The sequence below is a fragment of the Telopea speciosissima genome, unplaced genomic scaffold (genome assembly GCF_018873765.1).
Source record: "Telopea speciosissima isolate NSW1024214 ecotype Mountain lineage unplaced genomic scaffold, Tspe_v1 Tspe_v1.0099, whole genome shotgun sequence".
NCBI classification, from domain to species: domain Eukaryota; kingdom Viridiplantae; phylum Streptophyta; class Magnoliopsida; order Proteales; family Proteaceae; genus Telopea; species Telopea speciosissima.
In genome coordinates, this window is record NW_025317435.1 from 1 (window position 1) to 114734 (window position 114734).

The window sequence follows — 114734 nt, forward strand, 5'->3', positions numbered from 1 at the left end:
AAAATGTCTTCTATTTGCCAGGCATGACCATTTGTAGATTGAAGGCTACACAGATGCTGATTGAGCTGGTTCAGTCTCTGACAGGAGATCTACTTCTGGGTATTGTACCTTTGTGGGTGGTAATCTAGTTACCTGGAGGAACAAGAAACAACCAGTTGTTGCTCGATCCAGTGCTAAGGCCGAGTTTAGGGCCATGGCCCATGGAGTATGTGAGCTCATATGGCTGAAAAGACTTCTTCAAGACTTGAGCTTTGAAACTGAAGGGCCAATGAGACTTTATTATGACAACAAAGCTGCCATAAGCATTGCCCATAATCCGGTTCAACATGATCGAACCAAGCATATTGAGGTTGATCGTCACTTCATCAAAGAGAAGCTGGACTCTGGGTGCATTTGTACTCCCTTTGTGAAGACAGGTGATCAAGTAGCAGATATCTTCACCAAGGGTCTCTCTCCTAGTCTATTTAGTATTCTATTGTGCAAGCTGGGAATGTATGACATTTATTCTCCAGCTTGAGGGGAAGTGTTAGAGTTGTTAGAATATCTTGTATAGGGGTAGTTCTGTCAGTGTCTAGTTATAAGACATGACTAAGTTGTATTTTTACTTTCTTGTCTTATTTCCCTTTACCTCCCTAGGGAGGTTTGGAAGACTTAATTAATGAAGCTAATATGTGTGTTGAGAATCACTCAACACACATAATCGATTTCTCCCATTCTCTTCTCTTCTTCTTCTTCCTCCTTCTCTCCCTCTTCTTCTTGCTGTAAACTTCTTCTCTTACCAGATTCGATCTACCTTTAAGTTTTAACTATATACTCTTAATTCTACATGGACCCCAAATGTTAGAATGAACTAAGGAAAACAAAGGACTTCAAGAAATATCATATCACGAGAAGGAAAGGATGAAATGGTGAGACCAGCCAAGCTCATTGGTTTCACGTTCAATACGAGAGGTAGACTTACAAGTTACAACTAGGAACTATTTGCTGAAGCTTGGAGAGAAAAGGAAGCACCATCAAAATAGTATAAGCCATCAACCTCATACCCTCCTTGTGTGGAGATCTTGGAAAACATAGAAGGATAAAAAGTGACGACATAGTTTAATGATTTGGTAAGCTGATTAATTGAAAAAATTCAATAGCAATTGAGGAACATGAAGTATTGAGGACAAATGTAAAGAAGAACTAAGGGAAGCAACACAATGACTAGAAACTTGGGTAGACGGGCCATCAACAAGAATGACTTAGATGGTGACAAGATTTTTGGAAAGCGGTGAACACATCTGACATACAAGTCATATGAGAGGAGGCACCTGAATCAACAACCCAAGCGGAAGGAGATGAAGAGGCTAAAAGTGCAACTTTACCTGTGTGGGCTAGTGTAGCAGTGGATGATTGGGTCTCAAGTAGTTGTACACATTTCTAAAGATTGTGATAATAATCGTGAGATATAGTAACTAATTGACTAGAACCAGGTGTAGAAGTTGGATTAGTATCATTCGATGACACTGTTTAACATTGCATTTGGTTGCGTAAATTTATGGATGCCTGCATTGAATCAGATGTAACATCCATAGATGAGAGTATCTGTGGATTTGAAATTCTGACAGAATAACTGTTTGGTTACCCTGATTCTGAAACCTGAATCTACCAGAATAACTGTTTGGTTACCTTGATTCTGAAACCTGAATCTACCAGAATAATTGTTTGGTTACCCTGATTTTGAAATCTGAATCTACCCAAAATGTGATAAAATGCAATATGAAATAAAATTAATTATACAAATTATTTTATTATTTAATAATAATAAAATATACTCACAATTAGAATATTAGTAGTTAAAAAATTTAGTATTTTTAATTAGTAATTTAATTATATGTGCACACAGTCCTCACAACTTGCAACATTATCCATCTACACATTAATTATTACAGTTTTGATGAATTTGAGTAATAAATTTGACACATGGCTAATCCAACCTATCTCTCTTATTAACCATTAGAAGAACTACATCATGCATGAATGGGTTCATCAGAATTTATATAAAAATATGTCAAATTTCAAAGATGCCATTAAAATTGGGTTCTTGTGTGGATTAGTGTCATAACTGACTATGCTATGAACAGTTGAATAAAAAGGGCGTTGGTGGATTCGAACCACTATCCCCTTGGAACATGCTCATGTTCCAAGTGCTCTACCAATTTGAGCTAAAGACCCATCAAGTAGAGGTTAGAATTTACAAGTAACCATAAGACGTTGCCACAACCCTTGACATTCATGAATGGAAATTTAATTATGGGGGTTTTTGTTAAATAAATTCAGAATGGAAATTTAATTATGGGGTCCCATTCTGTTGGCATGAGAGAAATGCTTTCTCAATTCATTCAATAAAATTACTACAGAATGTACAAATTTTGTTTTCTTGATATCCTTAAAATACACCTATGCCCTCTTTCACTTCCTCTTTCTTCATCTGTCCATCCCCAAACTCTCTCACTTTCTCATCTCTTTTTTCTGCAATCTTTTCTGACTATTAGTTGTCTGCAATTCCTTCCCTTTCTGACCCTTTTTTCCCTTTGATTTTTATTAACTCTAAAGAGATAGATCCTATTAAAAGACTGCTTCCCTCCCTTTCCTATTCCTCCCCTCAACCCCCTCTTTCTCTTAGTTCTCAGTATAAACTCTCTAGGCATCCATACAAATCATAAGCCACTCATGATATAATCACTACTTACTCTAATCTTTATGGTCTCCCTCTTCCCTTCACACTTCAAACCGATCACTCTCTCTTTCTTTCTTTGCTTCCGACTTCATCTTACACCTCTTCTCCATGACCTCCACCATGAGAACTGCTTTGCATTTTACTGATCTCTCTCTACAGATCAGCCCACCATCAGTTTCATCAGATTCAGAGGCTAAAGACATGAGAGTCTATGATAGATGGATGAGAAGAACATTTTATGGTGAGAGAAGCTCCACAACAGACTCTGGAAGCAGTGGCAGTGATACAAGCCATGACAAGGGTTATGGTCACAGTGGGGTTGAACCCATTCTAAGCCTGGGGATTGACACCCAAATCAGTTTTGGAGTTAATGAATGTGAAGGACATAACACTAGCTCATGTGAAGAGTCACCTGCACTGCAGGTAGGTGAGGTTACTGAGGAGCAATCTGTTAGAGTTGTTAGTAAATATGTAACAGGGGTAGTTTGGGAACTAGACTGTGGCCTAGTTGTCTTATCTTGTATTTTATCTTGTTTGTCTCTTTTTACCTTTTACCTTCCTAGGGAGATGGATGTAATAAGTCTATTAGTTCTATTTAAGTAATATAGAGTGTGGAGATGTCTCTCCAACACACAAGCATTACAACCGAAATATCACTCTTCCATTCTCTCTGGCTTTCTTCTTCTTCTCTTCCTCTTCTCTTACCTACATCCTTAACCTAAAATCCAACTTGGTAGTAGAGCTTTAGGTTTGAGAGTCGTATCCTTACTCCTTTCCTCATTTTTTCCCTCTCTTTGAAATCCTAGAACTCAAAGGATTTCAAAGAAGAGGTTCCTATACAAATCTTTTGCTGAAGAGATATGAAATAGGTTCTCTACAACCTATTTAGGTGATTGAAGATGGTCCTTGAGCTACTTTGAAGCTCCATTGAAGTTGTTTTGAGTAAACCAAGCAGCAGCTAAGGTTTCCGCCAGCTCAAGATTGCAGGCCATGTCTCTCTCTTTCTCGGCATGTTTTTGGAGCTTGGAATAGCTCAATAGAATCGTACAAGGGTCCTATCTATGCTCCAAGTGTGCCTCCTTGATGAATGAAGGTACTTGTCTAAGCATAGCTCAGTTTCATTGGAGTGTTCTTACGCCGATTACGCGATTGCTGAGTTGAATCCATGGCTCAGTTCCATTTCAGCATGGGTTTGGCTGTTGGAGCAGCCCACTAGGATCGTATAAGGGTCCTATTTCTGGTCTTTGTGTTCTCCTTTGATGGATAAGACCCTTCTTTGAGCCTTACTCAGTTTCGTGGTGACATTTTTTCTGCCTAGGTAAACCCGATAATGCTGTATTTCCCTTGTTCTTGCATGTAGGGTATATTGGGCTTCTTGTTTGGTTGAGAAGTGATTATGAATATCTGTATTTGAAATATTGGAGCTTGTGTAAGCTGTTTTTACTTCTTGAAGAGTGTGGGAGTGAAGCTTTGTCTTGCTGGAATCTCTGTTTTGTGTTGGGATCGTTTCTTTGGGTTGAGTGTGCACTCCCCCTTGCTGGTTGTTATCTGTTTATGGTCAAGTGCTCTTTCCAATACACTATGGTTGATACATCTGCATCTGAGCTTGGTTCTGCTACCTCACAGCCTCTCCCCGTAGCTCCTCCAGTTGTTTATGAGAGTGTGCCTACACAGATTTCCTTTGTGAAACTTGATGACACTAATTATTTGGATTGGTCACACTCTGTGAGGCTTTCACTAAGAAACAAACGGGAACTTGGGTACATTACAGGTACTATTACGGCTCCAGAGCCTAGTTCACCTACCTATGACCAATGGGAGGCCGACAATTCTATAGTCATGACATGGCTAATCTTCTCTATGACTCCTGAGATTGGACGAAGGTTTATAAGAAAGGAGACTGCCAAGGCCATCTGGGACAGTGTTTCATAGACTTTTGATCGAGTGGGTGACTCTGCCAAGGTCTACCAGCTTCACCAAAAGATTAACTCCATGAGGCAGGGTGATAAGACCATTTCTGAGTACTACAATGCCTTCCTTAGTCTTTTGGAAGAATATGACCACTACAGGGATCTCCACTTGAAGGACCTAGAGGATGAGGCTAAGGTATATCGGACTCTTGAAAAAGAGTGGGTCTTCACCTTACTTGGTGGCCTGAACCCTGACTATGAGCCCATCAGGCTTTAGATCTTAGACCGGTCTCCCTTTCCATCTCTTAGTGAGGTCTGTAGTTACTTACAGAGTGAGGAGACTCGGCGTGTTGCTATGGAGCCAGCTTCTGTATCCTCTCTTGAGAGGTCAGTCCTCAACTCCAGTTCTTCCCGAGACACTCGTGGAGGTGGTAGAGGCCCGGGGCCTAACCGAGAGGTAGCCAATATAGTGGAGACAGTAGGCGCCAGTGGAGTTGGTTGAGACCGGTTTAAATGTGATCATTGTGGGAGAACTGGACACACCAAGGATAGGTGTTGGTCTCTTCATGGCCATCCTCCAGGCACACGTGGTCGTGGTGGTCGCAGAGGGGGAGCTCGAGCTCACTCTGTGATGACTGAGGTAGATGCTACACAGGATGACTCCGCCTTTATGGATACAATGGTTCGCCGGGTCATGTCACAACTTAGCACATCTTCTACACCTTCTGTAGCCAGCTCCTCATCATCCTCAGCTTTACAGGTCTCTACTTCAGCCTTTACTGCAGCCCAGTCTTGGGTCATTGACTCTGGTGCCACTGACCATATGACTGGTACGTCCCATAATTATGATTCCTATACCATTTTCTCTGGTAAGGATAAGGTTAGGATAGCTGATGGTTCCCTATCCTCCATATCTGGTAAGGGTAGTATTCCTCTCACCTCATCTATTTCTCTTACTTCAGTTCTTCATGTTCCTAACCTTACAGTTAATCTTTTATTTGGGAGTCACTTGACGAAATCTTTGAATTGTTGCGTCACATTTTTTCCCTTCTCACTGTCTTTTTCAGGATTTGGTGACGAAGAGGATTATTGGTAGTGGACGTGAAGAGCAAGGCCTTTATCTTTTTGATCGTTTTTTGCCCACAGCTCAGTCTTATGTGTGTGGCCGTACTGATAGTAGTTCTGTGGAGTCTGTTATGTTATGGCATCATCGTCTTGGCCACCCATCTTTTGTTGTACTGAGGAAACAGTTGCCTCACTTATTTCTTCTGTTGCTTCTTCTCATGTTTTTCAATGTGAACCATGTATGTTTGCCAAACATTGTCGTTCTTCTTATCCATATCATGGTAATAGAACTGCCGCCCGCTCCTTTTCATATTGTGCATACTGATGTGTAGGGACCTTCCCCTACTACCTCTTTATTTGGTTATCGTTACTTTGTGTCCTTTGTTGATGATTTTTCTCGTGCTACTTGGACTGTTCTTATGAAACATAAAAGTGATGTATGTGATGCTTTTAAAACCTTTTATCAGATGATTCTTACTCAGTTTGACACTCGTATCAAAGTTGTTCGATCTGATAAAGGGGGGGGGGAATACATGTTTGGTGGCCTCCAAACCTTCTTCACTAATAATGGCATTCTCCATCAGCTAGCATGTGTTGACACACCCCAGCAAAATGGGGTTGCTGAGAGGAAGAATCGCCATTTATTTTAGGTCACCCGTAGTCTCTTGTTTGGTATGCATGTCCCCAAGACTTTTTGGTCTGTTGCTCTTCTCACTGCCTCTTTTCTCATCAATCGCATGCCTACCAAACTTCTTGATTTCAAATCTCCCTTGGACATCTTATCTCCCAAGGCTTCTGCTTTCTCTCTTCCTCCTAAAGTCTTTGGTTGCGTCTGTTATGTGCATGTAAACAAATCTGCACGTACTAAACTTGATCCCAATTCCCAAAGCCCTCAAGTGTCTCTTCCTTGGGTACTCTTCTACTACCAAGGGTTACAAGTGCTACCACCCTTCTTCTCATCGGTGTTTTATCTCTAAGGATGTCACCTTCCTTGAATCTGTTCCTTTCTTTGCCCCTTCTCAGCATCCTCTTCAGGGGGAGAAGTGTGGAAGTGGTGAACAGGCTGCTGATTTCCTTCATTCTCCTATCTGCATCTTTCCTTTTATGTTTGACATTGGTACACACAAGACTGTGGATGTGGTTAATACTGGTGATCAATCAGGTGTGAATACAGAATTGGTGGTTGAAAGTGGTCCTAGTAAGGAGAAGGATTACTACATTACATACAAAAAGGGTGAAGGCATACATAACCAAGGAAAGCAGACCTACCAAGAGTCCTCTTTGGATCCAGATCCACATCTTGAGATTCATCATTCTCAGCCAGGTGACATCCCTTCTCCTTCATGTGATTTAGATCTTCCTATTGCTATTAGAAAAGGGAAAAGAGCTTGTACTAATCCTATAGCCCAGTTTGTTTCCTATGATGCTCTTTCTCCTACCAATATTGCCTTTATTGCTGCTCTTTCTATAGCTTCTATTCCGAGGAATGCTAGTGATGCTATGTCTGATCCAAAGTGGAGACAAGCTATGTCTGAGGAGATGATGGCACTTGAGAAAAATGATACTTGGCAATTGGTGGATCTTCCCAAGGGACGTGTTCCAGTTGGATGCAGATGGGTCTATACAATCAAGTATAAATCTGATGGTACTGTTGAGAGATACAAAGCAAGGTTGGTTGCCAAGGGGTATAGTCAAGTCTATGGGATTGACTATCAGGAGACATTCGCTCCTGTGGCTAAGCATAACTCTATAAGAGTTCTTTTATCACTGGTTGCCAACAAAGATTGGCCATTATATCAGTTAGATGTAAAGAATGCCTTCCTCCATGGTGACTTGGAAGAGGAAGTGTACATGCAACCCCCACCAGGCTTCAAAATGCCTTCAGCTGAAGGAAAAGTTTGCCTCCTCAAAAAGGCACTATATGGTCTCAAACAGTCACCAAAGGCATGGTTCGAACGATTCCGGCAAGCTATTCTGAAGAATGGATATTCCTAAAGCCAAGCTGATCACACTCTCTTTACCAAGTGGGGCGATGGTACCATCACAGCCCTCATTGTTTATGTTGATGATATTGTGGTCACAGGAGATGATATAACAGAGATAGCCACACTGAAAAAAATACTTGGCACAACAGTTTGAGATCAAAGATCTGGGCCCCTTGAAGTACTTCTTAGGAATTGAAGTATCAAGGACCAAGAAAGGAATCAACATATGTCAACGGAAGTTTGTCCTTGATTTACTGACAAAGATAGGGATGTTGGGTTGCAAACCAGCAAATTCTCCTATTGAGCAGAATCACAAACTAAGAGAAGATTGTGGTCCTTCTCTTGTTGATGCGGAAAAGTACCAAAGGCTGGTTGGGAAGCTTATCTATCTTGCTATGACACACCCAGATATCTCCTATGCTGTGGGAGTGGTGAGCCAATTCATGCATGCTCCCAAGAGTGGCCACTTGGATGCCGTGTTTCGCATTCTTAGGTATTTGAAGTCTTCCCTAGGGAAAGGACTGTTGTATGCCAGACACAATCACTTGAGAGTGGAAGGTTTCACTGATGCAGACTGGGCTGGCTCTATTACAGACAGGAGATCTACTACCGGCTATTGTACCTTTGTGGGAGGTAATTTGGTTACATGGAGGAGCAAAAAACATGTTGTAGCCAGATCCAGTGCAGAGGCAGAATTTAGAGCTATGGCTCATGGAGTGTGTGAACTCATATGGTTGAAAAGGCTTGTTCAGGAACTGGGATTTGACACTGAAGGCCCTATGAGACTCTATTGTGAGAACAAGGCTGCCATCAGTATTGCCCACAACCCTGTTCAGCATGACCGAACTAAGCATATTGAGGTGGATAGACACTTCATCAAGGAGAAGATAGACTTTGGCTGCATTTGTACTCCTTTTGTGCAGACTGGTGATTAGCTGGCAGACATCCTCACCAAGGCCCTTGCCTCTCCTCAGTTCAGTTCTCTCCTAAGCAAGCTGGGAATGCATGATATATATTCTCCAACTTGAGGGGGAGTGTTAGAGTTGTTAGTAAATATGTAATAGGGGTAGTTTGGGAACTAGACTGTGGACTAGTTGTCTTATCTTGTATTTTATCTTGTTTTTCTCTTTTTACCTTTTACCTCCCTAGGGAGATGGATGTAATAAGTCTATTAGTTCTATTCAAGTAATATAGAGTGTGGAGATGTCTCTCCAACACACAAGCATTACAACCAAAATATCACTCTTCCATTCTCTCTTGCTCTCTTCTTCTTCTCTTCCTCTCTTCCATCTTCTTCCTCTTCTCTTACCTACATCCTTAACCTAAAATCCAACTCAATCTCCATTGCTTTTAAGAGGAAGACAAATATTATAATAGTTTTGTTTTTCTTAGCTATTACCTTTATATTATTGGTTATATATTTAGGTCATTTTAATATTTTTGGTAGTGGAAGTGGGGTTTGGCCTGTTTGGAAAACAAAGGATAAGGACATAAGATTTTGCCTCAAAGGAAGTAGAAAGCAGAATAAAGGAAATAATATTCTCTAAACAAGAAGACTCAATAGCATAGTCCTAACCTTCATAAAAAAAACCATCCATTAGCTATACAATCAAATTTCCATTTAGAATGCTATTCAGTAATTCAGACATGCATTCAAATCTCTTAAATTACAATGTTGGAACCCAACAAACAGATTTGGCACCTGAGCTATTCCCTCTTTAATAATGATGACAAGAAAACCATCCATTAGCCATACAATCAAATTTCCTTTTAGAATGTTATTCAGTAATTCACACATGCATTCAAATCTCTTAAATTACAATGTTGGAACCCAACACACAGATTTGGCACGTGAGCTATTCCCTCTTCAATAATGATGACAAGAAATGAACATTGATCTTGGACCCGAAATTCCAGCACACACACAGGAACCCACACGACACCATACACATGTAAGTACAGTCTAGGTTACACCTTCAATAATTTACATGAACATATGACCACCAGATAGAAGCATCGAATATAGAGTTGTTAGCATTTCAATGAAGAAATTGTGGGCAAAATCCTAATTTTTCTTCAGGTACACTTGTAACCGACCATGAGATCAGGGAAAAGATCCATGAACCAAGTGGGCAGGCATGGGGTGGGAGTGTGGGAGAAGAGAATGATCTTCTTTCTTTTTTATCTTCCTTTCTACAATCATACTTCTTGAGAAGTGAAAACAGGAGAAAAACAAAAGCAGAAGAAGAAATTCTTCAGAACTCCATCACACAAAACTGGAGTCATCAGATGCCCTTGGATGAATAAACCCAGCAAAGCAAAGTGTCTAAAACCAGAACAGATCCAAAGCTTCAAAACAGAATCTGAAACTATTAATAACCGGTTAAACCAGCCCCGAAAAATACCACTTCAAAGAGATTCAAAACAATACTGTAATTGAAACAATGAAACCCAACTCAAATAAAACCGTAAAAAACAAAATTATTAAGGCCGCAAGCTTGAGGGGGGTTTTACCTGAGATTTAGGGCAAGAAAAAAATCGATTTGAAGGCCGCAAGCTCGATTTGAAGGCCACGAACTCGATTTGCAGCGCTGTTCTTCAGCTTCAGTTTGCAGGTCGCGAACTCCGTTTTTCGTGGGGATGAAATGCTAGTTGTAGGATGAAGATCCTGCAAAAAAGATAGAATTTGCAAAAGAATCTGAGAGAGATAGAGAGAGACAGAGAGCAGAGAGAGCGAGAGAGAGACAGACAGAGAGGGACGGACACAGAGAGATAGAGAGAGTGAGAGCGAGAGTTAGAGAGGGAGCGAGAGAGAGGAAGGAAGTACCTGCAGATTTTCAGGTCTTGCTTGCAGTAGATCTTCGAACGATTGCTCTTCAGGTATTGCTTGCAGTAGATCTTCGAATGGTAGATTTTTAGGTCTCAAGAACAATCGATTTTTTCCTTGGTAATTTCTGAATCTTCAGATACATAGACCTTTTATACCCTGCCCCTTAAGTTGTGCATCTATTTGGATTTCACCTATTGAGGTGGAATCTCAATATTCTAATTTTTACACTAAAATGATGCATCTCAAGATTTCGTGTATCTCCGGATGCAAATCCATTTTTTTCCAACCAAACGGGAAAAAAATTGAGATTCATACATCTGTGGATGTAACACCCAGAGATTTACGCAACCAAACGCAGTGTAAAATTGCCATCAACCACTAATGTATTGGTCCATTCCATTGCTCATTGAGGCTTATCCAACTTGTCCCAACACTTGTCAACATTATGATTATTTTTAACACGCTGACTACAATGACGTAAAATCTTATTGGGTTCCTATCCCCATGACCACCGATACCACATCTTGGACCTTTTCCTAAACCAGAACCTATGCTACAACCTCCATTGCCAACCACCAAGTTGTACGTACAAATGCGGAAAATGCACCACCTTAAGGGATCTGCTCTCGCACCAGACTCTCTTTGGACTTGGGAGAGAGGTGGAAATATTTATTTGGGAGTCGCCACCTAGATAAGGGTCTAGGACCCATAAATGTCTCCCCTCTGGGTAAGCTCAAGGTTATGGGCTGGGAAGGTTTTAGGCACCCAGTCCGCCCGGCCGGAGGCCGGTCTCCTATTGAGATCATTCCTAAACTGTATACTAGCATGTATAGTAAACCATCAAAACACCATGTATAGTAAAGCAACAAATCTAACCCTAATCTAGGTTGGAAAACTTTAAAGCATAAGAAGCGTGTAAAATTGATATTAATGAAAGGAATATTATACAAATGGGGGTGGGGGACTGAACTTGAACATTTCTTCGTCAAGCTGCCTACGTACCCTTGATATCGATCAGGTTGAATGTAGTTTAGAAAAAAAGGATATTTTGAGGTTCTAAATATCTACTCTTGGCAAATGGAGTCCGATGATACTGACTGGGTCTCAATTAGACTCCAACAGAAAAATATTCCATTTTGAGGCCCCAGATTGGCTGACAGAATCTGCAAGGAATTTTTGCGGCTTAACGGGGTAAAAAAGAAATATTAAACATTCGAAAACATTAACTTCAGCAGCATAACAGCTAAGCAAAAAGGATATTTGACTATTTTGAAAACCCTAATTTTGGCGGCATAATGACTGAAAAGGGTTATTTTTTTGGATGAATAAAACATTCATTAACTAAAGAGAAATTTACGTCTACCACCCCTGGGGTTTCAAACAATTACGTCTACCACCCCTCGAATTTCAAAAATTACATCCGTACCCCTGAGTATTAACTCTATTAGTTTTGGAAGGAAATGACAATTTTGCCCTTGTCCTCTTCTTCTTCTTCCCTTATTTCTACTCACCACCACCGCCATAATCTCCACCACCGTAACCACCCCCTCCCTGAATCACCACCACCACCACCTCTACTGTACCCCCACCATTATACCCACCATATCCACCACCTCCGCTTCCAAAACATCTCCCGTATCGACAACGAACTCCACCTTTGCTGACAGTCCCTGGCCAAAACCATTCCTGTCAATATAGGAATGAATCCACCTACTAGACCAGTCAGCAGGATATGATGGGGTGAATTCTTGGTTTCTTCTCCTCTGTAGGTTTTGGGGCATCTAGGAGGATCTTAGGTTAGGTGTACATCGGGTTCTTTCTCGGAATTTCTGGGTTTTCTTCTATCCTTGGTCTAATAGAGAATTCTGGGTTTCTTCTATCTTTTTGTCTAATTCTGTTTTTCGTTCCCAAATGTCATGACTTCATGGAAAGCTCAAAACCCTGAAATCTTAACCTCTAAACCCTACCTACACCTTTAGAATTTGAAATCTGCGGTCTCAGTTTTCTCATGGTTATGGAAGCAAAGGAAGAGTTTGGTCAAGAAACCGTGGCGATGACGACAAACTAGCTCGTGGCATTAGTATTACTGATTGAAGTCTTGATCAGACAGCAATTTCTTGCGTTTCCTGTTGTAGGGTTTCTCTGGCTTCACAAGGTCTCTAATGTTGGAACAAGCAGCATCTGCCAGGCTGTTGAAAGGATTTTGATTTGCCATTGTAGAACCTCGAAATACCTCTTCGCACTGGAAGAACCTCTTCCAACGCTTCCATAGTGTCCAGTGTCCCACCCTTGTAAGTGCTCTGCACCTCTCTCATCGGAATCTTCTCCATCGTTGTTCTTCCCGATGGAAGAGCAAATTGATTCTTGTTGTTTCAGTACTCCAACCTTCTTCAATGATAACATCTCTAGAATCCAGATAGCCAGACATAATTAAAGAGCTAGAGATTGTGAGTAGAAGATTGTGATACTGGTTCTCGCTCATGGCTTCGGCACAGACCAGTCAGCATAGAGGAGCATTGTTCCCTACTTCACCCCTCACTACAAAATCGTACTCTACGACCTTGTTTGTGCAGGGAGTGTCAATCCCGATTACTTTGGCTTCTGACGCTACCATAGTTGTTAAGGCGCCTACGAGAACCAAGGCAATGGAAAGGACTAAAAAGAAAGGCGACACCAATAAGGCGACACCAAAAGTCAAGGCGAGAGAAAGGCGCTTGGACGCTAAGGCGACGCCTTGACAACTATGGACGCTACACCTCTCTGGAACCTTACATCAAAGACTTACTCAACATCTTTGATGCTCTCCACATTGAAAGGTGTTCCTACGTCGGCCATTCCATCTCCGCCATGATCGGAATCCTTGCCTCTATCCGCCGCCCTAATCTCTTCACCAAACTCATTGTAGAAAACCTAGGACTTGTAACCAGTAACTTAAGAGAGAAGCGAAGATGGAAGAAGAATTGATTATAATGCTTGACTGCTTGAATTATTTAATTGATAGGTAAGCCCCTCTAGTTATAATAGAGGAGAAATTACAAAGTGACTAAACTAGGCGATGTGGGACTAAAACCCATATAGCCGACATAAACTTAGTAATATAAGAAGAATAAAATTACCCCAAAAAGACTAGAATACCCCCATGGGAAAAAACTAAGGTGCAGCAGAATCCAGCTTGACATATGAATGCAGCTCCCAAATAAACCTTCAAGAGCTTGAAAAAATAGATCTTCAAAACTTGGACAGACTTGATCAGCAAACCGGGACTGGAATGTCTTCCAAAAAAGGCAGCTTTCAACGATCTTCAATAGCTATCTAGTGATGAATCTCAGATTGTCATAGTGACATAGAATCTTGAAGTGAAATAACTAGAGCAACAAGTAGCGAAAACAAACTGAATCAGGCAGCGAAAAAAAACTGTATCAACCCAATCAAAAGTCCTCAAATAGGCAACAACCAAATATCTTCAATACTTCAATACTTCAATACTTCAATACTTCAATCTCCCCCTTATGGCAAATTCAACCCAATAACAAAGTAGTTATCCATTGGCAATGGGGAAAACTTTGATCTTCTATGCTTTGCACCAAGTGTTCCTGCAAGTTCTGCTTCTACAATGTCTGTAGGTGTACTGTACATAATCCCCCCCTCACGTGTAGTACACGTGGACATAACAAAGATAATGTAAAAGATAGGGAAAAAACATAATATTCCAGAATTTTCTAAAAGTGCTATGGGTAATTAAAAAGGAAGGAATGGCAAAATTGTAATTTACCAGAAGTTTCCAAAGGTGTTATGGGTAAATACCAAAAGTATGGGATATGACGGGAATTAGAATTATTGAAAGGGAACGGTGTTGGTAAAAAGGATGGCATGGCTGTAATTTGGTGGAAATCCACTTTTAAATACAATCCAAGCCAAAGGGCAAACTGGTAATAAACCAGAATTTTCAAGCAATTGGGTAGTCAAATAGGGGAATGTATTAAAAAGTAATAACCAAAATTTTGCAAGGTGTTTTGGTAAACAAAAAGCAATGGGATGCAATTGGTAAAATAATGGCTATGGAGAGTGGCTATTTGGTAAATAACCAGAATTTTCAAGGGGTTATTGGAAAATAATGAAGCAAGGGGACAGATTTGGAAAAGAATTTAATTCCCTAGTAGAAAGGGTAAACAAGGAAAGGAATGTAAAAAATGGATTAAAGATAATAAGAGATAAATAGAAGGGTATTATCGGAACTCAAAGAAAATAAGGTTTTAAGAAACCAATTTATGAAGGTTGTCTTCAACCTTACAACAAAGAATCCAGGGAAAGCTGGGCAGCAGAAACCAGGGAAGAAGAGGAACCAGCGGCAGCGGCAACGGCAACTCACCATGGTGTATGATCTCAACAAGAATACCTCATCAAGAACAGAAAATCGATAAACCAAGAACCAGCCGCACTTCTACCAAAAACTAGCAGCACCATCTCTAACCTCCAACGTGAATCAGAGGCGGAAGTATTGTCTTCAATCTCTGGACTCAACAAACACCGGACCACAAAAGCCAACAGCAGAGAACGGGAGCCCATTCAGCAACTTACAAAATCCAACCACAACTCCAAACTCTCCTCCTCGCAACCGAGAAGAAGAACAGGCGGTGATCTGCAACCAGTCGAAAATTGCACAGCAGGAAACCAGAGTTCGATTGCACAGCAGCAAACCAGGGCAATAATATCACAAATCTGCTGAATCGCATAAGGAGAAAAATAATTCCACACCACCTGCAGTGTCATCTTCTGCCCCAAACTCGATCAATGGCAGAAAAATAGCATGAGAGAAGAGGGTTTATACCAACCCACTTTCAAAAACTGGAGGGAAATCCGGCAAAAACCAAGGGGATAACCAGGCCGAAATCCTATTTGTAAACACCTCCAAATCAAGCCATCATACCAGGAATCCAATCGACTCCAGAAAACCAGAAACGATAGCAGTAACGATACCAGAAAGGATTCCAAAAATATTCACTGAATAAATCTTCAGCGTGAACCAGTACAGACCAACAAACGACCGTGGAAGATTTAAAAAAATTGATAAAGATTAAATGGGCAGGAAACCCTAGTTCTTCTTTTCCTTCAATGAACTAGGGTTTCTCCGTTTGAAACGACTCTCAAAATTGCAAACCAGAAGAGAATCAATCATTGGTTACAACAGCTCTGATACCATGTAGAAAACCTAGGACCTGTAACCAGTAACTTGAGAGAGAAGAGAAGATGGAAGAAGAATTGATTGTAATGCTTGAATTATTTAATTGATAGGTAAGCCGCTTTATTTATAATAGAGGAGAAATTACAAAGTGACTAAACTAGGCGATGTGAGACTAAAACCCACGTAGCCGACATAAACTTAATAATATAAGAAGAATAAAATTACCCCAAAAAGATTAGAATACCCCCATGGTATTCTGGATTACATATTCCAACACTCCCCCTCAAGCTGGATTATACAAATAAGAGAAGAAGGAAAATCCAGCTTGAACTAAATAAAAAAAGAGCTCCATAATAATGCTAACAGTCATCCTCATCGGCGCTTCCCCCGGGTGAGTACATTAGATAGACTATTACATCTATATTTCTTTTGCCTCACGAATTCTGCCTAATTAAAGTTCAAATCGAGAACCTTGCAGGTTCTTGAACAACAAAGATTATCATGGGGGATTTCTTTTGAAATAGATTATTTATTACATCGATGGGCCGGGGCGGAGTTGCAGGAAAGGGGTTGGCGGAGGAGGAGGAAGGAGGGGTAAAAGGGTCATGTTACATGGACCATGGTTAGTTTGGGCATTTAGATTATATTTGGGCGATGATAGCATCATTTAACTGTTTTCATCTAACAGTAGAGGAGCGTTTGTAAGAATCTTTCAAATACAGGGGAGGTTTGTGAAATAGGTGAAATTCTAGGGGTAGTAGACGTAATTGTTTGAAACCACAGGCGTGGTAAACGTAAATTTCCCATAACCAAAAGAAAAGAAAGGGGGAGGGAAATACGAGCACGAGCTAAAAACAAAGCCCTGCCTAATCAGGGTAAGAACTTACAAAAAAGGGGAAGAGCCCCGACAATAAACAACGCACTAAAAGAGGAGAGATGCCTGAACTAAAAGCAACCAAAGCCATCCAATGCGAAGGAAACTATCCAGGATCCATTGGCTCACGATAGAGGGCATGACCTTTGATATCCGAGCTTAGAGGCAAAGTCCTCTCCGAGCAAGGCAAGGAATAGGCAATGTAGGGATGATTCTTAGGAAAAGGAAGGGAGCTAGGGTGACGGCGGCGAAAAACTCGAAGAGATAGGGGGGTGATAGACTGGGGAACAGAGGGGGTCAACCCAATGTTGGAGTTTAGGTCCAAACGGGGGTTAGCTGGGACGGATGGGTTAGAGCAATGGGTCGAATGGGTAGAAGGGGCTGGCCCATATAGACCAGCAGTATCAACCAAAGGTAAATGGGTGATGGGCTGGGCTTGAGAGAGAATGGCCAAAGGGGGAGTAGGGACCATAGGAGGGCCCACCCCAGTTTAGGTCCAAAAGGGGGTTAGCTGGGACGGATGGGTTAGAGCAATGGGTCGAATGGGTAGAAGGGGCTGGCCCATGTAGACCAGCAGTATCAACCAAAGGTAAATGGGTGATGAGCTGGGTCTGAGAGAGAATGGCCAAAGGGGGAGTAGGGAACATAGGAGGGTCCACCCCAGGTGGAGTAATAAGGGATTGCGGGACTAAAAAAGATTTGACTTGCCCTTTGAGGAAGGGGGTAATCCCTAGGCTCAAAGGCATAGGCCTGGGAGAACACGGCAGAGGCTGGTTGTTGGGAGGAGAGATGTCAAGGAGAGGGGAAGGGTTCCCAGATTGCAGAGGAGAATCAGACCATTGGGGCAGGGGGAGATCGTTCCCAGTTTGCCTTTTGTATTGATGTAAATCTTCACAACTTGTTCCCATAATAATAATTGGAGGCAACACTTAGTTTTATTTCTGTGATTTGTACCTTAGCAACATCCACCAACGGTTTAGAATCACTCATTATATAAAGAAATCACAGCAGGATAGAAACAGTTACCATAGTAAATCAGAATCAGCAGCCACACCAAATATCAGACCAGAACCAATATCAGATCAATACCAAATAAGTTTCAGCAACAATATATCGAATCAGAAACAGACCAATAATATCACTAAACCAGACCAAACCCATATCCAAATATCAGAGCAGAAAAAAACCAGAACCGCAGAGCAGAACAAGTACCAAACCACAAAAGGATAACCAGATTTCAAGAAGTAAAACCAAGTCGTAGGGAAGAAAGCAGCTCTGATGGCTCTGAAATTGAGGTCGAGGAGTTCTATTTGGAGAATAACTCTGCAAAACAGATCTGATGGGTCTGAATTTAAGGTCGATTAACCTCTCTTGTAGTCTTGTTAGTAGAACACATGTACAAAATAATGGAAGGTTTACCTTTTGAATAATCCGACCATCAAAAGGATTTCAAGAAAATTGTTTCAGACTGCAGAAAAGATTTCAGATTAATAGAATGTATCGCTAGTGAATAAGGCTGAGAATACTTTGTTTCCTTGAAGCACTATAACCAATCACCAATCGCCAATTGGATCCCACATTATCAAAAGCCACATGGCACTGTTCATGAAACAATATGTGCCACTATCCATGGCCCAGTTCATGGTATCAGATCACACACCAGATCAAACCATGGCCATACCTTGATCAGACCACATAACAAATCAAATAACAACAACACATCAACCCTTTGTTTACTTATTTCAACTAACAGGGGAACACATCCCGAAGACATGAACACAAGCAGCAGTAGTTGCTGTACATACTACATGTCTCGTCCTGAAGACTCTCAAACCAGAACTGATGGATGTATAACTGTGACACCCACCTCTAAACTGAGCCTTTTTGAACTTGTGTGATTTCAGGTTCTGGTTCACACCATGTATGCCTCAATGTTGTGGGCTTTATCGGTTGAGGATTCGAACCAACCTTCCAGTTTCCCAATGATGGATTCTGAAGAATTGGCTGATGTAGTTATTTTTGGGACTTGAGGAACCGGATGGGACCTCGCATATAAGCTTCATATGTCAAGCATGCTGGATCGAACACATGCAGAACCTCACAATCTCATAGGCCGGGTCTTAGGTAAGAATCCATTTGTGTGTGTATATATATATCATTAATGCTTTAATGGCATAATGGGGGGCAGAAATGTAATTTCCTCTTGTGTGACCCACAACCCTGTGTGTCCTGAGTTACCCGTGTGCCAACATGCCCGGGGCCCCACTTATGTCATGATACATCAAGCCCATGACTTAAACATAAGACTTTAAGTACTTATTTCCAATGTAATCAGTTTTGAGAATCATTTCTCCAAACTAATTCTACCTAGAGCCAAACCAAACAAGCTTCAGTACAACTAACTATATATAGAATACTTAGCTTTAGGATTCATTTCTCCTCAAACTACGAACCCATTTTACTCTAGAGAAGAAGAAGAGAAAGAGAAGAAAGGAGGAGAAGACTTGGGCTTGGAAACTATTGGCAATTGAGGTTGGAGAAGCTTGGATTTGGGGCTGCCATCACCTTCTCCATTCTATACTCAAGGTAGGTAATCCATCCAAATTCTAATTTCCCCAAATTCCTTCCTTCTTCCTTTGATTTTCCAACTAAGTTTATGGCAATCAACCCAATACCTTGAAGCTAGACAAGTTGACTTATAAAAGCCCTAAAAGCCCTACATGATTTGGGTTGATCCAGCTCAATTGAGGATCATCTCCAGCCCTGGTGCTGTCCCAATGCCCTCTTTCCTTGGGATTCAGCCATGTTCTTGAAATTCCAAGATTTCTCTTTTATTTAATTATGATTGGGAGTCTTGGCTTTGATCATACATGCAATTGGGTCAAAATGACCCCATGGCTGTACCCTTAGTTTCCCCTAAGCCAATTTGGGGGATTAGACTCCATGCATGGCAAGATCCATGAGATCTGGGTCTCAAATTAGGCACTGATACATCAACTGGATTCAGAGCCTGTGACCCCTATGGTTAACCGGTTTCAGGCAGGTCTGAATTCGGTTCTGCCCTATTGTCCCAGCCTTGGTCCTAGTTGGTTTAGGCTATGTTTTAGACTTGTTTAATGCCTAATACATGCTACCTACTGCTGTTTTAGGGCTGTAATTATCATTTTGGTGAGGTTAATTGGGAGTTGGATTATCTCCTTGCTTGGGTTAACATCCAACTCTAGGTAAGGGAACTTTGACCTTGTTTAACAGTGTTTATTACTTTAATTTCTGTTTATTGATGGCTGCCATGACATTCATCGTTATAGCATGATGTTCATATAGTTTTATGGCTTCTTTTTTTTGCATTAGGTGTTGCATAATATTAGGAAGCATTCCATGTTGCATATGCATAAATTTATCTGTGATCTTTGAATGCTATTGATATTGATGATGCTGGACAGAATTGCTTTATTAATTATTATTGAATCATATGACATCATGTTAGAATGCATATGGTTAGGGATATCATGAACCCAATGCTACGGCCCTTACCAACAGGGGAGAGGTGTTGGATAACCCATGGTAGGTCCGATGTGTAATACCGGAATGCCATTCACTATCCTAGGTCCAATTTGTAATACCGGAATGGGAACAAACAGTAGGGTTAGCATTGGGGGTTCGTTGGCGTCAGATGTGTAATACCTGAGCTGGCGGGTCCCCACCGTGGTAGAGTGGTATCGCTCAGGTGATCGAAGTCTGGTTTGTGTTTCTAGGACCGAGGATATCATACCTACTATAGTAGCATTTATACCCCATGAGGCTTAGTATTGATGTTAGGAGCATACTTAGTTTTAGGTCATTCATCATGGACTATTTGCATTTGCTTGTGTGTTTCATTTGCTGAGCTCAGTGGAGCTCATCCCTCGGTATACCTTTATTTTAGACATGGCAGCTGGCTTGATGGTGATGGATGTGGAGCTGGATGGGCACAAAGATGTACGTGACGATGATAGCTGTACTTATTGGCTATTGCTTGAAGTTGTTGGGTGATGGTATTTTTTTGATCAACTTAAGAGATTTCCTTTTATGTAAGTTAACCTTATTGGATATTATGTATATATACATATAGGAATGATTGTAAAGCTTAGATCATCAGTATGGTTAAGTAAATACTTATGTTATCATTTAGTACTCTATTACTGAAGTTATAATAGTATTTTGATCTTCCGCTGCATTCTCTGATTCTTTTATTGATCGTTATGACTGTTAATTGTGAGGTAGGCCACTGAATTGTGATCCTAGTGGTTTTGGGAATGTCTGGATATTCAGTCACATAACCCGGGTCGAGTCAGGGTGGGGTGTGACAATTACACTGATTAAGTTTTCTCTGATACAGAATCAGAACAAAAACTAACTAGTACCTAGGGTTGCACAAGAGAAGAAGAAAGGGGAGAAGAAGAGAAGAAAGTGAGAGAGAAAGTGAGCAGGTCAATTGGGAAAAGAATACCCCAATCGGCTACTAAGAAAATATTTATAATAATGCAAATTCTGGATATTACAACTAAGTCCCTATGTTATGTATATTTACACATAAGCCCCTAAATAAGAAATTATCACAGAAAACCCTCTGCAGCACATAATTCTTAACAAACTACATTATATATTCCATTTTCTCTGTTTACTCTCTTCTTTTCTTTTCCCCTGATGTCAGCTAACCATAGATACTGTTTTAAGGTATTAATTCATGCTGTTTCTAGTTTTGATTCATTATACCCCTGGTTCTGTAGTCTCCTTATCTGTTCTGTGTGATAAGGGCTAATGTGTCCATTCCAAGAATAAAGTTGCAGCATCAGATACAAATACTTAAATGAAGTTGTCTTGTAATCTTCATCAGTTTGATCCATCTGTATATTCTTGTTATGGTGTTGGTTACTTAAGTTCATAAATTTTGGCTATTGGTAATTATTTGATTGGTATTCATTAGGGTAGAGCTTTGGTGAAGTGTGAAGTTTGTTACTATCATTGGAAGCACAAAGTAGTTTTTGCAGTTGTTGTGTCTTGATACTTTCTAGTTTCTAATCTAGTTGTTGTTATATTTATTTGGACTATAGGTTTGGTTACCTTGGGTCGCTAATACTTCAAAGATGTTATTTAGGGAAGTAGGTTGAACAAATCTGAGTTATCAAACTGGTTTGCAAGCAATCAGTTGGACACTGAACTAGGAAAAGTTGTGGTAAGGCACACTTATGCGCCCTGTTTCTAAGTCTGAACATATGCCGTTAAGTTGTTTTGGTAATGAAGTCTGCTTAACATTTCTTACCTTTTACTTTACAATTGCAGGTCAAACCAGCAAGGGCAGGGTCAAGCATTGGTGTTACTGTTGCATACGGTGTTGATGATTCCCTTAAGAAAGCTAATGATATTATTTTAGAGGTATTTTTCTTTTGGTCTTCTAGTAGAACTTGCTAGGAACCTGTAATATGTGAAGAAAATACGTTTTGTTACAATTGTTCGGGTTGTGGTTGACAGGGAATTGATGATAAAATCCTTGTTGAAGTTTTTCTTGAAGGAGCAAGTGAATTTACAGCAATTGTCCTTGATGTTGGTTCTGGCTTTGATTGCCGTCCTGTGGTTTTCCTCCCAACTGAGGTTGGTGAACCATAAATATTGTATGTTCTCATTTCATTTCTTTTGTGGTTGTTACTGAATGTTTTCATATTTTCCTTGTCAGTTCCAACTTTGCGATGAATTATCTGCAGGTCTTTGCTTAAGATAAATCTGCATAATCCTAGGGTTTATTTTGGTGTAAAATCTTGGTGCTGCCATAATTTGGCTTTGTTCTTATATTGTGAACAGAATGTCAACATGGACCTATTGGGATTCCCCAACGAACAAATGGATAATTGGGGGGGGGGGGGGAGAATAGAATTGGAGCAAGTTCTCTGTACTCATCATTACAACAACAACAACAATAAACTCAGCCTTATCCCAACTTAATGGGGTCAGCCGCATGGATCCAAACACACAAAGTAGATAAAACTGAGGTCTAGACAAAATAAGGGAATGAAGAGATGGAAAAAGAGGGATGAGAAATGAGATGAGAAGTGAAAAAATGAAAAATGATAAAAGAACGATGGAAAATAAAAGAAAAGTGAAAGATAAAAGTATGAGGAAAGAGGCACAGCCCAGCAAGTCGGGAGAATCTCAGCTAAATAGGGTCTGCCACATGGATCCTTGCCCTCCAATAAGCTCTATCCGAGGTCATACATGGTACAAACCTAGACTATTCATGTCTTTCCTCATCATTAGCTTATTTAATTTAAATAAGAACCATTTGTTAGTAAGCCTAAAGCTACAAAAGAGTGATTGAATCATTCTACATGGATAGCATCAATCAATGGTATTGGTAGGTATCCTTTGGCAGTGACCTCATTTAAAGCAAAAAGAATAAAAAATGGACATATGTTGTCAAGTAATACTAATACCGAATGTTCGTAATATTTCTTATTTTGATATAGTGGAAGTGTTTTTCCTCAATGGATAAGAATTGATTTGCTTTATTGATAATAAATAAGTAATAAATGTAGAAAACACACACACACACACACAAGAAAGAGAAAGCGAGAGAGAGAGAGAGATTTCCTGATTTAATGGATGAGTAGGACTTATTTTATGGCATCGATGATTAGGTGGAGCTTCAATTCCTAGGCAGTGCTGATGTTGGGGAGAAGGATGCGATTTTCAATTACCGGAGGAAGTATCTTCCAACACAACAGGTGGGGGCAGAAGTGTATCTATACAACTAGCCTAATGAATTAGTTAATCATGTATTGCTATATGAAAGATTTACTATTTTACTTTTTGCTTACTGTTGATTGTTATTTCTGTTTTCCTTTTTTTGTGCCACGATACACTTCATTTATTTTACAATCAGGAGTCTGGTCAGTAGGGAATGACAATTCCTGAACTATCCATCCTGCCTGCCCAACCTAATAATACAGGGATCATATCATTTTAACCTGATAATGAAGAAGTTATGTGTGGGTTGAGTATTTAGTTCTTACCCTTGGTGTTCAACTTGCCATTTTACTGAAGAAATCTACCACTTTTCTTGGTTAGGGCTACATTTGTAAACCAAATAAAATGTGTTCAGTTGGGTTGGGACTTAGGTGCTTGGCTTTTACCTTATGTGGTCAACCTGGCCCAACCACAGCAAATTTGCGAATAATTTGGCAAAGACTTGGTTCCGCAAATATCTCTACTAAATCTGAATTGATTTGAGAAATTTGCAAAAATTCACGAATTTGTGAAGTCCAGAATAATTCGGATTCTGAAAATTCAGTCCTTAAAAATTGTTCAGAAACTGAATAATTTGGTCTGAAAAATTCGGAATCTTTACAAAATTACAATAAAAAGTTCAAGAAAATGGATGAAAATTATATAATGTTTGCAAAATTTCAATAAAAAACTAAGAAAAAGGGCCAATTTTTTTGGTTCTGAAATTTTCACTGATAAATGATTAATTTCCAAGTGAATCCAGATCCAAATTTCTTCCATTCGTCCACTTTTTTTTTTCCCCTTCCAAATTTTGGTAGCATTTTCAAATTGGTGAAATGAATTGAACCCAAATTATTCTACTTCTGAATTATTTCTGAATCCGAATTTGTTAACTAGGGTCCCAAACCGACTGATGCCACCCATACTGTTTAGGCACAGGTCCACAATCAACATTTGCCCCCTCCAGCCAGAACTCTTTTGGGCCCAGAATGATGTTCAAGAATGTTAGTCAAATGCTCCCTTGGGCTAGAAGTGGTTGTCAACGACTAATTTTTATGGAGGAGGTCTGTCATGAACAGTTATTTTCCATATGAATACACTTTTTTATCATGTAAACTGTGCCAGATTGGACCTTAATTGCACTAGTAAGTAGGAGTGCATGGTACAGTATAGAGGTGCTAGAAGAAAAATGAACAGACCAGAAATGACTTGGGGGAGAGTCGTGGGAAAAGACATGGATGGCCTTGGGCTAACAGCAAATGACTTAAAAAAGAGTTGAATGGTGGAGCAGGAATTTTGTAGACAATCCAATTTATTTGGGATTAGGCTTAGCTTGGTTGAGTTGAAACTGTCCGAGATTCATACTTTTCTAAAAATGCTGTATGTGAATCGTCTTCCTTCTTTCATAGGTTACATATCACACTCCGCCTCGTTTCCCAACCGATGTTATTGAATGTATACGAAAAGGAGCATCTCTGTTATTTCAGCAGCTTGGCCTATGTGACTTTGCTCGAATAGATGGTTGGTTTTTGCCTCCTTCTGTTCATATCTCTCCATCTTTGGAGATGGGTAATAAGTTTGGACGGGCTGAATCGGGTACAGTAGTTTTTACAGATATCAACCTGGTAAGTTAAGCATCTGTGATTTTCTTCTAAGATTTATGTGCTGATATGGTTCGTCACTTACACCAATTTATATATTGTCTTTTCTGGAGTTAGATTAGTGGGATGGAGCAGAACAGTTTTTTGTTTCAGCAAGCTTCTAAGGTAAGTTCTCTTTCAATTTCATATTCTACTAAAGTTATAAATTTGTTTTTTGATAAATAAAACTAGGAAAAAGGTTATATGCAAGGCCATGTACGTACACGGTCATGCCTTCAACCGTTGGATGGGAGATGTGTTATTACACTTCTGCCCCCACCCCCATCCGATGGTTGAAAAGCACAACCATTCATGTACACGGCCATGCATAAAACTGGGTCCATAAAACTAATAGTGTTTATTAGCCTTCCACCTGGTGGCTCGTACATCAAATGATGTTTAAGTGGTAGTAAATAATAATACTGTGCTTCGGGTCATTCGGTCCTAGGTTCTTGCTAGCTGACACCTTGTGCTTCGGGTCATTCGGACCCAGGTTGGTGATGGTCTCTCCACTTACCTTTGGCTGGACAATTGGCACCCTTCGGGGATTCTTCTCCATCAGGTCACTCCCCGCTCTATTTATGCAATGGGTCTTCACAGGCTATCTTTGGTTGCTGATATTCTTGATCAGGATGGTTGGGCTCCCCCACCCTCTGGCAACTCTCTTAGCCTTATCTGGAGTGAGCTCCCCTCTATTCCAAGAAGGCCTACTGCCCGAGGAGATTGTGTTCTTTGGATAACAAACAGATCTGGCCTCTTCTCTTCTAAGGAAGCTTGGAACTACATTCGTTTGAAAGGCCAGCTGGTACCTTGGCGCAAGCTTCTTTGGTTCAAGCACCACATTCCTCGCCACTGTTTTACAGCTTGGAGGGTTTTCAACAACGTCTCCCAACCCAGGCTTTTCTTGAGCCGCCGAGATCCAAGTCTCTTCTCGCTGCCTATTGGAACAATGTCAAGACTTGAGTCATCTTTTCTTTGAGTGCCCTACCGCTACTGCTATTTGGAAAGGCATCCTCCTCAAGTGCTGGCCGGTCCGTAGAAGAATTTTCCCCTTCTCTAGAGAGTGGATTTGGGTTGATATGATCTTCGCTGGCTACTCTATTTGTGATGTGGTAGGGAGGCTGGCTTTCTGTGCCACTATCAACCATATTTGGATGGAGCGTAATATCAAGAAATGGACCTTCAATTCTCGTCCTTACCAAAAGATTTGGGATTCCATTTCCTTTGAGATTAAAGCAAAGTTATCTCTTGTCCCCCCCTCTAGTTGTTTAGACTCCCCAAGGAACAGGCTCATTGTTGACTCCTGGGGCCTCTCTAATGTTTCTCTTGTTTCTTCAGCCTCTCCTAGGTAAGGCTTTGGCTGTTTGTGTTTTTCTTGCCCCTAGGGGCCCTCTGTAATTCTTTTCTTCTCTTCGGTAATGATATTATTTATTCACCCAAAAAAAAAAATAATAATATTGTTCAGTTTGAATATATGACTTGGATACATGGTGCTTCACCTCCTAGATGTGGGAACATATGCATAGTCATATATGCTGCTGAACTCAATGAAGTTTTCTCCCTACTATTGTAGAGAATACATTTAATCTGAGGGTATTATTTGTCATGTTCAGATTTTCCTGTCTATTCATGTTGCCTCATGCAAGGTTTTAAGTATCGGTAGGTATCGTATAGGTAACGGTGGGTATCGATACGATATTTATTTTTCAAAAAAGTTTGTATCGACTGATACAGTCTGATATGGGGCCGATATAGTCTGATACAGTTCGATATGGGACCGATACAGTCCGATACAAGTAAGATACGCCTCCTTTAAATCTGCAAAACAGAAGCCGTGAGTGAGATATGAAATTGAGAGCAATTGAAGGCCTTAGAAACTTCTTCTTCTCTTCGATATGAGTTGAAGGAAATTGTCTAACATAAAAGACTCTAATCTTCACCATTTCAAGAAGTTTTGGGGACTTACATATGTTGAGATGTGTTACCCGATATTAGAAGGGTATTTTTGGTATTTTATTTATGCTTTATTTATGTACTTTTGAACAAGGGTAGAATTGTAATTTGGGCTGTGACACTGTTCATGTGAACAAGGTCGTGAACAGTGTTTCCTTTGTAGTCTCTTTTATTATTATTATTATAAATAGAGAGCTTGACTGATCTCATTGATCATTCAAGCCATTCATGAAATTCCTGTTTTGTTAACATGGCATCAGAGCCAAATACACTCTGATCTAGGTTTTCAAAACACACCTCTCTCCCTTCGATTTTTTTTCTCCTTCCCTCCATCAAGCTTCTTCCCTTCTTCTTTCTTCCTTTCTTTTGGTTCTTCTTCTCCCATTAGTGCAGCACTACTGAGGTGATCGTAATGATCTAGCTGCTGCCCCAACATACCTTCTTTTTTCTACCTTTTTTTTTTTTTTGGATCGAGTGGAGCTGAAGAACTGTCTGCGATTTGAAGATTCCTAATTTTTTTTGGAGATCAGGCCTCTACATCTGTTTTGGCTGCATCTTCTATTGTGGGATCTTTATTTGATATTGTTGTCAGCCCCTATTCACTTCATCAGATTGGTTGAAGACCCCAGCCCCTTATCGATCTCTCTTCTCAGGGTTTTTTTCAAAACCCTGACATTAATCGATCTTGGGGTTGGGCTGCTGGTTCCTGCTGCATCTGATTGGCACCCTTGCTGCCTTCATTCGACATCATTCCCAGCCTACGTATCTGAGATTTTTCGCTCCAATGCAGCCCTCTTCTATTGGGGGTCGATTCTAGAATTTTTTTTGGATATTTTTTGGCTGTTTGTTGCTTCATTGAAGATTGGTTACCTGCTGCAATGACTGGTTCAGATTCTTCTTCGGCCTCTTCTGGCATTGATGGCCAGCCCTGGACTGATTTTCTTCTCCTTGCTGCCCCAATCAAACTTGATGGCTCTAACTACCTGAAGTGGTCTCGGTCTACCTATTTGACAGTAGCTAGCCGTGGCCTCACTGGCCATCTTCTTGGGACAACAATTAAACGAGTGGAAGAGGGTTCTCAGCTCAACAAGTGGTTATCTAATGATGCGATGGTGATGTCCTACTTGATCCATTCTATGCAAGGGGATATCTCAGACAATTTTATTCTACTGGACACAGCCCATACTATCTGGAATGGTGCCAAAGAGACTTATGGTTGCACGGGGAATGATGCACAGGTCTGTGAGATTAGAAAGAAGGCTAATGCCACTACCCAACAGGAGCTCTCTGTCTCTAAATACTATGCTACCCTCAAGAACATGTGACAGCAATTGGATCATTACTCCGACTATCAACCCTCTACTGCCACTGATCTGGCTGCCTATCGCAAACACGTTGACAAAATACGTGTCTATGATTTTTTGGCTGGACTAAATATGGAGTTTGATCCTATTCGGGTGTAAGTACTTGGGTAGTCCCCTTTTCCATCCCTAGAGCGAGCCTTTGCCTTGGTTCATAATGAACAATCTCATCGGGCTGCTATGCTGCATTCCTCTATTGTTGATCAATCCGCCTTGCAAGTTGCTTCCAGTACTCCTTCTCTTACCACTACTGCTGGTGGTACTGCTGTCCCTAAAGGTCCTGTCAAGTGTGAACACTGCAGCAGGCTCTATCATACTAAGGCTCAATGCTGGAAGCTCCATGGGAAGCCTACTGATTTTGAGGAAAAGAAAGCCCATGGGAAGTTTAAGCCCAAGGCTCATATGGCTGATTCTCCTACTACTGCTGTTGCTGCCCCTTCATCTGACATTGGGCTTACTCAGGATGAGCACTTAGCTTTCCGTCGCATGCTACAAGCCTCTTCCGCTGCCTCCACTACGGCATCTGCACCTGCTGCCCCTCCTGGTTCTAATTTTGCCTCAGGTACTTCAGTCAGTAGTCTGTGTGGATCGGCTGTATCCAGTCCTTGGATTATAGATTTCGGTGCCACTGACCACATGACTGGCTCCTCCCATGTATTTCATCTTTATTCTCCATCTTCTGGCAAAGACAGTGTTCGAGTAGCTAATGGTTCCCTTTCTCCTATTAATGGGAAGGGTTCCATACGCTGCTCACCTACCCTTTCATTAAAATCTGTTTTGCATGTTCTATCCTTTTCTACCAACCTTCTCTCTATTAGTAGTCTAACTAGAGATCTGCACTGCAAACTGACTTTTTTCCCTTCTCATTGTGTCATACAGGATCTGGAGACCGGACACACGATTGGGGGTGGTAAGATGCAGGGTGGTCTCTACTTACTTGACTTGGGTCAGCCTTCTACTTTGCATTCGGCTTCCTCTACAACTCATCATTTACAGTCCACCTCGTCCCTTGACCTTCATCTGTGGCATTGTCGGCTTGGTCATCCATCCCTTAGTACTTTGTCTCTTTTGTTTCCGCGTTTGATTAAGCATTGTAATAGGAATGAGTTTTTATGTGAGGCTTGTGTTTTGGCCAAACAGACTCGTTCCAGTTGTTCTTCATTAAATAAAAGCAGTGAGACTCCTTTTACTTTGGTTCATTCTGATGTGTGGGGCCCTGTCCGTTGTACTTCCCTTTCTGGTCATCGATAGTTTGTCTCGTTTATTGATTGTTATGCTCGTGCCACTTGGGTGTACATGATGAGCCATAAAAGTGAGGTCTTCCGCTGTTTTCAGTTATTTCATCGTATGATTCAGACCCAATTCAATGCCACCTTGCGCATTTTACGCAGTGATAATGGCAGAGAGTACATGGAGGGTCAGTTCTAACTTTATCTGGCTGTACATGGTATTGTCCATCAGACTAGCTGTGTTGACACACTTGCCTAGAATGGGGTTGCTGAAAGGAAAAATAGACATCTCCTTGAGGTAGCCCGGGCCATTATGTTTGCACGGCAGGTTCCTTCTCACTACTGGGGTGATGCCATTCTTACCGCTGCTTATCTCATCAATCGTGTGCCTACCCGTGTCCTTGATGGTCGTTCCCCCGTTGATCTCCTCCAGGGTTCCTCCTCCTTTGTGGTTCCCCCCAAAGTTTTTGGTTGTGTTTTCTATGTCCGCAATCATCATCCTCATGAGAAATTTGATCCATGGAGCATTCGGTGTATTTTTCTGGGCTATTCTGCCACCCAGAAAGGATACAAGTGTTACCATCCGCCTTCATGTCGTACTTTTGTCTCCATGGATATTATCTTCCATGAGTCCTTGTCATATTATTCCCAGACACCTCTTCAGGGGGAGCAGGATCAGGGTTTTGAAGATGTGTCTGTTATTCTTCCGGCTTCTTTTCAGGGGGAGCCCTCTGTAACTTCAGCTCCTACAGTGGCTCCTATTCATGGGGAGCGTAGACCAGTCAGTCAAATCCCTGTTGATAAGGTATATACCCGGGAGCGCACAGGACAAGTTGAGACTACCACCACCACCATACCACCTACACAATCGTCTGCACTTGAGCCAGATCCAGACCCTGCTACATCATCTGGTAAGGATCCTTCCCTTGACTTACCTATCGCTGTTCGTAAAGGCGTTAGGTCATGCACCCAACACCCCATCTCCAATGTTGTTTCCTATGATGCTTTATCTCCTTCCTATCGTGCATTTGTTTCTTCTCTTTCCTCTTTTTCTATTCCTCAGAAATGGATGGAGGCGATTGCAGATCCAAAGTGGAAAGCAGCCATGATGGAAGAAATGACGGCCTTACTTAAAAATGAGACATGGGAGCTAGTTGTTCTTCCTTCGGGTAAGAAACCAGTCGGGTGCAAATGGGTATTTGTTGCCAAGCAGAAGCCAGATGGAACAGTGGATAGATATAAAGCCAGGCTTGTGGCCAGAGGCTTCACTCAGACTTATGGGATCGAATACCAGGAGACATTTGCCCCTGTTGCGAAGTTGAACACTGTCCGGGTCTTACTGTCTTGTGCTGTCAACTTTGGCTGGGACCTACAGTAGTTGGATGTAAAAAATGCATTTCTTCATGGGGAGTTGGAAGAGGAGGTTTATATAGATGTTCCTCCGGGTTTTTCCTCTGACAAGACCCATGGGAAAGTTTGTAGGGTTGAAGCAATCTCCACGGGTATGGTTTGGTAGGTTTTATAAAGCCATGGTCTCCTGTGGATACAAACAAAGTAATGCTGATCACACTTTGTTCATCAAGCGAAAGGGAGAAAAGGTCACTCTTCTCATAGTTTATGTTGATGACATAGTTGTGACTGGTAATGATACAGATGAAGTTTCTCACCTGAAGGCTTTCTTGGGATGGGAATTTGACATAAAAGATCTAGGACAGCTAAGATATTTTCTTGGGATTGAAGTTGCCCGTTCTCCAAAAGGCATCTTTCTCTCCTAGAGAAAGTATGTTCTAGATTTACTATCAGAGACTGGTTTGCTTGGTTGTCATCCTTGTGACACTCCCTTGGAAGCTACTACCCGTCTGCAAGAGAAGGATGGTGAACCGTTGATAAGGGCAGATATCAACGATTGGTGGGCAAGCTGATTTATCTCTCCCACACCGCACGAGATCACGCCATTCTTTGTGAGTCTTGTGAGCCAGTTCATGCATGATCCTTATTCCACTCACATGGCTGCTGTTCTTTGTATTCTCCATTACTTGAAGTCAGCTCCAGGAAAGGGGATTCTTTTGTCTCCTTATGACCATCTTCGCATTGAGGCTTACACAGATGCTGACTGGGGTGGTAACCCTGACATGAAATCTACCTCTGGCTATTGTACTTTTGTTGGAGGAAATCTGGTCACATGGCGGAGTAAAAAGCAAAATGTTGTTGCAAGATCTAGTGCTGAAGCTGAATTCCATGCTATGGCCCAGGGCATATGTGAGTTACTATGGTTTCAGAGTTTACTCCTTGATATCCGTGGTTCTGTTCATCTTCCAGTGATGTTGTACTGTGACAACAAAGCAACAATTAGCATTGCCCACAATCCAGTGTAGTATGACCGTACCAAACATGTGGAGATTGACAGACACTTCATCAAGGAGAAGTTAGAGAGTAGGCAGATTTGTATCCCTTTTGTGTAGTCTGGAGATCAACTGGCTGATGTCTTCACCAAAGGGTTGAGTGGGAAGTTGTTTTATCCTAGTCTAGTCAAGTTGGGCATGTGTGATATCTATGCCCCAACTTGAAGGGGAGTGTTGAGATGTGTTACCCGATATTATAAGGGTATTTTATTTATGCTTTATTTATGTACTTTTGAACAAGGGTAGAATTGTAATTTGGGCTGTGACACTGTTCACGTGAACAAGGTCGTGAATAGTGTCGTGAACAGTGTTTCCTTTGTAATCTCTTTTATTATTATTATTATAAATAGAGAGCTTGACTGATCTCATTGATCATTCAAGCCATTCACGAAATTCCTGTTTTGCTAACAACATAGTTCAAATCACATCGAAATAGATTTGGGCGAAAAGTGGTAATGCTGCAGATCTCTTTCTCTCTCTCTCTCTCTCTCTCTCTCTCTCTCTCTCTCTCTCTCTCTCTTTTGTTATGCATCACTAGATAGATAAAAATGATTCAAATACTTGCATCAAACTGATATATTTACATATTGCATAAACTGATATATTTACATATTGCATCAAATTGATATTTGGAATGACCTTCTATCCATCCAAAGAAGACTGCCTTCTAGAGGTGACTGTGTCTCCTGGACAGCTGATGGTTCGCTGAATTTCTCCTCCAAGGCAGCTTGGAATCTTATCCGATCCAAAGGCCCTTTGGTTGGTTGGAGGAAGCTCCTCTGGTTCAAGCATCATATTCCGCGCCATTCCTTCACTGCTTGGAGAGTCTTCAACAACTGTCTTCCCTTGCTTTCCTCCGCAGGCGTCACATACAAGTTACCAATGCTTGCTGCCTTTGCTGGAACAGCTTGGAAGACTCGGATCATCTTTTCTTTGAATGCCCGACCTCCAAAACCATTTGGAAAGGTATTCTAGCTAAGTGCTGGCCCGCCCAGAGAAGAATTCTCCCTTTCTCTAGAGAATGGATTTGGATAGATATGACTTTCGGAGGGGCTTCTATTTGTGACACTGTGGGGAAGATGGCTTTCTGTGCTGCGCTAAATCACATTTGGATGGAGCGAAATATTAGGAAATGGACCTCCAATTCTTGTTCTTATCAACAGATTTGGGACTCCATTTCCTTTGAAATCTCCTCCAAACTATTGTCAGCTCCTCCCTCCTTTTGTTCTGACAACTCAAGGAACAGGCTAATTGTTGTCTCCTAGGGTGTCCCAAATGTTTCTTTCTCTTCTTCAGCTGGGCCTAGCTGATTTTCTTTAGCCGTTGGCTGTTGTTTCCCCCTAAGGGGGCCCTTGTTTCTCTTTTCCTTGGTAATGAATTCATTTATTCACCCAAAAAAAAAAAAGATGTTTAATGCTTCAAAACTGTATTTTATATGTATCATAAGCACATCCATGCATTTCTTGACCATTTCTCCCGTATCTTGAGCGTATCTTGTCTCTCTGGTACGATACAATATGATACGTCTCTTAAAATCACCCTTCCGATATGATACCCGATACCGATACTTGAATCCTTGGCCTCATGTACTCAAGAGGGGCATTTTTAGTCCATGCACTTCTCTATACAAATAGTTAGAACCAGGAGAATGATCATAAGAGCTCTTTCTCTTCTTCCTTCATAATCCTAGACATTAAATCTTGCCAAACAACTTGCTTCAGAGATCAACTGATCCAAGGTGATTTATGCTGATTGCTTGAAGGCTAGGGGGCTTGTTGAAATCATCAGTTAGTGTGTCTGATGTCACCTGCTGTTTGGATGAGGTTTCCAAATGGAGAATCAAAATCAAGGACTGAAAACTCTTGATCTTTGGAGTATTTATTATCAAGTCTCAGGAGATGTGGGAAAGAATTAGATTTCCTATAATTTTCTTCCGAAGAAATCTTAATTACTGGGAGATTGATTTAGTTCAGTGCAGACAGCAAGAAGATGATAGTCTGATATGGAAGTGGGAGAATTCAGGTCTTTTACCTTAAAGTCTCAACTGGAAGCTATTATACACCTCCAGGAAACTTTCTTTGTCAGCTGTTTTGGGCAAAAGATATCCCACAAAAGTTGAGTTGTTCTTGTTGACTGATATGAAGACAAAATTATAACTACCACTCACCTCATTTGTAGAGGTCATGAGCTTTCTGATGTCTTTTTTGTATCTGAACAGTTGGATGAGATGTGTTTAAAAAGCCTTTGGGTAGTGGGCAGTTCGATTATATTTGTAACAAGCTGAGTATGATTGATATATATGCTCCAGCTTGAGGGGGAGTGTTAGAAGTGTCGTGTGATGATGTGGGGCCCATTAATGGGTCTTGGGATTAGTGCCTGGCGCTAATACCGAGAGCCCTTATGGGTGTCGATTTTTATGTTCTTTTTCTTTTTGGGTTTTCCTACTTTGCCCAAGCCTATATATATTTTTGTATCTCCCTTTATTCATTAATTCAATTGACAGCATACGGCTGTGTGTTCTTCTTCTCCTTCTCTCTTCTCTTCTCTTCTCTTCTCAGATTTTCGCAGGTAACACAGTTTAAACTGAATAAACTCCAAAATGGAAAAAAACGGCTACAAAAGGATCCAACTTTAGTCAAGACTTTTTAAATAAAAAAGAACATCCCAGTGCACGAGGCTCTCGCTACTGCAGGGTCTGGGAGGAGCAAATGTACACAGCCTTACCCCCTGCTTCGTAGTAGATTTTGTTTCCAAGTTTTGAACCCGTAACCAACGGGTTGCAATAGCGCCACTTAACAGTTGCACCAAGGCTTGCCCAAGACTTTTTAAAATAAATAAAATTTAAAAAAATGCAAAAAATGCTAAAAATGAATAATCTTATCCTAAATACAACTCTTACAGAAGCATTTCCATGATATAGCTCTGCTAACGGGAAAGCTAAAGTGACCAATTATGTTCAGAAAGAGGGATTGAATAGTGGCTGATCATGAGGAAGCCAGGAGTTGGTCCAATTAAAAACTAGAGGCTGTTAGTTATTTTTTATGTTTTACATACAATTCTTCTTTTGATATTTTTTCCTCATTGTTGAGTTATGTAACCCGATAAAGTTATTTTTGGGTTTTTTTCTTTATTTATTCCCTGTTGTAAGCATAGTTGTCTATACAGGGACAGTATTGTAATTCTGCCTTATAAGTGAATGTTATAAATGAAGGGGCTGAGTGTGAAGATCAATTCACTCAAGCCATTCTCTTATTTTCTGTCTTGCTAACATGGTATCAGAGCAGAACTCTAAAACCCTATTTTGATCCAAGGCCAAAATCCCACCTCCTTCCCTCCATCGTTCTCCTCTTCTTCTTGGTTCTTTCCCTTTACCTTAGGGAAGCACTAATGAGGTGATCTTACGGTCTAATTGCTGCCCTTCAAACAACCTCATCTTCTTCATGACATAAACCACATTTATGCCAGATAGTTGCTGCCCTTCTCTTTGCGGTTTTGCAGTTTTCCAAGTTTTGAAGATTCAGCCTCGATACCTGCTGTAGAATGATCATCTCTTGATTGGAGCTTCCTTTGCAACCCTAACCAGCAACTATCAACCTTTCCCATCCCCTCTTTGCAGATCCTAACCTCTAATCGACCTTTTTTTTTTTGTTTTTTTGTTCAAAAACTACCTCCAATCGATTTCTGGGTTTGGACTGCTGGGCTGCCTATTGGTGCTACTTTTTTTTGGAGCTATTTACTACCCTCACAAGCTTCCCTCGATCTCAGTTTCAGACATTGGTTGTTTTCCCTTTCATGGCATCTCTAATCTCAGCTATCGATTTCAGCATATAAGGGTGCTCAACAGGTGTTTGATGAATTGCCTTTTATAGTTCTCCTTCTCTGATTGGTGTGAAATTTTGAGGACTTCTTCCATCATCATTGAAGAGTACTCGATCAAGTTTTCAGCCTCTTTCATTAGAGATTTCTTGGGGCTACTGTTGTTACCTTTTTCAGCAATTACTTTCTTGTGTTGGTGCCTTTTGTTGGAGCATTTCTTTGAATCATCATGACAGGTTCAGACTCCTCTTCTACAACTTCTGGGCTCGATGGACAGTCCCGGACAGAGTTCCTTCCCCTTGCTGCTCTTATCAAGCTTGATGGGACAAATTACCTCAAGTGGTCTCGGACTACCTACTTGACCATCGCTGGTCGTGGCCTTACTGGCCATATTCTTGGCACTAACACCATGCCGGCTGAAACTGGTTCTCCGCAAGAGAAGTGGATGTCACATGATGCTATGGTGATGTCTTATTTGCTCCACTCTATGCAACCAGATCTGTCCGATAATTTCTTGCTTCTGGAGACAGCCCATCAGATCTGGAGTGCCGCCAAGGAGACTTACGGACGTGTTGGGAATGCTGCTCAGGTATATGAGATCCGCAAGAAGGCCCATGACCTCACTCAAAAGGAGTTGTCTGTCTTTGCGTACTATGCTGCCCTCAAAAGATTGTGGCAGAAATTGGATCATTACTCCAACTATCAGCCCTCTACACCTACTGATATTGCTGCCTACTGTAAACACTTCGACAGTATCCGTGTGTACAACTTCTTGGCAGGTCGGAATGTGGAGTATGACCCTATTAGAATGCAAGTGCTGAACCAGTCTCCCTTTCCTACACTAGGGCAGTCATTTGCCATGGTTCATACAGAGGAGACTCGTCGGGCTGCAATATTACATGCTCCTACTGTTGCAAAATCAGCCCTACAGACTACTTCTAGCCCCACTCCCATTACCATTACTGATGGTGGTAATGCTGCCTCCAAGGAGCCTGTCAAGTGTGAACTGTGAACATTGCAACAAGCTTTATCACACCAAGGCTCAATGCTGGAAGTTACATGGGAAGCCTGCTGATTTTGAGGCCAAAAGGGGTTGTGTGAAATCCAAACCCAAGGCAAATCTTACGGAGTCTTCTACTACTGCCGCTGCTGCCCCATCTACTAACCTTGGATTTACTCAGGATGAACTCCTGGCTTTCCATCGCATGCTACAGGGGACGTGTTGGGAATGCTGCTACCATGGCTTCTGCACCTGCTGCATCTTCTGGTTCTCACTTTGCCTCAGGTACTCCAGTTAGTAGTCATTGTGCATCGGCTGTCTCAGTTCCTTGGATTATAGACTCTAGTGCCATTGACCACATGACTGGTTCTTCCCATGTGTTTCACCAGTATTTTCCCTGCTCTGGCAAAGATAACGTTCGAGTAGCTAATGGTTCTCTTTCCCCTATTAATGAAAAGGGCTCCAATCGCTGCTCTCCTACCCTTAAATTAAATTTTGTGTTGCATGTTCCTTCATTTTATACCAATCTTCTTTCCATTAGTAGTCTAACAAAAGATTTGAACTGCAAAATAACCTTCTTTCCCTCTCATTGGTTTATCCAGGATCTGGTGAAGGGGCACACGATTGGGGGTGGTAAGGTACATGGTAGTCTCTACATACTTGACACGGGTCAGACTTGTTCACCAACAGCTTCATCTCAGCCTTATCAGTTACATTCAGCCACTTCTTCGGATCTCCATCTATGGCATTGTCGGCTTGGTCACCCTCCTTTTCGAACTTTAGCTGTTTTGTTTCCTCCGTTGACTAAAGATTGTAAAAACGATGAGTTTTTATGTGAAGCCTGTGTTCTGGCTAAACAGACTCGTTCTACTTACTCTCCATTAAATAAAAGAAGTTCTTATCCCTTTGCTTCAGTTTATACTGATGTGTGGGGCCCTGCCCGTTATGTTTTTGTTTCTAGCCATAGATGGTTTGTTTCCTTTATTGACTACTTTACTAGGACCACTTGGGTGTATATGATGTCGCATAAGAGTGAGGTTTTTCGATGTTTTCAGCTATTTCATTATATGGTTCAAACCTAATTCAATGCCACCTTAAAAATTCTGTGGAGTGATAATGGCAGGGAGTACATGGAAGGCCAGTTCCAAAATTACTTGACTGAAAATGGCATCCTTCATCAAACCAGCTATGTAGACACCCTGGCTCAGAATGGCGTGGCTGAAAGAAAAAATCGACACCTTCTGGAAGTGGCTTGGGTGATTATGTTTGCACGGTAGGTTCCTTCTCCATATTGGAGTGATGTTGTCCTCACTGCTACCTACCTCATCAAACGTATGTCTACTATCCTTGATGGCTGTGCCCTTGTTGTCCTTCTCCAGGGTTCTTCTTCTTTTCTGGTCCCCTAAAAAATATTTGGTTGTGTTTGGTATGCTCGCAACCATCATCTTCATAGCAAGCTCGATCCTCGGAGTGTTCGGAGTATCTTTTTGGGCTACTCCGCTACCCAGAAAGGATACAAGTGTTATCTCCCACCCTCTCATCGTACATTTGTTACCATGGACATTGTCTTCCATAAGTCCCTGGCATATTATTCTCAGCCACTACTTCACGGGGAGCATGATCCAGTGCTTGAAGATGTGTCTGCTCTTCTACTAGCTCCTATTCAGGGGGAGCCTTCATCTCCAGAACCTCCAATGTCAGCCCCCATTCCTATTCAGGGGGAGCGTAGACCTGTGAGTTAGATTTCTATTGATAAAGTCTATACCCGGATACACAAAGAGCTAGTTGAGACTACCACTGTTGTAGCACTTATCCAACAGTCAGAACTTGATCCAGATCTAGACTCTGGTACATTACCTGGTAAGGATCCCTCTCTTGATTTACCTATTGTTGCCCACAAAGGCATTAGGTCCTGTACCCAACATCCCATCTCCAATTTTGTTTCCTATGATGCTTTGTCTCCTTCCTATCGTGCATTTGTGTCCTCTCTTTCCTCTGTTTCTATTCCTAAAAAATGGTAGGAGGCAATTGCAGATCCAAAGTGGACAGCAGCCATGATGGAAGAGATGACAGCCTTGTCCAAAAATGAGAGGTGGGAGCTAGTGGTTCTTCCTTCGGGCAAGAAACCAGTAGGTTGCAAATGGGTGTTTATTGTCAAGCAGAAGCCGGATGGAACAGTGGACCGATATAAGGCCAGGCTGGTGGGTAAGGGCTTTGCTCAGACCTATGGGATTGATTATCAGGAGACATTTGCCCCAGTGGCAAAATTGAACACTCTTCGGGTTTTGCTGTCATATGCTGTCAATCTTGGCTGGGATTTGCAACAATTGGATGTGAAAAATGCATTCCTTCATCGAGAGCTGGAGGAGGAAGTTTATATGGAGGTTCCTCCAAGTTTCTCTTGTGGCAACTCATGGGAAGGTTTGCAGATTGAAGAGGGCATTATATGGGCTGAAACAATCTCCTCGGGCTTGGTTTGGCAGGTTCCATAAAGCAATGATCTCTGTAGGATACAAACAGAACAATGTTGATCACACCTTATTCATCAAGCGAAATGGAGATAAGGTCACTCTTCTTATCGTCTATGTGGATGACGTAGTGGTAACTGGCAATGATGCAGATGAAGTTTCTCACCTGAAGACTTTCTTAGGACGAGAATTTGAAATAAAAGATCTAGGACAGCTTAGGTACTTCATTGGGATTGAAGTTGCCTGTTCTCCCAAAGGCATCTTTCTCTCCCAAAGAAAATATGTTCTGGACTTACTCTCAGAGACTGGTTTGTTAGGATGTCACCCATGTGACACCCCTTTGGAGGCTACTACTCGTGTACAAGAGAAGGATGGTGATCCTGTTGATAAGGGGTGCTATCAACGGTTGGTGGGAAAACTAATCTATCTCTCCCACACTAGGCCAGACATTGTACTTGCAGTTAGCTTGGTCAGTCAGTTCATGCATGATCCCTACTCCACCCATATGTCTGTTGTTCTTCGTATTCTCTACTGCTTGAATTCAGCTCCAGGGAAAGGGATTCGCCTATCTCCACATGATCATCTTCGCATTAAGGCTTACATAGATGCTGACTAGGGTGGTAACCCTGACAGGAAATCCACTTCAGGCTATTATACCTTTGTAGGAGGTAACCTTGTCAAATGGTGGAGTAAAAACAAAATGTGGTGGCTCGGTTCAGCGCTGTAGTAGAATTCCATGCCATGGCCCAGGGCATACGTGAGTTATTGTGGCTTCAGAGCTTACTCCAGGATATTGGTGGTTCTGTTCATCGTCCAATGATGTTGTACTGTGACAACAAAGCAGCGATCAACATTGCTCACAATCCAGTGCAACATGATCGTACCAAGCATGTGGAGATCGACAGACACTTCATCAAGGAGAAGTTAGAAAGTGGGCAGATTTGTATACCTTTTGTGAAATCGGATGATCAACTTGCAGATGTATTCACTAAAGGGTTAAGTGGAAAGTTATTTCATCCTAGTCTAGTCAAGTTGGGCATGTGTGATATCTATGCACCAACTTGAGGGAGAGTGTTGAGTTATGTAACCTGATAGGGGTATTTTGGGTTTTTTTCTTTATTTATTCCGTGTTATAAGCATAGTTGGCTATACAGGGACAGTATTGTAATTCTGCCTTATAGGTGAATGTTATAAATGGAGGGGCTGAGTGTGAAGATCAATTCACTCAAGCCATTCTCTTAATTTCTGTCTTGCTAACACTCATAATAGAGTAGTCAACTTATTTGTTGCTAACAATTCTACTTTTTTTTATCTCATGTTTAGATGTTTATTATTCTATGATTAAATTCTGTTGGGTAGTTGCATTTTAAAATGGTTGTCTTATAGAGATAAAGAGGTGAGACTGCAGATATCAATCAGGTGCTTTATTTTGCAATTGTGGACCCTGCTTTTTTTTTTTTTTTTGCTAACGAGGGTATCCAGGCCTTCGGCTTGACTATTCCCCCGGGTCCGTGCGAGCCCCGCAGTCATAGGACCGGGTCATTCAAGGATTTAAGTGGAAAGCCAATTAAATCCAAGGTGAGTGGCCCCAAGCTGGTAAGAGAAGTCGAACACAGGTCGCCTTTCGATTGACACTGCTTAATCTATTAGAAGATAAGGAAAAAGAAAAGCTCCAATTAATATATTTTATTCCTTAAATTACGCTCCAACATTTTTTAATCTTTTTTCATGAATCAACTCTTCTGCTTCTGAAAGTTGTCACTTGGTAGTTTCTTACACCATTACATTATGGTCATTGATTTGAGACAAGATACTTTTCATGCGTTACTGACGGATGTTGTTATACTTGTTTCTAAATCTAATGGTCACAATTAAATGCATTTTACTTGATTTCCCAGATCATTCTTGTTTCTATTCTGTCCTATTTCTTTTTATCAATTATCCATTTTCTGCAATTGTTTTCTAAGGTTTTGTTCTTGTGTCCAGGTTGGATTTTCTCATTCTAATATCCTCCAAACTATTATCCAACATGCTTGCTTGCGGTTTCCTGGTCTTGCATCATACGGTAATTCATCAAGTGCATTGCCTCGACAATCAAAATCCTCACAATGTGCTGAAACACAACCCAGTCGCAAAGCTCGAAAAGTTTTCGTCATTTTCGGAGGTGAAACCTCAGAGCGCCAAGTATCTCTAATGAGTGGAACAAATGTTTGGCTCAACTTGCAAGCATTTGATGATGTAAGCTTATGGACAACTTGCTGGTAAAAAGGATGGAATTGTAGACATTTTCTTTTTGTGAACAAGTGTTTAGGTATTGCATACAAGCATACTATTCAGCACATGGTTTTAGTGAGAAAAATAATTTTGACCTTAATGCAGACCTGTTAACAGGAGTAGGGTTCCTTGGTGTTTCAACTTAGCATAGTCAATATGAAGCAATTTGGTGAGCTCCACAATCTAGAATGGAATCTAGAAGATCACATAGGCTGGGACCACTCTCTGAACCAGTATCTGAATTGAAATTTTGAAGGAAAAATCAGAAAACTGGACAAAACTAAAAAATTAATGCATTTTTAGAGGGAAAAAGTTTTTCAGGTATTACCAAACACTACCTACACCTGTACTTAATACCACTTATGAGTAATTAGTTTTAAATTATCAGAAATTAAGAAAAAAAGAAGAGAAATGTAAAGGGACTGGAAAAGAAGAGTTAGAACTGATCAAGGACAAGCCGGACTATGCTGTAACTGTAGAAATAGAGTCACCCAGTCCTGGTTGATAGTACCAATCCATAAAAGTACTCTTTTAATGGTGCTTGAATGGTGTTTGCAGAGAAAACTCAAGACAGAGCATGTTACATAGTTGGCCAATAAAGTGATAACTAAACTGGTAAACCAGAGCAGATTATAAGAGAGACTAATAACAGAAGTATAGCTTTTAAATTTCAAGGCAAGTTATGAGTCGAGAAAGAAAATATGATAGGAACATGCTGGAACTTGAACCCAAAACAGGAGATCTGCCCAGACTTAAGGCTGATTTGGTATAATTTCTATTTCAATTTCAGATTGATTTCATGAAAATACTCAACAAATAGTTTTTGGTCAAAAAATTGAAATTGTTTTGGTTGCATCAATCTGAAATATTTCAAGAATAAGAAATCCATTTGGTAGTTCAATTTCTGAGGAGATTTTCTATATTTCTTTGGGAGAGGGTCGTGGTGGTGGGGTGGTGGCAGTGATGGTGTTGGTGGTGGCAGTGGTGGAGGTAATGGTGGCCGGGGGTGGTGGTGGTGGTGGTGGTGGTGCAACCATTAGGAGAAGAAGAAGGGTGGTGGTCTAATTTTTACATGAAATTACTACTTTAACCATATGCTCATTAAAGAGCAAGGTAGAAATCAAATGAAATAGAAATTCTAAAATAGGTTTCAACCTATGTCAAAATTTCTATTTCACTGAAATAAGGTGTAAAAATCAAACCAAACAATTTCTGAAATAGAAATCATACCAAATCAGGCCTTAGTGACGAGGAATAAAAGAAGAAAGGAAGAAATAAGAATTGAGAGAAGAATATAAGAGGAGAATTTTGGAAAGAGAACATCTGATAGAAGGATTCAAATTAACCAAGAGGAAAAGAGTGAGAACCAGTTCACACGACTGGCAACTCAGCAGCACATGAAGCTCAAAAATTCTTGTATTAGTTCAACTCTATTGAATCAATGGGGTTACATGCATATATACATTTGTAAAAGACACAGACTAAAACCCCTAATCATATTCTAAAACAGAAACAAAGTTTGAACCCAACTGATATCCAATATCTATCGACAGCTAAAACTCCCATATAATAATAATTGTCAGTATACAAAAATATCCCCCAATAAAAATAAAATACCCTAACTACCGCTTGTGTAATTGGAGGCCGTTAGGCCTGGTTCTCCTTGGCCAGGGCTTCCAAAATTGGTCTTGTTTGTCTATCCAGGCTAGTGCAAATACATCACACTTCCAATGATTTCATGTATATTATTATATGAGGCTTTGGGCGTCCTTTTGATGTGCTCTCTCTCTTCCTTTTTTTTTTTTTTGAGGTATTAGTATCTGTTTTTATTTTAAGCCTTTGGGCATGTTTTTTAATTTCTTTTATTTTCCTGGAGGAATCTGCATAGTAGAAAATGAGCCACTTGATCAATTTATCAAGTTTTATTGTCGATCTTTTTTTCTTTATTTTTATTAAGATTAATACATCTTTTTTGGGACAGGAAATATATATTATTTTATTCCCCCCCCCAATCAACCCACCTACCTGGTGAAGCAGGAAACTCTATCCCCTGACCTACTGGGAACCCTGCTGCCCAGTGGCAGAGTACCATCAACTGCAGTAGCAGTTGTTCAGATTAATAAAAAGGGCTTACGCAGTGCACAAGGCTCCTGCCACTGTGGGGTACCGGGGTCTGGAGAGGGTCATAATTTATAAGCGTTACACCCGCTTTTAAGAGAGGCTGTTTCCTGACTCGAACCCATGACCACTAGGTTGCAATGGAACAACCTTACTGTTGCACTGAGGTCCACCTCAGTTGTTCATATTAACATGATATAATACCGAAAATCTGTTGATGTGCAGAAAAATGTACAATATGTTAGTGAGTAGGGTTCATTGCTTGTGTTTACATATTTCTTCTTTGTTCTATGTATTTGTAACAGTAAGATATTTTTCCTTGAGAAATACCTTGAGCCCTTTGAAACATAGTCATTAATTGCCTAATCCTCTGCACTATGCTCTGAGGTTAAATGTGAGGTCAATCACAAAAGAGTAAAAAAAACACCAAAAGAGTCTTTTTCTTCATAAAAATGATCGACAGCCAAGTTCTTCTGTTGTGCACCTCACATATATCAGTGATGCTGATTCTTCCTCTATCTGTTCCGTCTATTGTAAGAAAAAATATATTTTGGTTTAACTTTCTTTTTCTGTTTTCATTGGTATCTAGAAGCAACAAAAAATTTCGGGTACTGCTCTACTCACACTGATGAATGAACATCTATAATATGCAAACTTTTGGGTAGCTATGTCTAAGGACATTCTTGAGAAATTTCTCTCATCCATTGAAGGAACTTCTGAATTTCCATTTAAGTTCATGCAGTGTTACCAAATCCTAGTGTCATATTGGCTGTTATATAATGTCAAATTAGACACTGCATGCATGTAGTCCAGTCGACCAGTCCTCACCCTTTATTGTGATGATATTGGTTGTTTCCTTCATGAGATTTGGCATTTTTGCACTTGAATCCTTTTTCTAATTGAAATGCATTTCAGGAGTGGTTATATCTGACGATTGGCGAATCTGATTGTTTCAGCTTGAAGTAACTCCATGTTTGCTTGCCCCCATAAATGGATATTCATCGATTATTAATCAAGATAAGAAGGATATTGATTTCCTCTCCAAAACAGTATGGTCATTACCGTGAGTGTTTATTTTTGGTTCTTATCATAACTGCATTGATGTGCTATTTGTAGATGCAATTTAGAAAAAAATTATTGTTCCAATTTATACACAATTTTTTCCCCTCTTTGTGTTCATTATAAGTTTTATTTTATTTATTTTTTTGGGGGAGAGTGAAGTGGTAGAAGTTGAAATACTTTAATGCAATTCAGTGAAGTGTGCTGGTTACTCACTACACATTGTGTTTAAATCTTTGGCTTTTGTTCATTTTATTATGTCAAGTGGCTGAACTAAGTTAATTAGCTTGATAATTGCAGGATTAAAATATTTAAGTCTCCTTAAACAAAGTTGCAAAATTAATTTTGTTAACAAAACAGAATATGAGAGAATGCTTGGATGATTAATGATCACCCCCAAGCCTGTATTTATATTGTTGAAAATAAAAGACAGAATTACATGTGAGCAATGTGGGACTAAACCCACATAATTGAAATAAAAATAAAACAGTAAAAAAGGTCCAGACCCCCACGGTGTTCGGGCCCATATAATCTAACGCTCCCCCTTAAGTTGGAGCAAATATGTCAATCATGCCCAACTTGACTAGATTAGGATGAAACAGTTTTCTGGATAATCCCTTGGTGAAAACATCAGCAAGCTAATCAGCAGACTTCACAAAGGGAACACAAATCAGCCCTTCTTCCAATTTCTCCTTGATGAAATGCCTATCCACTTCAACATGCTTAGTGCGATCATGTTGTACCGGGTTATGTAAAATACTGATTGTAGCCTTGTTGTCACTGTACAACATCATAGGAAGACGAATAGGAACCCCAAGTTCTTGTAGCAAGCCTTTGAGCCAAAGTAACTCACCAATGTCTTGTACCATAGCATGAAATTCTGCTTCGGCACTAGAACGAGTAACCACATTCTGCTTCTTGCAACGCCCAGTGACAAGATTACCACCTATAAAAGAACAATACCCAGAGATAGACTTGCGACCTGTAGGACCAGCCCAATCAGCATCAGTGTACGCCTCTATCCGTAGGTGACCATGAGGAGACAGGAGAATGCCCTTTCCAGGAGCTGACTTCAGGTAGTGAAGGATACGAAGAACAGCCTCCATATGAGAAGTGTAGGGATCATGCATAAACTAACTCACAGTACTCACAACAACAGCAATATCCGGACGTATGTGTGTGTGAGATAAATCAACTTCCCCACTAGTCTTTGGTACCGGCCTTTATCAACAGGTTTACCCTCTTTTTCCTTGAGACGAATAGTAGCATCCATAGGAGTATCTGAAGGGTGACATCCTAGCAAACCAGTTTCAGCCAATAAATCTAGGACATACTTCCTTTGGGAGAGAAAAATGCCTTTAGAAGATTTGGTAGCCTCAATCCCAAGAAAGTACCGTAGCTTTCCTAGATCTTTAATCTCAAACTCTTGGCTAAGAAAGGACTTCAATCGGCTGATCTCATCGTCATCATTGCCAGTGACCACTATGTCATCAAAGTAGACTATAAGAATAGTGAGTATTCCACCAACCCTTTTTATAAAGAGAGTGATATCAGCATTACTCTGCTTATAGCTTGCAGAAATCATAGCCTTGTGAAACCGGCCAAACCATGCTCGAGGTGACTACTTCAGCCCATAAAGTGCAAGCTTTAATTTACACACCTTATCTTGGTTTTTGTCACAAGAAAACCCTGGTGGAATGTCCATATACACCTCCTCATCCAGTTCTCCATTGAGGAAAGCATTCTTCACATCCAACTGTTGTAATTCCCATCCAAGATTGACTGCACAGGATAGCAAAACCCGAACACTATTTAGCTTTACAACAGGGGCAAAGGTCTCTTTGTAATCAATGCCATATGTATAGGTGAACCCCTTTGCCACGAGTCGTGCCTTATACCTATCCACAGTGCCATCCACCTTCTGATTCACTACAAACACCCACTTACATCCAACAGTTTTCTTCCCAGGTGGAAGAATCACAAGCTCCCATGTGCTATTTTTTTTCAGGGCTTCTATTTCTTCCATCATTGTTGCCTTCTACTTTCCATCTGATAGAGCTTACTGCCAATTGTTAGGAATACAAACAGAAGAAAGAGAAGAAATAAAAGCACGAAAAGATGGAGAAAGGGAGTCATAAGAAACAACATGGGATATAGGATGCTTCGTGCAAGCCCTGACACCCTTGCGAATGGCAATAGGTAAATCAGGAGAAGAAGTATTACCAGGTGGAGAGGCAGGTTCTGGAACCAGGTTCGGTAATTGGATGGGTACTGGTGCTATAGTTGATTGAAGTTGCTTATGTTTCCTTATATAAGTCTACACATTAGATTCATTAATCCTCCTCTGAAATTCACTAACGGTTTTCTGGACAGGAGTCTGCTCCCTTTGAGTAGGAATGTCAACAACATCATCTGGGATGGTCTCCTCCTGTATAGGGACCTCTCCCCCTGAAGCAGAGGGAGGACTAGGAGTAGGAGGAATAGGGACAGGCTCATTGTAAACAGACTGTAGGGGAGATTCTATGGTCAACACATCTTCACTAACACTCTCCCCCTGAAGAGGTGGGGACAAATAATAAGACACAGTCTCATGAAAAGCAACATTCATACTGACCAATGTACGTCTGGCAGGAGGATAATAACACTTGTACCCCTTCTGAGGGGGAGAGTACCTTAAAAAAATGCAGCGGAGACTACGGGGTTCAAGTTTACCAGGGGGCCTAGTATCCTTGGCATAGCAAACACAGCCAAACACCTTAGGAGGAACAATAAAAGAAGAAGAGCCAAGTAAGAGCTCGACAGGGGCCTTGGAGTCAAGAACCCAACTGGGCAGCCTATTAATCAAATAGGCCACAGGGAGGATAGCATCTCCCCAATAAAAGGAAGGAACATGTTGAGAAAACATAAGTACTCTGGCCACTTCCAAGAGATAGCGGTTTTTTTTTTTTAGCCACACCATTCTGGGCCGAAGTATCAACATAGCTGGTCTAATGTAAAATCCCATGGGCAGCAAGGTATCTTTGGAATTGACCTTGCATATACTTTGTCCCATTGTCACTTCTCAAGACTTTGAGAGTGGCATTAAATTGGGTCTGGACCATCGTGTGAAAATGCTGAAAATAGGAAAAAACCTCATTTTTTGTGTGCATCAGGTAGACCTAAGTGAATCGGGAATAACAATCTATAAAAGTGACATACCACCTATGACCAGAGAGAGAAGCTTTTCGACTAGGACCCCACACATCAGTATGAACCAATTGAAATAAGGAAGAAGACCTTTTATTAGAAATAGGATAGTTTGAATGTGTCTGTTTGGCCAAGATACAAGGCTCACAAAAAAAATCTTCCTTAGTACAATTTTTTATTAATGCTAGAAATAAATATGATAAAGTTCCTAAGGGGGGGTGTCATAGTCGAGAATGCCATTTTTGTACTTCAGAGGAGAATGATGCAGGCTGACATAGCTGAGAAGGTAAGGCCTGTGTAACAAGTGGGTTACCATCAAGCAGGTACAATCCACCATGCACATTACCCGATCTAATCGTCTTCCCCGAGTCCAGATCCTGAAAGACACAATGAGATGGAAAAAAGGTCACTTTAGAATTCAGATTTTTTGTAATACTACTAATAGATAGAAGGTTAGTAGTGAAATTGGGAATATGCAACACAGAAAACAAGGTAAGAGAAGGGGAACAACTAATGGATCCTTTCCCAGAAATAGATGAGAGGGACCCATCAGCTATTTCAACCTTATCCCTTCCAGAAGTAGGGGAATATGTATGAAAAAGGCTAGAAGAACTTGTCATGTGATCAGTGGCACCGGAGTCGATGATCCATGGAATGGAGACAACCGATGCACAATGACCAGCAAAGGGAATACCTGAACGGGCAAAATGAGAACCTGATGGCGTGGAATAACTGGCAGTAGATGTAGTAGATGCAGCGGAAGTCTGTAACATACACCCGAGAGCCTGAAATTCTTCTTGGGAGAAAATCGGTTCAGTAGTAGGGGCTGTAGTTACACTTTCAGTGTGATTAGCCTTTCCTTTAGGTTTACCACGACCACGTTTGGTCTCAAAATTAGCGGGCTTTCCGTGTAATTTCCAGCACTGAGCCTTAGTGTGATAGGGTTTGTTGCAATGATCACACTTGATTGGCTCATGTGCAGGAACAGCAACAACAGAAGCACTACTCTCAGTAGGAGTAGAAGAGTTGGAACCAGTGGCCTGTAGGGCTGATCTCTCAACTGTAGGAGTCAACATCATAGCAGTCCGACATGTCTCTTCAGTGTGAACATAAGAAATGGCCTGTTCCAAAGTGGGGAAAGGTATCCGACCAAGAACTTGCACTCGAATTGGATCATATTCAGCATTAAGACCAGCCAAAAAATCATAAAACCGAAACTGATTTACATACTTGGAATAAGCAGCAATGTCGTCAGGTATAGAGGGCTGAAATCTAGCATAGTGATCCAATTGTTGCCATAAGCTCTTGAGGACAGCATAGTATTTGGTAATTGAGTAGTGGTATGGAGTGTCTTCCGGATGTCATAAACTTGTGCATCATTCCCCAATTGTCCATAAGTTCCCTTAGCAGCAGCCCATATCTGTGCGGCTGTGTCAAGGAGAAGGTACTGGCTGGAGAGTTTTGAGGCATGGAGTTCAGAACAAAGGACATAACCATAGCATCATTGGCATTCCATCTAGCTTGAGAAGGGCCCTCTTTAGTGGGCTGTTTAGAGGTGCCATGAAGATGGCCACTGAGTCCTCTTCCAGCCACAGTCAAAGAGAGAGATCTGGCCCACATTAGATAATTGGTGCCATCAAGTTTAATGGAGGCAGCATAAGGGAGGAATTCAGTCCTGGATTGACCATCTGATCCAGAATTAGCTGTGGTCACATCAGAGTCTGGCATGATGAAGATAATCCTTGGCAGCAAATCAGAAGTAAAAGACCTTACAAACAAGGTTAAATGATCCTCTTGGCAGCAAAGAAGCTTTAAAAGTAATAGCAGCAACAAGCAGCCCTATCCCCCAAAAATCGATAAGAATCAGGGTTTTGAAAAAAACCTTGAAAGAGAAGATCGATTAGGGTTAGGGGTCTTCAAAAAAACTCGAAAGGGGCTGATAGTAATGTCGAGTCCTCCTTGAAGTAGTATGAATGAGATCTCCAAAGATCAGCCCAAGCAAAGAACAGAAAACCCCAAAATCGATAAAAGTCAGGGTTTTTCAAAACCCTGAATTGAGATCAATATTGGGTATAGGCTTCAAATAGTTTGAAATTGCTGTAGTATCTGCTGTCCAATACTGCTATGATCAATCTCCAATAGGTGAAAACAGCTTCCAAGGCAAAGGAGAAGCTAATCTTCAAGAAGGGGAGATCTTCAAAAATTGCAGGAACGAGGGCAGCGGCAATCGAACTTGGTATTTTGATTAAACCATCTGTTGAAGAGGTGTAATTGAGGGCAGCATCTAGATCGTATGATCACCTCATTAGATCTGCTCTGATAAGAGAAGAAAACCAAAAAGAAGGAAAGGAGAGAGAGAAGATCGAGTGGGAGAAGGTGGAAGAGAGAAACAATGGAAGGTGGTGGGGTTTTGAAAACCTAGATCAGAGAAAGTGGCTCTGATGCCATGTTAACAAAACCGAATATGAGAGAATGCTTGGATGATTAATGATCACCCCCAAGCCTGTATTTATATTATTGAAAATAAAAGACAGAATTACATGTGAGCTATGTGGGACTAAACCCACATAATAGAAATAAAAATAAAACAGTAAAAAAGGTCCAGAATACCGCCCCACGGTATGCTGGCCCATATAATCCAACAAATTTCTTATGACACAAATATTCCGCTTTAAAATGGATGTTGTACATCACATTTATTTAGTTTTTACTAATTACGTGATGTGACTATTGTCCATAGGAGCTGCTATGGAACCTAACATGTTTTGTTACTTAGATCCTAAAAGTTGGAACGTTATCAGTGATTATTGGATGGGCAGGTTTACACGTGGAATGTTAAACACTCTATGTTGGGATTTTTTGAAATTTAAACAGGGGGAATGAGGTTTTGACAAATTTACAACTGGGACAACTTTATTTGAATCATGAAACATCTCCACTTTGGCATGAGCAGGTTACTTTTTTCAATTCCTGCTTTTAGGAGTTTGGAACTAATATACCTTCAAGATTTGTATTAAGGAACAATCTTGAGTACTAATTGTTCATTTGACTACAATATCTTTCATTTTGAAAATGAACAGCATAAGTGTTTTGAGTAGGACCCACATTAATACAACATGCTTCAAATACATGTAGAGCTAACGTCATTGGGTATCCATCCATCACAAACTATTGTCTTTTATCTTTGATATTTGGCCCTTCTCTCTTTTTTATTGCCATGCCCGTTGTCAAATAAGATTCATTCTTCTTGGCTGCAGTTACTCTCTTGTACTACGGCACACTACAGAGGAAGTTCTTGCGGCATGCATGGAGGCACTTGAACCGGCTAGAGCTGCATTATCATCAAATTTACGGAACCAGGTGATGATTGACCTTATGGAAGGCTTGAAAAAACAAAGTTGGTTTTCTGGGTTTGATGTAGCCGATGATCCACCATTGAAATTTTCACTGGAGCAATGGATCAAGCTTGCTAAGGAGGTTGAAGCCACTGTATTCATTGCAGGTTTTATTTCCATACTATGTATTTACTAGTGGCATGCTTCATTGTTTTCCCCCATTGTATGAAAACTTGGGTTTCAGTCTTGTTTCGGCCTCACTGAAACTAACCGTAATAGCCGAAATTTTGCAGAAACAGTGCATTTTTTGCCACTGAGTTTTGTCTGACCATTTCTAGGGGTAAATGACCATATTAAGCTCTAATACTTCAAAGAAACTTTATTTTAGACTATATAAACCTATGTAAATCTTTAGGTGGCCCGGTCTAGTGCAGAGGTAGAGTTCAGGGCCATGGGTCATGGAGTTTGTGAACTCCTACGGTTGAGAAGGCTGCTCCAAGAGTTAGGGTTCGATACAAAGGCCCCTATGAGACTCTATTGTGATAACAAGGCTACCATAAGTATAGCCCATAATCTTGTGCAACATGATAGAATAAAGCATAATTAGATGGACCGATACTTCATCGAAGAGAAGATTGGCTCTGGCTACATATGCACACCTTCTATGAAGACAAATGACCAATTGGCTGACATCTTCACCAAAGGATTCATTCGTCATCAGTTCAGTTCCTTTTTGTGCAAGCTGGGAATGTATGACATTTATTCCCCAGCTTGAGGGGGAGTATTAGAGTTTATGTACAAAGGATACTTTAGGAACTGGTATAATACATTGTTGTCTTTTATTGTAATTTTATCTTTTTACCTTTACATCCCTAGGGAGGTGTATGTAATTTTACATATCAAGTTAGTAATGTATAATGTGAGAGAGACCATCTCTCACACATTCTATTGGACTCATTTCCTCTCTTCTCCTCTTCCTCTCATCTTCTCCACTTTCACCTCTCATCTCTTAGCTTCTCTCTTCTCTTGAACTAATCCTTCCCTTCATTTGCAACTGATACATGAGTACAAAGTGGACCCCCTTAAGCTATCATAATGGCTAATACCATGAACTATAATGTGGAGGATCGGTCCCACTCTTGGACTGATGGTGCCGATGCCAATTTTCCTCCGATTGTATGACAAATGCAGGATATGTCAATATGTCATAGTATGCTGGAAGTAACGCTCAAAGTGCACTGCAATTTCCATTTAAATGGCCTCATCTACATACCATGGTTCAAAATCTCACAATATATCGCCGATATTTCGGTATATTTCGGATATCTCAACACTTCCGAGACGAGATGACCATATGAAATGAAAAAAGTCCAAATTTCGGTATATTTCGTGAAATTTCTGTATATTTTGAGATATTTCGTCGAAATGTCATGAAATTTTGGTATATTTCGTAAATAAAGTGTATTTAACAATTTATACATCAGGGTCCGACCATATACTATCAATCAAGGGTGCAAACCCAAAACACCACTTTGAGTTCATTTTTTTGCAATATGAAGGTTTAAATGTGTTTATTTAACTTAAATAAGGGTGTACATGAAGTATCAGGCCTTAATATGGCCAAAAACCCACCAAGATGGAGTGCCAAAATATGGTAGAAAAAATACCATATTTCGGCGAAATTTCGGTATATTTTGGATATCTCGACCAGCCCGAGATACTGAGATATCGCGAGATTTCAAATTATGCTACATACTAAAGGCAACCTATCCTATAGTATAGGTCACCGTACTGTGAAGAACCAGCCACTGTGACTTGATAGTGTTGCCAGCATGTACGGCTAGCGAGTCGGGTAGGAGAAGAGGTTGTCCACAAAGGACGATCCAGTCTGTGACTGTAAGTGGGTGTCATACACATAAGCATTGGGAACCGATGAAGAAGATGTATGCTCCCCCACGTTAGTGAAACCACCATGGCCGTCACCATACACATTTGTACCAATCCCAGTCAAATGTTTTTTTAGGCTAGTGGCCCCACCTCCCCTGATCTTCTTACCACAGTAATTAAAATTGTATTTTTTCTCGTCACCTCCAATTGACCCTCCATGCTGCCATGCTCTCTCTTTTTGCCATCATCTCCTCCTTGGGTAGATTGGCTTAATACAACAAAAGCAAATATGGTACAACATAATAACCCTTATATGCACTTCAAAACACGCTGAAATTACTTTCATAATTTTCTTTATTTTTCAAACCGAAACAACTTATTTTTCCTTTTTTTTTTTTTAATTTTTAAAAAATGTGGACAAAAAAACAATATGAATCTGTGAGGCTATAGATCAGCTAATGGTTAACCCTAATTTTTTCACATTTTTTTTGTAGAAAAATCTATTTTTTGAAACCATAAAAATAGTATGTATGTATATATATACCCGACACCTTGAGGTTGTAGATCAGGCTCTAGTGTCTAACATATAAAATTTTTATCACCAACTTTAGGGTATTTATTATATTTTTCTTTTGTAAAATTTCTCTTTTAGGAAGAAGTTCATACCTTGAACTGTTGAATGTTGCCAAATCTTCACTATATATATATATATATATATATATCTGACACCTTGAGGTTGTAGATCAGGCTCCGGTGTCTAACATATAAAAATTTTATCACCAACTTTATAGTATTTATCATATTTTTTTTTTATAAAATTTCTCTTTTAGGAAGAAGTTCATACCTTGAACTGTTGAATGTTGCCAAATCTTCACTAATATGCAGCAAATGATGTAGTTGGAGTGACGTGACAACCCCTAGCATCATATTCCAGCAATGTATTGAAGTGAGGTGGCAAAAATCAGCAAGAAATATGGGTTTTCCTTCTTCCCTCAGAGCAAAGGGGTGAAACAGGACGAGATGTTCGAGTTTGGTTGAAATTTCGACCAGGCTAGCTTGAAACAGGGTATTTATAATACCCAATAAACCGTATCCTTGAAACAATATGACATGGAGTTGAAATTTCCACAAAACACTGAAATTTTGACCGAAAACAATGTTGAATCCCTGAATTGTGTGGCATTTCGTCTTGGCCATGCCGAATTTTTTGAAATTTCTGCGAGATTTTGTCAAGCTTTTAAACTTTGTTTTCCCCTTATTTGTTCATGTAGACTAAACATCATTCTAGGGTACAATATTTCCACTAACAAAAGTGCAGTATCCAGATATGGAGAAAAATTCTAAATCTTAGGCCTTTAGCCATTAAGGCTATTTTATGAAAGATAGATAATGGGGCTTCGACTAATGTTTGGTTCGACCACTGGCATCCATTGGGAATCCTCCTTCCACTTATTGGCTATAGAGGTACACAGATTGGGTCTTCACGAGCACTTTTTAGTTTTGGATATCATTGACCAGAATGGTTGGATCCCCCTACCCTCCCCTCTCCTATCAGATATTTGGAATGCTCTCTCCTCCATCTCTAGAAGGCCGATAGGAGCCGGAGATATAGTCAGCTGGACTCCATCTCTTCAGGTTGTTCAGTGCTAAGTCTGCATGGGACCTCATCAGATCAAGGGGGGACAACTTCTCCTTGGAGAAAGATTGTTTGGTTTAAAGGTCACACCCCTCGTCACAGCTTTTGTGTGTGGCGAGCTCTTTCCAACTGTCTTCCTACGCAATTATTCCTTCTCCACTGGCACATCCCAATTGATCCTACTTGCTGCCTTTGCCACAACGCCCCGGAAGACGTCAATCACCTCTTCTTTGAATGCTTATTCTCCACGTTAGTTTGGGTAGGAGTTTTAGACCATCGCTGGCCTAGAAGTTGAAGAATCCTTCCCCTTCAACAGAGAGTGGATATGGGTGGATATGTCTTTTGCAGAAAATACTATTTGTGATTTAATTGGGAAACTTGCTTTTGGTGCAGCCATCTCTTCTATTTGGATGGAGCACAATATAAGAAGACGGACCTCCAACTCGAGACCTCTTCGTCAGATTTGGGATTTCATCTTTTTTGATGTCATTAGCAAAGTCACTAGGACCTCTCCTAGTTGCATTCCCTCTCCAAGGAACAGGCATATTGTTGTATCCTAGGGCCTCCCCCCTTCTCTTCTCTCCCCCCCTAATGAGGGTCCTCTCTTGTATGTATGCATTGTTTTCTTCCCCCTGCCCCCTTGAGGGCTCCCCTGTTGTTTCTTTTTCTTTTGGTAATGAATATATTATTCACCCAAAAAAAAAAGATCATCGTAATCGTACGCAACACCTGTGATAATCAATTAATTTCCAATATTAGAATATTTGGACACTGTAGTGTTGTTCATAGATATAGAAAATTAATAGGCTTTTGGATCTCTTTTTTTTTTGGGGGCGGGGGGGTACTTTATTTAGTAAGGATGTGTAGAGCTGAACTTTTGGTGGTAATTAATCTACATATAAATAAATTTTTTTTTTGGATGAATAAAAATTTAATTACAAAGAAAGGAGAGGGAATATACAAACCCAAGGGCCAACAAAACTGAAGCTAGAGACTAGTAAGGGCGCAAAATGGAGGTAGGAAGACCTTAGGAGACAACAATGAGTCTGTTCCTTGGGGAATCCTTAACACCAGCCAGGGGGAGGGAACTAGCTTTAGATGAAACATCAAAGAAGATGGCCTTCCAAATGTTGTCGAAAGAGCGGGAGCTGGACGTCCATCTTCTAAGGTTACGCTCCATCCAAATGTGGGAGATAGTGGCACAAAAGGAAAGCTTGCCAACCAAATCACAAATCGAGTTGCCTCCGAAAGTCATATCAATCCAAACCCATTCTCTGGAGAGGGGCAGCAGCGTTCTTCGAGCAAGCCAGTAGTGGCGAAGAACACGGTTCTAGATGGAGGCAGCAAAGGGGCAAGTGAAGAACAGGTGGTCTGCATCTTCGTGCCCATTCCAACAAAGGCAACAACTGGGGGAGACTTGCATGTGGCGATGCATGAGGAATGCTTGGGTTGGGAGGCAGTTTGCTAGGGCGCGCCAAGTGGTAAAGTTTTGACGAGGGATGTGCCCTTTAAACCAAACAACTTTATGCCAAGGACAGGGGGTCCCTCTATGTCTAACCATGTCCCAAGCGAAGTGGGAATTGAAACTGCAAGAGGGGGAGGGAAGCCACAAGATGGTGTCACCTTTGCCTCGGTGACCAGGGGGGATAGGGGGGAGGGAGCTCCAAAGATCTGCGAGGGGAGGGGGGAGGGGGGGACCAAGAGCCTCTGGTGATGATGGAAGCCACAAGGGTAGATCTGTCCAGGCCAGAAGCATAAATGGCACGGGAGCTGACAATGGAAGCAAGGACACCTGAAGAATGCCATTTGTCAAGCCAGAGGTAGGTCTGCAACCCATCATCGATCCTGCAAGATATAGCGTCCCTGGCTATATGCCTCACTTGGAGGATTCTGCGCCAAATCTAGGAGAAGTCTGGCACTGAGCTGATAGTCCAGATCATAGTACTATATCTCGCGTTATATCGGTATCTCGGGCCTACCGAGATATCCGAAATATCCGAAATTTGGCGAAATTTCGCCGAAATATTGCATTTTTTCTGCAATATTTCGGGAGTCCATCTCGGTGGGTATTTGGCCATATCTAGGCCTGATACTTTATGGACACCCTTATTTAAGCTAAATAAACACATTTAAACCTTCATATTGCAAAAAAAATGAACTCAAAGTGGTGTTTTGGGTTTGTTCCCTTGATTGACTGTATACGGTCGGACCCTGTTGTATAAAATAGTTAAATACATATTGTTTAAGTACTAAAAGACATAATAAGAAATTTAAACAAAGTAATGAAACAAAAATAAAGTCAAATGTAGCATTTAGTTTAAACTTTAAAGTTTAAACTCATAAAGTCATAAGTGCATAAGTCATAACTCATAAACTTCATAATAGTCAATAGTTTAATACTTACACAAAGTATTTTTACGAAATTTACAGAAATTTACCGAAATGTACCGAAATTTACCGAAATATACTGCTTAATACACAGTATTTCTACGAAATATACCGAAATATACCGAGATATACCAAAATATACCGATATTTCGCCAAAATTTACCGAAATTTCGCCGAAATTTGAACTTTTTTCATTTCGGAAGCCCATCTCGTCTCGGTAGTGTCGAAATTACCGAAATTTACCGAAATTTCGGCGATATTTCGCGAAATTTTGTACCATGGTCCAGATAGAGTCTCTACGGAGTGGCCCTACGTATACCCAGAAAGTCCAAATGCTGGATTTGTTGGTGAGGAGCTTCCACAACAACTTGATAGAGCTAGCGATGTTAACATCTTTAATCCTTCTGAGACCAAGACCTCCTTCAGATTTAGGGGTGCAAATGGAAGACCAGCTCTTGGGGTGGAGGAACCTAGCTGAATCCACACCTTTCCATAGGAAAGCACACATAATAGATTCGGCAGCCTTGATGGTAGCCTTGGGAAGGCCGAAAACGCCGCTCCAATAGATGTAGCAAGACTGAAGAACCGATCTGATGAGCTCGAGACGACCTGCATAGAATAAAAGTTTGGCTTTCCAAAGCTGCAGCCTCTTATGGAGAAGGTCAAGGATGGGGTTACAGTGGTAGGCTGAAAGTCTAGCAGGGATGAGGGGGAGTCCAAGGTAACGGATGGGTAAGGTGCTAAGGGAAAAGCCGGTGATGGCGGAGAGGGAAGCTTTGGTGGTATCGAGAACACCAACCAGGAAGATTTGGGATTTAAGGAGGTTGATGCGAAGACCGGAAAGCCCCTGGAAAAGGTGAAGGGAAGACATGATGGACTCAAGAGAGAGGGGTTCAGCCTTGGAGAAAATCATGAGGTCATCAGCGAAAGCAAGGTCGGTCAGGTTGGTGGGCTTGCATTTAGGGATGGGGGAGATGAGATGGAGGTCTGTTTTGGATTGGATACTATGAGAGAGGATCTCAAGGGAAAGGCAAAAAAGGAAGGGGGAAAGGGGGCAGCCTTGACGAATACCAACAGAGGAGGTAAAGTAACCAGCTGGGCTGCCATTGAGGAGGACGGAGAAGCGAGGGGTGGAGATGCAGAAGTGGATCTAGTTGACAAAGGTGGGAGGGAAGGACATCTTAAGAAGGACTTGGGAGATGAAATCCCAACGGATGGAGTCGAAGGCTTTGTGGATATCTATCTTCAAAAGGGCTGAAGGAGAGAGGGATTTACGGTGGAAGCCTTGAACAATTTCCTGGCAAAGGATAATGTTGTCCGTGATGCTTCTTCCGGAGATAAAGGCGGACTGGTTGGAGCTGACAAGGGAGTCGATGACAAGTTGAAGGCGGTTGGCAAGAATTTTGGCAATGAACTTATAGAGGAGGTTGCAGAGGGAGATGGGTCTGAAGTCAGGCATGGAAGAGGCTCCTGAAGAGTTTGGGATGGGGCAGAGAAAGGTGTGATTGATGCTTTGGATCTGGTGGGGGTTAAAGAAAAAGCTTTTGATGGCACTAATGAGCTCAGCACCGATGATGTCCCGACAAGTGGAGAAGAACCCCATACTGAAACCATCAGGGCCTGGAGCTTTACTAGTCTTGTGAGAGCGAACAGCAGAGACAATCTCAGAGTCAGAGGGGATGGAGCAGAGGGAGTTAAAGAGGTGGGAAGGAACGAGTTTGTTGATTAGGTCGTCCGGGATGGAGGATTGGGTGGTGGAGGGGGTGCAAAAAGATACCAGTGAAGTAGGCCACAACTTCGGATTTGATAGCTTCAACAGAGGAAAAAACCGAGCCATCAGAGGTGGTAAGAGAGAGAATGGAGTTGGATCTGGCTTTGAGGGATCGGTGAAAGAAGGTTGTGTTCGAGTCGCCAAGCCCAAGCCATTTAATCCGGGATTTTTGTTTGAGGAAACTCTCCTCTTGAGAGAGAGAGGAGGACAGCTCAGAGGCAACAAGGATCTCTTCCTCAGTGAGGGAGGAGTTGAGGGGGTCGGACTGGATGGAGGAGAGGGTGTCACAACAAGAGGAGACACTGGAAGAGATGTTTCCAAAGGTGGAAGAATTCCAGGATTTGAGGGCCGATTTAACATTTTTGAGTTTTTTGAAGAAGGTAAGGAGAGGGGAGGAGAAGGACTGGACAGGAAGATCCCAAGCAGCTTGAACAATAGGAAGGAATCCAACATGGGAGGACAACATGTCAAAAAACTTAAAGGGTTTGGGGCCAAAGGATAAGTAAGGGAGGACAAAGAGAGAGATGGGGGAGTGGTCAGAGAGGCCGGGGAGGTCGAAGAAGGCATAAGAGGAAGGAAGGAAGGAGAGCCAAGGATCATTGACGAGGACATGGTCGAGCTTGCAAGTTGTGCCAAGAAAGCTCAGCACCCGACCATCTAAGGTCGTTTAGTCCAGCATCCTCGAGACAAGAATTGAAGGCGTCAATAACTTGGTGATCTATGGGGGAACCACCCAACTTTTCATGACTATAACGGACAACATTGAAGTCGCCACCCATGCCCCAGGGGGCGGAACCAACGGACAGAGAAATGGAACGGATATCGCCCCAAAGGGGGAGCCGATCCAGGTGACAATTAAAAGCATAAACCATGGTGAAGAAGAAAAGATGATTGTGAAGATGATCAGATATGCTAAGATGAAGGTATTGGGGGGAGGCGGAGGAGACCGAAATATGGAATTTGGAGGGATCCCAGAGAATCCAGATTCGGCCATTTGGAGAGTGGGTGTAGTTAGAGAGGAAGGACCATGAGGGGGGCAGGAGAGTGAGCGATGCGAGAAGAATTGGGATCTAGAACCTTCGTTTCAAGGAGGCAGCAGAGGGTGGATTTAGAGGATTTGATACGGTCGTGAATCTCAGCTTGTTTGGGGGCAGCTAACAAGTGGTGGAACTAACCCAAGACCCCGGGGGAACATTGCGGGGCCTCAGGCGGTACTCTCTCAAGGGGGGAAAGCAAACCAGAGGGGAGGAGGGGGAGGAAGGGAACAAGGATGAAGGGCAATGGGCCAAAGTGGGACCAGCTGGTGGACCAGGAACTGGTTTGTTATAGTTCGGCCAGGAGGAGTAAGGTGTTTTGGAATAAGTTAATTGGGCTGGATGGGTAAGATGGGTTAGGTGGGTTGAGTGGGTGGGTTGATGGGTCGGGTCTAACTGGGTGTTGACTTGAGATGGGACAAAAGGGGGGGTGTGGTGGTTAGATGGGACACGTGGAGAGGGGAGGTGTTTCTTATTGGGAATAGAGGACCTCGTGTAAAGCGAGGTAGGGGTTTGGTTATTAAGGGAAAAAGTGAGGTTTGGATTGACAAAAGGGGAAGGAGAACAGGATGATGGCAAAAGGGGGTTAGCAGGTGTATCAGCAAGGGCAGCTTGCAGATCGGTATCGCAGCTCGTCCAGGGCTCGAGAGGAGCAATCAAGGTGCAACACCACCATCAGCTCCAAGATCGAGAGCCTGAAGTACCGCAAATCTGTTGTGGTCAACGTCAGTGGATCTGTGTGGTAGGTGGGCATCGGGAGAGTCGCCATGGCTGGGAACCTCAGCAGAGTCACGGTGGCTTTTCCGGTGACGATTTCTCTCTTTTTTCCGGCCACGGGAGAGTTTCAGAGAGCCTTCAGATACCTGAGCTTTGCCGGCCACAGATGCTGTTTTCGCCTGAACATCAATCGAAGCAGCGATGTCGTCTTCCACCGTGGTTGCGACAGCGTCTTCCTTCTCCTCTACAGTAAGCGACGCTGCTGCAGAGACATCAACACCGGCGGCTTCTTCAACCAAAGGGGCTGAAGCAGTGGTCGATGGATACGTAGGAGCCGAAGTGCCTAAAGGGCCAGGGAGGCATTGCTTCGAAGGATGACCGAAGGATTTGCAGACGGAGCAGTAGTGAGGCAGCCACTCGTAGGTAACCCTTTGAGAGAAGGAGTGGCCGTCTTCTTCCTGGATGGTGACAAAATCAGGGGGAGGGTCATCTGCAGTAATTTCCATACAGATACGAGTGAAGGAGAGACGATCCATTTTCTTGGTGCGTTCGTCGGAGAAGAGAGGATTGCCGATGGTCGATCCAACGATACTGAGCCCAGAGGCACACCAATAGTGGAAGGGAAGACCTGGCAGATTGACCCAGATGTGGATGGACATGAGGTCGATTTTGCTGAGAGAGGAGTGATGGTCCCATTGCCGGAGGAAGATCGGTTTCTTGCCAACCAGCCATGAACCACCCTCCAAGGCTCGAGACTTGTCGGAATCGATGGGGAACCTGAAGATGAAGATGCCGCTGGATAGTAGATAGGTGAAGACCCATTGCTTTTGCAGAGAGGATTTGACAACATGGAAGGGTGGACGGGCGCCAAGGAAGTGCCCCACGAGGCAGCACTGCCATTTGGAGAGCTCGTCATCAAGCAGGCCCTTGGGGCAGAAACCAACCCTGTAGTCGTCGACGATGGAAGGAGGGACAAAATGTAGGGAGTGTCTATCAGTGTTGGCTGAGGAGCTGCCGGAGAAGAGGGAGCTCCAAGTGGTGGATGGTGGGTTGCGTTGGGCATGGACAGGGCTGGATGGAGGAGAAGAGGTTGGGTAGGCAGCAATGATAGGAGCGTTGCGGAGAGCAAGGGCATGGCTGTGAGGAGGGGGAGAGGTTGGTGCAGGGGAGGTGGGTGGTGCAGGGGATGAAGCATCAGGGTTGGCAGCAATCAGGGCTGCCGGAGGGGAAGGAGGCATTGCCGGAGAACTTCTAGAGCAGGTTACTTACCATCACAATTTGGCCACCTTTATGTGAGTCTCATATAAATAAAATTAGTGTAGCTGAGATGAGGATGTTGAGATGAATGAGTGGTTTAGGAATTAACCAAAAGTAGTTGAAGAGTAGCTTCGACATGTGATAAGGTAACAGAGATCTTTGAATGCACTAGTAAGGAGTGGTGATTCAGATTGGAGAAGCTAAAAGAACAAGGGGCAGTCCTAAAATGATTTTAGGAGACTTGGTAAGGAAAAACATGCATGGCTTAGGTTGACAAAAAGTGTGATTCTGAATAGAGTTGTGTGGTGAAACATGACTCATGTAGCTGATCCCAATTAGTTGGATAATGCTTAGTTGACTTGTACGCTATTTAGTTTTACATTTTGGAATATCACTCAAGAAAATAGATTTCTGGGATTTTGGATTCTACTATTCCTTATATGTTGTTCTTTTTCTACTTTCATTTCAAGCATTAGTACATTTTGTCCTTAAAGAGCTTATCAACTGTTTGTGACAGTACATGGAGGTATTGGTGAGGACGGAACACTACAATCCTTATTAGAGGCTGAAGGAGTTCCTTATACAGGTTTTATGTTTGCCAAAGCTTTTTTGTCTATGATATAGCCTATAAACTATTATACATTCAGTTTTCTTCTGTTTTTGGTTCCATGGCACAGGTCCAGGTGTTGAGGCTTCCAGAACTTGTATGGACAAAGTTGCAACTTCTCTCGCTCTTAGCAATGTATGCTAACTGACTAATATGTACCACAGTCTTCTAGGATGGATAAGGCTTTTTGTTATTTGGTTATTGTCATGTGTTTTTTGTAGTTTTAATTTCAGTAACTAAACATTTGACTTGGAAACTGACACCATAAACATCATTTAGACCTTGGCATGATATTATCTTCTTTGGCTTCCATCATATTGTGCTAAATCTGACTTCTTCATTATGCATGATCTATTTTGGCAATGAACAGCTAGCAAGGTTTGGAGTGCATACCATACCTAAGGATGCCTGTAGCAAAGAGGATCTGTTGAATTCCCCCATAACTGGTATTTGGCATCACTTGACCACTAAACTTCAATGTGAAACATTATGCGTGAAACCGGCTCGGGATGGGTGTTCAACTGGAGTTGCTAGATTATGGTACAATTTCTGTTTCTTTTCTATCTTTACTATCAAATAGTAGGGTCTCGTATACCATAGGTATATTCTTTACAATATCATTGATAAATGTTTCATATCATGAGTCTACTAGAATGCTCCATTTACATTCTTTCATTCTTTCAGTTCTAACTGTGTTGTTTGTACAGCTGCGCTGAGGACCTTGCTGTTTACACAGATGCATTGAAGAATTGCCTTTTGCGCCTTCCTTCTAATAGTTTATCAAAGGTGTGGGAATATTTTACGTCTGTATGAGTGGTCAACTTCTCCATACCATTTCATTGTAGGAGTTATCATTAAACATTTGGAAACAAGCAAATATCAAAGGAGAGAAGACAAGAAGAGAGAAATAGAGGAGGAAGAGAGAGGACGGTGAGAGGGAAGAGGAGAAGGTGAGTGCAATCGTGTGGGAGGAGAAGTGGTCTCCCTCCCCTATATTAATTTACTAACTTAAGATAGAGGAAATTACATACATCTTCCTAGGGAGGTAAAAGGTAAAAAACATAAAAGCACAAGGTAACTAACAAGATATTAACCCATGCCCAAAGTATCCTTATTACATAGACTCTAACATAAACATCATCTTAGATCTTCTGAATAAATAACTGGAACTTTGAGGCTCTTATTTCCTAAAGTATCTACAACTAATCATTTAATGCAGTGAAATAATTTCCTGACTAAATTAAGTGAAAGGGAGGGCGGCTGAATAATAGTGAAATTATGGATTATACGTAATTACGTATACACAGTTAACAAATACTAACCCTCATAATGAATCAGTTTCATGTGAATATCATTTTCATAGTTCTATGTAAAAGTCTCCCATTCCTTCTCAGAATCATTCCAAAACTAGTCAAATCAAAATGTCAACCAGATCAGCTCAACCAATAACTTTTCAGAAGATTCTGTTAGAAAGTTGACCCTGAAATGACTTGATTTAATTTGAGTTAATTGCATGTTTTGGGGGAAACCTGATTTGCCTCTGTGTTTGGCATAGTTGTCAAGGCATCGCCTAGGCGTCCAGGCAGATTTTCTGGGGTCTCGGCGACTGTCACCTTAGAGGTATCGAACCAGGTTTGGCCCTTATTTATGCAAATTATCATTTAACCCCCTATTTGAATCCAATACTAATAGTTAAAAAATCAAATTTCAAAAGGATAAAAAGTCAACCCCCCAATTCACAAACAAAAACTGGATTTTCAACGGTAGGTAAAATTTTCAACTTTCTATTGCTGGGGTTTTTCTTCAAATCTAAAAATTCTATATATCTTAATATGGTAAAACATTGCTAAAAACCAAAAGAGCAGTAAAATATTCATTTGTTTTGATATAAAAAAAAATATTTTCATTCAGAGCGATTTTGACAGCATTCACGCTCACCCAAAAAAATGTTTAATCGGAACATAACTCTTTCAATATAAATCAGATTTAAGCAGTATTGGATTTCTTGGAAAGCTGGTTTTGTGCTCTACTTATACAAAAAGTCTCATGCAAAAATAAAATCATTTGAGCAGTCAAACTTCTTAGAGAATAAGAACATTTCTCTAAATCCAGAGCAGTTTAATTACTTATAGATAAGATCATATTTTCTAAAAATAGTATTGATGGAATATTTGGGGAATTGAACTTATGCCAATGAGACACATGCCCACTCTTATTTATAATAATGATGGAGAAATACAAGTTATAATAATACCCTTAGGGCAACACAAGATAAATCCTATTGGACCATTATACCCATGGACCCAAAATACAACACTCCCCCTCAAGTTGGTGCTTAGATATCAATCATGCCCAACTTGCTAACTACTGATATAAAATTCTTAATAGGTAAACCCTTTGGTAAATACATCAGCTAACTGATGACCCGATGGAACAAAGGAGATACAGATAAGACCCTATTCTAGCTTTTTCTTGATGAAGTGACGATCAATCTCCACATGTTTGATTCGATCATGCTGAACTGGGTTAGGGGCAATGCTAATTGCTGATTTGCTATCTGAGTAGAGATGCATGGGCACCTCAATTGGTACTCCAAGATCCTAAACTAAGACCCTTAGCCAAATCACCTCATAGATGCCATGGGCCATAGCCCGAAATTCTACTTCTGCACTGGACCGAGCTACTACTCTCCAGGTGACTAGGTTACCACCAACATATGTACAGTAGCCAGAAGTAGATCTCCTATCATCAGGGCAACCAGCCCGATCAGCGTCTGGGTATAACTCAATACAAAGGTGATTATTAGAGGAGATGAGAACACCTTTCCCTGTGGCAACCTTTAAGTATCGCAAGATCCTGTAGACAACATCCAAATGAGATTAAATATGGATCATGAATGTATTGACTAACCATGCTAACAGCAAAGGCAATATCTGTTTGGGTATGCGATAAATAGATTAGCCTCCCAACTAGCCTTTTATAGCTGCTTTTATCAACTGGTTCGCCTTCTTACTGTGAAGATGAGAATTAGGATTCAGAGGGGTGTCAGCAGGCTTACAACCCAACATGTATCTATCAAGAGATCAGCAGTATATTTCCGCTGTGATTGAGAAATTCCTATAGTAGAATATGCAACTTCTATGCCTAAGAATTAGGCTTCACAGGGGTGTTAGTAGGCTTACAACCCAACATTCCTGTATCTGTCAAGAGATCAACAGTGTTTCTGCTGTGATTGAGAAATTCCTTTAGTAGGATATGCAACTTCTATGCCTAAGAAATACCTCAATTTTCCCAGGTCTTGAATCTCAAACTCCTACCCCAGGAATTTTCTCAAGAAAGATTTTTCCTCCATGCTACTTCCAGTGATGGCAATGTCATCAACATAGACAATCAAGAATCAAGATAGTGATATGGAAGAAGTTCTCTTAATGAAAAGAGTGTGACCAACATTGCTTTGCTTGTTACCGATAGATGACATGGCCTTATGAAACCGACCAAACCAGGCTCTGGGTGATTGTTTTAAACCGTACAATGCCCGCTTGAGTTTACAAACTTTCCCTTGAGTCAAACTTTTGAGAAGCAAAACCTGGTGGGATTTTCATGTATACTTCTTCCTCAAGTTCTCCATGCAGAAAAGCATTCTTGACATCTAGTTGTTGGAGGTCCCATCCTTGATTTACATCACAAGATAATATAACCCTAACGGTATTCATCTTGGCTACCGGTACAAAAGTTTCTTGGTAGTCAATTCCATAAGTTTGTGTGATTCCTCTAGCAACCAACCTTGCTTTATACATGTCCACAATCCCATCAGCCTTGTGCTTCACCACAAACACCCATTTACATCCTACAACTCTCTTTCCTAGAGGAAGCTGCACCAATTACCAAGTGTTATTCTTCCCAAGGGCTCTCGTTTCTTAAATTTTTGCCTCTTTCCATTGTGCATTAGCCAGTGCTTTCTGCCAGTTGTTAGGGATAGAAACAGACAATAGGGAAGAAACAAAAGCATGGAAGGAAGGAGAAAGAGGGTCATAGGATACCACATTAGAGATGGGATGTTGAGTACGCATTCTTTTCCTTTTCTAGTTGCAATTGGTAAATCCAGACTTGGTTTACTAGAAGGAAGAGACTTACCAGACAAATGTGGAGCACATGTAGGACTTGACTCTGGGAAGGCCAATTGGTGAGGAGAGATGGTGGTGGTCTTAACAGCTTGCTCTTTGTTTTTCCTCTTTCAAGAACGAACAAAAACCTTCAAAGGAGAAATAAGTGGTGTTGTTGCCTGCTCCCACTGGACCGTGGGCTGAGATGGAGAACAAGGTGGTTCCGGTTCCTCCTGAACCATAGTCTGCTGTTGTTCCTGCCCAGTTACACCATGTGCAATCCCTATAACATCTTCTATCATGGGCAGCTCCATAGGTGTAACCGTGAAAGGCACCTCTTCACTCGGTCCAAACTCCCCCTGAAGAGGTGCAGGGGATGAATAATAGGGAACTGTTTCTTGAAAGACGACATCCATGGTAAAATGTTTACCAAAGCTTTGAGACTCCGTTTGTTACCTCTACAGAACAGTTGGGAGACATGTTTACTAAGCTTTGTTTACCCCTAATTTTCGCACTAGTTGTAACAAGCTGAGCATTGGGGATGTGTATGCTCCAGCTTGAGGGGGAGTGTTGAGATATTAGGGGTGTTTTAGTCATTAGAAGTTCTTTAGTACTAGTCAGCTAGGAGGGGTGTTTTTGATTACTTATTGTTTGTTATTTTTTAAGTAGGTCGGCTAGGCTAGGGGCAGTCTTGCCCTTTGTTATTTTAAACTTTATATTATAAATATAAGTGGTGCCTGCGATCTGGTAATTCAGTTTTCCCAGATCGCAGACCAGGTTTCAATGATTTGGCTTGTATTTCTTCTCTCCTTCTCTTCTTCTCTTTTTTTCTTCTTTCTTCTTCACCTTGAGTCTGGTTACAGGATTCTGGTTTTGTAGCAATTATTATATCCTACCCTTAAATACTCAATACAAATGACCTCTTTTTATACCCTACTTGTACATAATATGAATGACTTTGTCTTCCTGGAACGGTAAGTTGCTTCTGTTTTATAAGTCTCCCAAATGAGAAAAAAAATGGTATACAATTGAGGATTCCTATTAAGCTGAGATGTCTTTGACATTGAAATGGTAAAACTTGATTATGGACAAAAGTGAAGTTCTCTAATTTCTCCAGCAAACATTATTGCATGAAATAATTGATAGTATATATTGTGTGATGTTTTGATACTAACTGGATTTTAAATAAATTCCTAGGCACATGGAATTATTGAGATGCCAAACCCTCCTCCGGAGTTGTTACTCTTTGAACCTTTTATTGAGACTGATGAGATAATTGTTTCATCCAAATCAACAAATGAAAATGCACATTGCCTAATGTGGGAAGGACGTAGTAGATGGGTTGAAGTGACTGTTGGTGTTGTGGGTAAATGTGGAGAAATGCACTCACTGAGTCCTAGTGTTACTGTCAAGGAAACTGGTGGCATTTTATCACTTGAGGAGAAATTTCAAGGTATGTCTTCACACATATTTAGTTATTATCCCACAAGTTGATGTAATGAGTAATTTGATAGTTTCAACAAGTTCTTGAACCCTATGGTTTTGTTTCCTAGTGATGAAGGTTGCCTTTTTTTTTTGGCTGAATATGATGGTTGCCTTTTGGTTGTATGCAAAATGAAGAACTTATTTCTTTTTGTCTGCTTGTTTCGGTTGATGCTTAATGAGGAAAAGTGGATCAAAGCATCAACTAGAGAGCAAGTATTCTAATGATATCTCTCTTCGTTTTCATAATTTTTGGAAAGATCCATGTGAGTCTTCATCAAATTCCACAGTGGAAAATGTTAATAAATAGAGAAAATATGATAATCCTATTTTACAGTAAAAAACAATAAAATATTGTTTGATATCTGTAATAATTAATAATTAATAATAGCCCAACCAAGTGAGGAAGTATGTAAGGCAAATCTGGATTTTTATTTGCAAAGTACTCCTTGTTAGAAAAACAACGCAGCAGAATGGAGATTTTGCAGAAGAAAACAAAGAGAGAGAAATCAAGCACACAAGATAACAATTTTACATGATTCACCCCCAATAAAGAAGGCTACATCCATGGTACAAACCCTCTCACACATCTCTCAAAGAGATAACCACAATATATAGTGTAAATAATAAATAATAATAGAGAAAAGAGAGAAGAGAGATGAAGAGAGAAAGAGATGAGAGGATCAGAGGACAGCAACTCTTGGGGTGTTCAGCCGTATGAACTAAACCCCCCAGATCTATTCTGAATATATAAAAACAGGGCAACAGAAAAATACAAGGCATATTCCCAAAATACCCTTCTCAGTATTAGTGCTAGTGCTAATTAGCGTCAGAACTAATCCCGAGACAGTAAGTCTCTTAACACTACCCCTCAAGCTGGAGCATAGATTTTAATCATGCCCAGCTTGTTACAAATGTAGTCCATCCTTGCACTTCCTAGCGATTTAGTAAAAACATAGGCTAGTTGTTCTCCAGTGCGACCATGCTGTGGAGAAATAAAGCCTTCCTTGTTGCAACTTTTCTCGAACAAAGTAGCAATCAACTTCAATGTGTTTCGGCCTCTCATGAAACACTGGATTCAATGCAATATGAACAGCAGCTTGGTTATCACACCACAACTTCATCAGAGATTTATCATCCATCCCAGGTTCAGTCAACAATTGCTTCACCCACATCAACTCACTTGTAACATGCGCCATAGCCTGATATTCTGACTCTGCACTTGATCTAGCCACAACTGTCTGCTTCTTACTCTTCCATGATACAAGATTTCCTCCCACCACAGTACAATAACCTGTAGTTGATCTTCTATCAATGGGAGATCCAGCCCAATCTGCATCAGAAAAACCTTCTACATGCCCATGACCATGTTCAGAATACAACAAACCACGACCAGGAGCCTCCTTCAAAGGCCTCAAAATTCGAATGACAGCATCCCAATGAGATGTCTTAGGAGAGGACAGAAACTGGCTCACAACGCTGACTGGAAAAGCAATATCAGGCTAAGTCACAGTTAAATAATTCAGCTTTCCAACAAGTCTTTGATACTTTTCAGGATCATCTAACACATCACCACTGTCAACTGTAAGCTTCACATTGGGATCCATAGAAGTGTCCAAGGGTTTGGACCTTGACAGATCTATCTCTGTAAGTAAATTCAAAACATATTTCCTCTGAGAGAGCGAAATACCCTTGCTTGATTGAGCCACTTCAACACCCAAAAAATATTTCAACCTCCCTAGATCCTTAGTATGAAACTTGTGTTGTAAGTGTAGCTTCAACTGCTTGATGCCTTCAACGTCATCTCTTGTGACCACAATATCATCTACATATACCGCCAAAAATATTCTACCCATTTTAGAATGGTGATAGAATGCCAAATGGTCACTGTCACAGCGCAATAGTCCAAACTCAAGAACAACTTCAGTGAACCTACCGAACCCAGCCCTGGGAGACGGCTTCAAACCATACAAAGATTTCTTGAGTTTGCACACCAGCCCAGACTCCCCCTGAGCAACTAACCCAGGAGGTTGCTCCATATAAACTTCCTTATGGAGATCCCCATGGAGGAAAGCATTCTTCACATCCAACTGGTAATCTAGTATAACGGTCAGTGATGAGAAGTTGCAAGAGAGATCAAAATACGAACAGAGGCAAGTTTGGCAGCAGGAGCAAAAGTATCCAAATAATCCACGCCATAAATTTGAGTGTAACCTTTGGCGACCAAACGAGCTAAAGAGCCATCGGGATTACCTTCACAACATACACCCATCGACAACCAACAGTGGACTTACCCGCAGGTATGGGAACAGGATCCCGAGTCTGATTTTCTTTCAAAGCCAACAATTCTTCCTCCATTGCTGTCCTCCAGCTAGAATCAGACAATGCCTCTGTAATAGACTTTGGAATAGGATGAGATGCAATAGTGGAGAGACAGGAAACAAAAGAGGAGGATAAACCAGAGTAAAACACAAAAATCGACAAGGGATATTGTGCACAGCTCCTAACACCCTTACGATGAGCAAGAGGAACATCAAGATCAGAAGGAGGGATACTTATCTCTGGATTAGGATCTGGAGACGAAGGCAATGTGGTAGGTGCCATAGAAGCCGGGGGTGCTGTATTTTTGCGAGGATGACGATAGAATGTAAACCGAATAGGTGGCAGAGGTGGAGGTGCTGGTGGAGGAGAAGGGATAGCACCTTGCGGAACCTATGGAACAAAATGTTGCACAATATAGAGAGGGTGATCATCATCCAATTCAGATAAAACAAAAGATTCATCATGATAAGAGGTCGACTCAAAGAAGGAGACATCGGCAGTGACAAAATATTTTTGTAAAGTTGAAGAGTAACACCGATACCCCTTTTGAGTACGAGAATATCCCAGGAAAATACACTTTATTGTTTTAGGATCCAACTTGGATAAACTTGGACGATGATCACAAATAAAACAAACGCATCCAAAAATACGGGGAGGCAAAGGAAAGAGAAGTTCAGATGGAAAAAGGAGAGAATGAGGAATACCACCAGTTAAACACAGACGAAGGCATGTGATTTATAAGAAAACATGCAGTCAAAACAGCATCAGCCCAAAAAATCTTTGGAACCTTCATTTCAAAGAGAAGGGAATGAGTAACATCCATCAAATGTTTGTTCTTCCGTTCAGCCACACCATTTTGTTGTGGAGTGTCTGAACAAAAAGACTAGTGATCTATACCATTCTCAATCATAAAAGAAGAGAAAGTTGCTGAAAAATATTCTTTGGCATTATCACTACCCAAAATACGAAATGGCATATTAAATTGTGTCTGAATTTCAGTAGTAAATGCACAAAAAATGGAAAATAACTCAGAACGCTGTTTCATTAAATAAAGCCATGTGACTCTTGAATAGTCATCAACAAAAGTAACAAAATATCTGAATCCCAACTTAGATGCAATAGGACAAGGACCCCAAGTTAGAACTTGAAGATGGATCGATTCTAGTAAGAGAGAATAGATTTACAGTAAGTAGAAGGAGAGAAGAGAAGAGAAGTAGAGAGAATCGATTATGTGTGTTGAGTGATTCTCAACACATATTAGCTTCATTAATAAACTTCTATAAATTACATAGCCCTCCCTAGGGAGGGAAATGGAAATAAGAAAAACAAAGAAGAAATACAACTTAGTCATGTGTTATAACAAGACAGTAATTGACCTACCCTTATACACCAAATATTCTAACAATTCTAACACTCCCCCTCAAGCTGGAGAATAGATGTCATACATTCCCAACTTGCACAATAAGGTACTAAATAGAGTAGGAATGAGACCCTTGGTGAAGATTGTTAGAGTTGATAGTAGATATGTATCAGGGGTAGTTCAAGAACTAGACTTTGGACTAGCTGCCTTATTATGTATTTTAACCTTTTTATGTCTTTTTACCTGTTACCTCCCTGGGGAGGTGGATGTAATACTTTTAGTAATTCTATTGGAGTAATATAGATGTGTTGGAGAAGTTACTCCAACACACCACATTACCACCGAAATACTCTCTTCTTCCCTCTCTTGTCTCCTCCTCCTTCTTCCTTCTTCTCTAACATCTTCCTCCTCTCTCCCTTGCTTCCTTAACCTAAAACTCAACTTGGTATCAGAGCAGTTGGTTTGTATTTAGCCTCTTTCTTCCATTCTTTTTCTTCTTTTTGGAATCCTAGGATTCAAAGGGTTTCAAGGAGAAGTCACCAATGTAAAAAATCTGGTATAGGAGTATGAAATAGGTTGGAAATAACCTATTCAGATGTTTGAAGATGCTCTATGAGCTTTGTTGAAGCTCTTGTGAAGTTTTGAAGCCATTCCATCCACTCCAACTGTTACCGCCAGCCTCAGCTTGGAGTTCCTGGTTCTCTCTCTCTCGGCCTGAGTTTCATCCTTGGAATGGCCCAATAGGATCACCTAAGGGTGCTCTTTTCATCCCATCTGGTCTCCTTTGCAGCTTGACAGCCCTGTTTGAGCAGTGCTCTTTTTCGTGGGATCTCTGTTCCTGCCCAGGTAATATCGTGACTGCAGTTTGTCTGTTCCTCTTGCATTTGGACTGCCATGTGTTACTGTCTTTGTTGAGAAATGCTTAGAACCAGCCTGTGTGAGGTGCTTTAGCTTGTTTCAGTTGTGTTATCCCTTGGTGGATGCTAGGGTGAACCTCTTTCGTGTGTTTTACTTGCTGGATTTTTTTTCTGCCTTTTCTGGAATCCTTGTTTGGGTAGAGTGTGTACTCCCCACTTGAATCGATATTCTAAGGTATTGTCAAGATGGCTGAATCTGAGACTTCTGGACTTGGTGTGGCTGATTCACAGCCTATTCCTTCTCCCACAGCCCCTCAATTGGTCTATAAAAGCACACATTTATAGATTTCCTTTGTGAAACTTGATGGCACCAATTACTTGGACTGGTCACATTTGGTGAAGCTTTCCCTTAGGAGCAAAGGGAAACTTGGGTACATCACAGGTGCTATCAAGGCCCCAGAGCCGAGTGCACCTACTTACGAGAAATGGGAGACTGAAAACTCTACAGTCATGACATGGTTGATCTTCTCCATAAAGCCCGAGATTGGGAGAAGATTTATAAGAAAGGAGACTGCCAAGGCCGTCTAGGACAGTGTCTCTCAGACCTCTTTGACAGAGTGGGTGACTCTGCCAAGGTCTATCAGCTTCATCAAAAGATTCACTCCATGAGGCAAGGGGACAGACCTATCTCTGAGTACTATATTCCTTAGTCTTTTGGAGGAGTATGACCACTACAGAGATCTCCATTTGACCAACCTAGAGGATGAAGCAAAGGTGTATCGGACCCTTGAAAAAGAGCGGGTCTTCTCTTTACTTGGTGGTCTGAACCCTGACTATGAGCCCATCAGACTCCAACTTTTAGGCTGGTCTCCTCTTCCATCTCTTAGTGAGGTCTGCAGTTTCCTACAGAGTGAGGAGACTCGGCGTGTTACTATGGACCCAACACCAGCATCATCTCATAAGAGGTCAACTCTCAATTCCAGTTCTTTCCGAGACACCCGTGGAGGTGGCAGAGGCCAAGGGCCCAACTGTGAGGCAGCCAGTGCAGTGGAGATAGTTGGTGCCAGTGGAGTTGGGAGAGACAGGTTTAAATGTGATCACTATGGGAGAACTGGGCACACCAAGGATAGGTGTTGGTCTCTTCATGGTCGTCCTCCTAGCACACGTGGTCGTGGTGGTCGTAGAGGGGGAGCTCGGGCTGACTCCGTGATGATTGAGGCAGATGCTACACAGGATGATCCTGCTTTGGTTGATACAGTTTGTCGGATTATATCCCAGTTGAGCACATCTCCTACATCTACTGTGGCCAGCTCATCTTCGTCCTCAGCCTTGCTAGTCTGCACTACAACTTCTATTGCAGCCCAGTCTTGGGTCATTGACTTTGGTGCCACTGACCACATGACTGGTACGTCCTATAATTATGATTCCTATACCATTTGCTCTGGTAAGGATAAAGTTAGGATAGCTGATGGATCCCTTTGCTCTATATCTGGTAAAGATTGTATCCCTGTTACCTCATCTATTTCCCTTACTTCAGTTCTTCATGTTCCTAACCTTACTGTTAACCTTTTATCTGTGAGTCACTTGACTAAATCTCTCAACTGTTGTGTCACCTTTTTTCCTTCTCACTGTCTTTTTCAGGATTTGGTGACGAAAAGGATTATTGGTAGTGGACGTGAGGAGAAAGGCGTTTACTTTTTTTTATCCTGGTTTACCCACAGCTCAGTCCTATGCATAGTTGTCATGGCGTCCTGGCGCTGGAGAGGGTTGCATGGCGACGTACGCCATGGCGACCCTCTTTGATTTCTTCTTCCTGTCTCTTTTTCCCTCTTCGATTTCTTCTTCCTGCCTTCGATTTCTTCTTCCCTCTTCGATTTCTTCTTTCCCTCTTCAATTTCTTTCGATTTCTTCTTTCCCTCTTCGATTTCTGAATTTTCTTCTTAAAACTTGAGAAACAATAGAGAAAAAATAAAACATGGCTTGAGTATACATCTATTAACACATTAAAAATAGAGAAAATAAAAAATAAAACATGGTCGACATGCTCGCCATGGCGGGCGACATGTCGATATATCGACGTGACACCCCTCCGCCGACTTGGATCGCCGTGACGCCGTGACAACTATGGTCCTATGTGTGTGGACGTGATGATAGTAGTTCTGTGGAGTCTGTTATGTTATGGCATCGGCGTCTTGACCATCCATCTTTTGTTGTAATGAGGAAACATTTGCCTCACTTATTTTCTTCTATTGCTTCTTCTCATGTCTTTTAATGTGAACCATGTATGTTTGCCAAACATTGTCGTTCCTTTTATCCATATCATGGTAATAGAACTGCTTCTCCTTTCCATATTATACATACTGATGTTTGGGGACCTTCCCCTACTACTTCTTTATTTGGCTTTCGTTACTTTGTGCCTTTTGTTGATGACTTTTCTCGTGCTACTTGGACTGTTCTTATGAAACATAAGAGTGATGTTTGTGACGCATTTCAGAATTTTTATCAGATGATTCTTACTCAGTTTGATACTCGTATCAAAATTGTCCAGTCTGATAAAGAGGGAGAATATATGTTTAGTGGCCTCCAAGCCTTCTTTACTAATAATGGAATTCTCCATCAGCTAGCGTGTGTTGACACACCCCAACAAAATGGGATTGCTGAAAGGAAGAATCGCCATTTATTAGAGGTCACCCGTAGTCTCTTGTTTGGCATGCATGTTCCCAAGACCTTCTGGTTTGCTGTTCTTCTCACTGCTTCTTTTCTCATCAATCGCATGCCAACCAAACTTCTTGCTTTCAAATCTCCCTTAGAAGTCTTATCTTCACAAGTTTCTGCTTTCTCTCTTCCTCCTAAAATCTTTGGCTGTGTTTGTTATGTGCATGTTAACAAATCACATCGCACTAAACTTGATCCCAAAGCCCTCAAGTGCCTTTTTCTTGGCTACTCTTCTACTACCAAAGGTTACGGGTGCTATCACCCATCTTCTCGCAAGTGCTTCATCTCCAAAGATGTCACCTTCCTTGAGTCTGTACCTTTCTTTGCCCCATCACTTCAGGGGTAGAATTGTGGGAATGAACAGGCTGCTGATTTTCTTCATTACCCTCTACCTATCTCTCCCTTTATGCTTGACATTGGAAAGTCTGTGGATGTGGATGATGTGCATGCTGATTTGGTGGTTGACAGAACTGTCAGTGGTCCTAGTAAGGAGAAAGATTACCACATTACATACAAAAAAGGTGAAGGCTTGCATAATGAAGGAAAGAAGACCTACCAAGAGTCCTCATTGGATCCAGATCCACATCCTGAGATTCATCCTTCTCAATCAAGTGATATCCCTTCTTCTCCTTCATGTGATTTAGACCTTCCTCGCAAAGGGAAAAGAGCTTGTACTAATCCTATAGCCCAGTTTGTTTCCTATGATGCTCTTTCTCCTACAAGTCTTGCCTTTATTACTACCCTCTCTACTGCTTCTATTCCCAAAAATGTTATTGATGCTATGTCTGATCCAAAGTGGAGACAAGCTATGTTTGAGGAAATGATGGCACTTGAGAAGAATGGTACTTACAACTAGTGGATCTTCCCAAGGGACGTGTCCCTGTTAGATGCAGATGGGTCTACACAATCAAGTACAAATCTGATGGCAGTGTTGAGGGATACAAAGCAAGGTTGGTGGCTAAGGGATACAGGCAAGTCTATGGAATTGACTATCAGGAGACATTTGCTCCTGTGGCCAAACAAAACTCAATCAGAGTTCTTTTATCATTGGTTGCCAATAAAGATTGGCCATTATATTAGTTGGATGTGAAGAATGCCTTTCTCCATGGCGACTTGGAAGAGGAAGTGTACATGCAAACTCTACCAGGCTTCAAAATGCCCTCAGCTGAAGGGAAAGTGTGCCTCCTCAAGAAGGCACTATATGGTCTCAAGCAGTCACCAAAGGCATGGTTTGAGCGCATTCGGCCGGCCATTCTGAAGAATGGATATTCCCAGAGCCAAGCTGATCACACTCTCTTTACCAAGCGGGGTAATGGTACCATTACAACCCTCATTGTCTATGTTGATGATATTGTGGTCACAGGAGATGATATAGCTGAGATGGGTAACCTGAAGAGTTACTTGGCACAACAGTTTGAAATTAAAGATTTGGGCCCCTTGAAGTATTTCTTAGGAATTGAAGTATCAAGGACCAAGAAAGGAATCAATATATGTCAATGGAAGTTTGTTCTTGATTTGTTGACAGAGACAGGAATGTTGGGCTACAAACCAGCCAATTCCCCTATTGAGCAAAATTATAAACTAGGAGAAGATTGTGGTCCTTCTCTTGTTGATGCGGGAAAGTACCAAAAGCTAGTGGGGAAGCTTATCTATCTTGCCATGACACGCCCAGATATCTCCTATGCAGTGGGAGTGGTGAGCCAATTCATGCATGCTCCCAAGAGTGGCCACTTAGACGCCGTATATCGTATTCTTAGGTATTTGAAGTCTTCCCCAGGGAAAGGACTACTGTATTCCAGACACAACCACTTGAAAGTGGAAGGTTTCACAGATGCCGATTGGGCTGGCTCCATTACAGACAGGAGATCTACCTCCCGCTATTGTACCTTTGTGGGGGGTAATTTGGTTACATGGAGGAGCAAAAAACAGCATGTTGTAGCTAGATCCAGCGCAGAGGCAGAATTTAGAGCCATAGCTCATGGAGTATGTGAACTCATATGGTTGAAAAGACTTGTTCAGGAACTGGGATTTGACACTGAAGGCCATATGAGACTCTATTGTGACAACAAGGCTGCTATCAGTATCATGGTTCAAAATCTCGCGATATTTCGCCGAAATATCGCTTAATTTCGTATATCTCGAGCTTACCGAGATGCGAAATCAGGTCGAAATGAAAAAATACCATATTTCGTCTATATCTCGTGAGATATCGTGAGATATCGACGATATCTCGTGAGATATCGACGATATCTCATGAGATATCGACGATATGTCGATATCTCGATATCTCGTGAGATATCGACGAAATATGGTATTTTGGCTTAAAGTGTCACGTGAAGGGGGGCTATAATACAATATTTCGCAGATTTCGGTCCATATTTCGACCGAGAGCTGCATTTGCTAAGGAATTTCAGTTTTTTGCCTATTGTTCCACTCTTCCAAGCTCTCATCCAACACTCTAGCCATTGTTCAAGCACATTGTTGTCGGATTTTCGCCGGTAAACTCATCGGAGGGTCATCTAAGCTCATCATCCAAGCCTTTTTCCACTATTTAAGGTAAATTCTATTCCTCTAAAACTATTTTTTTGAAAAGACTATGTACAAATTTTGTTGGATGGTGATGATATTAATATATGTTAGACACCGGAGGCCGATCTATAGCCTCACGGTGTCGAAATTTTTTTTCCATATGTATTTTTTTTTTTTAATTTTCTGGTTTTAAAAATTCATTTTCCTACAATTAAAATAGGAAATAATTAGGGGTAATATGACTTAGATGGTAATGAATTAAATATATGTTAGACACCAATGGCCGATCTACGGCTTCACGGTGTCGGATTTATTTTTCTGCTCTTAAATAATTATTTTAATTTTCGCACATACCACTCCATTGGCATCGGATTATGGTGCATCACAACCTTACGGTGGATATGGATATGGATCATCATCATATGGGCAGTTTAGTGGGGTAGGGGATTATGACTACCAGTCCCAGTCCCAGGGACATACTGGATCATCTTTTGTAGATAACATCTTTGCATACCCTAGCGGACCTAGCTACCAACCTCACCAGCCATACATGCAGCCAATGCCATCGCCTCTTGCGCCGGCGCCAACATCATATCACAGTGGATCATCTTCTTCACAGACTGGATCGATTGGTAACCCTAGTTTATATCCTAGGATAGGTTACCTATAGTATGTTGATGATTCCATTTACGTGACACTTGTGGATGACTACACTCGTTTCTTCTCCGATTCTATACCGTGGTCCACATATGTCCTTCAAACAGAGAGCAATGGACGTCGACTCCAGCGAGGCATGAGTGGGATTGATCCAAGGAGGCACAGCAACTAATATTAGTAGTTTAGCACTTGTAATTTGTAACTTAAGTTGTGATTTCATTGATCTATGAACTTGTGAGTTGTGACTTGCGAGTCTTGTGACTTACTAACTTTGACACTTAGTGTATTGCCTTTAAGGCTTTAAGCGAGTTATTGAATATTATGGAGTTTATGAGAATCATGGCACTCATCAATGTGTATTGGCTTTAACTTGATATGTGATGAAGTTAAATACTATTATTAAATATTAACTGCCTAATCTATGTGTATTTAACTATTTATACATTAGGGTCGGTGACCGTATGTCAATCAAGGGTGCAAGCCCAAAACACCAATTTGAATTCACATTTTTACAATTTTATGGTTTAAATGTGTTTATTAAGCTTAAATAAGGCTGTCCATGAAGTTTCAGGCCTAGATATGGCTAAATACCCCCTGAGATGGACCACCGAAATATTGCAGAAAAAATGCAATATTTCGGTCATATTTCGCGATATCTCGGATATTTCGGATATCTCGGTAGGCCCGAGATACCCATATATCGCGAGATATAGTACTATGATCAGTATTGCCCACAATCCTGTTCAACATGACCGAACTAAGCACATAGAGGTTGATAGACACTTCATCAAGTAGAAGATAGACTTTGGCTGCATTTGTACTCCTTTTGTGAAGACTGGTGATCAGCTGGCAGATATCTTCACCAAAGCCCTTGCCTCTCCTCAGTTTGGTACCCTTCTAAGCAAGCTGGGAATGCATGATATATATTCTCCAGCTTGAGGGGGAGTGTTAGAGTTGATAGTAGATATGTATCAGGGGTAGTTCAGGAACTAGACTTTGGACTAGTTGCCTTATTATGTATTTTAACCTTTTTATGTTTTTTTACCTTTTACCTCCCTAGGGAGGTGGATGTAATACTTTTAGTAATTCTATTGGAGTAATATAGATGTGTTGGAGAAGTTACTCCAACACAACATTACCACCGAAATACTCTCTTCTTCCCTCTCTTGTCTCCTCCTTCTTCTTCCTTCTGCTCTAACATCTTCCTCCTCTCTCCCTTGCTTTCTTAACCTAAAACTCCACTAAGATATCTGCTACTTTATCATCTGTCTTCACAAAAGGAGTACAAATGCAACCAGAATCCAGCTTCTCTTTGATGAAGTGTCAATCAACCTCAATATGTTTGATTCGATCATGTTGAACCGGATTGTGGGCAATACTTATAGCAGCTTTGTTGTCACAATAAAGTCTCATTGGTCCTTCAGTGTCAAAACTCAAGTCTTGAAGTAGTCTCTTCAGCCATATAAACACACACTCCATGAGCCATGGCTTTAAACTCTGCCTCCGCACTGGATCTAGCGACAATTGGTTGTTTCTTGCTTCTCCAGGTAACTAGATTACCATCCACAAAGGTGCAGTACCCAGAAGTAGATCTCCTGTTAGAGACTGAACCAACCCAATCAGCATCTATGTAGCCTTCGATCTTCAAATGGTCATGTCTGGCAAATAGAAGACCCTTTCCTGGGGAGGATTTCAAGTACCTAATGATGCGATAAATTGCATCTAGATGTCCACTCCTGGGAGCATGCATGAACTGACTCACCACTCCAACTGCATAAGTGATGTCTAGTCGAGTCAAGGAGAGATAGATCAGTTTCCCTACTAATCTTTGATACTTGCTAGCATTTATGAGAGGAGAACCACATTCATCACCAAGCTTATGATTCGGATCAACGGGGAGGTTGCTGGTTTATACCCCAACATTCCTGTCTCTGTCAGAAGATCCAAGACAAATTTCCTTTGGCAGATATTGATTCCTTTCCTTGATCTAGATACTTCAATACCCAAGAAGTATTTCAAGATTCCAAGGTCTTCGACCTCAAACTGCTTAGCCAGATAAGACTTCAATCTATTTATCTCGGTAGCATCATTCCTACTTACGACAATGTCATCAGCATAAACAATGAGAGTTGTGACCATACCATTTCCTCTCCTGATAAACAAAGTGTAGTCAGCTGACTCTGGTAATACCCATTCTTTAGCATGGCTTGTCTAAATCGCTCAAACCAAGCCTTAGGAGACTGCTTGAGGCCATAGTGAGCTTTCTTCAAGAGACACACTTTCCCTTCGGCTGAGGGAAACTTAAAACCACGTGGAGGCTACATATATACTTAATCTGCAAAGTCTCCATGAAGAAATGCATTCTTCACATCTAATTGGTACAATGGTCAATCTTCAATTAGCTGCCACTGAGAGAAGAACCCTAATTGAGTTATGTTTGGCTACAGGGGCAAAAGTCTTTTGGTAGTCAATGTCATACACTTGACTATACCCTTTTGCAGTTAGACGAGCTTTATATCTTTCCACTGTATCATATGATCTATATTTGATGGTATAAACCCATCTGCATCCAACTGGAGTTCTCCCCCTGGGGAGATCAACTAGTGTCCAAGTACCATTCTTCTCCAGAGCCATCATTTCCTCAGACATTGCTTGCATCCATTTTGGATCAGCTAAGGCCTCTGTGACATTTTTGGGAATGGAAGAAGAAGCAAGGGTAGTTAAGAAAGCAATACCTGTAGGAGATATAGAATCATAGGAAACAAACTGGACTATGGGGTTAGTACAGGCTGTCTTCCCCTATCTCATAGCAATGTGAAGATCTAACTCAAGAGAAGAAGTGTTACCTGACTGGGAAGGATGAGACTGAGGAAGTGAAACCAAAGAGGGCTTTTGGCAGGGCTTCTTTCCTTTTCCCTTCAAGCATTCACCTCTTTTGAACACAATGACCACTTTTTCCTTGTGCTCTTTTTCCCTGCTAGCATCACCACCACCACTAGCATCAACATCAACAACATCAACTTCTTTGTATTTTCCAATATCAAATAGGAATGGGGAAGTGGAGGTAGGCAAGGGAGATAAAAAAAAAAAAAAAAAAGGAATGACATTAGCATCCTGTTCATTTCTAGTAGTGCTCTCTCCCTGAAGAGGATGCTGAGGAGAAGAAAAGAAGGTAATAGACTCAAAGAAGGTGACATCTTTCGAGAGAAGTCTCCTTCGGGAAGAAGGGTGATAGAATTTATACCCTTTTATTAAATCAGAGTAACCCAAGAAGATGCACTTGAGGGCTTCGGGATCAAGCTTGGTGCGGGCTGATTTGTTGACATAAACATAACAAATACAGCCAAACACTTTTGGAGGCAAGGAGATAGCTGAGGATTGAGGAGAAAGAAGTGCCAAGGGAGATTTGGAGCCAAGGAATGGAGAGGGCATCCGGTTAATAAGGAAGGCAGCAGTAAGAAGTACATCAGACCAAAAGGTCTTAGGCACATGCATACCAAAGAGAAGACTCTTGGTGATTTCCAACAAGTGGCAGTTTTTTCTCTTAGCCACCCCATTTTATTAAGGGGTGCCAACACAGGCCAGTTGATGGATGATGCCATTATCAGTAAAGAACTGTTAGAGCCCCCATCCATGTAATCACCCCCTAATCAGACCTAACAATTTGAATTCGAGTATCAAACTGAGTACTGATAAATTGATAAAAGTTCTTGAAAGCATCATACACATCACTTTTTTGTTTCAACAAAACAGTCCAAGTGGACCTAGAATAGTCATCAACAAACGAAACAAAGTAACGAAATTCAGACAAGGAAGTATGGGGAGAAATCCCCCAAACATCAAAATGAACAAGAGAAAAAGGTGCAATAGATCTATTACCATGATAAGGATAAGATGTTCAACAATGTTTAGCAAAAATACATTATTCACACTGACAACATAAGAAGAAGGAAAAGAAGTAAACAAATGTGGCAACTGTCTCCTCATAACAACAAAAGAGGGATGACCGAAACGTTGATGCCAAAGCATTACAGACTCCAAGGTACTACGGTCACTCCGCCACAAACATAAGGTGCAGCAGTAGATGAACCAGGTAATTGTGGTTTAAGCATAGTACTAAAACTCGCGAAATTTCGGTCGAGATATCGAATATTTCGAGTATCTCGACCTGTCCGAAATGAAACGCAAGTCCGAAATGAAAAAATGCAATATTTCGAATATTTCGGAAATTTCGATGAAATTTCGGTCATCTCGTTTCGGAAATTTCGGAAATCTCGGTAATTTCGGTCATCTCGTTTCGAAAATTTCGGAAATCTCGGACATTTTTGGCATTTTACACCCACAGAAAAATACCATATTTCGACCGAGATTTCGACGAAATTTCGGTATCTCGGAAATTTCGGTCAGACCGAAACACCGAAACGAAACGAGATTTAGTACCATGGGTTTAAGTAGATAAAGTCCTCCTTCCTCACGCCCACTGCCAGTAACCCTCTTCGTCTCCAAATCCTAAAAAAGACAATAGGAAGGAAAGAAAGTGACACAACAATTTAAGAATTTGGTTAGATGAATCACGGATAGGAGGTTAGTAGCAAAATCAGGGACATGAAGAACAGACTCAAGAGAAATAGGAGTAACCCTCACATTACCCTTACCAGAGATAGAAGAAAGGGAACCATCAACAACCCTTACCTTGTCCAAGCCAAAGCAAATGGAATAGGAATCATAATACTGTGACATACCAGTCATGTGGTCGGAGGCTCCAGAGTCGACGATTCAAATAGGAGCAGTAGAGAGTACAGATGAGACCTGCAATGCTGAGGCAGAAGAAGCTGACTCTCCAGGGGTAGAACTAGTAGAGTAATGGCCAAGGTGCGACATCAACCGGTGGAAAGCTATAATATCATCCTGTGAAAGAGAATCAGGGTCAAACTAGGGTCTAGATGTTTCAGTCTCGGATGTTACAGAGTGGGCCCTAGCTCCTCCTCGCCTACCACCACGGGCACCAGATGATCCACCACGCATACCAGGGGCTGCCTATGAAGGTCCCAGCACCTGTCCATAGTGCGCCCCAATTTTCCACAGTGATCACATTTAAATTTTTTATGGTGATCCCCACAAGTTGGCCCTTGGCATTTCCCCCCCACTTCTCTAGTCTCGGTGGGAACTAGAAACAAGAGCAAATCGCTCCATTGATGGTGTAGTATTCATGGTTGCTCTCCTGGTTTCCTCACTTTGCAAGTAACTACACACTTCATCCAAGGATGGAAAGGGAGACCTCCCTAAGATCTGCAAACAAATGGGCTCTTACTCTAGATTGAGCCCACCAAGTAGAGAGAAAATCCTTTCGACTTCCTGGTTCTTGTAGACCTTGACTTCATCTTCAAAGTTGGACAGTCGAAGGTACCTGTAGTAATCATATTCTTGCCATAGGCTGATAACAATGTTGTAGTAGTCAGAGATTCTTCTATCACCTTGTTTCATTATGATAACTTTTTGGTGAATTTGGTACACCTTTGCATAGTCACCAACTCGATCAAAGGTCCTGGTGATACTATCCCACATATCTTTTATAGTTTCTTTGTCCATAAATCTCCTACTAATCTCAGGTTTCATGGATAAAACCGACCAAGTCATAATTGTGGAGTTCTCAGTCTCCCACTTCAGATATCCTGGATCAGTAATGGTAGGCTCCTTAATAGAGCCAGTAATATACCCCAACTTTCCCCTACTTCGCAGGGACATCTTCAGATAATGAGACCAGTCTAAGTAGTTGGTATTGTCCAACTTCACAACAGAGATTTGGGTGTTGGGGTTATCAAAGGAAGCCATAGTAGGGAAACTACTACTCAGGCTGCTAGCTGGAGTTGTTTCACTGACCTCATAATCATTCCCAGACATAGTAGACATAATATGTAGACACTTCAACAGTCAACATAGTGTTTAGCTCAAATGGGGAGTACACTCAACCCAAACAAAGGAGGCAAACCAGTATACAAATAGCTCCAAATCAACCAGACAAAAAGCAAATACCAAAAACAGCAGGCATACAGAGAGCAAATGCTTGTATAACATCAACCAAATCCTTCTAATACCCAAGAGTCTTTAGTCCATAATACCCAACAAGAGTAGAAGGATGAAAGTCTTTCATTCTCATTAACTAATAAACATCCAATGCATTCAGCTTCCAAAAAGGTTCAAACAAGAAGCAAAAAACAGAGCTGGCGGTACCTTGGGAGCATCATAGAGTTGAGGTATGCTCCTCAACCTGCTCCTCTCTTCAACCGAGTGGTGGGGGGTCTGAAAGGATACCCCTAGGCGATCCAAAAGCACCAAATCTCATCCCAAAAGATGGAAAGATGAGGGAGAAGCAAAAAGAACACTCTACAGACGGGTAGAAATTTTTTGTGTAGCTTCTAGGGCTTCAATCCTCTTCAACAGCTTCTAAACTCCCTCCATTGTATGTTGGTTTGAAGAATGGAACTCCAAAGAATGTAGTATGAGTAATACTTCACATAGTATAACCTCTAGTGGAGCCTTCTATCCTTTTAAGGTTCCAAAGAGAGGTGAAAACAGCAACCGAGCTTAGTCGACTCTCAAACCAGAGGACTCAGCTCTGATACCAAGTTAGAACTTGAAAATGGATCGATTCTAATAAGGGAGAATAGATTTACAGCAAGTAGAAGAAGAAGGAGATAAGAGAAGAGAGGTTGAGAGAATCGATTATGTGTGTGGAGTGATTCTCAACACACATATTAGCTTCATTAATAAACTTCTATAAATTACACAGACCTCCCTAGGGAGGGAAATGGAAATAAGAAAAACAAAGAAGAAATACAATTTAGTCATGTCTTATAACAAGACAGTAATAGAACTACCCTTATACACCAAATATTCTAACAACTCTAACACTCCACACATCAGAATGGACTAAGGAAAAAGGGTGTGCACACCACTTATTGACTCTAAGGGAATAACTCACACGGTGGAGCTTCCCAAACTGACATGACTCACAATCTAAAGTAGAAATAGAATTGAAACGGGTATCTAATTTTTTTTAAACTCTGCAATGATGAGTGTCCCAAACGACAGTGAATTTGGTGTGGGGATAAAATGCTGGAGCAGGCAACGGATGGAGAGTCCTCCTCAAGTAGATACAGCCCCCCCTTTTTCACGTCCCCTACCAATCATCTTCTTCGTTGTAAGATCCTGAAACACACAAGAGTCGGGATAAAAGGTCACCGAACAATTATAGGCATTAGTAAGCTTACTAACTGATAACAGGTTAAATGGAAAATCAGGTAAAGGATCCATTAGGTAATGTGACATTAAAATTTGAAGGATGAAACGAAGAAAAATTACCTGAAAACCCAGACATATGGTTGGAAGCACCTGAATCAATGATCCAAGGATGGGAAGAGGATAAACAGGCTGTAGCATTACCTAGCTGGACAAAAGTAGCAGTAGAGAGTGTTGAAGGCTAAGAAAGCTGAAACTGTGTAAACCATGCATAGCCTTCATCAGACATCTTCACTATCTTTCCCTTGGATGATGGAGCAGAAGGTTTTGTACTTGCTGCAGAGTTGGCAAACTGTTGTTGGGGAGGTTTGCCATGAAGTTTCCAACAAAAACGTTGGATGTGTCCTGGTCGTCTACAATGATGGCATGTTTTCACAGAACCAAAATTGTCTGGATTATTTTGCGTACCAGAAGAGGGATTCTTTCCCAAACTACCTCCACAACCACGACCACGACCCCCACCAGAATTATTTCCACCGCTATTCCCTCAGTTAGAAGCTGCCAGTGCTGAACTATCAGCAGTAACAGGTGTAGTGTCATGAGAGTTTTCACGAGACACGCGGAGAACCCTTGAGAAAGTATGTGCAAGGGAGGCTATCTTATCACCACCGAGAATGCTGGACCAAACAGAGTCATACTCCTTACCAAGATCTCCTAAAAATCCCATAACCGCGAGCTGCTCTCGCTGAGTCTGCATCTGGTTTACATTAGAGCTAATCGGAAGCAAGGCATTCAATTATTCATAAATTCTTTTAAAATCTGGAAAATATTGGGTCAATGGACGACCCTTTCTGTCTGCTTGATAAAATTCCTGTGACAATTCATAATTCCGAGAAAGATTATTTTGTCCTGAATATAGCACATCCAGGTACTTCCATAACTCCTTCACTGTATCAATATGGGTGAATAAATCAACAATTTGATTGTCCATAGAGTTCAACATCTGTCCCAAAATACGAGCATCCACGGTGTCCCATGTCGTATCATCAATTGGCTTGGTCTATGTCAAGGGTTTATGCTGATCACGGCCAGTCAACACTAATTGAACTATCTTCTTCCACTGCTGAAAATTATTGACACCTTCCAACTTCTTTTCGGTGATCTGATTAGAGGAAGAAGATACCACTTCAGTTACTACAGTCTTCACATTACTGTTTGAATCTCCCATCGAATCCAAAGAAAAATAATTTGAATGATAATCTTAACTAAACCAATATCAAGAAGCCCACGCAGATAGTTCAATTAGTGTTGACTGATCACGGCCAGTCAACACTAATTGAACTATCTTCTTCCAGTGCTGAAAATTATTGACACCTTCCAACTTCTTTTCGGTGATCTGATTAGAGGAAGAAGATACCACTTCAGTTACTACAGTCTTCACATTACTGTTTGAATCTCCCATCTAATCCAAAGAAAAATAATTTGAATGATAATCTTAACTAAACCAATGTCAAGAAGCCCACGCAGAAAAGAATCGGTTTAATAAAAAATCGATCTCTAAACCGCCAACAAAAATTGATCCCCGAAAAATATGCCAGCCACATATCGATTCAGGCAGCAAACACCAACATTCCACAGAGAATCATCATCAAAGGCTGAATTGATATTGGGTCTTCAATCTTCAAACATAGAGACCTAGTTCTTTAGTTTGTGCATGAACTAGTCTCTAATAAACACATCCAAAACGCAGCATCAGGGTGCTGCACCCCCTTCAACCTGGAACCTTAAAACCTTTGCAAATCAGGTATCCTTGAGAAACAGCAAGTTTTGGACTGAGAACAAATAGATGAGCAGGATCCTAGGATAGAGATGGAACGATGCCTAAGAACCACGCTCTGATTCCATGTAAATAATAAATAATAACAGAGAAAAGAGAGAAGAAAGAACTGCAACTCTTGGGGACTTCAGCCGTATGAGCTAAACCCTCCAGATCTATTCTGAATATAGAAAAACAGAGCAACAGAAAAATACAAGGCATATTCCCAAAATACCCTTCTCGGTATTAGTGCTAGCGCTAATTAGCGCCAGCACTAATCCAGAGACAGTAAGTCTCTTAACACATAGGAAAACCCTAACCTATGAAAATACCAAACTGCCCCCAAAAACCCACCTGGTCTGGTCCGAACCAACAGAGAGCGAAATACATATCAAATCGAAGCTCTCAACGAGCTCTTCAAGGTACTATGCCTTTGGCGTTGATGTATGCACTTTTTGGCCTTTTACATGAGTTTCGAAGACGAAACGGCATGCCAAAAATTCACCATAGTACTTTCTGGATTAGAACTGTGTTGTAATATGGGTACAAGGGTAGAATTGTCAATAAGGGTATTTTGGTCTTGTACTCATTCTAGAATTTTCTATTCTTCATTATAAATAAAGCTGGCCTATGTCTCATTGACACAAGTCATTCTCTCTATTTTCTAAGATTTCATCATCGTATCCAGAGCCAAGAGAAATCGACCTAGGGTCCCGTGCCATGATTGAGGGACCACTAGCAGCCGCCCATAAAATCGCAGCACCACCGTAGCACTACCACAACTCCCGCCTCCTCTCTTTTTCCGCCTCCACCACCACTACTGTCGCCTCGCCTCTCTCTTCTCACGAGACTACCGCCCCACCTCCCTTCCAGTTTTTTTCTCGTTTTTATTAGCCTCTACTTTTTCCGCCTTCCCTTCCCTTTTTCCACCACCACCACCACAACCGCAGGGGTCCCCTTCCCTACCTTTCTCTTTCGGCCTCCCTTGGTGGTGAGTGTATCCCACCAAGGGCTTTTTTTTCCTTATAATATGCAATAAATCTCCCATTTTTTTGGGGATTTTTTTATGTGCTGCTTCTTTTAGTGAAGCCTTCTGCTTGTTTTTTGCCTTTCTCTGTGGCCATGTTTGACGAAGAAAATTCTGCCATTTCATCTGGACAAGGAGGGTCGTCTGTGCACCGTGAGAAGGATTTCCCTTCTTTCCAGACCAACTTTGTTAGACTTGATTGCAAAAATTACCTCATGTGGTCGAGGTCTGTTTCGCTTGCTGTTGGTTCTCGTGGTTTGAAAGGCCATCTCACAGGTACCTCTGTTCGTCCAACTGCTGCAGGGAAGGCCCAAGATAAATGGGATCTTGATGAGTATCTTATGATGTCTTTTCTTCTTAGCTTGATTAATCCTTCAACTACCTATTGGATCTACTGAGTGATTATCTTATATTTGCTGGTTCTATTGAGCTTTACTACTTACCTTGCTAGTTCTATTGATTGGCTTCTGTAAGCATGACTAGTTGACATGTTACTGCTGCCTTTATATGGACTACTGCTGCCCTATTATTGAGACTGAGTATCCTACTATTGGAGATCGAATTTCTTTCATTATTGAAGATTCGAATCTACTGCCCTGGAGATCAGCTTATTTGGGATTACAACAGTGTGTTCCAAGGTTATTGGTTGCAACTACGAACCTATTCAGTTATGTGAAGCTTTTTTTGTTCATATCTGGCTTACTTTGAGAGCTTGGTCCTATCCTTATTCACTAATTCAGATCTGATCCAGGTTTTTTGTTGAAGCTTCTTACATCCATTGCTGTCCAGATATCTTCGTCAATTCTATTTTGCATGTGGGAGTTGATAGTTTGGAATTTTGCACACTGGTTCTTCCTTGTGTGAAGATCGATCAAGTTTTTGAAGAATGGTGCCTTCTCCCTCTAAAAATCAGACCTGTTTTTTAATAATTCATATCAGATCATTGGAGATTGGTGTTTTGGAATTAGTTTGATCGATTGAAAAAGGTTGAAGATTACTGTGTTGCATTGTTTTTGTCCATGGTTCATTATCCCATTGCTCTTTTCACTTCACCACCTCCCAAAACATACCTTTGGCATATACCCATAACCCCTTTGGAAGTTAATGGTATTCTCTAATCTGCCATTTCTTCCTTTTCCATTACCCTTAGCACCTCTTGGAAAATTCTGGAATATTATGTTTTTGCCCTATCTCTTACATCATCTCTGTTATGTTCACGTGTACTACACGTGAGGGGGCGATTATGTACAGTACACCTGCAAACATTGTAAAAGCAGAACTTGCAGGAACACTTGGTGCAAAACATAGAAGATCAGAGTTTTCACCATTGCCAATGGGTATCTACTTTGTTATTGGGGTTGAGTTTGCCATAAGGGGGAGATTGAAGTATTAAAGTATTGAAGATGTTTGGTTATTGTCTGCCTATATGAGGTTCTACAGTTGGGTTGACTTTTTCCACTGCTTGATCTTTTTTGCTGCTTAATTCATCTGCTTGCTACCCTAGTTGTTTATCTTCAAGATTATCAGTCAGAGATTCATCACTGGACAGCTGTTAAAGATTGGTGAAAGTTTGCTGCTCAACTCTGCCCAGGTTTTGAAGACCTATTTTTTTCAAGTTCTTGAAGGTTTACTTGGGAGCTGCATTCATCTGTCAAGCTGGATTCTACTACAACTTGGTTTTTTCCCTTTTTTTGTTCAAGTTGGGCACTAATATCCTGTATGCGCCAACTTGAGGGGGAGTGTTAGCATTATTAGGAGTTATTTTTTCTTTAGTTCAAGTTGGATCTTCTTTCTTTGCTCATATGTATAATCCAGCTTGAGGGGGAGTGTTGGAATATGTAGTCCAGAATACCGTGGGGGTATTCTGGTCTTTTTGGGGTAGTTTTATTCTTCTTATGTTATTAAATGTAAGTGAGCTATGTGGGTTTTAGTCCCACATCGCCTAGTTTAGTCTCTTTGTAATTTCCCCGGGGCTTACCTATCAATGAATACAACACATTATTTTCTCTCATTCTCTCTTTCTAACCCATGATTCTGCCAACAGTTTTTTTCAGGGGTTTTTTATATTCCGTTTGTACATGCTCAAGGTGTCAGAAACAGGTTTTTGCTTTGGCATGAGTCAGCTAGCTGTAGGAGTCTCTCTGACTACATCACTAGGTGCTTGCCCTCTGTGATTGTTTGGGAGCTTTGGAAGGAGAGGTGTAACAGAAGGCATGAGGAAAAGATGAGGCCGGCTATGGGGATCGTTGACTACATCAAGGCTTGGGTGAGGAGCCTTCCGCTGCCCTCCAAGCTTGGAAGAATGTCCACAGTTAGAGGGAGGCTGATTCTTCGTGCCCTTAGGATCTTGGCCCCCTCTCCTAGACCGGCTCGCCCTCTTCCGGTGTTTTGGTGCCCGCCTTTTGTGGCGGTAAAGCTGAATGTGGATGGTGCGTGTAGAGGGAACCCTGGTGAAGGTGGAGGGGGGGAGGTGTTATAAGGGATATGGAGGGTTTTAACTTGGCTGCCTTTTCAAATTTCTATGGTCCTTGCACGAACTCTGTTGCTGAGCTCAGGGCTTTGAGAGATGGGTTGAAGTTATGTCATGACTTGGGCCTTTCTAGGGTTGTGGTTAATTCTGATTCCAGCTCCACGGTGCGCATGTTTAGCCTCAAAAGATGCAATTTATGGAGGTACCAACTGGCTGGGTAATCTCGCATGTGATGTAGGGTTCTCCACCATGTTCGGTCAGGACAATTGTCCTCAGGGGGAGTTCCAACGTATCCTTCAGGAAGATAGGTCAGGTGTACCTGTCCTCAGAATGTAGTGTCCAGTTTCTTATGTTTATATCTTTTCTTGGGTTAGGGGTAAGGTGGCATGTCCCCCCCGTGTATTCATTCATTCTTTTTGGATATTAATAAAAGTCTAGGGGCTGCCCTGGGTCCCAGGTAATATTCGGGTTTAAAAAAAAAAATGTTTCAGGCTGACACTATTGCCTACCACCAATGGTAAGAAAAGCTTCGGGTCTATGATTTGTTGCCGGGGCTGAATACAGAGTATGATCCCATTCGTGGACATGTCTTGAATAAGGATCCTTTTCCATCTCTTGCACAGACTTATGCTATTATGGCCTCTGAAGAAAGCCGGCGTGATGCTATGGTGCAGCCTCACCCGTGGAGCGTGCTGCCCTTTATACGGCTCCCTCCAAAGGGGTTCTTCCCTCCTCGGTTGGTTCACCTGCGGTCCAAAATCGTGGTCCTGCTACTCCATCTGGTCGCCCTCCTGTGAAGTGTGACTACTGTGGGAAAGAACGCCACACCAAAGATCGTTGTTAGAAACTCCATGGTCATCCACCTGAGCCTCGTGGGCGTGGTCTGCCACGTACTTGGGGTAGTGTTGCCCACCAGTCCATCTCTGAGGATGCTTCCACTAGTACACCTCTCTCTACCAATGAGATGAGTCACCTGCGGAGTTTGATGTCAAGGCTGGAATCTACTACTTCAGCATCTTCAGCCTATGACAGTGTTGCCTCTACCATTACTGCACCTTCCTCTGACAGTCCTTCCACAGGTATTTCGTTTTGTGGTCATAGCTCCTCTGTCAAATCATTTTCTTGGATCATTGACTCTGGAGATATTGATCACATGACGAGCTCTCTTAAAATTTTTTCCCAGTATTTTCCATTAGCTGGTAACCATAAAGTCCGGGTTGCTAATGGCTCTTTTTCTCATATATTTGTCAAGGGTATTGTTCATTGTTCACCTTCCCTTTCCTTATATTTTGTTCTTCATTTTCTCAATTTTTCAACTAACTTGTTTTCCATTAGTAGTATTACACGTGAGCTCAATTGTAAGGTGATTTCCTTTCCTTGTCACTGTGTATTTTTGGACTTGGAAACGGGCAGCACGATTGCATGTGGTAAGATGGAAGGTGGCTTGTATCTGTTAGAGCAGCCTCCTACTGTGTTATCTACCGTGGCTTCTCTCCCAGGATCTGCTTTGAAAGCCCTTGCCGATTTGCATACTTGGCACCGTTGTTTGGGATACCCACCCTTAAGAACTCTTTGTAGTTTATCTCCTAATTTTACTAAGTTATGTCAACATTTAGATTTTTTTTCATTATCAAACAAGATGGCGCACGTTTAGGGTTTGGTGTTCACGTGGGTTTTGAGCATGGCGGCTCCTCCTAGGGAGGATCGGCCCCTTGATCCTCCACCACGTTTTGGGATTGGTGAAGGTGGGACTGCTTCCTATGCTTCCGTGGTGACTAGGTCATTGTCTCTGCCACCTGTTGCCTTGGAAATTAATAAACCCTCGACTTTCTTTGGGTGTCTTGCGGTCTTCTCTAGAGAGGAGCTGGAACTTTCGGAAAGGGCTTTTGCTACTGCTCTTGTTGCCAAGTGTAGTTATGGAAAGCCATCGCTGTTTGTGATCAAAGAGGCCATTCAAAAGAATTTGCACTTGCAGGGGGATGTGGTTATATCGACTCTCAATCCTCGGCGTGTACTCCTGCGCTTCATTGATCAAGCGGATTTCGTCAAGGTCTGGATGAAGGAACATATGCATATCCAGGGCTTTCTTTTTCGCTTTATGAAGTGAACATCGGACTTCGTCTCGGATTGGGAATCTCCCTTGGCGCCGGTGTGGATTTCTTTGCCGGGACTGCCGGTGAATCTGTATCAAGGAAACTTCTTGAGGTCCATTGCAGGGGCTATTGGCAGGGTCTTGAAGGTGGATGGGGCTACGGTGAACTGCACGCGCACGATGGCAGCCTGTGTGTGTGTAGAGGTCGATTTGCGAGTTTCTTTGCCGGCGAAGGTCTGGGTTAGTTGTGGCGCTAGTGGTTTTCACCAAGCTATGGTATATGAGAGGCTACCCTCCTACTGTGTTGCTTGTTCGAAGATTGGCCATTTAAAGGAGGTATGTAGGAAGGCATAGAGGCAGAGGCCTACCGGAGCTCATGCTGATGCTGCGTCTCTGGGAGTAGCAGTTACGACCAATGCTGTAGGAGCAGCGGCGACAGAGGTGCTTGGGGAGGGCAGGAATCGCGAGGGGGTTTACATTCCACGTGGAGAGGGAACACCGTCGGGGGGTGCCAGAGAGGGTTGGGGGCCTACGGACCAGGGACTCGCTAGGATTCCTCGACGGAGGAGTGGTCAATGGAGACCTGTGGAGCCGTCGGCTGTGGAGAAGCAAACCTTGGGGTGCACTGGTACAGCTGAGGCAGTTGCAACAATTACCATCGGCGAGATAGTTGTCGCGGCAGGTGGGGGGGTTGCACCTTATGACTTAGAGGAGGGTGAACTCCCAGGCATGGCAACGTAGGTTCTGGAAGCCGAGGGGGAGGAAGTCGATGTGGGCAGGGCCGATGTGGAGAAGGAACTCCCGGTGGAGTTAGGTAGCGCAGTGGGTGCAGCTGACAGGGGCAAGGAGCTTCGATCGTCTTCCCTTTGTGTTGTCGCTGCGCCATTCTTTGAAGAGGGGATTGTTCTTGCTGGCTCGAAGGATGACTGGCAGGTGCCGACTTCAGCTCCTGTGGAGACAAGCCGCGAGGGGATGGTGGAAAGCCTCAGGGCCTTTAAGGCTACACTCCCTGGGAAGCATAGTACTATATCTCGCGATATATCGGTATCTCGGGCCTACCGAGATATCCGAAATATCCGAGATATCGCGAAATATGACCGAAATATTGCATTTTTTCTGCAATATTTCGGGGGTCCATCTCGGGGGGTATTTGGCCATATCTAGGCTTGAAACTTCATGGACAGCCTTATTTAAGCTTAATAAACACATTTAAACCATAAAATTGTAAAAATGTGAATTCAAATTGGTGTTTTGGGCTTGCACCCTTGATTGACATACGGTCGCCGACCCTAATGTATAAATAGTTAAATACACATAGATTAGGCAGTTAATATTTAATAATAGTATTTAACTTCATCACATATCAAGTTAAAGCCAATACACATTGATGAGTGCCATGATTCTCATAAACTCCATAATATTCAATAACTCGCTTAAAGCCTTAAAGGCAATACACTAAGTGTCAAAGTTAGTAAGTCACAAGACTCGCAACTCGCAAGTCACAACTCACAAGTTCATAGATTAATGAAATCACAACTTAAGTTACAAATTACAAGTGCTAAACTGCTAATAGTAGTTGTTGTGCCTCCCTGGATCAATCCCACTCATGCCTCGCTGGAGTCGACGTCCATTGCTCTCTGTTTGAAGGACATATGTGGACCACGGTATAGAATCGGAGAAGAAACGAGTGTAGTCATCCACAAGTGTCACGTAAATGGAATCATCAACATACTGTAGGTAACCTATCCTAGGATATAAACTAGGGTTACCAATCGATCCAGTCCGTGAAGAAGATGATCCACTGTGATATGATGTTGGCGCCGGCGCAAGAGGCGATGGCCTTGGCTGCATGTATGACTGGTGAGGTTGGTAGCTAGGTCCGCTAGGGTATGCAAAGATGTTATCTACAAAAGATGATCTAGTATGTCCCTGGGACTGGGACTGGTAGTCAGAGTCCCCTACCCCACTAAACTGCCCATATGATGATGATCCATATCCATATCCACCGTAAGGTTGTGATGCACCATAATCCGATGCCAATGGAGTGGTATGTGCGAAAATTAAAATAATTATTTAAGAGCAGAAAAATAAATCCGACACCGTGAAGCCGTAGATCGGCCATTGGTGTCTAACATACATTTAATTCATTACCATCTAAGTCATATTACCCCTAATTATTTCCTATTTTAATTGTAGGAAAATGAATTTTTAAAACCAGAAAATTAAAAAAAAAAAAATACATATGGAAAAAAAATTTCGACACCGTGAGGATATAGATCGGCCTCCGGTGTCTAACATATATTAATATCATCACCATCCAACAAAATTTGTACATAGTCTTTTCAAAAAAATAGTTTTAGAGGAATAGAATTTACCTTAAATAGTGGAAAAAGGCTTGGATGATGAGCTTAGATGACCCTCCGAGGAGTTTACCGGCGAAAATCCGACAACAATGTGCTTGAACAATGGCTAGAGTGTTGGATGAGAGCTTGGAAGAGTGGAAGAATAGGCAAAAGACTGAAATTCCTTAGCAAATGCAGCTCTCGGTCGAAATATGGACCGAAATCTGCGAAATATTGTATTAAAGCCCCCCTTCACGTGACACTTTAAGCCAAAATACCATATTTTTCCGATATCTCACGAGATATCGAGATATCGTCGATATTTCACGAGATATCTTCGATATCGCACGAGATATCGACGAAATATGGTATTTTTTCATTTCGACCTGATTTTGCATCTCGGTGAGCTCGAGATATACGAAATTAAGCGATATTTCGGCGAAATATTGCGAGATTTTGAACCATGCTGGGAAGGTTAACAGATTGGTGGAGACACTTTCAGAGGCGCACATGGGGTCAACACCAGATGTTGAGAGGCTGCCAGAGACACATACAAAGTCAGCACCAGGTGCCCGTGGTGCGAGGAGGCGACTGTAGCCGCGGGTTGCGTGTCTCAGTGCAGCCTTGGTGTACAGGCAAAAGAAGATGAAGAAAGCTAGGGCTGGAAGGAGGGCCCTGGAAGGGGCCCAGCGGCGTGTCATGAGATCAATGAGGTCGGCAGTTGACTCCTTAAACTCTGATCAATGAGTTGCATTTTTTGGAATACCTGAGGGATTGGGAACAAGCCCACGAGTAGGCGGTTAAAAGCACTTGTGAGCTTGCATAAGGTGGACATGGTGGCGGTAGCTGAACCAAAGGCGCAGGTCTCTGAGGCGCGAGTGGTGATGAGGCGAATTGGGATGGACTCAGTTCACACTTCAGACAAACTATGGATTTTTTGGAGATCGTCAGTTCAGGCGAGGATGGTGAAGAACATGCTCAGTACATCACGGTGGAATGTGTGGGGGGCGGTGCAGGCTCCTATGTCCTTACGTTTATCCATGGCCTCTTCTTGAGGATGGAGAGGAGGGAGCTTTGGGAGAGGCTTGAGGCGTACTCTCATTCTGTCTCATTGCCTTGGGCTGTGGGGGGTGACTTCAATGCTGTGGCAGCTTCTTTGGAAAAAGCGGGCAGTAGACAGGCGTGCTCTTTATCGCTGGAGGATTTTGGAAGTTTCTTAAACAGGGCAGCCCTTATTGATCCGGGTTACACTGGCAGCATTTTCATTTGGTCCAACAACCAGACCGGTGCGAGCAGGGTGATGGCTCAGCTTGACAGGTTTTTGGTGAACGCGACTTGGGTGAGTTCTTTTAGCAGGTACTCGGTGACTCACTTTAATAGGTCCTATTCAGATCATGCTCCGATTGGCCTCTCCTTCTGGGTGGAGGCCCACCGCTCCTTGTCCGGATTTAATTTCAGCAGATGTGGCTCCGACACCCAGAGTTCCAGGATTTTGTCAAGAGCCAATGGGAAAAACCGGTGTTGGGCACGCCCCTGTATGCTTTGTTCTTGAAGCTCAAAGGGCTTCGTATTGCTCTTCGCAGATGGAATAAGGAGGTCTTTGGCAACATACATCAGCGAGTTAGGGATGCAGAGGATGCGGTAAGCAGGGCTGAAACGGAGTTTGATATGCGAGCTGATGATGACTCCAGAGCTTCTCTTGGGGTGGCTAAGGAAGATCTGCAGGAGGTCTTGTTGCAGCAAGAGATTTTTTGGAAGCAAAAAATCCGGAGTCACTTGGTTAAAGGAGGGGGATCGTAACACAAAGTTCTTTCATTCCACGGTCAATGTCAGGAGAAGGATGGCAGGTGTGCAGAGGATTAGAGGGGCAGACGGCGGCTGGATTACTGATGTAGAGAGGGTGCAGGAGGAGGCGGTGCGGCACTTTTCGGGCATTTTTGCCTCACAGGGCAGTGTGGTAGACGAGGGGCTGCTCTTCTTGATCCCATTGGTGGTGTCTAAGGCTGATAATACCTCTCTACTGGAAACCCCCTCGGTAGAGGAGGTGAAGGGAGCGGTCTTTGCTTTATCCAGTGACAGTGCGCCAGGTCTTGATGGCTTCTCGGGGCATTTTTTACGTCCTGTTGGGATGTGGTAGGTAATGAGGTGTGGGCTGCTGTCAAGGAGTTTTTTGAAGGTGATGCTCTTCCTAGAAGCTTTACCTCCACCAACCTGGTTCTGATTCCAAAGAAAGATAAGCCAGAGGTGATGGGGGACTTGAGGCCCATTAGCCTGTACAACTTCTCCTATAAGATTATTGGCAAGATCATAACATCCAGGCTGGCAGGACTTCGGCCATCCCTGGTGGCGGAGGAGCAAAGTGCCTTCGTACAGGGTCGATGCATTCATAACAACATCTCCATTGTACAAGAGGTCGCTCATGAGCTGAACAGGAAGACTAGGGGTGGAAATGTGATTCTCAAGCTGGATATGGCTAAGGCCTATGACCGGCTGGAATGGAACTTCTTGTGGAGGGTGCTCTCAAAGTTTGGGTTTTGTAGAGACTGGATCAACCTGATCAGGAAGACGATTGAGAATTGTTGGTTCTCTATTGTTCTGGGGGGCAAGCAGTCTGGTTTTTTCAAGTCTTCCAGGGGTGTGAGACAGGGGGATCCTTTATCACTAGCTCTTTTCATCCTGGTAGAGGAGGTTCTGAGCAGGGGGATCAAGGAGTTGTTCGCTGAAGGGCACGCCTCCTACTTCAGGCTTCCAAGAGGGTGCCCGGGGATCTCTCATTACCTTTTTGCAGACGATACTATAATCTTTTTCAGGGGGTTAAAGAGCTCGCTAAAGCAAATCATGGGCTTTCTCTGCAGGTACGAAGGTTTTTTTGGTCAGCTGGTTAATAAGCAGAAGAGCTGTTTAGTAGTAGGAGCCAGGACCTCATCGGCTCAAGCCAGGATGGTGGGGATGGTTACTAGGTTCTCGCAGAAGGCTTTGCCTATCACTTATCTGGGGGCCCTTCTTCACTGTGGAAGGTTAAAGATCAGCTTCTTTGATGGCCTGGTTGAAAAGATCTGTAGCAAGGTTGCAAGGTGGAAGGGGAGGCTCCTCTCTGCTGGGGGACGGGTCACTCTCTTGAAGCATGTTCTCTCCTCCATCCCGATCCATGTTCTTGCCACATTGGACCCCCTAAAGCTGTCTTACGAAGGCTATATGGCATCTTCGCTGACTTTCTCTGGGGAAGCAGAGAATGGGGAAAGCGGAAGCACTGGGTTTGTTGGCAGAAGGTATGTAGGCCGCTGGAAGAGGGGGGCCTAGGGGTTAGGTTGCTGGAGGATGTTGGTCTCTCACTGAGGCGTAAGGGTTTGTGGAGGGTTCTGGCAGATCAATCTCTTTTGAGCAAGTTTTTCAGAGCCAAGTTCTTCAAAGGCCTTCATGTATCTCTGGCTAATTCACAGGGGGGTAGGCTTAAGGTCATGGCGGAATGCCCTGCCCTATAAGGGGCTGCTGTTGGACAGGTCACGGTGATTGATTGGCACTAGGAATGTCTTCTTCTGACTGGACAATTGGTCCGGGGCTGGTCTGTTGATTGATGCGGTGGACAATGGCCTCCTGGTTGATGTAGACTTGTGCTTAAAGGATGCGCTGGAGGAGGACGGCTCATGGAAGCAGGGTTTACTAGACCACATTGATGAGATGGTTACCAGGAATGACATTACTACAGGTAACTTTCACCTTTCTAATAGGGAAGACGTTCTAGTGTGGGCCCCGACAAGTGATGGCTGCTTTTCGACTAAATCAGCCTGGAATGAAATAAGGAGAGTGTCGCCAGTTATTTCTATGCCAAGTGGATTTGGAACCCATCCCTCCCTATGAAAGTGTCTTTTTTCTCTTAGCAACTGATGAATGGTAAAATACCAACAGATGACTCCTTAATGTCTATGGGGATTCCCTTGGCGTCCAGGTGCTTCTGCTGTGGGGACCTAAGATTGAGACAACAGACCATTATTTGATTTCTGGTGGGACAGCCACCAAGGTTTGGGCCTACTTCTCCCGGTTACTTAACATTGAGACACTCCCCTCTTAGGACGTCAGAAGTCGAATTACTCACTGGCAGGGTTTGGCAAACTGCCGCTCCCTCAGTTCTTTTATTACAGGGTTACTTCCTTTTCTGATTGTCTGGGAACTCTGGAAGGAAAGAAACAGTAGGAGGCATGAGGATCCTAGGCGCACGACGATCACGATTATTGTGTGCATCATGTCCTGGGTGAGAGAGCTCCCATTACCTGTTAAGGTTAGCCGAGGGGGGTCTTCTAGAGACAGGTTCATCCTGCAATGCTTTGGTCTTGAGGCTGCACCAACCAAAATTGCCCGCCCCCTCCTTGTATATTGGTGCCCCCCTTTCTTTTCAGTTAAGCTTAATGTCAATGGGGCTTGTTGGGGCAACCCTGGTGATGGAGAGGGGGGAGGAGTTATCATGAATACGGGTGGTGCTGTCCTGGCAGCTTTCTCAAACCATTATGGGGTGTGCACTAACTCAATAGCCGAGCTGAGGGCCTTGAGAGATGGCCTAAGCCTGTGCCAAGAGCTGGGTTTCAAAGATGTGGTGGTGAATTCAGACTCTGCCTCCACGGTTAAACTGGTGAACCAAAAGAGGTGTAGCCTGTGGAAAGGGTAGTATTGGTTTAATGAGATACTGGTGCTGATTGCGGCGACACGGGTTACGTTGGTTTTTGCCTTTAGGGAGAGTAACAGGGCAGCTGATTGTTTGGCCAAGCGGGCTTGTGAAACTGGGTCTTCTGTCACTTTCCAGCAGGACAATTTGCCACTGGGTGTTTTTCAAGGTATTATTAGGGAGGATAGGGAGGGCCTGCCGATCCTTAGAATATAAGTGTCGTTGTTTGTAAGGGTGGGCTAGGCTCGATCCTTGAGTGTGTGAGTTTTTTCTTGGGTTGGGGTTAGGTGGAATGTCCCCCCCTATGTTCTTTATTCTTTGCTGAATTAATAAAAGATTTGGGGCTGGCCCGGGTCCCAGGTAAGTTAGGGTTGAAAAAAAAAAAAAAAAAACCAAGTTATGTAATTTGAATAATTTTCATTGTGATGTTTGCATTCTTGCAAAGCAAACTCGAATACCTATTCTGCGTCGGATAATCGTAGTATGGTTCCTTTTAGTTTAATTCATTCTGATGTGTGGGGCCCTGCCTGTGTGGTATCTTCTTCTGGTTATAGATGGTTTATGACTTTTACTGATTGTTTTAGTCATACAACTTAGGTTTATTTAATGCAACAGAGGAGTGATGTGTTTTCTATATGTCAACATTTTCACCATATGGTTTCCACTCAGTTTGATGCTAAAATCAGAAATTTTCAGTCCTATTTTTCTGCCCATGGGATTATCCATCAAACATCCTGTGTTGATACTCCACCTCAAAATGGAGTGGCAGAGAGGAAAAACCGTCACCTTCTTGAGGTTGCTAGGTCCATCATGTTTGCTATGAATGTTCCTGTTCGGTTTTGGGGCGATGATGTTACCACTGTTGCCTTTCTTATTAATAGGATGCGTTCCCGTGTCCTAAATAAGAAGAGTCCAATAGAAACCCTTCTTGGTACTGTCACCATTCCTGTCCCTCTTAAAGCCTTTGGTTGTGTTGCTTTTGTCCGTAATTACCATGTCCATGGGAAATTCGATCCCCGGGGTCTTAGATGTATTTTTTTGGGATACTCTGCTACCCAAAAAGGATACAAATGTTATCATCCTTCTTCTCGAAAAGTTTTTGTTTCCATGGATGTTGTTTTTCAGGAAGATGTTCCTTTCTACCCTATCCCTCCCTGTCCCTCTTCAGGGGGAGTCTGTTCACCATGAAGAGGTCCTTCAAATTCCTATACATCCACCATGGGAAGAAGATGTTCTTGAGGATGGGGTTACTAGTCAGGAACAGGTGCAAAGCCAAAATGAGGTTCTTGTTCAGGGGGAAACTCTTGTGCCTATTGAAACTACCATTCAGCCAGGGAAGGAAAAAATGGTTCAGGGAGATGAGTCACTTCAGATATATGCCAGGAAGAGAGAGCACGACCAGAATAGGCCTACTACCATCTTTCCTATAAGATTTACTGAAACGTTTCCAAGTTCTACTAACTCTAAACCCTCTGGTAAGCTTCCATCTGTTCCTCCTTATGATCCTACTCTAGACCTTCCTATTGATGTTAGGGAAGGTAAACGTAGTTGCACTCATCACCCAATTTCTAATATGGTTTTTTATAACTCATTGTCTCCTAGTCTCCAGACCTTTCTTGCTTCCCTGTCCTCTGTTTCTCTTCCTAACTCCTAGTAGGAGGCAGTGGCACATTCGGATTGGAAAGAAGCTATAGAGGGAGAGATGAGAGCCCTTGGCAAAAATAACACGTGGGATTTGGTTCAGCTTCCACTGGGAAAGAGAGTTGTAGGGTGTAAATGGGTATTTGCTGTCAAACACAAGGCTAATGGAAGTATTGAGAGATATAAAGCCAGGCTGGTTGCTAGAGGCTTTACCCAGACGTATAGGATTGATTATCAGGAGACGTTTGCTCCAGTTGCTAAACTGAATACTGTGAGAGTTCTCCTGTCTTAACTCTTAAGACACAGGCCAGCTTTATTTATAATGAAGAATAGAAAATTCTAGAATGAGTACAAGACCAAAATACCCCTATTGACCATTCTACCCTTGTACCCATATTACAACAAACTGACATCAGGCTTCACCAATAACACTCTTGTCATTCACTTAAAGGAAAATCTTGCATCTGTTACATTTACCGTGAGCATTGCAATGCATGTCTCCTTTTGGTTTTCAAAGAATCAGCTTTAAGATTGTTTATTGTGAATAGACATAGTAATTGTGTACTATTTTAAGCATGGATTTTATTAATGTAATACTGTAAACTTTTGCTTGATCATCAACAAATGTTCTAATGCATACAATTACTTGGTTTACAGGTGGAACCGGCATCAATCTGACTCCACCCCCATCATCAATTGTTAGGTTTGTCTAGAAAGTCCTCATTCAAGCGGAACATAAAATCCTTTTTAATCATCTGACGCTGCATACAATTTTAGGGCATTAATTTGTTATCTTTGAGTCCTTGAATTTTTTAGGCAAAAGGTTTATGCGTGGTGTGTACGTACACCGTCGTGCCTTCAACCGTTAGATGGGGGACAGAGGAGGATGTATTATTAAACTTCTGCCCCCCACCCCCATCCAACGGTTGAAAGGCATGACCATGTACGTACTATGTACACGGGCCATGCATAAAAACTGGGTCCAATTTTTTATTGAACTGTAGTTGACAAAAAGGCCTGAAATAAAACTCATTCCATGTCCGACATTGTTGGATGTGTACAAGAATAAAACAATCTTAAATGCTAATAATGGCATTGCTAACACACAAGCCTATGAGAAAATGTTGGTGTAGCTTCCTTTTCATTTTACCGTCTGTTATTCTAAATTTTGAATTGCAAGGATGCCCCTATTTTCTATTGAGTGCTGAATTATAGTACTATGTCATTCACGTACTACAAGAGAAGTGCATTCAATTGATTATGTAGAAAGGATGAAGTTTCTTACTTGTGCTAATTCCAAAAAAAAAAAGTCATGGGTTTAGACACACACTTCATCGTAAAAAAATAAATAAAATCCTAGTTTGATGTAATCATTCGGGTTGTTTTTCACTAACCTAGTGACCCATTGCAAAAAATGACACTAAAAATCAATATTTAAGTAAAAAATTCAAAGTTTTGATAGAAAACTGTTCTTGCGTAAATCTGGTTTCGATCCCTGATTGCAGGCTGTTTAATTACCAAATGATGATGAAATCAACACTACTAGAGTCACTTTTTCCATTCGAAACAAGGAATCAAGTTGATTTTGCCAAAACCATATCTGGCAAGTGTTTTGAGTCATTGATCAAGTTATATGGTTTATAAGAGATGTATCAAGTGTATTGATAAGTACCAACCATATTGGGTCATGTATCAACACTATACAGTTGATACTTCTTCAGGTATCGTAACGGTACTGTTAAAGTTGTGATTATTGTAATACTTGTAAGTTGTAACCACGATAGAGGGAGTCTCTCTATTGTAGAGTCCTCTCCTATCTCATCTCTTTCCTTTTCTTTTCCTAGTCTAATTTGGTTTCCTAGTTGTGATAGGACTCTAATAGTTAAGACTTTGTTTTTTTCTTTCCTAGTCTGAATAGGAAAATTACATGTACTCAGATTTCTATCTATAAAAAATATTTGAGAGGGGGAGGCAGCCATTGGTTGTTGATCTGTCTGGCAGCCTCCATTCTCTCCTACATTCCCTTCTGTTGAAATCCTTGAATAAAGGCTTAAGCCAGAGTGACTACAGCCGTCTTTTATTTATAACAAGAGAAAGAATGTTCTGGAATAGGTACAAGGACAATATTACCTGATTTACCCCTATGACAATTTTACCCTTGAACCCATATTACAGCACTCCCCCTCAAGTTGGTGCATACATGTCAAACATGCCCAACTTACTAACAATAGAACAAAATAATTTACTACTAATTCCCTTAGTAAGAATATCAACCATTTGATCACTAGACTGAACAAATGGAATACAAATAACTCCTTGGCTCCTTGCTCTAGCTTCTCCTTGATATCAATCTCAACATGTTTGGTGCGGTCTTGTTGGACTAGGTTATGGCAATGTTGATTGCAGATTTTCGGTCGCAATAGAGTCGCATGGGAAGATCAACTGACATTCCAAGATCTTGAAGAAGCCCCTTGAGCCAAAGAAGTTCACAGATGCCTTGTGCCATGGCTCTAAACTCAGCTTCAACACTTGACTGAGCAACCACTACCTGCTTCTTGCTTCTCCAAGTAGTTAAGTTACCTCCAACATAGGTGCAATATTCAGAAGTGGACCTTCTATCGTCAGGGCTGCCTGCCCAATCTACATCAGTATAAGCTTCCACCTGGAGATGACTATGTGAGGACTATAGGACTCCTTTACCAGGAGAGGACTTTAGGTACCTTAGGATCCGGTATGCTGCTTCCAAGTGAGAAGAGTAAGGATCATGCATAAACTGGTTGACTACACTTACTGCAAATGCAATATCTGGTCGGGTATGGAATAAATATATCAATCTCCCAACCAATCTCTGATAACTTCCCTTATCCACAGGGTCACCTTCCTTACTCTTCAAGTGTGTGTTAGGTTCCAGAGGTGTATCGGCAGGTTTACACCCAAGCATCCCAATGTCATTCAACAAATCAAAAGTATACTTTCTCTGGGAAAAAGAGATATACCTTTGACTAAATAGGCAACCTCTATTCCCAAGAAATACCCCAATCTGCCTAAGTCTTTGACCTCAAACTCAGTACCCAAGTAGGTCTTCAACTTCTGAATTTCTTACGTATCACTTCCGGTGATCACTATATCATCTACATAGACAATCAAAATAGTGATATATTGTCCCACTCTTTTAACAAACAGCGTGTGGTCAGCATTGCGCTGCTTATATCCATTAGCAACCATAGCTTTATGGAAACGACCAAACCAGGCCCGGGGTGACTACTTTAAGCCGTACAAGGCCTTCATCAACTTGCACACCTTTCCCTGAGTGTCTGGTGAGGCAAATCCAGGAGGTATCTCCATATAGACATCCTCTTCCAACTCTCTACGTAAGAAGGCATTCTTCACATCAAGTTGTTGAAGATCCCAACCTTGATTCACAGCACAAGAAATGATGACTTGGCATAGGAGCAAAGGTCTCTTGATAGTCGATTCCTTAGGTTTGAGTAAACCCTTTGGCAACCAACCTTGCTTTATACCTTTCTACTGAACCATCGGACGTGTGCTTCACAACAAAGACCCATTTGCAGCCAACGGGTTTCTTTCCTGGTGGAGGAATCACCAAATCCCAGGTCTGATTTTTCTCTAGGGCATGCATTTCTTCATTCATCGCGTCCTTCCATTTTGGTTCTGTTACTGCTTTCTGCCAATTGTTAGGAATAGTAATATTGGATAATGAAGACACAAAGCATGGAAAAAGGAGTTAGAGAGTTGCAGGACACAAAATTGGAAATTAGGTGTTGTGCACAACTCCACTTTGTTTTCCGAATAGAAATAAGTAAATCCATATTGGGATCAGAAGGAAGCTTACCAGGAGAATGAGTGGGACGACTCGGAGCAGGTGCTGATTGAGTAGGATCAGTGGTGGTGGTCTCTTTGTACAAAGGTCCATGAGAAGGAAAAGACATTCCCTAAGAATAACTCTTCAAACTTTTCTCCCCCTAGACTGGTTGCTGCTCAATCTATCCCATTTCTTGTTCCTGACTTGTAATCGCATCCTCCAGTTCCGCAAAAGAATCCTCTATAGTAGGTATATGAACATCCAAAGGAACAATCAGTGGGACCTCTGAATCACTTAGAATCTCCCCCTGCAGAGGTACCGGTGATTTAAAGTAGGCCACGGATTCTCGAAACACAACATCCATGGTAACAAATAATTTTCTAGTTCGAGGATGATAGCATTTGTACCCCTTCTGAGTAGCCGAGTAGCCGAGAAAAATGCACCGAAGCCCTTTTGGGTCGAACTTGCCGTGAACATGGTAATTTCGGGCAAACACCACACAACCAAAAATTTTGGGGGGCACAACAAAAGTAGAGGAGCCCAACAGAATATCCAACGGGCAGCGACCTCCTAAGACTCTTGAAGGAAGCCGATTGATAAGGTAAGTGGTGGTAAGGACTGCATCACCCTAGAAACGAGGAGGAATAGACATAGCAAACATTAGAGATCGAGCCACCTCGAGCAAATGCGGGTTCTTGCGTTCAGCTACCCCATTTTGGGCAGGAATATCCACACAAGAAGTCTGATATATAATCCCATGGGTATCCAAGTAGGATCGAAAGGCACCATCCATGTATTCTTTGCCATTGTCAGATCGAAGAATTCTCACTTTGGCATCGAACTGTTAAGAATAGTTACATTAGGGGTATATATGTACATAACCCCTACTTATGTACTCTTTGTTTCATTTGTATTAGGCCAAAGGGCACCAGTGTAATTTTACATTCTTTTCAATATAAACTTGTTTGTCTCTTATTTTAGAGATATAACAGATTTCCCCAAGAATCGTGTTTGTTCTCTTTGCTCTCTTGGAGCTTTTTCTTCTCTTCTTCATCTACTCTAAAACCTAACATGGGATCAGAGCTGTTTGTTCCTGGAGTTTGAAGGTGTTTAAAGGTTGCTTGGAAGACTAGGGCTAGCCTTCATTGCTGGACTCGAAGGTAACCTTCTGTATCTTCACAAAGCTGGTTCTTGTTTGTTTGACATCCAAATGGAGAGCAACCAGAGGCTGTAGCTTCGTTTGGAAGTCCCCTTTCTTCTCCTTTGAACATCTCAAGCTTATTCGAAGCATCAAAGAGCAGAAGTTGAAGTTTGGCCAGACCTATTTCTGCAATTTTTCCGCCAGCTGGGGTCCTTGAAGTGACACAGCTCATCAGTAGAGCTTTGTTGGTTGTTTTTTCTGGGCTACTTGGCATTGTTTTCTGCTGGAGAAGGTTTGTCTTTGTCATTCCACTGCAGTTTGTTGATTGGTTGAAGATTTACAGACCTTTTTTCAGTCCTTGCCTCTGTTTTTTCTCTGTTTTTGACTGCTGAGTTTGAGGAACTGTTGTTGGGCTTGAAGTATTGTTATTTGAACCCTTCCCGTGTTTGATTTCAGGTCAATATGGGTGACAAAAATGTTGAAACAGACCTGCCATTATATGCAGACCCTACGGCTGCATCCACCCCAATCCTTTCATATGAGAACCCCAATGTGCAGCTTCCCATTGTCAAGTTGGACAATACCAATTACCTTGATTGGTCCCGATCCATGAAGTTGATTCTTCGTTGTAGGGGGAAGATGGGTTACATAAATGGCAGCATCAAAGTTCCTCTTCCTACCGAGCCAGGGTATCCTAAATGGGACACGGAGAATTCTCTTATGATGGCTTGGCTTCTTTTCTCCATGAAGCCTGAGATTGCCAGGAGGTTTATGGGCAAGGAGACTACCAAGGCCATTTGGGATAGTGTGGCTCGTATCTTTGATAGAGTTGGGGATTCTACAAAGGTGTTCCAACTCCTCCAACAGATTGTTAGCCTTCGTCAGGGTGACAGGAGCATTTCTGATTACTATAGTCTTGTCGTGGGCCTGTGGGAGGAGTATGATCATTATAGGGATCTGCAATTGTGTCCTGAGGATGAGGTCAAGGTGCACCGGCTGTTTGAGAAAGAGAGGGTTTTGTTCCTCCTTGGTGGCCTTAACTCTGAATTTGAACCTTTTAGGGTACAAATCCTTGGCCGATCAAGTCTTCCCTCACTGGAGGAGGTTTGTGGATATCTACAGAGTGAAGAGACCCGTAGGGGTGCCATGGGGACTACTACTAACCCCACTGTTGAGCGTTCTGCCCTTGTTTCTTCCACCCTTCAAGTCTCCATTAAGGGAGCTGATAAGGGGGCTGCTAAGGGGGCTGCTAAGGGTTCTACGAAGGGTCGATTCCTCTGTGACCATTGTGGCAAATCTGGGCACACAAAGGATTTTTCCTGGGATCTTCATGGGAAGCCTTCCCCTAGTTCTGCAGGGGGAGTGAAGGGACAGCGGAAGAAGGCCCCTAAGGCTCATGTTGGAGTCACTGAGGCTGATTCATTTTCTCTGTCCAAAGAAGACATTGCTGCCTTTCGTCGAGTTGTAGCCCACCTGGATTGGTCCTCTGCTACTCCTACCTCCACAGCACTACATGCCTTTTCCTCCTCCGGCACCATACCTTGGGTCATTGACTCGGGTGCCACGGATCACATGACTGGTAGGTCTCAGCTGTATAATTCCTATTCTGTCTGTTCCGGGAAAGATAAGGTAAAAATTGCTGATGGTTCCTTCTCCTCTATCTCTGGTAAGGGAGATATCCAGGTTACACCTTGTTTACCCTTGAAATCTGTCTTTCATGTTCCCAACTTTGCTACTAATCTTCTTTCCGTTAGCCAATTGACTAAATCCTTAAACTGCCTTGTCACTTTCTTCCCTACTCATTGTCTCTTTCCGGATTTGGTGACGAAGAGGGTGATTGTCAGTGGTCGTGAAGCTAACGGCTTATATGTTTTGGAGACTGGTGTTTCCCCTATTGTGCAAGCTCAATCCTATGTTTGTGGGCAAGGAGGTGGATGTACTCAGGAGGATATTTTGTTGTGACATCGTCGTTTGGGCCACCCTTCTTTTTCTGTTATGAGGAAACTGTTGCCTCATTTATTTTCTTCTTTTCCTGTCACACATGTTTTTCATTGTGAACCTTGTCTATTTGCCAAAAGTTGTAAAACAGTTTATACATCTAATGGTAATAGATTTACTTCACCTTTTCATCTTATTCATACCGATGTTTGGGGACCCTCCCCTGTTACTTCTTGGCGTGGCTTCCGCTATTTTGTTTCCTTCATTGATGACTATTCTCGGGTTACTTGGGTATATTTGTTGAAACACAAGAGTGATATCTATGTTGCATTTAAAAATTTTTATGAGTTAGTGTATACCCAATTTCAAACTCGAATCCAAGTTGTCCGTTCTGAGAAAGGTGGGGAGTATATGTATAGTGGTTTGGAAACCTTTTTTCTGACCATGGCATTATTCATCAGGTGGCCTGTGTAGATACCCCCCAACAAAATGGGGTGGTTGAACGCAAAAATCACCATCTCCTTGAAGTGGCTAGATCTCTCTGGTTTACTATGCATGTTCCCAAAACGTTTTGGCCAGATGCCATATTAACTGCTGTCTTTCTTATTAACCACATGCCATCCAGTGTCTTGAACTTTAAAGTTCCCCTGGATGTGTTACCTCCCTGTTCTTCTTCCTTCTCCCTTCCACCTAGGGTGTTTGGGTGTATTTGCTATGTCCATATTAGTAAATATGCCCATACTAAGTTGGACCCTAAGGCTCTCAAGTGTATCTTTCTTGGGTATTCTTCCACCTCCAAAGGCTATAAGTGCTATCATCCCCCTACTCGTCGGTGGCTTCTTTCTAAAGATGTCCGTTTCTTTGAAACTATTCCATATTTTCAGTCACCTCTTTAGGGGGAGTGTTCATCTCTTGGTGGTGTTGAGGGTGAAGAGGTTCCCGAGTTTGTTTCTGTTCCCCTCTCCTTCCCTGTTCCCATTTCTCCTTTTCAAATTGATAGGGGAAAGAAAAGTCCTGTGGATACTGTTATTGAAGGGGAGCCCTTTATGGATAATGTGGTTGAGGGGGAGCCTCCTAGTGCACAAGTGAACAGAGAACAGGGGGAGTTACTAGTGTATACGAAGGATAGGAGAACTTCGGCTACATGGCTTCCTATAAAGAAGACTGGCCAAAACCCTTCTTCGTCTCCTCATCCTGAGCCTTCACTCATTGAGATAGGTATACCTCCTTCTACTTCTCTACCCTCAGACTTGGATCTTCCTATTGCCCACCGCAAGGGAACTCAGGCATGTACTAATCCTATTGCAAAGTTTGTTTCCTATGATTCTATCTCCCTTACAGATATAGTCTTTTCTGTGGCTATCTGTTCCATATCTATTCCCAAGAATGTAGCAGAGGCTATGGCAGATCCAAAATGGAGAGAAGCGATGAACATAGAGATGTTGGCTCTTGAGAAGAATCACACATGGGACCTGGTTGAGCTCCCTAAAGGGAGAATCCCTGTTGGATGCAGATGGGTTTTCACGGTCAAGTTCAAGTCTGATGGTACTGTGGAGAGGTATAAGGCAAGACTTGTCGCCAAGGGTTATACACAGGTGTATGGCATTGACTATCAGGAGACCTTTGCTCCAATGGCCAAGCACAACTCCATCCGTGTACTTCTCTTAGTGGCTATAAATCTTGATTGGCCATTGTACCAGCTTGATGTGAAAAATGCATTCTTACATGGTGACCTAGAAGAAGAGGTATATATGCATCATCCTCCTGGGTTCAAGCATACTGGTGGCAATGGGAAAGTTTGTCATCTTAGGAAGGCTCTTTATGGACTCAAACAGTCTCCTAAGGCTTGGTTTGAGAGGTTTAGACAAGCCCTCCTACAAAATGGGTATACTCAAAGTCAAGCCGATCACACATTGTTTATACAAAGGAAGGACAGCACCACTACAGCTCTCATTGTTTATGTTGATGACATTGTGGTCATGGGAAACAATGAAGCTGAAATCTCAAAACTTAAGCTTTATTTGGCTCGGCAATTTGAGATCAAAGATCTCGGTCCATTGAAGTATTTTTTGGGCATTGAAGTTTCAAGATCCAAGCAAGGGATCAATGTGTGCCAAAGGAAGTTTGTTCTTGATCTACTTACAGAGACAGGCTACTAAGGATGCAAACCAATATCCTCCCCTATTGAGCAGAACCACAGACTAAGGGAAGATTGTGGTGAACCTCTTGTAGATGCTGAAAAGTATCAGAGATTAGTAGGCAAGCTAATCTATCTCTCCCTCACCAGACCTGACATAACTTATGCTGTTGGAGTGGTGAGTCAGTTTATGCATGCACCCAAGATGGGACATCTTGCTGCAGTTTATCGGATCCTCAAATATTTGAAGTCATGTCCTGGAAAGGGTCTTCTCTTCTCTAGGAATGATCACTTGAGAATCGAAGTTTATACAGATGCTGATTGGGCCGGATCTATTTCAGATAGAAGGTCCACTTCTAAATACTGTACTTTTGTTGGGGGAAACTTAGTCACCTGGAGAAGTAAGAAGCAACCTGTATTTGTAAGGTCAAGTGTTGAAGCAGAATTTAGAGCCATGGCTCATGGTGTGTGTGAAATCTTGTGGTTAAAGAAACTTGTCCAAGAATTGGGGTTTGAGACAACTGAGCCTATGAGTTTATACTGCGATAATAAGGCAGCTATCAGTATTGCTCACAATCCGGTTCAACATGACCGAACCAAGCATGTTGAGGTTGACAGACACTTTATCAAGGAGAAGATAGACTCTAAGACTATTTGTACTTGTTGGAATATGTAGTCCAGAATACCGTGGGGGTATTCTGGTCCCTTTGGGGTTAGTTTATTTTTTATGTTATTAAGTGTAAGTCGGCTATGTTGGCTTTAGTCCCACATCGCCTATTTTAGTCTCCTATAACTTTTCCCTCTATTATAAATAGAGGGGCTTACCTATCAATTAATATAAGCAATTATTCTCTCATTCTCTCTTTTCTCTCTTCTCTTCTCTCTCTAAGGTTACTGGTTACAGGTCCTAGGTTTTCTACATGGTATCAGAACTAGGCAACCAGTGACTGATTCTCTCCAAGATTGCCGTTTTGAGAGTCGCTTAGGGTTTCTTGTTTTTAGAAAGAAACCCTAGTTCATCGAAGAAGAAGAAGAACTAGGGTTTCCTACTTGTTTCATTCTTGTTTATTTATTTGGAAATCGTGTGGCAGTTTGTGCTGTTGATTGTTGTTGCTGCCCACTTGAATCGATCCCTCTCGATTTCCTCTTGTGGCTGGTTATCGGTATTGATACCTTTGGTGGTGTAGCTGATTTCTTCTTCTCGTTACGTGAAGGTCTGGTTCTCCCTGCTGGTTTACTTTATTTGACTCTCGTTTTCTAGCGCAGGCTACAGAACCACTATCATCTGTTGCTAATCAATACCAGAGGATGACACTCTATTTTTTTTGGGAGATTTTTCTTCCCATTGATTTCTGGTTTCCACCATGTTTGGCCAGCAGATCTGTTCCAACTATTGAGGCATCATTGCCCTCTATAAGAAAGTTACTTGACTGGTATTTGGGGTCCATCTGACCCCCTGATATTTGGTGGTGCAAAATCACTTATGTTTTTGACTCTCGGCTGGTGTTTTTGGAAGATTTTCTCTGTTTTGATTCCCACTGCTGCTGTATTTGTTGCTGATGTATGCTGCTGGTTTATGGTTTATGATCTCCCTGGTCTTCGGGTTGCTGCTATCTACTCAATCTACTGATAGATTGTATACGCCCTAATCGATTTGCTGATTGCTACCTCAAGTCGATGCTTTTGCCGCTGTCGATTCTTCGAAGCCACCTCCTTTCCGCCTCTAACTGCCGCTGCTATGGTTCTGGTATTAACTGGATCGAAGGATTGGTCGATGGCTGCATCGATTCTGCCCAGATTTTTGAATCAGTTCTGTCCAGCAATTGGGAGATTGTAGATTGGAGTTTCTACTGGTTCTTCCTTTTTGAAGATCAATCAAGTCTCTTCTTCTTCTGGAAATCACAGCTTGGCTCTTTTGAATGGCCGTGGTGTTTACTCTGCCGCTGGTTCCTCTTCTTCCTTGGTTTCCGCTGCTGTTTGGAGCCTTGAGGTTGAACTGTTGAAGACGATGGGTTCTGCATACTCACGGTTCATTCTCCCCTATTAACCTATTTGGTATTTAATGCTCCTATTACCCTTCCTTAATTATTACCCATCTTTTTCATGTCTATTTACATATTGCCATTAAGAGTTTGCTCCTTCCAAGTCTGACCCCCATTTATAAATCTAATTCCCTACATGACCCATTACTTTCTTATTTACCAAGTGACCCTTGCAAAAATTTGGTTATTTACGGAACTGCCATTACCTTTTTAATACATTCTCCTATTTGACTACCCAATTGACCCTTGAAAATTCTGGTTTATTATCAATTTGCCCTTTGGCTTGGTTTGTATTTAAAAGTAGATTTCCACCAAATTACAGTCATGCCATCCTTTTTTCCAACACCGTTTCCTTTCAATAATTCTGATTCCCTTCATATCCCAAAACATACCTTTGGCAAATACCCATAATCCCTTTGGAAGTTCATGGTATTTTCTAATTTGCCATTTCTTCCTCTTCCTTTTCCATTACCCTTAGCACCTCTTGGAAAAATTTGGAATATTTTGTTTTGCCCTATCTCTTATATCATCTCTGTTATGTCCACGTGTACTACACGTGAGGGGGGGATTATGTATAGTACACCTGCAGACATTGCAGAATGCAGAACTGGCAGAAACATTGGTGCAAAACATAGAAGATCAGTGTTTTCCACCATTGCTATTGGGTATCCTTTGTTATTGGGTTGAGTTTGCCGTAAGGGGGAGATTGAAGTATTGAAGAGTATTGAAGATATTTGTTTGTTGCCTATTTGAGGACTTTTAGTTGGGTTGATACAGTTTTTTTTCCGCTGCTTGATTCAGTTTGTTTTCGGTGCTTACTGCTTTAGTTATTTCACTTCAAGATTCTATGTCATTGTGACAATCTGAGATTCATCACTGGATAGCTATTGAAGATCGTTGAAAACTACCTTTTTTGGAAGACATTCCAGTCCCAGTTTGCTGATCATGTCTGTCCAAGTTTTGAAGATCTTTTTTTCAAGTTCTTGAAGGTTTATTTGGGAGCTGCATTCATATGTCAAACTGGATTCTGCTACAATTTAGTTTTTTTTCATTTTGTTCAAGTTGGGCATTAGTACTTTGTATGCGCCAACTTGAGGGGGAGTGTTAGCATTATTATGGAGTTCCTTTTTTATTTAGTTCAAGCTGGATTTTCCTTCTCTTATTTGTACAATCCAGCTTGAGGGGGAGTGTTGGAATATGTAGTCCAGAATACCGTGGGGGTATTCTGGTCCCTTTGAGGTTAGTTTATTTTTTATGTTATTAAGTGTAAGTCGGCTATGTTGGCTTTAGTCCCACATCGCCTATTTTAGTCTCCTATAACTTTTCCCTCTATTTATAATAGAGGAGCTTACCTATCAATTAATATAAGCAATTATTCTCTCATTCTCTCTTTTCTCTCTTTTCTCTCTTTTCTCTCTTCTCTTCTCTCTCTAAGGTTACTGGTTACAGGTCCTAGGTTTTCTACAGTACTCCTTTTGTGAAGACCAATGAATTAGTGGCTGACATCTTCACCAAAGGTCTTAGTTCTCATCACTTCAGTTTTATGTTAGACAAGCTGGGTCTGTATGACATATACCACCCAGCTTGAGGGGGAGTGTTAAGAATAGTTACATTAGGGGTATATATGTACATAACCCCTACTTATGTACTCTTTGTTTCATTTGTATTAGGCCAAAGGGCACTAGTGTAATTTTACATTCTTTTCAATATAAACTTGTTTGTCTCTTGTTTTAGAGATATAACAGATTTCCCCAAGAATCGTGTTTGTTCTCTTTGCTCTCTTCGAGCTTTTTCTTCTCTTCTCCATCTACTCTAAAACCTAACACGAACTGGGTCTGAACCATCTTATGAAATAGGGTAAAACAGGTGAAAACATCACTCT

General features: G+C 41.8%; 1 protein-coding gene across 1 annotated transcript; it reads left to right on the forward strand.

The window, feature by feature from the left end:
- Window positions 1-20492: 20492 nt before the first annotated feature.
- Window positions 20493-102499, forward strand: LOC122647633. The gene is given in 16 exon segments (XM_043840986.1): window positions 20493-20562; window positions 21692-21780; window positions 21888-21980; window positions 22077-22196; window positions 23237-23323; window positions 24734-24949; window positions 25043-25090; window positions 41180-41431; window positions 44542-44648; window positions 51088-51332; window positions 62373-62441; window positions 62533-62597; window positions 62833-63002; window positions 63170-63248; window positions 67763-68018; window positions 102429-102499. Coding segments are annotated over 16 exon segments (2022 nt in total). The 3' UTR covers window positions 102485-102499.
- Window positions 102500-114734: the final 12235 nt, after the last annotated feature.